This window comes from Emys orbicularis, chromosome 23, assembly GCF_028017835.1.
Source record: "Emys orbicularis isolate rEmyOrb1 chromosome 23, rEmyOrb1.hap1, whole genome shotgun sequence".
Taxonomy (NCBI): Eukaryota; Metazoa; Chordata; order Testudines; family Emydidae; genus Emys; species Emys orbicularis.
In genome coordinates, this window is record NC_088705.1 from 20,922,013 (window position 1) to 21,066,191 (window position 144,179).

The window sequence follows — 144,179 nt, forward strand, 5'->3', positions numbered from 1 at the left end:
CAGGACTAAAGCTCTCATGATTCCTTTTCACACAAACCAATCTCTACCATCTGACCAGTAGTGCGTGCTAGTGGCGTTCAAGCAAAGGTTCCTTGAAAAAATGGTCACTACCGCAGCTCAGAAAGCATTTTCATATTTTTTGTTTTTCTGACTAAGTGATCTCCACCAAAGCATGAGCAGAGCATTCTGATGTCTTTTGAATCATGAGTCCATGTGAAATTTTCACTGTCACAGAGCAGGAATATAATTCGCATTATCCACTTTTCTCAGGAACCGATCGCTTTCAAACCACTAACAGAGCATCCTTTTGGCTTTTAGAAGATGATTCCTTGCGAAATTTTTCCCTAACTCAGATAAGCAATGCATTTCGCATTTTCAGTATTCTCAGAAATGCATCTCTCCCAAACCACAAGCAAACAATACGAGAGTCTTTTGAAGCGTGATTCCATGTGAAATTTGTCCCTAGCCCACTTCGGGAATGAATCGCTCACGATCCTTTTTCTCAAGAACCGATTTCTACTCCTGACCAGTAGTGCATCCTCGTGGCGATTAAGCAAAGATTCCTTGGAAAAAATGTCACTAGCACAATTCACAAAGGATTTTGCACATTTTCTTTGTCTTTCTCACGAACCGATCTCTTTGAAACCGGCAGGGGACATTCCTCATAAGGAATGTTTTTAGACAAAGAGTCCTTGAGAAATTATTCCCTAGAACCGAGCAGGAATAAATATCGGATTTTCATATAGCTCACCAACCGACCTCGTCCAAATGAGAATTATAGCATCCTAATCGCTCTTGAAGCAGTATTCCTTGAGACATTGTCACTAGCACAGCTCAGGAAGTCTTTTCACATTGTTTGTATTTCTCACTAACCGATCCCTAGCAAATGATTAGCAGAGCATCCTAATGTCTTTTGAAGCATGATTACATGAGCAATGTTTCAGTAGCACAGATCAGGAATTAATTTCTCTTTGTTCGTCTGTCTGACGACCCGATCGCTTTCAAACCGGCAGGTGACAATCCTAATGGCTTTTAGAAGAAGAGTCCCCGAGAAATTTATTAGTACCACAGATCAGGAATGTATAGCTCATTTTTCACAGACCGATCACTTCCAAACCAGTAGCAATGCATCCCAATGGCCTTCAAAGCATGATTCCATGAGAAATTTGTCAGTAGCGTAGTTCAAGAATCGAATTTTTCGAAACCATTTGCAGTGCATCCTATGGTGTTTTCAAGAATGAGCCCATGAAAGAGTAGTCACCAGCACAGATCAGGAACGATTATCTCATTTTTGACTTTCTCACCAGCCGATCTCTTTCAAAGCGGCAGGAGACATTCCTTATGGCTTTCAGACGAAGAGTCCTTGAGAAATTGCTCCCTAGAAAAGAGCAGGAATGAATATCTGATTTTCCTATTGCTCACCAACCGATCTCTGTCAAATGAGCATTATCGCATCCTAAGCGCTATTGAAGCGTGGCTCCTTGTGAACTAGCTCAGGAATGAATCTCTCATGTTTCCTTTTCTCACGAGCCGATCTTCACAAAGGGAACGGTAATGCATAGTGGCGTTTAAACAAAGAGTCCCTGAAAAATTTGTCACTAGCACAGCTCAGGCAGTATTTTCATATTTTTTGTATTTCTCACTAACTGATCTCTAACAAACCACTAGCAGAGCATCCTAGTCACTTTAGAAGCATGAGTCCATGAGACATTTCTCACTATCACAGAGCAGGAATATAATTCGCATTATCCATATCTCTCAGGAACCGATCTCTTATAAACCACTCGCAGAGCATCCTAATGGCTTTTTGAAGATGATTCCTTGCAAAATATTTTCCTTAGCTCAGATCAGGAATGTATTTCTCATTTTCAGTAGTCTCACAAATCCATCTCTTCCAAACTGCAAGCAGACAATACTAATGTCTTTTGAAGCGTGATTCCTTGTGACATTTGTCCCCAGCAGAGATCAGGAAAGAATCGCTCATGTTCCCTTTTCACACTAACCGATCCCTACCAACAGACCAGTAGTGCCTCCTAGTGGCGTTTAAACAAAGAGTCCTTGAAAAAAATGTGTCACTTGTGCAGCTCAGGAAGCATTTTCATATTTTTTGTATTGTTCACTAACTGACCTCTAACAAACCACTAGCAGAGCATCCTAGTCACTTTAGAAGCATGAGTCCATGAGACATTTCTCACTATCACAGAGCAGGAATATAATTCGCATTATCCATATCTCTCAGGAACCGATCTCTTATAAACCACTCGCAGAGCATCCTAATGGCTTTTTAAAGATGATTCCTTGCAAAATATTTTCCTTAGCTCAGATCAGGAATGTATTTCTCATTTTCAGTAGTCTCACAAATCCATCTCTTCCAAACTACAAGCAGACAATACTAATGTCTTTTTTGAAGCGTGATTCCTTGTGACATTTGTCCCCAGCAGAGATCAGGAAAGAATCTCTCATGTTCCCTTTTCACACTAACCGATCCCTACCAACAGACCAGTAGTGCCTCCTAGTGGCGTTTAAACAAAGAGTCCTTGAAAAAAATGTGTCACTTGTGCAGCTCAGGAAGCATTTTCATATTTTTTGTATTTCTCACTAAGTGATCTCTACCAAGCCATGAGCAGAGCATCCTGATGTCTCTTGAAGGGCGATTCCATGTGAAATTTGTCCGTAGCCCAGATCAGGAATTTTTCCCTCATGTTTCTTTTTCTCACGAACCGATCTCAACCAACTGACCAGGAGTGCATCCTCGTACCGTTTAAACAAATATTCCTTGAGAAATTGGTCGCTAGCGCAGCTCAGGAGGGATTTGCACATTTGTTCGTTTCTCACTAATAGATCTCGTCCAAACCATTAGCATAGCATCCTGGAGCCTTTTGAAGCATGTTTCCATGAGAACTTTGTCATAGCAGTGATCAGGAATGTGTTTCTCATTTTTCGTCTTTCTCACAAACCCAGCTCTACCAATCGTTTAGCACTGTCTTGTAATTCTTTTCAGACGAAGATTCCTTCAAAAATTTATCACTAGCATAGTTCAGCAATGTATTTCTCCTTTTCAATATTCTCACAAAGGTATCTCTTCCAAACCACTAGCAGACAATACTAATGTCTTTTGGAGCGTGACTCCTTGGGAGAATTGTCCCTAGCAGAGATCAGGACTAAAGCTCTCATGATTCCTTTTCACACAAACCAATCTCTACCATCTGACCAGTAGTGCGTGCTAGTGGCGTTCAAGCAAAGGTTCCTTGAAAAAATGGTCACTACCGCAGCTCAGAAAGCATTTTCATATTTTGTTTTTCTGACTAAGTGATCTCCACCAAAGCATGAGCAGAGCATTCTGATGTCTTTTGAACCATGAGTCCATGTGAAATTTTCACTGTCACAGAGCAGGAATATAATTCGCATTATCCACTTTTCTCAGGAACCGATCGCTTTCAAACCACTAACAGAGCATCCTTTTGGCTTTTAGAAGATGATTCCTTGCGAAATTTTTCCCTAACTCAGATAAGCAATGCATTTCGCATTTTCAGTATTCTCAGAAATGCATCTCTCCCAAACCACAAGCAAACAATACGAGTGTCTTTTGAAGCGTGATTCCATGTGAAATTTGTCCCTAGCCCACTTCGGGAATGAATCGCTCACGATCCTTTTTCTCAAGAACCGATTTCTACCCCTGACCAGTAGTGCATCCTCGTGGCGATTAAGCAAAGATTCCTTGGAAAAAATGTCACTAGCACAATTCACAAAGGATTTTGCACATTTTCTTTGTCTTTCTCACGAACCGATCTCTTTGAAACCGGCAGGGGACATTCCTCATAAGGAATGTTTTTAGACAAAGAGTCCTTGAGAAATTACTCCCTAGAACCGAGCAGGAATAAATATCGGATTTTCATATAGCTCACCAACCGATCTCGTCCAAATGAGAATTATAGCATCCTAATCGCTCTTGAAGCAGTATTCCTTGAGAAATTGTCACTAGCACAGCTCAGGAAGTCTTTTCACATTGTTTGTATTTCTCACTAACCGATCCCTAGCAAATGATTAGCAGAGCATCCTAATGTCTTTTGAAGCATGATTACATGAGCAATGTTTCAGTAGCACAGATCAGGAATTAATTTCTCTTTGTTCGTCTGTCTGACGACCCGATCGCTTTCAAACCGGCAGGAGACAATCCTAATGGCTTTTAGAAGAAGAGTCCCCGAGAAATTTATTAGTACCACAGATCAGGAATGTATAGCTCATTTTTCACAGACCGATGACTTCCAAACCAGTAGCAATGCATCCCAATGGCCTTCAAAGCATGATTCCATGAGAAATTTGTCAGTAGCGTAGTTCAAGAATCGAATTTTTCGAAACCATTTGCAGTGCATCCTATGGTGTTTTCAAGAATGAGCCCATGAAAGAGTAGTCACCAGCACAGATCAGGAACGATTATCTCATTTTTGACTTTCTCACCAGCCGATCTCTTTCAAAGCGGCAGGAGACATTCCTTATGGCTTTCAGACGAAGAGTCCTTGAGAAATTGCTCCCTAGAAAAGAGCAGGAATGAATATCTGATTTTCCTATTGCTCACCAACCGATCTCTGTCAAATGAGCATTATCGCATCCTAAGCGCTATTGAAGCGTGGCTCCTTGTGAACTAGCTCAGGAATGAATCTCTCATGTTTCCTTTTCTCACGAGCCGATCTTCGCAAAGGGAACGGTAATGCATAGTGGCGTTTAAACAAAGAGTCCCTGAAAAATTTGTCACTAGCACAGCTCAGGAAGTATTTTCATATTTTTTGTATTTCTCACTAACTGATCTCTAACAAACCACTAGCAGAGCATCCTAGTCACTTTAGAAGCATGAGTCCATGAGACATTTCTCACTATCACAGAGCAGGAATATAATTTGCATTATCCATATCTCTCAGGAACCGATCTCTTATAAACTACTCGCAGAGCATCCTAATGGCTTTTTGAAGATGATTCCTTGCAAAATATTTTCCTTAGCTCAGATCAGGAATGTATTTCTCATTTTCAGTAGTCTCACAAATCCATCTCTTCCAAACTGCAAGCAGACAATACTAATGTCTTTTGAAGCGTGATTCCTTGTGACATTTGTCCCCAGCAGAGATCAGGAAAGAATCGCTCATGTTCCCTTTTCACACTAACCGATCCCTACCAACAGACCAGTAGTGCCTCCTAGTGGCGTTTAAACAAAGAGTCCTTGAAAAAAATGTGTCACTTGTGCAGCTCAGGAAGCATTTTCATATTTTTTGTATTGCTCACTAACTGACCTCTAACAAACCACTAGCAGAGCATCCTAGTCACTTTAGAAGCATGAGTCCATGAGACATTTCTCACTATCACAGAGCAGGAATATAATTCGCATTATCCATATCTCTCAGGAACCGATCTCTTATAAACCACTCGCAGAGCATCCTAATGGCTTTTTAAAGATGATTCCTTGCAAAATATTTTCCTTAGCTCAGATCAGGAATGTATTTCTCATTTTCAGTAGTCTCACAAATCCATCTCTTCCAAACTACAAGCAGACAATACTAATGTCTTTTGAAGCGTGATTCCTTGTGACATTTGTCCCCAGCAGAGATCAGGAAAGAATCGCTCATGTTCCCTTTTCACACTAACCGATCCCTACCAACAGACCAGTAGTGCCTCCTAGTGGCGTTTAAACAAAGAGTCCTTGAAAAAAATGTGTCACTTGTGCAGCTCAGGAAGCATTTTCATATTTTTTGTATTGCTCACTAACTGACCTCTAACAAACCACTAGCAGAGCATCCTAGTCACTTTAGAAGCATGAGTCCATGAGACATTTCTCACTATCACAGAGCAGGAATATAATTCGCATTATCCATATCTCTCAGGAACCGATCTCTTATAAACCACTCGCAGAGCATCCTAATGGCTTTTTAAAGATGATTCCTTGCAAAATATTTTCCTTAGCTCAGATCAGGAATGTATTTCTCATTTTCAGTAGTCTCACAAATCCATCTCTTCCAAACTGCAAGCAGACAATACTAATGTCTTTTGAAGCGTGATTCCTTGTGACATTTGTCCCCAGCAGAGATCAGGAAAGAATCGCTCATGTTCCCTTTTCACACTAACCGATCCCTACCAACAGACCAGTAGTGCCTCCTAGTGGCGTTTAAACAAAGAGTCCTTGAAAAAAATGTGTCACTTGTGCAGCTCAGGAAGCATTTTCATATTTTTTGTATTTCTCACTAAGTGATCTCTACCAAGCCGTGAGCAGAGCATCCTGATGTCTCTTGAAGGGCGATTCCATGTGAAATTTGTCCGTAGCCCAGATCAGGAATTCTTCTCTCATGTTTCTTTTTCTCACGAACCGATCTCAACCAACTGACCAGTAGTGCATCCTCGTACCGTTTAAACAAATATTCCTTGAGAAATTGGTCGCTAGCGCAGCTCAGGAGGGATTTGCACATTTGTTCGTTTCTCACTAATAGATCTCGTCCAAACCATTAGCATAGCATCCTGGAGCCTTTTGAAGCATGTTTCCATGAGAACTTTGTCATAGCAGTGATCAGGAATGTGTTTCTCATTTTTCGACTTTCTCACAAACCCAGCTCTACCAATCGTTTAGCACTGTCTTGTAATTCTTTTCAGACGAAGATTCCTTCAAAAATTTATCACTAGCATAGTTCAGCAATGTATTTCTCCTTTTCAGTATTCTCACAAAGGTATCTCTTCCAAACCACTAGCAGACAATACTAATGTCTTTTGGAGCGTGACTCCTTGGGAGAATTGTCCCTAGCAGAGATCAGGACTAAAGCTCTCATGATTCCTTTTCACACAAACCAATCTCTACCATCTCACCAGTAGTGCGTGCTAGTGGCGTTCAAGCAAAGGTTCCTTGAAAAAATGGTCACTACCGCAGCTCAGAAAGCATTTTCATATTTTTTGTTTTTCTGACTAAGTGATCTCCACCAAAGCATGAGCAGAGCATTCTGATGTCTTTTGAATCATGAGTCCATGTGAAATTTTCACTGTCACAGAGCAGGAATATAATTCGCATTATCCACTTTTCTCAGGAACCGATCGCTTTCAAACCACTAACAGAGCATCCTTTTGGCTTTTAGAAGATGATTCCTTGCGAAATTTTTCCCTAACTCAGATAAGCAATGCATTTCGCATTTTCAGTATTCTCAGAAATGCATCTCTCCCAAACCACAAGCAAACAATACGAGAGTCTTTTGAAGCGTGATTCCATGTGAAATTTGTCCCTAGCCCACTTCGGGAATGAATCGCTCACGATCCTTTTTCTCAAGAACCGATTTCTACTCCTGACCAGTAGTGCATCCTCGTGGCGATTAAGCAAAGATTCCTTGGAAAAAATGTCACTAGCACAATTCACAAAGGATTTTGCACATTTTCTTTGTCTTTCTCACGAACCGATCTCTTTGAAACCGGCAGGGGACATTCCTCATAAGGAATGTTTTTAGACAAAGATTCCTTGAGAAATTATTCCCTAGAACCGAGCAGGAATAAATATCGGATTTTCATATAGCTCACCAACCGATCTCGTCCAAATGAGAATTATAGCATCCTAATCGCTCTTGAAGCAGTATTCCTTGAGACATTGTCACTAGCACAGCTCAGGAAGTCTTTTCACATTGTTTGTATTTCTCACTAACCGATCCCTAGCAAATGATTAGCAGAGCATCCTAATGTCTTTTGAAGCATGATTACATGAGCAATGTTTCAGTAGCACAGATCAGGAATTAATTTCTCTTTGTTCGTCTGTCTGACGACCCGATCGCTTTCAAACCGGCAGGTGACAATCCTAATGGCTTTTAGAAGAAGAGTCCCCGAGAAATTTATTAGTACCACAGATCAGGAATGTATAGCTCATTTTTCACGGACCGATCACTTCCAAACCAGTAGCAATGCATCCCAATGGCCTTCAAAGCATGATTCCATGAGAAATTTGTCAGTAGCGTAGTTCAAGAATCGAATTTTTCGAAACCATTTGCAGTGCATCCTATGGTGTTTTCAAGAATGAGCCCATGAAAGAGTAGTCACCAGCACAGATCAGGAACGATTATCTCATTTTTGACTTTCTCACCAGCCGATCTCTTTCAAAGCGGCAGGAGACATTCCTTATGGCTTTCAGACGAAGAGTCCTTGAGAAATTGTTCCCTAGAAAAGAGCAGGAATGAATATCTGATTTTCCTATTGCTCACAAACCGATCTCTGTCAAATGAGCATTATCGCATCCTAAGCGCTATTGAAGCGTGGCTCCTTGTGAACTAGCTCAGGAATGAATCTCTCATGTTTCCTTTTCTCACGAGCCGATCTTCACAAAGGGAACGGTAATGCATAGTGGCGTTTAAACAAAGAGTCCCTGAAAAATTTGTCACTAGCACAGCTCAGGCAGTATTTTCATATTTTTTGTATTTCTCACTAACTGATCTCTAACAAACCACTAGCAGAGCATCCTAGTCACTTTAGAAGCATGAGTCCATGAGACATTTCTCACTATCACAGAGCAGGAATATAATTCGCATTATCCATATCTCTCAGGAACCGATCTCTTATAAACCACTCGCAGAGCATCCTAATGTCTTTTTGAAGATGATTCCTTGCAAAATATTTTCCTTAGCTCAGATCAGGAATGTATTTCTCATTTTCAGTAGTCTCACAAATCCATCTCTTCCAAACTGCAAGCAGACAATACTAATGTCTTTTGAAGCGTGATTCCTTGTGACATTTGTCCCCAGCAGAGATCAGGAAAGAATCGCTCATGTTCCCTTTTCACACTAACCGATCCCTACCAACAGACCAGTAGTGCCTCCTAGTGGCGTTTAAACAAAGAGTCCTTGAAAAAAATGTGTCACTTGTGCAGCTCAGGAAGCATTTTCATATTTTTTGTATTGTTCACTAACTGACCTCTAACAAACCACTAGCAGAGCATCCTAGTCACTTTAGAAGCATGAGTCCATGAGACATTTCTCACTATCACAGAGCAGGAATATAATTCGCATTATCCATATCTCTCAGGAACCGATCTCTAATAAACCACTCGCAGAGCATCCTAATGGCTTTTTAAAGATGATTCCTTGCAAAATATTTTCCTTAGCTCAGATCAGGAATGTATTTCTCATTTTCAGTAGTCTCACAAATCCATCTCTTCCAAACTACAAGCAGACAATACTAATGTCTTTTTTGAAGCGTGATTCCTTGTGACATTTGTCCCCAGCAGAGATCAGGAAAGAATCTCTCATGTTCCCTTTTCACACTAACCGATCCCTACCAACAGACCAGTAGTGCCTCCTAGTGGCGTTTAAACAAAGAGTCCTTGAAAAAAATGTGTCACTTGTGCAGCTCAGGAAGCATTTTCATATTTTTTGTATTTCTCACTAAGTGATCTCTACCAAGCCATGAGCAGAGCATCCTGATGTCTCTTGAAGGGCGATTCCATGTGAAATTTGTCCGTAGCCCAGATCTGGAATGAATCCCTCATGTTTCTTTTTCTCACGAACCGATCTCAACCAACTGACCAGTAGTGCATCCTCGTACCGTTTAAACAAATATTCCTTGAGAAATTGGTCGCTAGCGCAGCTCAGGAGGGATTTGCACATTTGTTCGTTTCTCACTAATAGATCTCGTCCAAACCATTAGCATAGCATCCTGGAGCCTTTTGAAGCATGTTTCCATGAGAACTTTGTCATAGCAGTGATCAGGAATGTGTTTCTCATTTTTCGTCTTTCTCACAAACCCAGCTCTACCAATCGTTTAGCACTGTCTTGTAATTCTTTTCAGACGAAGATTCCTTCAAAAATTTATCACTAGCATAGTTCAGCAATGTATTTCTCCTTTTCAGTATTCTCACAAAGGTATCTCTTCCAAACCACTAGCAGACAATACTAATGTCTTTTGGAGCGTGACTCCTTGGGAGAATTGTCCCTAGCAGAGATCAGGACTAAAGCTCTCATGATTCCTTTTCACACAAACCAATCTCTACCATCTGACCAGTAGTGCGTGCTAGTGGCGTTCAAGCAAAGGTTCCTTGAAAAAATGGTCACTACCGCAGCTCAGAAAGCATTTTCATATTTTTTGTTTTTCTGACTAAGTGATCTCCACCAAAGCATGAGCAGAGCATTCTGATGTCTTTTGAACCATGAGTCCATGTGAAATTTTCACTGTCACAGAGCAGGAATATAATTCGCATTATCCACTTTTCTCAGGAACCGATCGCTTTCAAACCACTAACAGAGCATCCTTTTGGCTTTTAGAAGATGATTCCTTGCGAAATTTTCCCCTAACTCAGATAAGCAATGCATTTCGCATTTTCAGTATTCTCAGAAATGCATCTCTCCCAAACCACAAGCAAACAATACGAGTGTCTTTTGAAGCGTGATTCCATGTGAAATTTGTCCCTAGCCCACTTCGGGAATGAATCGCTCACGATCCTTTTTCTCAAGAACCGATTTCTACCCCTGACCAGTAGTGCATCCTCGTGGCGATTAAGCAAAGATTCCTTGGAAAAAATGTCACTAGCACAATTCACAAAGGATTTTGCACATTTTCTTTGTCTTTCTCACGAACCGATCTCTTTGAAACCGGCAGGGGACATTCCTCATAAGGAATGTTTTTAGACAAAGAGTCCTTGAGAAATTACTCCCTAGAACCGAGCAGGAATAAATATCGGATTTTCATATAGCTCACCAACCGATCTCGTCCAAATGAGAATTATAGCATCCTAATCGCTCTTGAAGCAGTATTCCTTGAGAAATTGTCACTAGCACAGCTCAGGAAGTCTTTTCACATTGTTTGTATTTCTCACTAACCGATCCCTAGCAAATGATTAGCAGAGCATCCTAATGTCTTTTGAAGCATGATTACATGAGCAATGTTTCAGTAGCACAGATCAGGAATTAATTTCTCTTTGTTCGTCTGTCTGACGACCCGATCGCTTTCAAACCGGCAGGAGACAATCCTAATGGCTTTTAGAAGAAGAGTCCCCGAGAAATTTATTAGTACCACAGATCAGGAATGTATAGCTCATTTTTCACAGACCGATCACTTCCAAACCAGTAGCAATGCATCCCAATGGCCTTCAAAGCATGATTCCATGAGAAATTTGTCAGTAGCGTAGTTCAAGAATCGAATTTTTCGAAACCATTTGCAGTGCATCCTATGGTGTTTTCAAGAATGAGCCCATGAAAGAGTAGTCACCAGCACAGATCAGGAACGATTATCTCATTTTTGACTTTCTCACCAGCCGATCTCTTTCAAAGCGGCAGGAGACATTCCTTATGGCTTTCAGACGAAGAGTCCTTGAGAAATTGCTCCCTAGAAAAGAGCAGGAATGAATATCTGATTTTCCTATTGCTCACCAACCGATCTCTGTCAAATGAGCATTATCGCATCCTAAGCGCTATTGAAGCGTGGCTCCTTGTGAACTAGCTCAGGAATGAATCTCTCATGTTTCCTTTTCTCACGAGCCGATCTTCACAAAGGGAACGGTAATGCATAGTGGCGTTTAAACAAAGAGTCCCTGAAAAATTTGTCACTAGCACAGCTCAGGAAGTATTTTCATATTTTTTGTATTTCTCACTAACTGATCTCTAACAAACCACTAGCAGAGCATCCTAGTCACTTTAGAAGCATGAGTCCATGAGACATTTCTCACTATCACAGAGCAGGAATATAATTTGCATTATCCATATCTCTCAGGAACCGATCTCTTATAAACTACTCGCAGAGCATCCTAATGGCTTTTTGAAGATGATTCCTTGCAAAATATTTTCCTTAGCTCAGATCAGGAATGTATTTCTCATTTTCAGTAGTCTCACAAATCCATCTCTTCCAAACTGCAAGCAGACAATACTAATGTCTTTTGAAGCGTGATTCCTTGTGACATTTGTCCCCAGCAGAGATCAGGAAAGAATCGCTCATGTTCCCTTTTCACACTAACCGATCCCTACCAACAGACCAGTAGTGCCTCCTAGTGGCGTTTAAACAAAGAGTCCTTGAAAAAAATGTGTCACTTGTGCAGCTCAGGAAGCATTTTCATATTTTTTGTATTGCTCACTAACTGACCTCTAACAAACCACTAGCAGAGCATCCTAGTCACTTTAGAAGCATGAGTCCATGAGACATTTCTCACTATCACAGAGCAGGAATATAATTCGCATTATCCATATCTCTCAGGAACCGATCTCTTATAAACCACTCGCAGAGCATCCTAATGGCTTTTTAAAGATGATTCCTTGCAAAATATTTTCCTTAGCTCAGATCAGGAATGTATTTCTCATTTTCAGTAGTCTCACAAATCCATCTCTTCCAAACTACAAGCAGACAATACTAATGTCTTTTTTGAAGCGTGATTCCTTGTGACATTTGTCCCCAGCAGAGATCAGGAAAGAATCTCTCATGTTCCCTTTTCACACTAACCGATCCCTACCAACAGACCAGTAGTGCCTCCTAGTGGCGTTTAAACAAAGAGTCCTTGAAAAAAATGTGTCACTTGTGCAGCTCAGGAAGCATTTTCATATTTTTTGTATTTCTCACTAAGTGATCTCTACCAAGCCGTGAGCAGAGCATCCTGATGTCTCTTGAAGGGCGATTCCATGTGAAATTTGTCCGTAGCCCAGATCTGGAATGAATCCCTCATGTTTCTTTTTCTCACGAACCGATCTCAACCAACTGACCAGTAGTGCATCCTCGTACCGTTTAAACAAATATTCCTTGAGAAATTGGTCGCTAGCGCAGCTCAGGAGGGATTTGCACATTTGTTCGTTTCTCACTAATAGATCTCGTCCAAACCATTAGCATAGCATCCTGGAGCCTTTTGAAGCATGTTTCCATGAGAACTTTGTCATAGCAGTGATCAGGAATGTGTTTCTCATTTTTCGTCTTTCTCACAAACCCAGCTCTACCAATCGTTTAGCACTGTCTTGTAATTCTTTTCAGACGAAGATTCCTTCAAAAATTTATCACTAGCATAGTTCAGCAATGTATTTCTCCTTTTCAGTATTCTCACAAAGGTATCTCTTCCAAACCACTAGCAGACAATACTAATGTCTTTTGGAGCGTGACTCCTTGGGAGAATTGTCCCTAGCAGAGATCAGGACTAAAGCTCTCATGATTCCTTTTCACACAAACCAATCTCTACCATCTGACCAGTAGTGCGTGCTAGTGGCGTTCAAGCAAAGGTTCCTTGAAAAAATGGTCACTACCGCAGCTCAGAAAGCATTTTCATATTTTTTGTTTTTCTGACTAAGTGATCTCCACCAAAGCATGAGCAGAGCATTCTGATGTCTTTTGAACCATGAGTCCATGTGAAATTTTCACTGTCACAGAGCAGGAATATAATTCGCATTATCCACTTTTCTCAGGAACCGATCGCTTTCAAACCACTAACAGAGCATCCTTTTGGCTTTTAGAAGATGATTCCTTGCGAAATTTTTCCCTAACTCAGATAAGCAATGCATTTCGCATTTTCAGTATTCTCAGAAATGCATCTCTCCCAAACCACAAGCAAACAATACGAGTGTCTTTTGAAGCGTGATTCCATGTGAAATTTGTCCCTAGCCCACTTCGGGAATGAATCGCTCACGATCCTTTTTCTCAAGAACCGATTTCTACCCCTGACCAGTAGTGCATCCTCGTGGCGATTAAGCAAAGATTCCTTGGAAAAAATGTCACTAGCACAATTCACAAAGGATTTTGCACATTTTCTTTGTCTTTCTCACGAACCGATCTCTTTGAAACCGGCAGGGGACATTCCTCATAAGGAATGTTTTTAGACAAAGAGTCCTTGAGAAATTACTCCCTAGAACCGAGCAGGAATAAATATCGGATTTTCATATAGCTCACCAACCGATCTCGTCCAAATGAGAATTATAGCATCCTAATCGCTCTTGAAGCAGTATTCCTTGAGAAATTGTCACTAGCACAGCTCAGGAAGTCTTTTCACATTGTTTGTATTTCTCACTAACCGATCCCTAGCAAATGATTAGCAGAGCATCCTAATGTCTTTTGAAGCATGATTACATGAGCAATGTTTCAGTAGCACAGATCAGGAATTAATTTCTCTTTGTTCGTCTGTCTGACGACCCGATCGCTTTCAAACCGGCAGCAGACAATCCTAATGGCTTTTAGAAGAAGAGTCCCCGAGAAATTTATTAGTACCACAGATCAGGAATGTATAGCTCATTTTTCACGGACCGATCACTTCCAAACCAGTAGCAATGCATCCCAATGGCCTTCAAAGCATGATTCCATGAGAAATTTGTCAGTAGCGTAGTTCAAGAATCGAATTTTTCGAAACCATTTGCAGTGCATCCTATGGTGTTTTCAAGAATGAGCCCATGAAAGAGTAGTCACCAGCACAGATCAGGAACGATTATCTCATTTTTGACTTTCTCACCAGCCGATCTCTTTCAAAGCGGCAGGAGACATTCCTTATGGCTTTCAGACGAAGAGTCCTTGAGAAATTGCTCCCTAGAAAAGAGCAGGAATGAATATCTGATTTTCCTATTGCTCACCAACCGATCTCTGTCAAATGAGCATTATCGCATCCTAAGCGCTATTGAAGCGTGGCTCCTTGTGAACTAGCTCAGGAATGAATCTCTCATGTTTCCTTTTCTCACGAGCCGATCTTCACAAAGGGAACGGTAATGCATAGTGGCGTTTAAACAAAGAGTCCCTGAAAAATTTGTCACTAGCACAGCTCAGGAAGTATTTTCATATTTTTTGTATTTCTCACTAACTGATCTCTAACAAACCACTAGCAGAGCATCCTAGTCACTTTAGAAGCATGAGTCCATGAGACATTTCTCACTATCACAGAGCAGGAATATAATTCGCATTATCCATATCTCTCAGGAACCGATCTCTTATAAACCACTCGCAGAGCAACCTAATGGCTTTTTAAAGATGATTCCTTGCAAAATATTTTCCTTAGCTCAGATCAGGAATGTATTTCTCATTTTCAGTAGTCTCACAAATCCATCTCTTCCAAACTACAAGCAGACAATACTAATGTCTTTTTTGAAGCGTGATTCCTTGTGACATTTGTCCCCAGCAGAGATCAGGAAAGAATCTCTCATGTTCCCTTTTCACACTAACCGATCCCTACCAACAGACCAGTAGTGCCTCCTAGTGGCGTTTAAACAAAGAGTCCTTGAAAAAAATGTGTCACTTGTGCAGCTCAGGAAGCATTTTCATATTTTTTGTATTTCTCACTAAGTGATCTCTACCAAGCCGTGAGCAGAGCATCCTGATGTCTCTTGAAGGGCGATTCCATGTGAAATTTGTCCGTAGCCCAGATCAGGAATTCTTCCCTCATGTTTCTTTTTCTCACGAACCGATCTCAACCAACTGACCAGTAGTGCATCCTCGTACCGTTTAAACAAATATTCCTTGAGAAATTGGTCGCTAGCGCAGCTCAGGAGGGATTTGCACATTTGTTCGTTTCTCACTAATAGATCTCGTCCAAACCATTAGCATAGCATCCTGGAGCCTTTTGAAGCATGTTTCCATGAGAACTTTGTCATAGCAGTGATCAGGAATGTGTTTCTCATTTTTCGTCTTTCTCACAAACCCAGCTCTACCAATCGTTTAGCACTGTCTTGTAATTCTTTTCAGACGAAGATTCCTTCAAAAATTTATCACTAGCATAGTTCAGCAATGTATTTCTCCTTTTCAGTATTCTCACAAAGGTATCTCTTCCAAACCACTAGCAGACAATACTAATGTCTTTTGGAGCGTGACTCCTTGGGAGAATTGTCCCTAGCAGAGATCAGGACTAAAGCTCTCATGATTCCTTTTCACACAAACCAATCTCTACCATCTGACCAGTAGTGCGTGCTAGTGGCGTTCAAGCAAAGGTTCCTTGAAAAAATGGTCACTACCGCAGCTCAGAAAGCATTTTCATATTTTTTGTTTTTCTGACTAAGTGATCTCCACCAAAGCATGAGCAGAGCATTCTGATGTCTTTTGAACCATGAGTCCATGTGAAATTTTCACTGTCACAGAGCAGGAATATAATTCGCATTATCCACTTTTCTCAGGAACCGATCGCTTTCAAACCACTAACAGAGCATCCTTTTGGCTTTTAGAAGATGATTCCTTGCGAAATTTTTCCCTAACTCAGATAAGCAATGCATTTCGCATTTTCAGTATTCTCAGAAATGCATCTCTCCCAAACCACAAGCAAACAATACGAGTGTCTTCTGAAGCGTGATTCCATGTGAAATTTGTCCCTAGCCCACTTCGGGAATGAATCGCTCACGATCCTTTTTCTCAAGAACCGATTTCTACCCCTGACCAGTAGTGCATCCTCGTGGCGATTAAGCAAAGATTCCTTGGAAAAAATGTCACTAGCACAATTCACAAAGGATTTTGCACATTTTCTTTGTCTTTCTCACGAACCGATCTCTTTGAAACCGGCAGGGGACATTCCTCATAAGGAATGTTTTTAGACAAAGAGTCCTTGAGAAATTACTCCCTAGAACCGAGCAGGAATAAATATCGGATTTTCATATAGCTCACCAACCGATCTCGTCCAAATGAGAATTATAGCATCCTAATCGCTCTTGAAGCAGTATTCCTTGAGAAATTGTCACTAGCACAGCTCAGGAAGTCTTTTCACATTGTTTGTATTTCTCACTAACCGATCCCTAGCAAATGATTAGCAGAGCATCCTAATGTCTTTTGAAGCATGATTACATGAGCAATGTTTCAGTAGCACAGATCAGGAATTAATTTCTCTTTGTTCGTCTGTCTGACGACCCGATCGCTTTCAAACCGGCAGGAGACAATCCTAATGGCTTTTAGAAGAAGAGTCCCCGAGAAATTTATTAGTACCACAGATCAGGAATGTATAGCTCATTTTTCACGGACCGATCACTTCCAAACCAGTAGCAATGCATCCCAATGGCCTTCAAAGCATGATTCCATGAGAAATTTGTCAGTAGCGTAGTTCAAGAATCGAATTTTTCGAAACCATTTGCAGTGCATCCTATGGTGTTTTCAAGAATGAGCCCATGAAAGAGTAGTCACCAGCACAGATCAGGAACGATTATCTCATTTTTGACTTTCTCACCAGCCGATCTCTTTCAAAGCGGCAGGAGACATTCCTTATGGCTTTCAGACGAAGAGTCCTTGAGAAATTGCTCCCTAGAAAAGAGCAGGAATGAATATCTGATTTTCCTATTGCTCACGAACCGATCTCTGTCAAATGAGCATTATCGCATCCTAAGCGCTATTGAAGCGTGCACCAGCACAGATCAGGAACGATTATCTCATTTTTGACTTTCTCACCAGCCGATCTCTTTCAAAGCGGCAGGAGACATTCCTTATGGCTTTCAGACGAAGAGTCCTTGAGAAATTGCTCCCTAGAAAAGAGCAGGAATGAATATCTGATTGTCCTATTGCTCACGAACCGATCTCTGTCAAATGAGCATTATCGCATCCTAAGCGCTCTTGAAGCGTGGCTCCTTGTGAACTAGCTCAGGAATGAATCTCTCATGTTTCCTTTTCTCACGAGCCGATCTTCGCAAAGGGAACGGTAATGCATCCTAGTGGCGTTTAAACAAAGAGTCCTTGAAAAAATTGTCACTAGCGCAGCTCAGGAAGTATTTTCATATTTTTTGTATTTCTCACTAACTGATCTCTAACAAACCACTAGCAGAGCATCCTAGTCACTTTAGAAGCATGAGTCCATGAGACATTTCTCACTATCACAGAGCAGGAATATAATTCTCATTATCCATATTTCTCAGGAACCGATCTCTTATAAACCACTCGCAGAGCATCCTAAGGGCTTTTAAAAGTTGATTCCTTGCAAAATATTTTCCTTAGCTAAGATCAGGAATGTATTTCTCATTTTCAGTATTCTCACAAATCCATCTCTTCCAAACTACAAGCAGACAATACTAATGTCTTTTGAAGCGTGATTCCTTGTGACATTTGTCCCCAGCCGAGATCAGGAAAGAATCTCTCATGTTCCCTTTTCACACTAACCGATCCCAACCAGCAAACCAGTAGTGCCTCCTAGTGGCGTTTAAACAAAGAGTCCTTGAAAAAAATGTGTCACTTGTGCAGCTCAGGAAGCATTTTCATATTTTTTATATTTCTCACTAAGTGATCTCTACCAAGCCATGAGAAAGCATCCTGATGTCTCTTGAAGGGCGATTAGATGTGAAATTTGTCCGTAGCCCAGATCAGGAATTCATCCCTCATGTTTCTTTTTCTCACGAACCGATCTCAACCAACTGACCAGTAGTGCATCCTCGTACCGTTTAAACAAATATTCCTTGAGAAATTGGTCGCTAGCGCAGCTCAGGAAGGATTTGCACATTTGTTCGTTTCTCACTAATAGATCTCGTCCAAACCATTAGCATAGCATCCTGGAGCCTTTTGAAGCATGATTCCATGAGAACTTTGTCATAGCAGTGATCAGGAATGTGTTTCTCATTTTTCGTCTTTCTCACAAACCCAGCTCTATCAATCGTTTAACACTGTCTTGTAATTGTTTTCAGACGAAGATTCCTTGAAAAATTTATCTCTAGCATAGTTCAGCAATGTATTTCTCCTTCTCAGTATTCTCACAAAGGCATCTCTTCCAAACCACTAGCAGACAATACTAATGTCTTTTGGAGCGTGACTCCTTGGGAGAATTGTCCCTAGCAGAGATCAGGACTAAATCTCTCATGAGTCCTTTTCACACAAACCAATCTCTACCATCTGACCAGTAGTGCGTGCTAGTGGCGTTCAAGCAAAGGTTCCTTGAAAAAATGGTCACTAGCGCAGCTCAGAAAGCATTTTCATATTTTTTGTTTTTCTCACTAAGTGAGCTCCACCAAAGCATGAGCAGAGCATTCTGATGTCTTTTGAACCATGAGTCCATGTGAAATTTTCACTGTCACAGAGCAGGAATATAATTCGCATTATCCACTTTTCTCAGGAACCGATCGCTTTCAAACCACTAACAGAGCATCCTTTTGGCTTTTAGAAGATGATTCCTTGCGAAATTTTTTCCTAACTCAGATTAGCAATGCATTTCGCATTTTCAGTATTCTTAGAAACGCATCTCTTCCAAACCACAAGCAAACAATACTAGTCTCTTTTGAAGCGTGATTCCATGTGAAATTTGTCCCTAGCCCACTTCGGGAATTAATCTCTCACGATCCTTTTTCTCAAGAACCGATTTCTACCCCTGACCAGTAGTGCATCCTCGTGACGATTAAACAAAGATTCATTGGAAAAAATGTCACTAGCACAATTCACAAAGGACTTTACACATTTTCTTCGTCTTTTTCACGAACCGAGCTCTTTGAAACCGGCAGGGGACATTCCTCATAAAGAATGTTTTTATACAAAGAGTTCTTGAGAAATTACTCCCTAGAACCGAGCAGGAATAAATATCGGATTTTCGTATAGCTCACCAACCGATCTCGTCCAAATGAGAATTATAGTATCCTAATCGCTCTTGAAGCAGTATTCCTTGAGAAATTGTCACTAGCACAGCTCAGGAAGTCTTTTCACATTGTTTGTATTTCTCACTAACCGATCCCTAGCAACTCATTAGCAGAGCATCCTAATGTCTTTTGAAGCATGATTACATGAGCAATGTTTCAGTAGCGCAGATCAGGAATTAATTTCTCTTTGTTCGTCTGTCTGACGAGCCGATCGCTTTCAAACCGGCAGGAAACAATCCTAATGGCATTTAGAAGAAGAGTCCCTGAGAAATTTATTAGTACCACAGATCAGGAATGTATCGCTCATTTTAGACGAACCATTCACTTCCAAACCATTAGCAATGCATCCCAATGGAATTCAAAGCATGATTCCATGAAATTTGTTAGTAGCGTAGTTCAAGAATCGATTTTTTGAAACCATTTGCAGTGCATCCTATGGTGTTTTCAAGAATGATCCCATGAAAGAGTAGTCACCAGCACAGATCAGGAACGATTATCTCATTTTTGACTTTCTCACGAGCCCATCTCTTTCAAAGCGGCAGGAGACATTCCTTATGGCTTTCAGACAAAGAGTCCTTGAGAAATTGCTCCCTAGAAAAGAGCAGGAATGAATAGCTGATTGTCCTATTGCTCACGAACCGATCTCTGTCAAATGAGCATTATCGCATCCTAAGCGCTCTTGAAGCGTGGCTCCTTGTGAACTAGCTCAGGAATGAATCTCTCATGTTTCCTTTTCTCACGAGCCGATCTTCGCAAAGGGAACGGTAATGCATCCTAGTGGCGTTTGTATTTTTTGTATTTCTAGAGCAGCTCACGAACCGATCTCTGGCAAATGAGCATTATCGCATCCTAAGCGCTCTTGAAGCGTGGCTCCTTGTGAACTAGCTCAGGAATGAACTAGATCAGGACTAAATCTCTCATGAGTCCTTTTCACACAAAACCAATCTCTACCATCTGACCAGTAGTGCGTGCTAGTGGCGTTCAAGCAACGGTTCCTTGAAAAAATGGTCACTAGCGCAGCTCAGAAAGCATTTTCATATTTTTTGTTTTTCTCACTAACTGATCTCCACCAAACCACGAGCAGAGCATTCTGATGTCTTTTGACCCTCCTGCACATCTGGGAACCTCCTCTTGCTTCAGAAAGGTTGCTGGCTGCTGCCCTTGGAGCCCAGGTCTGAAGGCACCACACACGTGAGGGTGGCCATGCTGTGACCCCCTACAACAACTGCTTAACTCCCCTATTCTCCCATTTTGGTCGGGACCCCCATGGTTACAATACCATGACATTTCAGATGGAAACACTGGTCAATTTCAAGGCCAGGGGTTTTTTAAATTAGTCACAGTGAGCCCTGAATTTGGTAGGGACCTGTCTATTATGGAAGTCCTAGCAGGTTTGCACTCCCGGTTCTCCTGAAAGGCCATTGAGAATTCATGCTGCCTGAGAAACTTCCCAGAATAAGCTACCAGGACTGAGGGGAAATGAAGGAAATCAACCAAAGCCTGAGCTAGGATGGAGAGCATTGATCCAAGCGGTGTTTGAACCCCTCCACCCCGACCTGCCTGCCTGCGGTGAAACGGACAGAGGGGCACTGATTTCTATTTGTGAACTTGCTACAGACCGTGGGCTTCAGCACAAGCTGTACAGCCCATACTCTGACCTCTTGGATAAACAGCAAAGTTGGCTTTTTAGAAACCTTTCCCCCCAGTGCTCTGCATCCACTTGGGATTGTGCCAAGCAGAGGCTGGTGGAGGAGAGGGGAAGGTAGAGGAGGCCATGCAAATGTTGTGGTGTCTGCACTACCCCACAGACACACACCCAGCAATGCATGGCATAATATCCAGGACAGTAAATTATTTGCCCATAACCTACAAAATCCTCAGTGTTGAAAGTAGAATTTATCTAGAAAACAATGGGAGGGAGGGGTTAGACAGTTGCAGTAACCACCTGGATTTCCAGTCTCTGGCCAGGCACATCCCCCTCTCCAGAGTTTTCACTGATATCTTCTCCAAACTGGTCCTCCTGATATAATCTGAGGTTGTTGGGTTAATACGGATAATGGAGGGTCGGATAAACAGGGTTCTACTGTATTGTGCTCATACCATTCTTTCCGAGCTGCTTGGCTTTTAGTGAGGCTTCGCTTCGCTATTCCAATCATGGATTTAGGGAAACCTAGTTTAGGCCCCTCCCTGTGAAGGGGAAAGGAAAATTGAAGTGCTTCAGTAAGAGTAAACTTATCAGAATGAAATGGTTCATTTTTTTTGTTCAAAAGGACATTTGGCTTCAGAATTTTATTTCATTTTTTATGAGATTGTGTCTTTTATGTTTTGTGGCACACAAGCAGAGAAGTTAGAGAAAACATAAAATACTCTTGCTGGAAGTTTGCAATGTCTCGCTAATTTGTTTCTTAGGAGCCAGAACAATAATACGTAAGAACCCAAAAATCAGAGGGAGAGAACATAGGCTTCTGCCAATTACAGAGAGGCACAACTCACTGGGTACCTGCTGACTGACTGCTGCTAAGCCCTGATTGTGTGCTGCCCTACTGAGCTCCCTAGCATGCAAGCAGGTCCAGGAAACATGCCCAAAATTTAAAGTCATAGTATTCAATTTTTAACACAACCACAAATACAGCAGAGCATCAAAATTTTCTGTTTTACAAGGTCTCTCCTTTTTTGGAACCCTTGTTTCTAAACATGCCATTGGGGATTTGAATCAAATTTCAGCTACTAATCATCATGTGTGTGGAATCATCATTAATGTGTATTCTGTGTAGTTATGTTGTTGGCTTCTTTAGGAAATTTGCAAAAGAGGAGCACTGGGAAAGCCTGCCCCCCCCCATTCCCCCCCCACACACATACGCACTGCACATTTGCTGCCCACTGGTGCTGCCTGAGCAGTAGCATTGTGACATCAGAGATAATCCACCACTCAGCACTCCCTCCCTCCAGTTCATTTTCATACTTGGGGAGAATGGCTAGCAACCTGGCTACCATGGCAACGGCTACCTTTGACAACTGTTTGCCCCCAGAACATCATCTCAGAAAGGAAGTTGGTAATGAAACAGGGCCAGATTTGGATAAGCAGGACAGCCTCCTGCTGTGCTCATTTGGGTTTGTACTGTGATAGGGTACAGTGTTTTTTTCCAAAGGGCAGTTGTTTGCTACTTTCCTTAGTAAGGGCCAGGTGAAAACAAGATGCAAAATTCCAGCTCTTTTTCTTGGATATTGTTTATCTGCTTCTTACACATTCAGGGTTATAGCTGAGAACTTTCACTGAAACAGAATTTGCATAAAATGAGTTTTGTTTTAATACAGTTTAATTTAATTACTTTCAATACTCTGATCAACACAGCACTGAGTGGTGAAACATGGATTTTCACAAAGATAACAATGGCAATAAAATATATACTGAAAACAACACATGAGTAAGAGCTTCATTGTTTAAATAACACATATATAAAATATTTTCTTTCTATTTAAAAAAACAAAGGAAATCAACAAACAAAAAACCCTTCATTTAACGTTACTTACGTTTGCTTTCATCAATAAACTAAACCATAAACTAATTAGGAAATACAAAGTCAAGGTTTTAAAAAGGATTAAAAGGTTACAAAGTTTTGCATTCTCAGGTTAGCAAATGTCCAAATAAATGTTGCCCTGGCACCCTTAATTCAGTCCTCTTGTCATTTCCATGATGATGCAGACTTTAATTACATGATCCCATATTATTTTTTTCCACGGGACCCCTTCCTTATTCAGTACACAGGATTGTCTGCTCTGGGGCTGTGTATTGAAGGAGTCTGTTGTCTGTAGGATCCCTGCCTCATTTATTGAAGAGTTAATGTTGTGTGGGCAATGCTCATTCTGGTACTTCCTAACTTGAGAGTGCTTGACTTTGCAGCCTTTTAGTCCTTTGTGCATTTCCTAATTTTTATAGCTTACTTTACTGATGAGACCAACCTTTATGACAAAAGGATTTGGGTTTTGTGTGTGTATGTGATGTATCCATTATTTATCTGTTCAGTGTCAACAGTGTGTGCTTTAGAAGACAAAAAAAGTGAGGACACTCCCTAATACAAAGACCCTATGATCTAAGGAAGACGGACACATATAAAGAAAGCAGGATATATAAGAACTAGGAATTTCTTTCTTTCTTTTGATGAATAGTCATTTATTTAATTATTATTAGTAGTATTTATTTATTATTTATTAAAGAAAGGGTGGTGCATTGGGGATCTTGCGTGGTGAGGATGTTCCATGCAGACGGAGCAATATGTAAACACACGAAGAATGGAATGGGAGAAAGAAGCACACATGGTATTGGTGCTACCTGTACTGGTAAAACAGAGAGGGAGGGAGGTGATGTAGAAAGGGACTAGATTTCTGATTATGGCCTGTCCCTGTAAATAGCCCCGTCATGGGATGGCTTGGCATTTTAAAAACTGGAGGCCTGAGCTCAGCCAACCCTAGCTGCTAAGAAGCCCCACCTGAACAGGGATCAGCTGATTCTCTTACTGATCAGCAAGGAGCTGAAGAGGAAGTGGCCGAGAGAGTTGCAGGAGCTGCAGAGAAAGGAAGGAGCAGCAAGGACGGCTAGAGACAGAGAGTTTGGCAATAACCTTGGGGGAAAGACCCAGAGAGCAGAGACTAAGGCCAGCAGCAAAATTGCCTTATGCTGTTCTTCTCCTTTTGGTTTGTCTCTTGGAAAATAAACAAAACCCGTCTGGAAGGGTCAGCAAGACTGATCTGTTGTAAATGCTGCTGTGGAGCCCAGAGGAGGGAAAGATAGAGGGCAGGGTGCTGCAGAACCACTCAGACCATGAGGGGGTGCTTGGGAGGAGGTCATGAGCAGGGGAGGAGTGCGGGTTTGGGAGGAGACAGCTCTACAACCAAGGTCAAAGGGGAACCCTGAACATGTGCACCCACCAGCTTTCCTGGTATTTCAAGTTCTAGACTCCAGTCTGGTCGGAAGGCGGCTGTTCAGAACCCTCCATAAATCACATTTAATTCAGCTGTGAAGTTTCACAGGCATAAGGTCATGCTCTCAGAGTTCAAATAAATTGGAAAACCAGCATCATACATTGCAAGTAGCACCCTGGGCCGGCAAACAGGAGGGAACATGGCAGGTACCATTGCTGGAGCAGATGCTGCATGCCAGGGACCAAGTCACGCTCTCCGCCGCGCTGTTACAGCCCCTTGGGAATCAGTGATGAGAATGATGTTAAACCTACTCCGGGCCATTCCACCAGCACAGTATAACCACACCCTGTCCTTCCCCTGGATTGCTCCAAGCTGCCTCCTATAGCAGGTGCTGGGTCGGGGAGGCAAGGGATGGGTTCTACATCAGGCACAGAGCCCATATCCCCCCAGTGGCAAAAACCTTTGCAAAACTTTTAAAGATAATGCATCTGCATGTGATTATCCCCTGTCCCCTAGAGAAATACGGTGTATTTTAATGAGTCTGCCCAGGCTTGTCTTGATGATCAGAGCTCAAAGGTGCTACAGGGATCCTCTCCCAAATGATGCTATGACAAACATAAACGCACTTCCATCCTATACTTTGAAATCAAGAAAGATGACATCTCTCCGAAGGTAGGAGTGAACATTATTTCCATTACAATAGAACTGAAATCTCCTTTTGTTAGTTACGTCAGGAAATAGCACTTTTCAGAACACCTTGCCAAAGGCAGAAATTTGCAGAAGTCAACTTGTTGATTATTTGAATCTATAATGCAGCCACGTGGGAACAGAAAGGAGATTGTTCTGAGTCTTTCACATGAATTCTCTCTTACAGTCCATACCTTGGATGACTTCTGGAGTGGATTATTGCAATGTTCTCTACCATGAGACACTCAGCCCAAGCACAGCTACTGCCAAATGCAGCTGTCCACTGAATTGCAGGGGATATTACACCTAGGAGGACATCCGGGGCCATTGAAACTAATGGGAATTTTGCCATAGACTTCAATGAGACCAAGATTAAATATGTGGGGAGTGATGGTCGAGCATTCTCACTGGGTAGTCTTCTAAACCTGGAGGTCATTTCCCTGGGCACACACGTCCAAACTCTGAGTTTTCAAGGCACAGTGTAAGGCTCAGCTTTTTCTCTGAGTGCCATGTGGAGGTTTGGTTGTGGCGAGCACGGCATGTTGGAATGCATGTTCATTAACACTTTGTAGAACATCTCTCCTTTGCCGAGCAGAGACAATGTCTACAAAGGCTCAGTCTAATGAAAATAAATGATTTCCGTGAATCAAATGGGCTTTCATTGATATGGTCAGCTCAGATGCTCCACGGAGCATTATGTAGAATATGTTTACATTAGTCTTTTCTCTGATGTTTTTAACTCCATCTTTCCTTGAATTAGATAGAGGGGAATTCTACAGCCTCTTTTGAGAGCACTTTTCGCTTGCACATAGATAGATAGATAGATAATGTTTTTTAGGATCTGAGATCTGTGAACAGGCAGGAGAGCTCTTTTAGCAGTAAAATGTATTTATGGTCATCAATCCTGCACTTCCTTTAAAAGTGGGGGTAGGAAATAGCTTAATAGAAATTTGCTAGAATGTAACTATCTGATCTCTGGTTCAGATTCTCTCTTTAGAAGGAATTTGGTCTGCAGAAGCATTTGGATTCACCGGTCTTTTTATGAAACACTGAATAAACACACAGAAATTATCTAGTGTCTTGTCTCTGATACTGGCTAGTACCAGATGTTTCAAAAGAAGGTTTAATAACCTTCAATTGGCAGGTGTGGAATAATCAGCCGTTCCCCCATCTCGCTCTGATCTCTAATAGTTAGAGACTCATTTAAGTCCTGAAGCATGATGTTTCGTGTCCCTTAAGCATCCACATTGATACACTATGCCATATAAAGCTGTCAAATCCCTCCAGTTTCTTTGTAATTCTGCTTAACAGCACTCCTAGGATCTTCAGACATTTCCCAACTTCTCAGCTCATCCAGAAGAAGAGCTCACACCACCAAGGTACTGAGCACGTTAGCCCCAATCCAAAGAAACATATATGCACATGCTTAACTTTAAGCAACTTTAAGAATGTAAGAAGCCCCATTGAAATCAACATGCTTAAAATTCTGGGTGCTCCACTTCAGGAAAGATGGAGCTAGATTGGAGACATCCCAGAGGAGAGCAATAAAAATGATGAAAGGTTTAGAAACGCTGGGGGATGGACTAGATGACCTCTTCAGGTCCTACGTTTCTATGATTCTATGAAAAGTTATGCACCTGCTTAAATGTTCTGCTGGACTGAGGCAGAAATGCTCAAATCCATGCAGGATCAAGCCCTGAATGACCTATTGTTCTTTGCTTGGATGCACTTGATGAAAGAAATCAAGTCCTTCTTCCTTGGTACCTTCTGTAGAACTGCACATTAATCAAGCTGCCTTTGAAGCTGAATAATCATTTTATTTGTAATATTTGTCTATGTGCCGACTGACTGACATGCTAGTTGGCCAAAACCAAAGAATGGGTAAAGAAATAAATGACACACATGTGTATGTATGTCATGTGTATGAATATGTACACACACACAAACACACACACACTTCTTCTTGATCTTTGGCCACAAAAAACATACCACACATACATATCTGATGATCACACTAGACGTTCACTACCTTTTACCTTTTACATTGCCAGGGTGTTATGAATGAGAACCAAGCCATGCCCATAATTTCAGAAACTGGCATGTGCGACATGAGCTAAAAACAATTAACAATTATATGATTTGGCAATCACTATTGTGACACGGGGTGAGGAAAGAGGTGCATTGAGAATATTGACATATGATGAAACAGATTTACAGGCACTTTCTTATCTCTATAAAGACAGGTTAAAAGATAAATCTATACATAGAATATTTTTTCTCCTGCTGAGTATAGCTCATCTTAATTAATTAGACTCTTAGAGTGGGTAGGACAACCCCCACCTTTTCATGTTCTCTGTATGTATATATATCTCCTTACTATATTTATGCATCCAATGAAGTGGGCTGTAGCCCACGAAAGCTTATGCTCAAACAAATTTGTTAGTCTCTAAGGTGCCACAAGTACTCCCTGTTCTTTTATTAAAAATTTCAGCACCCTCACTAGAAGCTGATGCTGCATCACTGACCACCAAGTTCAATGAATGAGAACTGCATGGGACAAAAAAAGCTTGAGGGTTTAACACTCGAATCAGTGTCTGCGCTCCTCTCTTCTTTCCTCTCATGTTGGCACCATTATCGTAGCCCTGACTTCTCATGTCAGCTATCGCAATTCCCATATCTTCCAGCTTTTTAAGAAGCATATTTGTCATACCAGCTCCTGTAGTATCATCAATGTCAATACATTCTAGTAGGGTTACCATACGTCCTCTTTTTCCCGGACATGTCCGGCTTTTCGGCACTCAAACCCCCGTCCGGGGGGAATTGCCAAAAAGCCGAACATGTCCGGGAAAATGGCGGCTCTGCTCCTCCCCTGACTCTTCGGCTCTGTTTAAGAGCCGGGCATGGGGGCTGGCCGAAGCCGGTAGCGCTCGGGCAGCCCGGCTCTTAAACAGAGCCGGGCTGCCCGAGCGCTACCGGCTTCGGGAAGCCCCCTTGCCTCCGGACCGTGCGCCGCCGGAGCCCGGGAGGGGAAGTGCCCAGCCGAGGGTGCAGGGTCCGGAGGCAAGGGGGCTGCCCGAAGCCCAAGCGCTACCGGCTTCACGGTTTGCCGGGCAGCCTCCAGACCCTGCGCCCCCGGCTGGGCGCTTCCCCTCCCGGGCTCCAGGTGCGCTGGGCAAGCGCCGGCCGGGGGCGCAGGGTCTGGGGGCTGCCCGGTAAACCGTGAAGCCGGTAGCGCTGGGGCAGCCCTTTCCCCGTGGCTGGGAGTGGGAGGGAGGAGGGGGCGGAGTTAGGGTGGGGAAGGGGCGGGGTTGGGGCGGGGCTGGGGGTGGGGAAATGGGCGGGGCCAGGGCCCCAGGAGGGTCCTCTTTTTTTATTTAATAGATATGGTAACCCTAATTCTAGCAAATGCTCTCTGACAGCCACCATCGCAGGGACATTTTCACTAGGTTCTGTTGTTGTTGCAACAGGCACCATTAAAGTCGTTAAGTAGGTGAGGTCCTGGCTGTTGTGGATGAAGCGGGAGATGTGCTGCGCCTTATGCTCGAAGATGAAGACGGCCGGGTTGGCGCTGGCCGGGTTGGCGCTGCCCGGGCTGCCGCTGGAGGTGGCGGGGACGCAGCGGAGGTTCGGGGAGCCCAGGAGCAGCAGCACCTCCCGGGCGGGCACCGAACTACCCAGGGGTCCGCCAGGGTCCTGCCTTTGGCTGCGCCTGCGGATCTCGGCCATCAGCCAGGGGAGCATGGGCAGCGTGGTCCGTCTGTCCGGGCAGGACCGACCCACATACCACAGCTTGAAGCGCTTCTCCCCCATCGCCCCCCCCGGGCTGAGGCTGCGGCTCCGGCTCCAAGGGCTGAGGGAGCGGCTCGTCCTGGCGCTTCTTCTCCATGGTAAGTCCCCAGGCAGCAGCCGGGGAGTGCAACGTGCTGCGGAACCGCCTCCAGCCGCTGAGCCGGGCAAAGGGAGAGCGGCCCCCAGGTGCAGTCAGCGGGGCCTAGGCAGGCACAGCTGATCCGGGGAGCGGGGACCCCCTAACCGTGCATCCTGCTCGGCATCCCCCCGTTGCACTCGCAGGGCAGGACTCCGCGGGAGCTGCTACTGCCCCTCAGCCTTCCTACGCCTGAGCTCGCGGCTGTCACCCCCCCTCCGCCCCATCTCGCCTGGGCGGCTGCTACCGCTGCTGCTGCAAGGTCCCCGGCTCCGCTCCGGCTCCGAGCGCCCCCTGCCTGCTTCTGCTTCTGCACCTGCTCGCGCTCCGCGGGCCGCCCAACGAGCCCGTGAGAAGAGTCCGCACATACCCACCGGGCAGGAGCAGCTGCTGCCTCTTCCCAGCGCTGTCCTGCTCGCTCAGCTCCAGTGAGGCTCGGCTTCCCTGAAACCCCCAGGAGCAGGGTGGGGAGGGAGGGAGGGACCGGGAAGAGATCAGGTGCGGGAGCTGAGCTGTGAGGGAAGGGAGCAGAGCTGAGAAGTTGCAGGGAATAGACGAGAAAGATTCTAAAAAGATGTCTAGGCTTTAAAATCTGGATCTCTATTTCCAATACTGGAACCGAAAACATCGAGAGCGATCGAAAAAGTAGAATTAGATTCAAGCCCCAATGCGGCAAGCTGAGCTGTTCGGGAGGGTCCCTGAGCTCTTATGAATCAGGACCGTGCTAACTATCTCCTTGTGCCTGAACAGTCGTCGTCCCCCCCTCCCGCCCCATTAATGCGACTAATTGTTTTGTTTGCAGTATTGTTGTAAGACTTTCCTTTGCACACCCCACACAGTAAGAAAAATATTTTGCTGCAAAAACAAACTCAGCCAGTAAAGAACGGTACCTAATACAGCAGCATCTCACTGTTGAGTGATTTTCAGGTTTCCAGGGTTTTTTTTCTTATTTTCATTTTTGCAAGTGTTGGATTTCTTAGGCTTTTTCTTGTTATAATGATACCTCTTTTGATGTCAAATTTGCCACCTACTGCAAATATTGATTATTATTTTTTACTTGAAGACACATATGGACAATTCCTTTTCAATCCCATACCACCCATGGTCATGACACTGAAATATTTTTCTTGACTATTTCCTTTTGTACACATTTGTGGTATCAAATAGCAACAGCTTAACGCCCTAGTTCGTTCATAGTAATATAGTGTAATGGTTATCATCTTGACCAACACAGTTGCTTGAACCAGGAACTTCTGGAGCTGAAAGCTTAAGTGTTTACAACTTAAGCTGAAGAAGCAGTCTTTAGTGCTGGGGAATTCAACAGCCTTACATCCTCTGTGACTCAAGGACATGTAACACACATTGAGCAGTGGATTATTATTTATTATTTGCATTACTATAGTGACTAGGAGCCCTAGTCAAGGACCCCTTTGTGCTAAGCACTGTACAAACAGAACAAAAACCAGCCCCTGCCACAAAGAGTTTGCAGTCTATAAGACAAGAGACAACAAATTAATACAGCTAGAGAGGAATACAAGGGAACCATGAAACAATATTGAACAGAACTACAGCTAATCAGAAAGGGAGAAGGCAGTGCTAATAACATATATCAGAGGCGTAACCGTGTTAGTCTGGATCCACAAAAACGAGGAGTCCGGTGGCACCTTAAAGACTAGCAGATTTATTTGGGCATCAGCTTTCGTGGGTAAAAAACCCCACTTCTTCAGATGCATGGAGTGAAAATTACAGATGCAGGCATAAATATACTGACACATGAAAAGAAGGGAGTTACCTTACAAGTGGAAAACCAGTGTTAACAAGGCCAATTCAGTCAGGGTGGATGTGGTCCACTCCCAATAATTGATGAGGAGTTGTCAATACCAGGAATGGGGAAATTGCTTTTATAGTGAGCCAGCTACTCCCAGTCCCTATTCAAGACCAAATTAATCGTGTTAAATTTGCAAATGACATATGAATCTCATTGTTAAAATATAATTCCGAAAGTGGCTGAGATTGGAAAAGGTGCCTCCTCCAAGAAGCAAGAAGGTTTTTCAATTGGGAAAGCAGAAACTGCAAATCATTATTGTTTACTGGTTTTCCCAACAAAATAGCATTTTGTATTTTAGATACAATTATAGATAGGGTGTGCCTTTCATCTCCTAAGGACATGCTCCAGTTTTATGGAATGTTTCTCTAAAGCAGATGGTGAAGACATGAGGAAAACTAAAAATATGTGAAACTTGAGACTGAAATTCTGGGGTTTATTCTAATGTGTGTGTGTGTGTCTTGGTACAGCACCTGTAAAATAGCCAGAGATTTCTCTTTTTATTACTGTTGCTGCCCACTTACGTAAAGCTATTTGGTTGACTTGCTTAATGCGATGTTAGATTTGGTTATTTTGATCCACCCAATTTATTTTTAGTGCTAAATTCTTTATAAACTTATATACATTTACATAAACGTTAATACTTTTGAGATAATTAAGTTCTCAACCTTTAATCCAGCTACCATAAAGTTTCAGTTTTCAAAGCCAGTCCTCTCTCGTCTCAACTTTATTCTTTTACACATCTTTTAGCATCTAGCCAGGCCCTTTCCTGGGCTTCACCAATGAATGTTTAGATGGTGCAGCCAGTGATGCAATGGTGAGTGACAGGTGCCACTTAATAAACCTGTCTCTCCAGGAGAAGCTCCAACGGCTTCAGGCAGAGGAGTGCCTATGGGTTGAGTAGTAGAACCCCTGGGGGAAGGAAATGTCCCCAGAAAAGCAGATGAGCCTGAATTTTGTTGGCCAACGGTATCCACTCTATTGGGACCATATCCATCCAAAGAAAAGGCGCAGCTGCGGATGCCAGAACAAGGAGCAATGGTCTCAAGTTGCAGTGGGGGAGGTCTAGGTTGGATATTAGGAAACACTATTTCACTAGGAGGGTGGTGAAGCACTGGAATGCGTTACCTAGGGAGGTGGTGGAGTCTCCTTCCTTGGAGGTTTTTAAGGCCTGGCTGGGATGATTTAGTTGGGAATTGGTCCTGCTTTGAGCAGGGGGTTGGACTAGATGACCTCCTGAGGTCCCTTCCAACCCTGATATTCTATGATTCTATGGCTGATGTCAGGTGTGCAGTCCAGAATAACAGAGTAATATCTTGCTGACTTCAGATCTGCCACAATCTTCTGTTTGACTTTTGTTGCCAGTAATTGTATGATCTCATTTTGAATTGTTTTTCCAAGGTCGTGGGGTGTGTCCATTTCTTGGGTGGTGACTCTTCTTAGATGCTCCTGGAGTACAGCATCAATTTCAGCCATCAGCTGCACAATTTTAAGGAAGGTTTCAGAGTAGCAGCCGTGTTAGTCTGTATCCGCAAAAATAACAGGAGTACTTGTGGCACCTTAGAGACTAACAAATTTATTAGAGCATAAGCTTTCATGGGCTACAACCCACTTCTTCGGATGCATAATTTTAAGGAAGTTTCCATTGTTTGGCACATGCAGATGATCTGAAGTGCCACGCAGTGCTAGGTTTTGGCAATGAGCCTTTTCAGAACATTTTGCCAGTAAAGAGACTCTGATGCAATCTTCTCTTGATGCTGATCATCTATGGTGGCCTTTAACCTTAGTCTCATCTCAAGCACTTTCCACCTATGGAATGCTCTCTGGTGATTTGCTGCCTTCTCATGGCATGCCAGATTTCTAGCCAGATTTTTCCAGTCCTTTGTTCCTGTAGAACCCAATGTGGCTGGAATATTAGACTGGAAGAGTTTGCAACAAAAACAGTATGCAGCATTCTGGGCTTTTGAGTACATAAGCCATGGCCTCTCCACTTTGTCACCATTGGGGATTTCACACCAGTAATGTGTTGGAAAGAAACTTCTATTTTCATTGTCTTTGGGGAACATGACGTTTTTCACTTGCTGTGGCCCATGCAGTACAAGGAAGTCCCTCAGGCTACTGCTCTAGTGGGTCCACAGTCCTGGATCATCTAGATTTAAGGAACTAAACTCAGCAGCAGCTGTTTCTTGCACCTCCACCACACTCTTCTCTGATCTACACTTTTCTTCAGGAATCTGCATGGTTACATCCATTGGAGATGGAGATATGGATGCTGCAGTAGCTGCCAGGTCACCTGCACTCTGACTACCTGGAAGATCAGGCATCTCCTCACCACTCACATCCTCACTGGGGCCGGAAGGCTCACCGTGAACATTTGTGTCTATGTATCTCAGGAGCGCTCCTTCCTGCTTAAGTAGAAAAGCTTCCTTTGCTTTCTTTCTTTTTCTGAATGCTGCCCCAGAGGGGTGTTTTCTTCTTTCACTCATGACTGCTGTTCTGTGCCAGCTATAGTGGCTCTCAACACTCAATTGAAGGGGACAAATAAGCAGGCTGGTAGCAGGGTCTGAGTGAGGGAAGATATCAGTGTCTTAAGGGCCTAACTGGCTCCTACTATTTCAGTTGACTGCCTGTTCTCCTCAAGTGGGTTCAGGGAAGCAGCAGGAAACAGGAAGCTCCCCAAGAAGCTGGTGTGAATCAGTCCAGGCTCCTGGGGGTGCTAGAGAGGTACATAAGAGGCTCCTCCTCCTCTCTCTCCCTGCAGCTCCTGTTGCTTTCTGTTATTCCATCTCACCTTTTCTCCTGCCTGCCTGTTATGTCTCTTGTGCCCTCCTTCCTCCAGCCCAGCACTCCACCATCTCTGTGCATCTAGAGCAGAGAGGATACCTATGCACCAGCAGCAGACACAATTTTCTACACTCTGGGTCCTAGTGGCACCCCCCAAAGTCTGTCACCTGAGGCAGCCGCCTCAGTTCGCCTCATGGTAAGGCCAGCCCTATCCTGTGGGCAAGGAGAACCTGACTCCCACTGAGGTCAGCTAGGGAGGCTGGATGTGCACATTACAGGAAATAGACAGTCAGGGCAGCATAATCCACTGAAAAACCGCATAGTGCTAATTGCAACCCAGGCTCTCACTGTGTGGCTCTTTGTCCTGCCTCTGCTGTCTAGAGAATGAGCAGAGCTTCATGAGACAGCTGCTGCGGCTGTGGCCAGCCATCTAAGCGAGTTTCCCATCGTCTCTCTTCTGGCTGTGGATGCTCGACTGCAGCAGCTCTGCAGAGGTCCCAGCCTCGCTCTCTAATGTCCATTCTCCCCTTGCTTGCATGGTGATTCATGGACCATTGAGTAGCCTCATGAAAACATCCCAGTTGTAGACACAGGCACCAGCAACTGATTCCCCAAGCCAAAGTCCCCTTCGCAATCCAGGGAAACAGCCTGGGTTGTCTGGAGCGCAGGGTTTGGCCCATGGTGACTGCAGACACTGCACCTGCTGCACAGAGACTCTAGCCCATCAGCACTCGGCTCTCCTGCAATCTACTGAGTGGCTGAGATCTGGGGGAACAGAAACCCTTTGTCAGAGACGGAAAATCTCCTCACAGGAACACTCTGTCAATGGCTGCCAAAGGCCTTCCCTGTGAAACCCAAATGTGCAGCCCCTCGGATTCCCACAGGGGAGATCTTAGCTCATTCTCTTGTCACCCGTGGCTGCTGTCCCTGACAGGGGGAATGAAGAGGGTTTTTTCTGCCAGTGGTCCCTTCTACAGCACCCATAATGGGAGGCGGTTTGGCCTGGTGATGTAAGGCCCGGTCTGAGAATCAGGGCTCCTGGGTTCTATGACTCTGGACAGGGGTGTGGTCTAGTGGGTGGAGCTGGATTGGTTGACACTGAGTGAGAGGGGCTTGTGCTGAAGGACCCTGGTTCAATCCCCACCAATTCCTGTGATGTCTACACGTGGCCATGATTTTATTTACCTATCAGTGTAGGTTATTTATCCTATTCCTGGACACATGTGTTACATCTGCTGCTGGCCATCCCTGAGATGTAGGTCCTTCATCCACACAAGGACATGGCACATCAAGGTCAATCCAGCAGCTCCCATCCGGTCTTCACTTCCACAATGGACGGCGAGTCTGAGCCTGACCAGAGAAAGACAGGGTGGTGTTCTTCAGGGGAATCTGCTGGAGCTCCCGTCTCCCCTGCTCCACCTCACACCCCGGCACTCTAAGGGTTTTCCAAAGATACCACTAATCTCGGATAAACAAAGCAGCTAAGATGTGGGTGCATTTACTGAGCAGTCTGGTTCTAATGGAAGAACAGATTTCTCCCCTGCTCTAGGGAGATTCCCATAGGAAAAAGTCTCTGATGGTGGGGGCAATGCAAACCCTCAGCCCCTTGAATTTTAGGAAATCAGGACTCGGGGAGTTAAGGGGTGTCTCTGTCCTGCTGGAGGGAGCAGATCTGGAGAGCAGAAAGAGCACTAGTGGCATTGTAGGAAAGACAGTGACTTCTACCTGTGAAGGTGGCTGAAGCTTCTTGCAGACATTAGAATCCAGGATCCTTACATCTCCGTTGGGGATCCTTTTCCTAGGAATAAAATAAGGACACCACACAGAGAATGACATCTGTAGCCCAGGTCTGGGATCCAGGGAAAAGGTATGATCTCAGCCAGGCTACATACCAGGAACCTGATTTTTGTCCCAAGAGCCACAATTACCCAGATGAGGTTTTCTTCCCCATTTGCTTTCAGGTTATTTACTCATAGTAGTCATTTGTTTGCTTTGCCGTGTTTCCACTCTCTGCATCTGTTCATTGGTTTAAGTAACATTCTTTCAGTTTTTGCTTCTGTTTCCTCTCCTTACAGTGTAGCATCTGCTTAGCACTTTTTAAACAAATCAATTAGAAACAAAATCCTGATCCTACATTGAAGAGGAAGGTTTCTGAGAATTTGGCTGCAGAACTTTAGTGTCTGCTTATTTCATTCACTATTATTTATTCAGGTGCAGGTCTGGGGCAATCTGCCCACCCAAGAATGCCCATATGAAGCACGGGGTGCCCTTAGAATACCTGTTAAAAGAGAAGAAGAGAGAAGATTAAAAGGTGGGGAAATCAACCAATGCATCAGCACTTCTCTGCATCATTGAAGCACCAGTCATGGGAGCGAAACAGGTTAAAAATCCCCATAGTTTTTCCCCACTAGACAGCCATCCAAAAAGAAAAAGGCCTTCAGCCAATTATTTCCTTACACTCTGAAGGGGTGAAATTCAGTCCTGTGCAGACAGCCAGGGCAAGGTCTGTGCATCACAGCGGGTTTAAGTGGCACTTCACTGCACAGGTGCTGTGAGATTTCAGTGGCACAGTTTTCCTCCTGGATTGGAACAGCCGGCTGGAATCCTGCGAGGTACAGAGCAGAGAGAGGTTTGGGCCACAACGTTCACCTCAGAGGCTGAGCTTCTGCAGACTTTTGGGATGTTCCCATCTGAGGAGGATGCTTTTGGCCAGCCCCAGTTCAGAGCTTTCAGTCACCTCAACTGGTGATTCTCTGGCACAACTGATCTAAAGTAGCTGAACTTTTTAGGCCTTGCCCCCATCTCCGACACCCCTTGCACCTCGCATTGCCCTCTAATAGCCCCGTCCCTTCTCTTGATCCCTGCCAAGCCCAAATACAGAGCCTAGCTCACGCTCCTCCTCTCTTAGACCCTCCCCTTACATGATCCTCCCCTACCTCTGACAGACTGCTCACTGTGCCCTTACCCAGCTCCTGGAGGAATCATGGCTCCTCAGAACAATCTGGGAATGGGCGGTTCCTACCTCTGTGTGGGGTGCGTGGTTTTCCGTCTAAGCATCACTGAGAGCCAGCACTTCTCGATTTCACAGGATGAGGCTATGATCACAAGCTGGGCCAGCTGCAGGCTGCATTGCTGGGGACAGATCCCAGCCATTGGAAGACAGAGGGGGAGGAAGCCCCTGCTCATTTCCGGTTCAGAGATTCCCATTGAAGACGGGCCAAGAGGGGAGGAGAGAACGAAGGGCAGAAAATGAAGCTGCCTCTGTGGGGAGGGCACTCCTGTAAAACCCAGTCCAGTTCCCAGATCTCCTCCACATTTCCAGGTGTGACTTTGGAGAGGTCACTTCATCACCTTTATTCCCTGTCTGTAAAATGGGGGTAGTAGTCCCCCCCACAAGGAGGAGAAGGGAGGACAGTCCCATTGTCTGTGAGGGGCTCGGTCACTCTGGGCACGGATTGTGCCAGAGTGAGGGAAGGGACCCAGAGTTTGCTCCCTAGAGCCAGGGGAGGAGGATGGGATCAGAAGGTCAGCCAAGGGGGATGGGTCATGAACTGCTGCAACAGATGGGGCTTAGGGATTCGGTCAGTGCCAGGGACTTGCTACCTCCCTTCAGCAAATGGCTTCCCTCTTGTCATCAGCAGTCCGTATAATATCTGACTCCTTCCTAGTGTCCTCGAGGGGCTCCCTTCGTTCTTCTTGAATGTAATGGATTCGTTGACCCAGGTTGATAGCTGGGAAGTTCGGAGAGGCCATTAGTAGTGTGGCATGAAATCAGTGGGAAATCTATAGTTAGCAAAACAAAGGTGTCATTGGCCTTTTGGAAATTTGGAGCTGATCTGTCCTCTTAGCCGAAGGTACTCGTGCACAGAGGGATGAAGCTCGCCATCTTGGTCAGGTGATCTATGAGAGTCAGTTCCATCATGTGGCCATTTGAATGAGTGAAATTCCTGGCAATGGCTGCCATGGACGGAGCAGGGTCTTCAGAGGCCTGAGATGCCAAGAAGTTAGGTGCGTGGTGCCTTGGTGAAAGCACAGAAGTCACGTGTGTCAAGCTAAGTCTGAATTTCAGCCCACATCTGGCAGCACCAAATCAAGCAGGCCCTGGTGGTCATAGTAGATGCGTCTACTTCCATGATGAATGCTGTGCGTCAGAATAGATGGAGTGGTGAAGGGAATTCTGAGCTGTTTGCAGGCTTGTTGGAACTTGGATGACCAAACGAATGTGGCCATTTTGTGGAGGAGAGCTCTCGTGGGGTTTACTGGCTCTGAGAACCCTGGGCCGACGCAGCAGTAAAGCTGGTGAAGTCTAGGAAGCGCTGCTCTTCTTGAGGACTTCAAACTTTGTCCCATTTATGAATGGCTTCCACCTTATTTGCATCAATTGTAACACCTTCTGGGGAGAGGATGTACCCCCAAAACTCTGTGGAGAGTTGGCTGGAGGTACGCTTTTCCAATTCTGTGTTGAGACCACGCTGCCGAAACCTCTCCAGGTCCGGATGAGGTGTGTGTGCTGCTCTGGGTTCTCCGAAAAGAGGAGTATGTCACTTGAATAGATGACACTGTCCCCAAATACATCACTGATGAAGGGTTGCAAGGTCAGGGGACCGTTAGTTAGCTCCAATAGCATATCAGACAATTAAAATGTCCATAGTGTGTTTTGAAATCTGTCTTCCATTTGTCCCTTGCCCAAATGAGTGTTAGATTGGAAATCCTCGCAGATGAAGTTTGATGAAAACCTTTGCAGATTTCCTGGGAGCCAACAATTGTGAGATTCACAGCAGGGGGTAATGGCCTGGACTTGGACACTGGCTCTGGTTCTGCTTCTGCTTTGTTGATGGACTCTGATCTCGGTTTTGATCCTGGTGTGTCCCTGGATCTTGATTCTAGCACCAGTCTTAGCCTAGGTGCCATCCTGCACCTCGCTGCGACCTAGGCTCCTACCACTGGACCTAATTATCAGTTGCAGCATGTGACATCAGGTTGTGCAACTTTTTGCATAAAAGCAGGCTCTCCACAAGTGGCCAGATCACTCCAGGTGTGAACCATGGCCTCACTACATGAGCCTGGTCTGGTTCTGCCCCTACTGGAGTTGTGCAATGGAAATGTAGGGGTTCCTCTAACCAACCTCCGTCCTCCATTCTTGACTCGGACACCCGGCAGTACTATAAGGGTCCTACCATCAATCAAACCCTAACCCCCGCCTCTTGACCCCTTAAGCCCCACCCCTTGACCCTTAGTCCCTCCCTCCTGTCACTGGAAGTCCCACCCCATGGGGGTGTTACTTCCGGGGTCAAGGTGGCCACATGACCGGAAGCAAGGTGTGTCATGTGACCCCTCTAAGAACTCCTCCCACCACCCTCTACCAATCAGGATGGGTTTCGTCCCAAAAGGACCACCCCGAGAGGAGATTGGACCAATCAGGGCGAGTTCCGGGGTGGGGTGACCCGTCCGGAAGTGGCTTGTGTGATGCCTCTAAGAACTCCCCCCACCGCCCTCTACCAATTAGGATGTGTTTTGCCCTGATAGAACTGCCCCAAGAGGAGATTTTGACCAATAAGAGCGAGATCCGGGGCGGGGTGACCCATCCGGAATTGAGCCGTATGACCCCACTAAGAACTCCTCCCAAGGCCCTCTGCCAATCAAAGTGCAGCACCATTACCCCATAAGTCCCAGCGCCGGACAGAGGAGGCCATCTCTTACCAAGGACACATTTTAGAAATCGTGGAAAGGCTGCTGAGTGGAAACATGGACTCCTTCACTACCCCCGTGAGAACTTTGGACTTTGTTTTAGCCCTGAGGCCTCTCTTTCTCCACCCCCTTAGAGGTGGAATGTGATCACGGCTTGGGGGAGTCACCGGCGGACAAGGTGAACGGAAAAGACGTCGCACAGGTAAATGAATGATTAAGAAGCGATGGTCGAGGAGGAGGTGTAATGGGTTAGGAACTGGGGGTTGTGTAAATCTAAAAACAAGCAGTGGGGTGCTTACACTGTTTCTTTTCTGAAAATCCCTCAACAGCTCGACGATGCCTTTCTAGAGGCCCTGGAGGCCCTGGAACAGCGTTGCATCAAGCAGCGAAGATGAACCGGGCCCACCTTGTCTTTGCTCAATGCCAATACAAATTGTTGAAGAGGACTCTGAGGATGATGGCTATGAGTAGTTTAGGAGGAGGCTTGGCATAGAATTAACTGAGCCAGTGCCACGTCGTGAGCATAAAAAAGTCATGCGAACTATTGTACGCATTGCTGTTTATGCTGTCCTTAAACACTGCCTTAGGGAAAAGCTTTTTGAAGATTGTGAGGGCTGTGTCATAGATGCGCCAGCCCAACGGCACCATGACTCTGTGACTTGGACTTCAGTGGCTATAAACTGCAAGCTCCGGGGCCTATGTGCTGAGCTGTGTTTGGAAAGCTTATGAAACATTGTTATTGCCATAGGTTATGCTATGCAATGTCTGTGCCTAACCCAAGAACATTTAGCACAAGGGGTGACCTTGATAAATGCTGTGCAATTCAGTGGAGACCCTGACCGTGTTTTAAAGAAAAGAACCAAACCAGAAGATGCCTGCTTACAGCTGTAGTGGAAAAATTGCAGGCATCTTCTGGTTTGGTTCTTTTCTTTAAAACACGGTCAGGGTCTCCACTGAATTGCACAGCATTTATCCAATTATGGCAATCATGTGAACAAGGACGTGTGTATTACTAATTGTGGTTTTTTGCTATAAAAGCTGTTGAAAAATCTGTATTCGGGGGGACTGCCAGTTCGCTGGTACCCCCCTTGCATGCTCGTAATAAAGGGGCCTCGGGCGATTCTGATCCAAACACAACGCGTGGTTGTTTTTCCACGACACGGCGTGATATTGACCGTCTAGTCCGCACAAAAAGTTACAGAACCCTGCTTAAGAAAAAGACTATTTGTAAGAAATCTAAAAGAATTAAGTTAGAGAATGTTGAGGGGACAAACATGCGATATAAAACTTGGTAGCTGTAAATTTTAAAAAAAACCTATTGAAAAGGGCTTTGTGACTATCTGTGTTTCTGTTAGAAGGCCTTTGGCTCACTAGCTAAAAGTTTTAATGAAGCAGCTTGGTTTGTTCTCAAGGAGTTGTATGTCTTTTAAATAAAAAATAAATTGTTTGTGAGAACCTAGCTCTTGTGGGGTTTTTTGTGTAAAAGTGACCCATTTACAGCAAAAAGCTGAAATGTATGTTGTGGGAGGGGGAAAAAATCCTAAAAAAATGTGCTTACAATAAAACAAACAGGGCTTGTTCAGACATGTGTTTGAGTACAATAGAGTGGAACTGAATGGGTTTAACTACACCTCCCCCCCTCACTGAATAGCCCGGGTGACTGCGATTACTTACCCTTGTTGCCATAGGGTTAAATTTGATGGGGGTGCACCCATAGTAAGGGGCGTGGGTGGGTGTGGATGGTGAGTTCTGATTAATATGAAATGAAATAAAACCTCAGGAATTCGCAGATGCGACTGGACAGTTTAAATATAACCCCTGGAGTTGGCAGAACTCTATTGGACAGTTTAAATATGACCCCAGGAGTTGGTGGGACACTATTGGACGGTTTAAATATGGCCCTGGAGTTGGTTGATTGCTATGGGTCATTCTTTCTAGAACCCCCACCCCCACCCCAAACTTTAAGCATGAAAGAAACATGTTTAATAAAAAAAACCCCAAGCCCCAAGACATTCATTGATATCTGCAAAGGGCCCCCCACTTGGAAATGGGTACTGTTCAACACTGTAAGAAGGCCCTACAGAAAAAATTATTTTAACTTACAGAAAAAAAAATAGCCCTGTTGTGCAGACAACTTGGTTCCCCCACCCCAGATCACAAAAGGGTGTGCTATGGGAGAGGTGCCTAAAGTCCTTAAGGATCTATTCTTTCAGAGCTGTGGTGATTAAGTTAACCGGCTAGCTACTATGTTGAAGTCTGTTTGAAACAATGGGCTAAGATGCTATAAAAAGCTCAGGTATGTTGAAGACTGTCCTTTTCAACAGAAACTTTCTTGAATGGCTGCTGGACTGCAGAAAGAGGTAAGGCTTGCTGTCTTTAACTCTGAAATGCCACTCTTTGCCCATGCTGGCTTTGGAAAATAATGGTGTCTATCTTCATTGCAGTGTGATCTGCTTAGCATGGAACCAGTAACTTTAAGCTGCAGTTCACCAACAGGCCAAGGTAAAAACCATTTTAACTATAGTTGTACTTAATACTGTTTTAAAAAACTTTAGGTATTACGCAGGTTGTATAGGGATTTGGTGGCAATGCTAACTACAATTTGTTCTTGTTCTTTAACCTGAAGGCCCAAACACACATGGGGGGGAACAGAACAAGCATGTGCTTGCAACACTTTATCCCATAGTGAAAGGGAACTTTTTTGAAATTGGCTTTTAAATGCGTGGGGGCGTTATTGAAAAGTATTTTTTTTTAAATGTGCTGTTTTGTGTGAGAGAGGGGTCTGTGCAAGGCATAGGTGTAGGTTTTTTTAAAGTACTTGGTTTGTTTCAAACTAACAAGGTTTTTTACTGTGCAAAATATGTTTTAAAATGGATTTTAAACGCAGTTTGGTTTTTTATTCTGCAAAATGAGATGTATTTTAAAAAAAATGTTTGTGGGTTTTTTGTTGTTTGTTTGTTTTGTTTTGTTTTGTTTTTTAAGTGGTAGAAATAAACTCAAAACCTGTGTTTGTTGTACAGCCTGAAATGGATTATTTGTTTTAAAGCTGTGACTTTTTAAATAGAAAAACACCTTAATGAATATTTTATTTTTTAAGTTTACAAGACGGTTTCATGTGTTTTATAATAATGTTGTTTGCTCCGCAGTACGGTCAAAACATGAGAGATCCTTAGACCAGAGGGAAAACAAGCTCAAAAGAAAAAGGAAAGAGACAGCTGAAATGGAAAATTCACCAGCATCAGTGATTAATGGATGGATGAAGCCCCGTAAATATATTTTGCTTATTGGTTTGGTTGTTCTATGAGGTTTTGTATTTTAAGTAAATACATAGGTGTGGGTGAGAAGGATGGTAAAGTTCAGTTTTGTAAAATGTTGTTTTTTTTTGTCCTCCCCGAGGTATTGCAACAACACAACCACAACTCCAGTTCCTTAGCGGCCACCGCCACACCAAACCCTGAGGAAACTGTGAGTGAAAACACCCACATTCACAAACCCAAAGCATGCGCTCTAGGGGCTCTGAACGTGCGCAGAACCACACACATTCACAAACCCAGAGCATGCGCTCTAGGGGCTCTGAACGTGCGCAGAACCACACACATTCACAAACCCAGAGCATGCGCTCTAGGGGCTCTGAAGGTGCGCAGAGCCACACACATTCACAAACCCAGAGCATGCGCTCTAGGGGCTCTGAACGTGCGCAGAGCCACACACATTCACAAACCCAGAGCATGCGCTCTAGGGGCTCTGAACGTGCGCAGAACCACACACATTCACAAACCCAGAGCATGCGCTCTAGGGGCTCTGAAGGTGCGCAGAACCACACACATTCACAAACCCAGAGCATGCGCTCTAGGGGCTCTGAACGTGCGCAGAGCCACACACATTCACAAACCCAGAGCATGCGCTCTAGGGGCTCTGAACGTGCGCAGAACCACACACATTCACAAACCCAGTGCATGCGCTCTAGGGGCTCTGAATGTGCGCAGAGCCACACACATTCACAAACCCAGAGCATGCGCTCTAGGGGCTCTGAATGTGCGCAGAAACACACATTCACAAACCCAGAGCATGCGCTCTAGGGGCTCTGAACGTGCGCAGAACCACACACATTCACAAACCCAGAGCATGCGCTCTAGGGGCTCTGAAGGTGCGCAGAACCACACACATTCACAAACCCAGAGCATGCGCTCTAGGGGCTCTGAATGTGCGCAGAACCACACACATTCACAAACCCAGAGCATGCGCTCTAGGGGCTCTGAACGTGCGCAGAGCCACACACATTCACAAACCCAGAGCATGCGCTCTAGGGGCTCTGAACGTGCGCAGAACCACACACATTCACAAACCCAGAGCATGCGCTCTAGGGGCTCTGAAGGTGCGCAGAACCACACACATTCACAAACCCAGAGCATGCGCTCTAGGGGCTCTGAACGTGCGCAGAACCACACACATTCACAAACCCAGAGCATGCGCTCTAGGGGCTCTGAACGTGCGCAGAGCCACACACATTCACAAACCCAGAGCATGCGCTCTAGGGGCTCTGAACGTGCGCAGAACCACACACATTCACAAACCCAGTGCATGCGCTCTAGGGGCTCTGAATGTGCGCAGAGCCACACACATTCACAAACCCAGTGCATGCGCTCTAGGGGCTCTGAACGTGCGCAGAGCCACACACATTCACAAACCCAGAGCATGCGCTCTAGGGGCTCTGAACGTGCGCAGAGCCACACACATTCACAAACCCAGAGCATGCGCTCTAGGGGGTGTGAATAAAAAACAAAGGACTGAAAACTCCTGCGATGCTGGAGTTTGCCAGGGAAAAAAGAGTCGCACGATTCACCTAAACACAAAGTACATGGTTCTGTTCAGAAACCCCAGGGATAAATGACAAATCGCTACGCTCGCTCGGCAAATGTACCCCGGCAAAGCTCAATTCTTTCTAGAAGCTTTTGAGGATGCTACCAAAAGACCTTATGGCTACCTGGTGGTGGATTTAAATCCTTCCACACCAGAAGCTTATAGACTAAGAACTGGTCTTTTCCCTCCAGACTGGCCGGCGGTTTATACTTTGAAAAGAACAACAGCCGGGTATAAAAAAAGATGAATTATTGGCAGGCCCCCTTTTAACAGCCGGGGCTGCTGACTGAAAACCTGTCTAGCCACGTGAAGAGAAACCTGGGCCTTTTAAAATGACTTAGTAAATCGTTCCCACAGCAAAGGAGGGCTATACTGTGTTAGGCCTCTGACGATCTAGTAGTGGCCATCTCAGAAATAGCGCTCAATACCTTCAAAGGAAACGTACCTTTAACACAGAATCAAGTGCGCGTGCTGAAAAAGAGACGCACGCTTATAAAAACTTTATGTAATAAAAGTGTTTCACTTAAAAGAAAGAAGCATCTGGTGAAGCAGTCTGGGGGGTTTATCGGCCCTCTGCTCAGTTTTGCTATCCCTCTGATAACGGGGCTTTTAACTAATCGATAATGGAGTATGCAGAAAAAATGTACCCGGTGCCCAGCCGCCAGTTGGAGCAATTAAGGGCTCTCCCTCTGGCAGAGGAAAATATTAGAACGACCGCAACTCGCTTACTGGATGCTGAAATGAAGTCTGTTCTTCAAAGAACTGACTTAGCCGAATACGAAAAGGCTAAACTTTACAGCGCCGGGCTTCAAAAGTACCTAATGTACGTGAAGCAGAACGATGCGGATAAAGGGAAAATAAGTCTGTTTCTACCAGAACAGGAACAGAGTGTAACTGCCAAACCCCCAGAAACACCAAAGACCTCAGACTCTGTTGCTCAGGAGGTGTTGGATAACGTGAATAAGCGTTATAAGAAAAATGCATTAGTATTGCTAAATAAACTGGGCCAGGATGAAAATATCTCTTCATGGAACGATAAAGGGGCTTTTGTGTATAAAGGCTCTGTGGCTAATGGTTCTAACATGCTCGACTTAGGCAGGGCCGTCACCCAGACGCGCTCTGTTCCTAGCAGACATGTACCTAAACGATGGGGTGTGTTTCTGAATGCCATGGCGGAACTGAACGTACCATCTTCCGTCATGGGCAATGAGGTGTTCCAAAAGATCTATGTTGGCCGCAAGACCTCGACCGTCTCTTCTTAATCGTTCATTTACCTGAGCGCTGTCTTTTCCGTTCACCTTGTCCGCCAGTGACTCCCGCAAGCCGTGATCGCATTTCACCTCTAAGGGGGTGGACGAAGAGAGTGCACCATGCTCATCGGGGTGTCTCACAAGCAGTTTGGTTTTGGGTTCGGGTTCCGGCATATCCATCAACGGCTGGGCTCCCCTCGGTCGCTCCCTCCTCCTCCTCGAACTGTTGCTGATGTAGCGCTTTCTCTGCGTATGGTCAAAGACATTCGGGGCTAAAACAAAGTCCGAAGATTTCACAGGGGTGGTGAAGGAGTCCATCTTTCCTCTCAGCAGCCTTTCCACAATTTCTAAAACATGTGTCATTGGTTAGAGATGGCCTCTTCTGTCCAGCGCTGGGACTGATGGGGTAATGGTGCTGCACTCTGATTGGCAGAGGGCCTTGGGAGGAAATCTTAGTGGGGTCATACGGCCCATTTCCGGATGGGTCACTCTGCCCCGGAATTAGCCCTGATTGGTCAAATCTCCTCTCGGGATGGTCCTTTTGGGATGAAACCCATCCTGATTGGTAGAGGGTGGTGGGAGGAGTTCTTAGAGGGGTCACACGGCCCACTTCCGGACAGGTCACCCCACCCCGGAAGGCACCCTGATTGGTCAAATCTCCTCTCGGGGCGGTCCTTTCGGGTTGAAACCCATTCTGATTGGTAAAGGGTGATGGGAGGAGTTCTTAGAGGTGTCACATGACACACCTTGCGTCTGGTCATGTGGCCACCTTGACCCCGGAAGTAATACCCCCATGGGGCAGGACTTCCGGTGACAGGTGGGAGGGACTAAGGGGTCAAGGGGTTGGGCTTAAGGAATCAAGGGGGGGTTAGGGTTTGATTGACGGTAGGGCCATTATACTACGGCCGGGTGTCCAAGTCAAGAATGGTGGTGGAGGTTGTTTAAAGGAACCCCTACATTTTCAGTCATTTCCTTTGCACAACTCTAGTAGGGGCAGCACCGGGCCAGGCTCATGTAATGAGGCCATGGTTCACACCTGGTGTGATGGGTCCCCTTTTGCATATGGATGGCACTTAGGCTAAGAGTGGTGCTAGAATCAAGGTCCAGGGACACACCAGGATCAAAACTGAGATCAGAGTCCATCAACAAAGCAGAAGCAGAACCAGAGCCAGTGTCCAAGTCCAGGCCAGAGGTCGAAGCCGGGTGGTCAGACCAAAGATCATCCAAGTCCATTCTCAAGCCAAAGTCCATAGACACGCCGAAGGTCAAATCCAGGCAGTCAAAATCCAAGGGGTTGGGGAAGATCAGGAGGAGGAGGCCATGCTGGAGCGGGTGGGTGGAGGGACTGGAGCGAGGCTAGAGAAAGGCAAGGAAAATACTGAGCCGGGGTTCATAACCAAAATCTGGAGCCAAGAAGGGTCATGCCAAAGTCATAGCCAGAGACCTGAGTCAAGAGTCAAGCCAGAGGCAACAGCGAGGAAACCGCAGGGCAGGGCAGGGCAGGGTGGTACATGTGGGCGGGAATGAGGATGGCTTACTGGAGCCCTACAGACCCCTCATCAGTGGACTCCCTTCCTAGCAATAAAAGAAGGACAGCAGGATGACCAAGATGTCTCTGACCCTGGGGTCCAAGCCAAGGGGAGCTCCCATCCAGGCTATGTGCCAGGACCCCATCACCCTCCCTGTTCATTTCACACTCACAGACCACCTAGCCGGAGGGGAGAATAAAGGGCAGAAAGTGAAAGTGCCCCTGGGGGAAAGGCTCTAGGCTGGGACCCAGTCCACTTTCCAGGTCTCCACCCAGGATTGTGTGACCAGGCCCACAGCCCTTCCTCTACGTCTCAGTTCCCACCTGCCAGATGGGGAGGATCCTTCCCTGCCCCAGACTGTTAGGGGCGAGTTTCATTCCTGGCTGGGAAGGGTTCAGATACCAGGTGGGTGGATTGGGCCCGAGGTGGGGGATGGTCAGACATTCGCTGCGTCAGGGGTGACACGGGCCATGGGAAGGTGTGAGCAGTGACGACAGGGGAGGGGCTCCATGTCAGGCCACCCCTCCCAGACTGCAATGGCTATTGAGCATAACCCCTGGTTCTGCGGATGCTCTCATTTCTGGGCCAGCCCCACAGCCTGATTCTTCCGAACCAGTATCTGGCCTGGCCCCAGCTCCAGGGGTCGGGGTGGGGCAGGGTGGTGAGAGCGAGGTGCTCGGCCTGGGTTTCTCTCAGTGCTGTGGGCTCTATGGCCGCTCCCCCCAGCCCTTCCCCCCCAGGCACAGTGAGACAGAGCAGTACCTGTGGCAGGGGCTGGGAGCTTCTGGTCATGTGAAGCGGGGGGGTGGGTCTTCAAGGCTGCCCCGGGGAGCACAGCCCCTGCAGTGCTTTGGGCATCTGGCGCACGCTCCTGATAGCAAAGAGCTCGGACATCACCTTTGCTGTAATGTCCCCCTGTTGCAAGGGAACAAGGATCAATCAGAGACTCGGACACCCACGAGAACAAAGGATATTAACGGCACCGGGAGCCAGCAAAATTTCCTCCCCACCCCTCCCCATGTCTGAGGGACGGATTCCCCCACCCAACCCCCGAGACAAAATCTCGTCTCTTCTCTAGTGACTCCCATCCCCACTCCCACCATTGGGGAATGAACTCCTGCCCCCACTCCTCTCAGTCCCCCTGTGAGAGCTGTTCTACCTCCCAACCCAGCTGGGGATAAAGCTCCGCTCCCCAGAATCCCCTCGCCCCCTCCAGCTGAGGGGCTGGGAGGCTTTGGGCAGTAGTGCCGGGGGGTGAGAGGAAGTGGACACCTTTCCCCAAGGGACCCCCAGTCCTTAACGTGATGCCATGGACAGTAGCTCTGGGGAATGGGGCACTTGAGCAGCCTCTGCTGACTGACTCCTCCAGCTCTCCCAGAGCAGGTGGGGGCTGAGATAACATGATCCCAGAGCCTAGGAACTGGCCTGAGGCCCGGAGGGGATGGAAGGCTCACAGAGGTGGCTAGGGAAGTTGGCAGCCCCTAGCATGAGCAATGGCAGCGTGTCGTGTTGATGTGATGCCTGTTAGGAAATAGCCTTTTTGGAGAGCTGGGTCTGGCCTGCTTTGAGCTGCTCAGGGGACAAGCTGGCACCTATCAATGGCACCTGCCTGGGTTCATCCTCTCCTTGCTCCCAGGTCAGCGCATGGCGATGGGATGGGAGTGACTTTCAATGGCCTGGAGGTGAAAGGCCCTGGGGTTCCCTCCCCAGTTGATCCCTCTTTGGTTACCTCGTCCCCTATCAGCTGGCCGGCTTCCCCCAGGATGGAGTATGTGAGCAGCAGCCCAGCCTGGCTGACATGGAGCAGGGGGTGGTGTATGGCCTGCAGCGCCGCCTGGAGGAAAGTTCTTTTCTGCTCTTCAGTAAATATCTCTCCAAAGACCTAAAACCAACAGAGCCCTTGCAATGGCTCAGAACCAAGCTCCAAATCCCTCTGGTGGCTCACAAGGCGGAGAAGAGTCCTGGGGCAGCCAACCTTTGGGGTCCAATGGACCAAAGAACCCCCTTCAGTAAGAGGCTGCAGGCACTGAGGCCTCCAATAGCTCTTTCTGGAGCAGGATTCACCGCAGGTGCCATGAGATGCTGGGAATGTGTCTCCGCACTCTGAACCCAGCTCACCCAGACACTCTACTGCTCCCAGCAGCGATAGCTCCTGCAGCTCACCCGCTAGAGGGGAGGGGTCTTTTAGATCTGGTTCATTCCCACGCCTCACCCCACTGACATTCCCAGGAGCCTCACATACTCTGCTGGAAATAAGTAGCAGGCTCTTGTCCTGTGTCCATGACACACTCACTGCAGGGGGAGACAGCTCCACACCTGAGCTGCTGCAATGCACCGGCAGAGAGTCCTTACCTCTCCCACCCTGGCCAGGTTTTTGTACCCCACACGCTCGGTGTCCTGGAGCCCTTCCCGGCACCACAGCTCTCTTCCCTCGCTGATGTTGAGCCCTGGGGGAGAAAGACACACCCATTGGGGAGGTTTGGCATTTCGCTTTCACTGCTGCTTTCCTTCTGGGTGCACACTGGCCAGGGTCCTCGTGGCATCCACGGCCCAATGGAATCGCAGGGTCCATACCAGGCGGTTTAGTACCAGAAGGGGGATTTGTTTTAGTCATCACAGTAATCCTGTGACCCTTACGGTCATTGTGCTCTGGGAGTGGGTGCCTGTTAATGGTGGTGTCTAATACTGAGAACCCCCCACACCCACTGAAGTCAGGATCTGGCCCTGACTACCCAACTGGTGACATCCTACAAGCTTTGTGTCCATCCCCTGTGGTCCCTGCTCCTGCCCCTGCCCTCATGATGGGCTCTTTCCCTCCATGTCTCTCAATAGCTCTGTTCCTGTCCCCTCACGAGCTGGCTGCCCTGTGGGTGGGCTATTTCTCTGGGCTGGGGGACAGAGCCAGGCTCTGAAATAAAGCAGCCAATTTCCCTGGCACTTTCACACTCATCTCCCTAATTCAGAGAGAGGGGAAGAGAAAAAGTCATCATCTAAGGTGGGATCGGTCTCAGAGGAGGGGGCTTCTTTCTGTAGGGCCCCATTGCCCAGCAGAGGGAGTCTCAAAGGAGGGGCCTTGTTTCTATTGGGGTTCCTCTTCCCCGCTACAGTGGGTCTAAACAGAGAGGCCTTAGTTCTCTAGGCGTTCCAATGGCCTCGGAGCTAGTCTCCGAGAGGCTCGTTTCCATGGGGTCCCATTGCCCAGCTGGGTTTCTTACCCCTCTTCTGCACCAGGAGCCTGTGCAGCCAATATATCCCACCCCTGGCTTGCCGACTGATGTCGTTGGCTGGGTGGGATACATGGAGACCCAGCTGCAGCACAAAGTCGCCTGCCTTGGAGAAGTCGGAGGAGGTCTGGTGGAAGGAGGAGGAGAGGGGAATCCATCAACATTCTCCTTCAGCTCTCCAGCGCCCCTGGGCCAGAGCTCTGCTCCCACCCCTCTGTAGGAGGCGCTGGGCGAGAGGAGCGAGAGCTCTCTGCCCCCAAGGGAGCTTGGAGCAAAGGGACCAGGGCAAAGGCCCTCTATGAGCACTCGCTGCCTAGCTGCTCCAGAATAACAAGGGCCCTGAGGCCAGGCACAAATCTGCCAGCCAGTGGCCTATGGAATGCAGTCCCTTGTGGACCCAGGGGGGACCAATTAGCCAGAGGATGAGGAACTTGACTCAAGCCCTGACTCTGCAGGATGCTGGGGTCAAAGGTCACTTACGTCAAATCCAGGCAGGGAGCTGGCAAATTCAAGCAGGGCAGCGCTGCTCTGTATGGCCCTAGCTCTCTCCTGGGCCTTTTTTGAATTGAGCCAGACATGGACGTGCTGCGGGAGAAAGAGGCAGGGGAGGGTCAGCGGTCAGGCGTACATGCTCCACAAACGAGCTTCTCCCACTCCCCATGGGGCTTAAACCTTGTGCTCAGGGTGGAATAGCTGAGCCCTGGTCACAGAGCTTGAAAAGGGGGTCCATGACACTGCCCACGTCTTGCTGGGCACAAGCTCATTGTCTCTCCAGGCTGGGACAATGGTCAGTCTTGGGGCTGGTCTATTTGCCCTGAACCCCTGATCCATGAACAGCACGTCAGGATCCAGGCAAATGCCCTGGACCCCAGACCCCAGCTGCACAGGCCTTGGTAGGATGGATGGAACGGTCGTGAGGACAATCCCTCCGGGAACTGCAGTGTCCCTAGGACAGAAGAGCTGATTCCCTGAGGCTCCTCCTGTATCTCAGGGTCTCCCTAGAGAGGAGCCAATGACTTTTCTCAGAGACCCATGTCCTGCATCTCACAGGGGTTTCAGTCTCTCAGTCCCCAGCCAGGCCTGGTGCTCACTGTTAGTGCTTAATGCAACCGGGCAGAGCTCTGGCTGACAGTCCCAGCTCCTTCCCCCTGCACTGGCAGCTCTGGGAAAGTGTGGCCGGCTGGGTCCAAGCTGGAAGGACACAATGGAAATGTGGCTCTTCTAATCTCTCCTTTGCTGCCCTCCCACGGGGTTCAGGGGCAGACTATGGAACAGCCAAACTGCAATGGGTGGGAGGTAGGATCCCCGGGAGAGTCCAGGCAGCAGAGCACAGAATGAGGAGAGGAGGAAAGTCTGGGATCAGCCATGGAGGGGTAACGCAATCCCCTCTGGAGGGAAGGGGCCCCCACTGCCCGTTTCTTGGAGGCCTGTTCCCAGCTCTGCTCACCCCTCCCCTATTCTCAGCAGCTCTATCAAAGTGAGGGAGCAGGGACCAGAGCCTGCTCCTGCTCCTGGTACAGAGAAGTAGGATCAGGACCTACCCGGAAGTGGGTGGTGTCGTTCCCAGTGCCCATGCTGAAGATCTGGTGGAGAAGAGCCCGCAGGAGGTGAGATTCCAGCTGCAGGGACAGTGGCGGTTTCAGTTTGCTGGCAGAAGAGAGGAGCCTGTCGTACACTTTGCAGTACCAGCGTGGTGCTGGCACTGCCATGGACATGACCCCCTCCCCCGCAGTGATCCCCTCCCTACGGCCACTGTAACGTTCCTGGAGTGAAATCAACCCCCCAGCCAGGAAAGAGGGGACGTTCCCGCCTCCTCTGCTGGGGGATGGGAACAGCCACAGCTGGGGGTAACCTAGGCGGAGGAGGATCTGTGACTCCCAGCTCTGGGCCCGATCAGCACCAGGGTTAGGGCAGCTGGACGGGAGGGTCCTGGTACCTGAGTTTGTAAACCGCGGCCATGGAGCTGGAAATGACGGAGCTCGGCTCTGACACAACAGGGAGATGTTCAATCAGCTCCTGGGAGACCCCAAGGAAACAAAACCGTGTGTGAGACCAGGCCCTGAAGACCCACAGGCACTTCCCAGGGAGGAGCCCAAAGTGCTCTGCAGAAACAGCCAGTGTCACCCCCACCCCCAACCAGCTGGGCCCCCCCATTCCTCCCATCCATCAACCTTCCTTCCCCCTCTCCCACCCAATTCCTCCCTCCCCTCCCCTCCCTTCCCCTCCAGGCTTACAATTCCCCACTGCCAGCTCCTGATCAGTGTCACAATTATCCCCTTCCCTGCTCCCCAGCCCTCAGCCCCAGGAACCCCTGTCCTCTGCTTCCCCCTCTGGCCCCACTAATGCTTCCTCCCATGTCTGGCTCCCTCGCCCCAGGGGCCGGGCACGGGGTCCCACTCACCGCAATGGTCTCCACAAGGGCCGCTTTGGACATATGGGGCTCCAGGGTGTCCCGCCCCTGCTGCTGTGCCAAGACACACAGACTCAGCACAGCGTCGAGGAAGCGGAGCTGATTGGCCCTGTCCTGCACCAGCTAGGAGTGGGGTGGGGGGAGAGAGAGAGAGCCTGTTACATAGGGACCTCCCCGCCCAACCCAAACCAGCTCCAGGGCTCAGGACCTCCAGGGGTTGGACAGGGAAAGCCGCCCCTTCCTGAAACCAGTGTTGCCCGGCACAGACCGGGGTTGTAACTTGGACAGTGTCTGCGGGGAGCGGAAACCTTGGCCTGTGTGGGACAAATGTCCCCACTTTGGGGTGCCAGATAACAGAGGAGACGTGTCCCCCCATTGGGGGTGAGGGATTCTCTGGGACAAGACCCCCCTGCCTGGGTGGGGATGGAACAAGGGGCAGGACGGACTCGGTGGCAGCGCAGCTGGGGGATTTTTGTACCTCATCTCTGCCCTGGAGGTGCTCCTGGATGACCCTGATGGTGTCTTCTTCAAGGGACACATTCTCCTCCTCCTCCTCCTCCTCCTCTTCCTCGTCCTCGTCCTCGTCCTCATGGGCACGGGCACTGGGGGGCTCTGCACCAGGGAGGGAAGGAGAAAGTATAATCCCCTTTATACTTTCTGGGGGGAGGGATAGCTCAGTGGTTTGAGCATTGGCCTGCTAAACCCAGGGTTGTGAGTTCAATCCTTGAGGGGGCCACTTAGGGATCTGGGGCAAAAATCAGTACTTGGTCCTGCTAGTGAAGGCAGGGGGCTGGACTCGATGACCTTTCAAGGTCCCTTCCAGTCCTAGGAGATGGGATATCTCCATTAATTTATTTTAATTTAATCCCTTCTGCTGCTGGGGGGATGCAGTGGACAGAGAAGGCTCCATGTTTCCCCCTTCTCTGTAAGGAGCCCCATGGCAGCGAGGGCCCCACCCTGCCCCTGCGAGAGACGCCCTCAGCCCCATGAGCCTCAGGGCCCCGTGGCAGTCAGCCCCCCCTCCCCCAACATGATCAGGGGAGCCTGGAGATCCCCAACTCCACCCAGCATCCCCTGCTGCGGGATGTGGCTGTGCCCCCCCCACTGGTGTTAGTGGGGCTCACATGGGTCAGTCCCGGCACCTTGGCGAGCCGATGGGCACAGGGTGTTACTAGTACCCCACCGCCCCAGTCCCCCTCCCTTTCCCCTGGGTCTCCCCTCACCTGCAAAGAGGGAGCAGCCTTCAACCGCAGGCCTGTCAGAGTCCGCGGAGGAGCTGCTGGCCCCTCGGGAGTATGCGGAGCTGCTCGTGTTTTTCCCAGAGTTGCTCATCTCCTGCTCTGGGCTGGCGGGGGGCTCCTCAGTTGCCAGGGTTGGGCTGGCGGGGGGCTCCTCAGTTGCCAGGGTTGGGCTGGCGGGGGGCTCCTCAGTTGCCAGGGTGGGGCTGGCGCGGGGCTCCTCAGTTGCCAGGGTTGGGCTGGCGCGGGGCTCCTCAGTTGCCACGGTGGTGGGTGGCTGCTGCTGGGCCCTGGGGTGCAGCTCCTGGCTCCTTGGCTTCCTCTGAAGGAAGCCCCAGAGCTGCCTTGCCCGGCTTCTGCCCTCTCCTGGCTCCCTCCTCCATAGCTGAACCCGGGGCCACCTCCATTTGGGCCCAGAAGGTGCCTCAGGGTCAGCTAGGGGAGCTGGTGTCGTCCACCTCCTCCAGCACGCCAGGCAGCTCCTCTTTTTAGCCTGGCCACCAGCCTCTTCCCTGCCCGTGGGGACAGAGGGGCCGCTCTCCTCCTGGGAAAGCCGGATGTTCTTTCCCTCTGGCTCTGGAGCCACCTGCCCGGCCTTCCTTCTGAGCATCTGCCTCAGCCGCTCCATCCTGGAACTGAGTGGGGAGGAGCCATGAGTCTGGCTTCAAAGCAGCCTCTCATTAATGGGGCCTGCCTGCTCCCCTGCCCACCTCCCCTCTGCTGAGGCAATTCCTCCTCCCCACACATCCCACCCCAGGGCACAGGAACCCTCAACCTGGGGAACAAACTCTGCCAAGGGACGGGCTGGGAGCCTTATTGGTGGGATATTTCCACCACACTGGGGATGGCTCTGGAGAACTCCACTTACTTACTCTAGATGGGATGGAGCTGGATGGCAGATGCTCGGTGTTGGTCCTTCCTTTACCCTCCTCCTCGATCTCCTGCACCCAGGTGGCCGGCCTGTAAGGGGTGCTGCAGGATCCCCTGCCAGCAGGGCAGGGGGTAGAAGTGGGGAGATCGAAAGTGACTGTGAAAACAAGACAATGTTTTATTGCCAGGGGATGGATAAACTCAGGCGAGCAGCCAGGGGTTCACAACACTGACCGACGGCCAGAAGGACACCTCCCATCTCAAGGTCTCCTAGTACCTCACGCACATTCCTGAAGTGTGATGGCCCAAGGGCTCTAGGGGAGTGTCTCCAGCCCCACTGATGGAAACAGAGGCCTTGGCAGGAAAAGCCACTGCCTCAGGGTTGCACTGGGAGTCAGGGATAGAGTGAAGGATGGAGCCCAGGAGTCCTTTGTCCAGGCTCCCGCACTAACCGCTAGAGGAACACTCCCTTCCAGAGCTGGGAAGTGCCAGTCTCCCTGGCTCCGAGGGTGACCTGTTGTAGTGACTGACGCATTTGCTACTTGTCCCCCATCCAAAGCCAATAACACATCTCTGTGTTGGCAATCATGAGTTAGACCTTCTCAGCACCCCTCTGTCTCCCGCAGCTGTCAGGTATTCCTTGGATTATGGAGGCTTGGATGCTAACAGGACTGGAATTTGTTACTGGCTCACTGGGTGGTTCTAGCCAATGAGGGTCTCAGTCTAGCCTCAGAGGCCCACACCCCCAGACACTAAAGATCAAGGTGGACTGATTTCATTCCAAATGTTTTGTATTTGTATTTTTGAGTTATTTTCCTAATGAAAGATTGATTCTCATGAAATTCTAAGTGGTGGCCGATGACAGAACACAGAGCAATGGTCTCAAGTTGCAGTGGGGGAAGTCTAAGTTGGATATTAGGAAAAACTTTTTCACTAGGAGGGTGGTGAAGCACAGGAATGGGTTACCTAGGGAGGTGGTAGAATCTCCTTCCTTACAAGTTTTTAAAGGTCAGCTTGACAAAGCCCTGGCTGGGATGATTAAGTTGGGGTTGGTCCTGCTTTGAGCCGGGGGGTTGGACTAGATACCTCCTGAGGTCTGTTCCAGCCCTAGTCTTCTATGATTCTATGAATAGGTAACCATTAAAACATGCTGGTTTTGCAGGATACATAAGAACAAAAAGGTTAACTGAAACATTTTTTTTCATTTCAAACACACTGAGGTAAAGAAGTCTGAAGAAGTGAGGTTCTTACCCACGAAAGCTTATGCTCCCAATACTTCTGTTAGTCTTAAAGGTGCCACAGGACCCTCTGTTGCTTTTTTCTTGAGGTAAAGAAGTATCTCTAGTTCGTGCATTGAACTGATTGTTCCTGGTCATAAACCTCCTTCCAGATTTTAGAAGTAGTAGCTCACATCTCCTCCTCTCTAGCGTTTATTCATATATTACAAGAGGAAAAGAAGCCTTCATCCTTTTTCAACTCCCAATCAGTTTCTTAAATTTGAATGAAGTAGCTGCATCAACTGAAATGAAGAAAATAGTCTTTTTGCACCTGCAGAAGAGGCTATTGCTGCCAAAATCTGGCTGAGTATTTCAACAACTTCTGCACCCCCAGGTGCTTAGGCAATGACTTCCAACAGTTCAGTGGTTTGACTTCCTCTGAAACTTGGCAGCAAACATGGACTTCTTCATAGATGTATTTATTTAAATTACTTTACTAGGCTAGAGCAACTATAGGCCTTAACATAGCTTGTCATAGTTTCAAATTTTATACTTGATAGGTTTGTTTAAAAAAAAAAACTTTTTAAATTTAAATTTAAAAAATCCAGTTTAAATTTTAAAAAAAATCTCTTTTGGGGGTTTTTGGTTCTGAAAAAGCCATTGATTGGTATTCCCCTTGATTTTAGAAGAACTACTTCATTTGAGAGAATCATAAACTGCTCATATTCTCTTAAAGGAGAGGAGGCAGCAAAACTCATCATATCAGTAATTTGTTGTGCCTTATTTGCTCAGTCTTAAACAAACAAGTGTCCAAAACTCTAGTTAGTCTCTTTTATGTAGGCCCAGCTAAGAGGTGGTAGGAGGGGCAGGAATGCTGTCTCCATCCCTGAACCAGTATTAATTGCACAGGATATTGCCACAAAACCTACATTTTACTGCCAAATTGACTAAGCCATTCCTCTTCTGCGCTTCCTGGTTTATAAGTTTCAAATCTACAAAACCTTCCCCTTGACAGTCACTGCCCAGGCGGTGCAGCAGGCAGAGGAACGCGAGCAGTAACACTGTGACCCCAGAGGTAACTCAGCCCCCCTATCACTCACTGACTCCACTAACCCTGAGCATCAACCCGAAGCCTGCGGCCTGCCTTGGGCATCGCTCCCACGGAAACCTGCAGGCTCATTTACTGACTTATGCAAATCACCTGTGGAGAGTTAGCACTGACTGGCTGAATTCACTCTAAAGTCACAATGCCCTTCAGCTTACAGCACCAATGTAAGGGACAAGAGGGAAGGAGGAAGAGGGAAGCAAAATGGTCAAATTCCAAACGCCCCCAGCGAGTCACAGATTCATAAATTCCAAGCCCAGAAGAAACCACTGCAGTCTGACTTTCTGTTTTGCTTCGGCCATAGAACATCCCTCAAAATAATTCCCATAGGAATTAGAGCAGATTTTTTAGTAAAACACCCAATCTTGATTTTAAAACAGGCCAGTTGTGGAAAATCCAGCACAAGCCTCAGTGAATTGCTCCAAACTCTGATGTTAAAAATGCTCGCCTTTTTTCCAGTGTGTATTGGTCTAGCTTCAACTTCCAGCCATTGTCTGCTCATAACCTTTATCTGGTAAAGTGAAGAGCCCATTAGTAAATATTTGTTCCCATAGACTCGCCGCTTAACCTTCTCTTAGATTGAGCTCCTGTAGTCTGTCACCACAGGGCAGGTTTTCTAATCCTTTCATCATTCTTGTGGATCTTCTGTGAACCCTCTCTGATTTATCAGCATCTATCTCAAATTGTGGACACCAGAAATGGACACAATATTCCAGGAGTGGTTGCACCAGTGCCCAATACAGAGATATCGAACCTCTCTACCTCTACCTGAGAATCTGCTAGGACAGAGTCCCCTATCTTGTACTTAGAGCCTATATTTTTTCTTACCTTCTACACAGATGACGATTTCTTTCAAAAAAATCCACACCGATATGAAAAAAAATTTCTCAGAATGTCCTCCACAACAACCGTCTCTTGGTCCTCTGAGAGAACCGTGAGATGGAGACTTGCTGCAGCAAGGCTACAGGGGGTCTCCGAGGTTCCCCCTGCCCTGCATCCCTGTCCTGCCTGGCTGTTGTCAAGGGAGCTCTGTGAGGTCACAGACGCCTCATCATCTTTGCCCAATAGGCTGAGTTCCTGCCAAAGGCCTTTGTGAAGTCACTGCCACACTCATCATTCCCTGGCAGGCCTGATATCTGCCCTTGGCCAGCCTGGTTGGATGTTTGAGCTGCACCCCGGATCTCCCCACTTGCTCATTATTGATTCTGGGGAGCAACCAGGCCACCTGGTAAAACAGCAGAGTCTGTTCCTCACCCCACACTGAGTTTTTCATAGAGGCATCGGTTATGAAACAATTCAATCTCCTAATCTGGCCTCTATATCACGGGCTATGAAATTTCACACTCTCAGCACCCTATTAAGCCCAATTGCTTGTAATTCACTAAAAGGCCCCTTCCAGAATGACAGGCAGTTGTGATCTGAGGACATCAGGAAACAGAGACTTCACCTCTCCCCTTGGTAATTTGTTCCAGTGGCTTGTCTCCCTCGCTGTCAGAATTAAATGTGAAATTGACAACCTTTGATAAGGGCAAAATTTATGACAATCTTTTAAATTGATATGGTAGCTAAGGTCCTGGAAGCAAAGTTAGCTGAAATGCTAACCCAGCTTTGGACAGCAGTAGCTTCCTTGAAAGGTGCAGAAAATATTGTCTTCATTTCAGTTTATTCAAATAGTTCAGTTCAATCGACTAGTTGGTTGAAATTCAAGAAAGCCATTGGGAGTTCACAAAACAGGCAAACTTGTTTTCCTCCCTCAATCTATGGATAAAAACTAGGTGTGAGGGGATGGATTTACTGGTTCATCAATCTAGAAACACGTGGAGACCAGAATGTATCATTTCAGTTCACTAACCACACATCAAATTTCCTTTGTTTAAGAAATCAGTTAGTTTTAAAAGCAAAACATTTTGATACAACTTTTTTCTTATGCTTCTCTTTCTAGCTCTGGCATGACCTTGATGTGTGACCAAAGAGAGGTCACTTCTTTTCTCTTTCCCTCTGTATCATGGGGATGGAGAAAATTCTCTAAGTCCTAGCAGGAGAGAGATTTGAGCACGTCAGGCGTGTTAGGGCCTTTGTGCTCTAAAGGACAATGGGTGATTGTTGTTTGGGACAAGAATCCTGACGGATTTGATACTTGTCCCCCAACCAAAGTCAATAACACATCTCTGTATTTTCAGTCATGAGTTAGACATTCTCAGCACCCCTCTGTCTCCCGCAGCCCTCAGGTGTTCCTTGGATTATGGAGGCTTGGTTGCTAAGAGAACTGGAATTTTTTTACTGGCTTCCTGAGTGTTACTAGCCAATGAGGGTCTCAGTCTGGCCTCTGAGGCCCACACCCCCAGCCACTAAAGATCAGGATGGATTGATTTCACTCAAAGTTTTTTGTATTTGTATTTTTGAATTATTTTCCTAATGAAAGATTGATTCTCATGAAATTCTTAGAGCTGGCAGATGACAGAACAAGGAGCAATGACCTCAAGTTGCAGTGTGGAAGGCTTGGATATTAGGAAAAACTTTTCCACTAGGTGGGTGGTGATGCCTTTGAATCTGCTAGGATAGAGTCCCCTATCTTGTACTTAGAGCCTATATTTTTTCTTACCTTCTACACAGATGATGATTTCTTTCAAAAAAATCCACACCGATATGGAAAAAACCCGCTAAGAATGTCCTCCATACCGACTGTCTCTTGGTCCTCTGAGAGAGACCGCGAGATGGAGACTTGCTGCAGCAAGGCTACAGGAGGTCTCCGAGGTTCCCCCGGCCCTGCATCCCTGTCCTGCCTGGCTGTTGTCAAGGGAGCTCTGTGAGGTCACCGACGCTCATCATCTTTGCCCAATAGGCTGAGTTCCTGCTAAAGGCCTTTGTGACGTCACTGCCACACTCATCATTCCCTGGCAGGCCTGATGCCTGCCCCTGGCCAGCCTGGTTGGATGTTTGAGCTGCACCCTGGATCTCCCCACTTGCTCATTATTGATTCTAGGGAGCAACCAGGCCACCTGGTAAAACAGCAGAGTCTGTTCCTTACCCCACACTGAGTTTATCATAGAGGCACAGATTGTGAAACAATTCCATCTCCTAATGTGGCCTCTATTTCACGGGCTATGAAATGTCACACACTTTGCACCATATTAAGCCCAATTCTTGTTGTGCCTTTCTTGGCTAGATGGAATTAGCCTTGCCCCATGATATACGATCTCCCCGTCCTGCTGGGAGCCCCCCAGCCAGGAGCACCCCAGTGGGGGCCTCCTAGCTGTTTGTCTGCCGGGCTGGTGACGGGACTTCCTCTGCGTGGGGATATCAGATGCACCTGCAGAGGCAGTGCAGAAGTGAGTGCGCTGCATCAGCCCAGCGTTGGGCTCAGGGCTTTGGCCTTGGCAGCTTCTGCTCCAGTCACGTCTCTGGATGCCCGGACTCAGAGCTTCTGGCCCCCTGTGGCTGCAGCCAGTGCTGGGGAACTGGGCTCAGGACTTTCATGCCCCTCCCCACTCCTGCTGATGCTCTGGGTGCCTGGGCTCGGGGCTTCTGCCCGGCATCTGCAGCTGGGGCTCGGGGCTTCCCTTGCAGTTCCTTCTGGGGCTCAGGTGTCCATTTTTCTAGATGTCCCGAAAATGGTAGGAGCCGAGGTGCTCCCAAGTAGTAGGTAGGAGCTGAGGTGCTCCCAACAGCAGGGACCCTCCTGCACATCTGGGAACCTCCTCTAGCTTCAGAAAGGTTGCTGGCTGCTGCCCTTGGAGCCCAGGTCCGAAGGCACCACACACGTGAGGGTGGCCATGCTGTGACCCCCTACAACAACTGCTGAACTCCCCTATTCTCCCATTTTGGTCGGGACCCCCATGGTTACAATACCATGACATTTCAGATGGAAACATTGGTCAATTTCAAGGCCAGAGGGTTTTTTAATTAGTCAAAGTGAGCCCTGAATTTGGTAGGGACCTGGCTATTATGGAAGTCCTAGCAGGTTTGCACTCCCGGTTCTCCTGAAAGGCCATTGAGAATTCATGCTGCCTGAGAAACTTCCCAGAATAAGCTACCAGGACTGGGGGGAAATGAAGGAAACCAACCAAAGCCTGAGCTAGGATGGAGAGCATCGATCCAAGCGGTGTTTGAACCCCTCCACCCCCACCTGCCTGCCTGCGGTGAAACGGACAGAGGGGCACTGATTTCTATTGGTGAACTTGCTACAGACCGTGGGCTTCAGCACAAGCCATGCAGCCCATACTCTGACCTCTTGGATAAACAGCAATGTTGGCTTTTTAGAAACCTTCCCCCCAGTGCTCTGCATCCACTTGGGATTGTGCCCAGCAGAGGCTGGTGGAGGGGAGGGGAAGGTAGAGGAGGCCGTGCAAATGTCATGGCGTCCGCACTACCCCACAGACACACACCCAGCAATGCACGGCATAATAGCCAGGACAGTAAATGATTTGGCCATAACCTCCAAAATCCTCAGTGTTGAAAGTACAATTTATCTAGAAAACAATGGGAGGGAGGGGTTAGAGAGTTGCAGTAACCACCTGGATTTCCAGTCTCTGGCCAGGTACAGCCCCCTCTCCAGGGTTTTCACTGATATCTTCTCCAAACTGGTCCTCCTGATATAATCTGAGGTCACATCCTGGCCTTCAGGGACATTGGCAGGATCTTCATTGTTCCCAGGTGCAGCACCACCCTAGTTATCCTGCCTGATTAGGATCCCACCAGGGCTCAGCTAAATGGCATGTGTCATGACAGGGTCTTTGCTGAGGGCCCTTGACAGCACCTGCACCCAAACCCCTCAACCCCAGCCCCACCCCAGAGCCTGCACCCCCAGCCGAAGCCCTCACTCTCTCCCACACCCCAACCCCAATTCTGTGAGCATTCATGGCCCTCCATACAATTTCTATACCCTGATGTGGCCCGTGAGTCAAAAAGTTTGCCCATCCCTGGTCTAAGGCCACCGAATGTTCGCAGTTACATGGCCCATGAAGCTCGCCTCCATCACTCACTGGTTAAATCTTCAAACAAGCCCCTTTGTGCTTTCTCCCATTCTGCCCCCCACACTTGGGAGGAGCTCCCTGTAAACATCAGCAAAACGACCTCCTCATCCCAGGGACTGTTTGACTCTTCAATTATTCCCATGTCCAGCAGGCTTGCCAGCTCCTTCTGAACCTGCTGCTGCAATGTACCAGTTCTATGGGGTGCTTTGCTGGATGCAGGTTGTGATCCCACAGTGTTAATCTTAGGCAACTTTTGTGAGTCAGGCCTGGCCTGCTTGATCATACCTGGCAGTGACTTTGCAGCACAGTCATAACTTCTGTCTTTTCAGTTACGGTGACCTCTTCACACACCTCAATGCTCTCGAGTGGGATATCCCTGTGGAATTCAGGCATCAGATCCGTAAGGGGCTGTCTTACAATCCTCTGCACAGAATAGCATCTTGACAACAGCTTCACTATTGTGATGCACTTTTAACAGCCCGAGGTGCATCCCTGCTGCAGGGCCTGTGTACATTGCAGGTAACAGCGTGACCCCTCCCTACCACCTCCGAAGGCCCCTCCCATCAGTTTTGCAATTTGTACTTTTCCACGAGGAGTAACAACTGCAGCAGATCACCTGCAGCAAATGATCACTCACAAGGACAGCAGGACCCCGTTTATCCCATCTAATTGAGACCAGGGCCAGATTGGTTAACTAAAACTTCGGATAATCGGATGAATGGGTAAGTGTGAGGCTGCAGCGCCATCTAGTGACCATAGCAGATACTGCTCATTTCTGGACCTGTGTGTGCTGGTTGTTGGGTTAATATGGAGAACCGGATAATGGAGGGTCGGATAAACAGGGTTCTACTGTATTGTGCTCATACCATTCTTTCCGAGCTGCTTGGCTTTTAGTGAGGCTTCGCTTCGCTATTCCAATCATGGATTTAGGGAAACCTAGTTTAGGCTCCTCCCTGTGAAGGGGAAAGGAAAATTGAAGTGCTTCAGTAAGAGTAAACTTATCAGAATGAAATGGTTCATTTTTTTTGTTTCAAAAGGACATTTGGCTTCAGAATTTTATTTCATTTTTTGAGATTGTGTCTTTTATGTTTTGTGGCACACAAGCAGAGAAGTTAGAGAAAACATAAAATACTCTTGCTGGAAGTTTGCAATGTCTCGCTAATTTGTTTCTTAGGAGCCAGAACAATAATACGTAAGAACCCAAAAATCAGAGGGAGAGAACATAGGCTTCTGCCAATTACAGAGAGGCACAACTCACTGGGTACCTGCTGATTGACTGCTGCTAAGCCCTGATTGTGTGCTGCCCTACTGAGCTCCCTAGCATGCAAGCAGGTCCAGGAAACATGCCCAAAATTTAAAGTCATAGTATTCAATTTTTAACACAACCACAAATACAGCAGAGCATCAAAATTTTCTGTTTTACAAGGTCTCTCCTTTTTTGGAACCCTTGTTTCTAAACATGCCATTGGGGATTTGAATCAAATTTCAGCTACTAATCATCATGTGTGTGGAATCATCATTAATGTGTATTCTGTGTAGTTATGTTGTTGGCTTCTTTAGGAAATTTGCAAAAGAGGAGCACTGGGAAAGCCTGTCCCCCCCCCATTCCCCCCCCACACACATATGCACTGCACATTTGCTGCCCACTGGTGCTGCCTGAGCAGTAGCATTGTGACATCAGAGATAATCCACCACTCAGCACTCCCTCCCTCCAGTTCATTTTCATACTTGGGGAGAATGGCTAGCAACCTGGCTACCATGGCAACGGCTACCTTTGACAACTGATTGCCCCCAGAACATCATCACAGAAAGGAAGTTGGTAATGAAACAGGGCCAGATTTGGATAAGCAGGACAGCCTCCTGCTGTGCTCATTTGGGTTTGTACTGTGATAGGGTACAGTGTTTTTTTCCAAAGGGCAGTTGTTTGCTACTTTCCTTAGTAAGGGCCAGGTGAAAACAAGATGCAAAATTCCAGCTCTTTTTCTTGGATATTGTTTATCTGCTTCTTACACATTCAGGGTTATAGCTGAGAACTTTCACTGAAACAGAATTTGCATAAAATGAGTTTTGTTTTAATACAGTTTAATTTAATTACTTTCAATACTCTGATCAACACAGCACTGAGTGGTGAAACATGGATTTTCACAAAGATAACAATGGCAATAAAATATATACTGAAAACAACACATGAGTAAGAGCTTCATTGTTTAAATAACACATATATAAAATATTTTCTTTCTATTTAAAAAAACAAAGGAAATCAACAAACAAAAAACCCTTCATTTAACGTTACTTACGTTTGCTTTCATCAATAAACTAAACCATAAACTAATTAGGAAATACAAAGTCAAGGTTTTAAAAAGGATTAAAAGGTTACAAAGTTTTGCATTCTCAGGTTAGCAAATGTCCAAATAAATGTTGCCCTGGCACCCTTAATTCAGTCCTCTTGTCATTTCCATGATGATGCAGACTTTAATTACATGATCCCATATTATTTTTTTCCACGGGACCCCTTCCTTATTCAGTACACAGGATTGTCTGCTCTGGGGCTGTGTATTGAAGGAGTCTGTTGTCTGTAGGATCCCTGCCTCATTTATTGAAGAGTTAATGTTGTGTGGGCAATGCTCATTCTGGTACTTCCTAACTTGAGAGTGCTTGACTTTGCAGCCTTTTAGTCCTTTGTGCATTTCCTAATTTTTATAGCTTACTTTACTGATGAGACCAACCTTTATGACAAAAGGATTTGGGTTTTGTGTGTGTATGTGATGTATCCATTATTTATCTGTTCAGTGTCAACAGTGTGTGCTTTAGAAGACAAAAAAAGTGAGGACACTCCCTAATACAAAGACCCTATGATCTAAGGAAGACGGACACATATAAAGAAAGCAGGATATATAAGAACTAGGAATTTCTTTCTTTCTTTTGATGAATAGTCATTTATTTAATTATTATTAGTAGTATTTATTTATTATTTATTAAAGAAAGGGTGGTGCATTGGGGATCTTGCGTGGTGAGGATGTTCCATGCAGACGGAGCAATATGTAAACACACGAAGAATGGAATGGGAGAAAGAAGCACACATGGTATTGGTGCTACCTGTACTGGTAAAACAGAGAGGGAGGGAGGTGATGTAGAAAGGGACTAGATTTCTGATTATGGCCTGTCCCTGTAAATAGCCCCGTCATGGGATGGCTTGGCATTTTAAAAACTGGAGGCCTGAGCTCAGCCAACCCTAGCTGCTAAGAAGCCCCACCTGAACAGGGATCAGCTGATTCTCTTACTGATCAGCAAGGAGCTGAAGAGGAAGTGGCCGAGAGAGTTGCAGGAGCTGCAGAGAAAGGAAGGAGCAGCAAGGACGGCTAGAGACAGAGAGTTTGGCAATAACCTTGGGGGAAAGACCCAGAGAGCAGAGACTAAGGCCAGCAGCAAAATTGCCTTATGCTGTTCTTCTCCTTTTGGTTTGTCTCTTGGAAAATAAACAAAACCCGTCTGGAAGGGTCAGCAAGACTGATCTGTTGTAAATGCTGCTGTGGAGCCCAGAGGAGGGAAAGATAGAGGGCAGGGTGCTGCAGAACCACTCAGACCATGAGGGGGTGCTTGGGAGGAGGTCATGAGCAGGGGAGGAGTGCGGGTTTGGGAGGAGACAGCTCTACAACCAAGGTCAAAGGGGAACCCTGAACATGTGCACCCACCAGCTTTCCTGGTATTTCAAGTTCTAGACTCCAGTCTGGTCGGAAGGCGGCTGTTCAGAACCCTCCATAAATCACATTTAATTCAGCTGTGAAGTTTCACAGGCATAAGGTCATGCTCTCAGAGTTCAAATAAATTGGAAAACCAGCATCATACATTGCAAGTAGCACCCTGGGCCGGCAAACAGGAGGGAACATGGCAGGTACCATTGCTGGAGCAGATGCTGCATGCCAGGGACCAAGTCACGCTCTCCGCCGCGCTGTTACAGCCCCTTGGGAATCAGTGATGAGAATGATGTTAAACCTACTCCGGGCCATTCCACCAGCACAGTATAACCACACCCTATCCTTCCCCTGGATTGCTCCAAGCTGCCTCCTATAGCAGGTGCTGGGTCGGGGAGGCAAGGGATGGGTTCTACATCAGGCACAGAGCCCATATCCCCCCAGTGGCAAAAACCTTTGCAAAACTTTTAAAGATAATGCATCTGCATGTGATTATCCCCTGTCCCCTAGAGAAATACGGTGTATTTTAATGAGTCTGCCCAGGCTTGTCTTGATGATCAGAGCTCAAAGGTGCTACAGGGATCCTCTCCCAAATGATGCTATGACAAACATAAACGCACTTCCATCCTATACTTTGAAATCAAGAAAGATGACATCTCTCCGAAGGTAGGAGTGAACATTATTTCCATTACAATAGAACTGAAATCTCCTTTTGTTAGTTACGTCAGGAAATAGCACTTTTCAGAACACCTTGCCAAAGGCAGAAATTTGCAGAAGTCAACTTGTTGATTATTTGAATCTATAATGCAGCCACGTGGGAACAGAAAGGAGATTGTTCTGAGTCTTTCACATGAATTCTCTCTTACAGTCCATACCTTGGATGACTTCTGGAGTGGATTATTGCAATGTTCTCTACCATGAGACACTCAGCCCAAGCACAGCTACTGCCAAATGCAGCTGTCCACTGAATTGCAGGGGATATTACACCTAGGAGGACATCCGGGGCCATTGAAACTAATGGGAATTTTGCCATAGACTTCAATGAGACCAAGATTAAATATGTGGGGAGTGATGGTCGAGCATTCTCACTGGGTAGTCTTCTAAACCTGGAGGTCATTTCCCTGGGCACACACGTCCAAACTCTGAGTTTTCAAGGCACAGTGTAAGGCTCAGCTTTTTCTCTGAGTGCCATGTGGAGGTTTGGTTGTGGCGAGCACGGCATGTTGGAATGCATGTTCATTAACACTTTGTAGAACATCACTCCTTTGCCGAGCAGAGACAATGTCTACAAAGGCTCAGTCTAATGAAAATAAATGATTTCCGTGAATCAAATGGGCTTTCATTGATATGGTCAGCTCAGATGCTCCACGGAGCATTATGTAGAATATGTTTACATTAGTCTTTTCTCTGATGTTTTTAACTCCATCTTTCCTTGAATTAGATAGAGGGGAATTCTACAGCCTCTTTTGAGAGCACTTTTCGCTTGCACATAGATAGATAGATAGATAATGTTTTTTAGGATCTGAGATCTGTGAACAGGCAGGAGAGCTCTTTTAGCAGTAAAATGTATTTATGGTCATCAATCCTGCACTTCCTTTAAAAGTGGGGGTAGGAAATAGCTTAATAGAAATTTGCTAGAATGTAACTATCTGATCTCTGGTTCAAATTCTCTCTTTAGAAGGAATTTGGTCTGCAGAAGCATTTGGATTCACCGGTCTTTTTATGAAACACTGAATAAACACACAGAAATTACCAGATTGGATCAGACCTGAGCTCCATCTAGTGTCTTGTCTCTGATACTGGCTAGTACCAGATGTTTCAAAAGAAGGTTTAATAACCTTCAATTGGCAGGTGTGGAATAATCAGCCGTTCCCCCATCTCGCTCTGATCTCTAATAGTTAGAGACTCATTTAAGTCCTGAAGCATGATGTTTCGTGTCCCTTAAGCATCCACATTGATACACTATGCCATATAAAGCTGTCAAATCCCTCCAGTTTCTTTGTAATTCTGCTTAACAGCACTCCTAGGATCTTCAGACATTTCCCAACTTCTCAGCTCATCCAGAAGAAGAGCTCACACCACCAAGGTACTGAGCACGTTAGCCCCAATCCAAAGAAACATATATGCACATGCTTAACTTTAAGCAACTTTAAGAATGTAAGAAGCCCCATTGAAATCAACATGCTTAAAATTCTGGGTGCTCCACTTCAGGAAAGATGGAGCTAGATTGGAGACATCCCAGAGGAGAGCAATAAAAATGATGAAAGGTTTAGAAACGCTGGGGGATGGACTAGATGACCTCTTCAGGTCCTACGTTTCTATGATTCTATGAAAAGTTATGCACCTGCTTAAATGTTCTGCTGGACTGAGGCAGAAATGCTCAAATCCATGCAGGATCAAGCCCTGAATGACCTATTGTTCTTTGCTTGGATGCACTTGATGAAAGAAATCAAGTCCTTCTTCCTTGGTACCTTCTGTAGAACTGCACATTAATCAAGCTGCCTTTGAAGCTGAATAATCATTTTATTTGTAATATTTGTCTATGTGCCGACTGACTGACATGCTAGTTGGCCAAAACCAAAGAATGGGTAAAGAAATAAATGACACACATGTGTATGTATGTCATGTGTATGAATATGTACACACACACAAACACACACACACTTCTTCTTGATCTTTGGCCACAAAAAACATACCACACATACATATCTGATGATCACACTAGACGTTCACTACCTTTTACCTTTTACCTTGCCAGGGTGTTATGAATGAGAACCAAGCCATGCCCATAATTTCAGAAACTGGCATGTGCGACATGAGCTAAAAACAATTAACAATTATATGATTTGGCAATCACTATTGTGACACGGGGTGAGGAAAGAGGTGCATTGAGAATATTGACATATGATGAAACAGATTTACAGGCACTTTCTTATCTCTATAAAGACAGGTTAAAAGATAAATCTATACATAGAATATTTTTTCTCCTGCTGAGTATAGCTCATCTTAATTAATTAGACTCTTAGAGTGGGTAGGACAACCCCCACCTTTTCATGTTCTCTGTATGTATATATATCTCCTTACTATATTTATGCATCCAATGAAGTGGGCTGTAGCCCACGAAAGCTTATGCTCAAACAAATTTGTTAGTCTCTAAGGTGCCACAAGTACTCCCTGTTCTTTTATTAAAAATTTCAGCACCCTCACTAGAAGCTGATGCTGCATCATTGACCACCAAGTTCAATGAATGAGAACTGCATGGGACAAAAAAAGCTCGAGGGTTTAACACTCGAATCAGTGTCTGCGCTCCTCTCTTCTTTCCTCTCATGTTGGCACCATTATCGTAGCCCTGACTTCTCATGTCAGCTATCGCAATTCCCATATCTTCCAGCTTTTTAAGAAGCATATTTGTCATACCAGCTCCTGTAGTATCATCAATGTCAATACATTCTAGTAGGGTTACCATACGTCCTCTTTTTCCCGGACATGTCCGGCTTTTCGGCACTCAAACCCCCGTCCGGGGGGAATTGCCAAAAAGCCGAACATGTCCGGGAAAATGGCGGCTCTGCTCCTCCCCTGACTCTTCGGCTCTGTTTAAGAGCCGGGCATGGGGGCTGCCCGAAGCCGGTAGCGCTCGGGCAGCCCGGCTCTTAAACAGAGCCGGGCTGCCTGAGCGCTACCGGCTTCGGGTAGCCCCCATGCCTCCGGACCCTGCGCCGCCGGAGCCCGGGAGGGGAAGTGCCCAGCCAAGGGTGCAGGGTCCGGAGGCAAGGGGGCTGCCCGAAGCCCAAGCGCTACCGGCTTCACGGTTTGCCGGGCAGCCTCCAGACCCTGCGCCCCTGGCTGGGCGCTTCCCCTCCCGGGCTCCAGGTGCGCTGGGCAAGCGCCGGCCGGGGGCGCAGGGTCTGGGGGCTGCCCGGTAAACCGTGAAGCCGGTAGCGCTCGGGGAGCCCTTTCCCCGTGGCTGGGAGTGGGAGGGAGGAGGGGGCGGAGTTAGGGTGGGGAAGGGGCGGAGTTGGGGCGGGGCTGGGGGTGGGGAAATGGGCGGGGCCAGGGCCCCTGGAGGGTCCTCTTTTTTTATTTAATATGTAAGGGGACTGTTGCCCCCTTACTAACATTCAGTGGGGTGTTTTGGTTGGCTAGCTCCCAGCACTAAAAGGGGAAGGGTCGATGGCAAATCAGGAGCCTGAGACTGACAGTCCCCAGGAACAATGGGGAGAGGCCAATGCTCCAGATCAGCCTGATTGACAGGGCGGGCAGGCTAATCAGAGAGTCAGGAGGCGAGGGGGGTCCCGTCCTCCGTGTGAACTGGAATGGCTTGAGTCAGACAGAGTGGGGCCGAGCTAAGGAGAGAGCAGGGGCCCGAGCTAAGTTGCTGGGAGCAGAGCTGCAGCCCCAAAGACAGAAGCAGCCTGCAGAGCAGACCTGCCCTGGGAGGAGAGCTGCAGCAACCAGAGCCAGAGGGGCCAGACAAGCAGCCAGGAAGCAGGTCAAAGCTGGGAGCAGAGTCACAGAAGCAGCAGGCAGAGCAGACCTGTCCTGGGGGCAGAGCTGTAGGAACCAGAGCCAGAGAGGCCAGAGAAGCAGCCCAGGGAGCTGGAGGCAGAGCAGCAGCAGCAGCCGTGCTGAGGCAGAGTGGAGCTGGAGCTGGGGCTGGAGCAGTCCGGAGCCGGGTGCGGTGAGCAGCTGGGGAGAGTGAGGGGGACCCTGGCAGTGGGCCCAGCACAGGGAGATACCTCAGCCAAGAGGCCCTGCAGGCCAGACTTGGAGGGGGATCGTAACCCTGACAGGGCGGGGGCGACGCTGGGAAGAAGGGTCCTGCCACCTAGAGCCTGAGAGCGTGTGGCCACCGCCAGAGCAAGTGTCCAACCCGCAGCGTCTCTGCAGCACAGCCAGGGCCTGAGAAGGAGGCCCGGGACCTACAAGGAACAGACTGTGAACTGCCCTGACGTTCCAGAGACACTGCTTGTGATGATCCCTGCCACAGAGCAGGGTGATGGGTTTTCCTTTAACCTTTCCCATTTTTCCTTATTCTTTTTTAAAAAGTAATTGTTAATTAAACAACTTGTATTTGCTTTAAATTGTATAAAATGATCAGTGGGTCAGGGAGGTGCCCAGTGCAGAGAGAGTACCCCGGAGTGGGGACACCCTAGCCCCTGTCCTAGGTGACCACAGCAGGGTTGGGGGTCAAGCCCCCCAGGAATCCTGGGCCCAGCCTTGTCGGGGTTTACGAGGACTCTGCCAGACAGGAGAGTGGAAGGGGAGTCCTCAAGGGCAGGGAGGCCTCTGGGTAAAGGAAGTGGGAGCGAGGACTTGGATCCTTTCGCTAGCCCACTTCACCGGGGTAGTGCAGAAGCCAGGAAAGTTCCCCACAATAGCGGGACCATTCCCCCGCTTACAAATAGATATGGTAACCCTAATTCTAGCAAATGCTCTCTGACAGCCACCATCGCAGGGACATTTTCACTAGGTTCTGTTGTTGTTGCAACACGCACCATTAAAGTAGTTAAGTAGGTGAGGTCCTGGCTGTTGTGGATGAAGCGGGAGATGTGCTGTGCCTTGTGCTCGAAGATGAAGACGGCCGGGTTGGCGCTGCCCGGGCTGCCGCTGGAGGTGGCGGGGATGCAGCGGAGGTTCGGGGAGCCCAGGAGCAGCAGCAGCACCTCCCGGGCGGGCACCGAACTACCCAGGGGTCCGCCAGGGTCCTGCCTTTGGCTGCGCCTGCGGATCTCGGCCATCAGCCAGGGGAGCATGGGCAGCGTGGTCCGTCTGTCCGGGCAGGACCGACCCACATACCACAGCTTGAAGCGCTTCTCCCCCATCGCCCCCCCCCGGGCTGAGGCTGCGGCTCCGGCTCCAAGGGCTGAGGGAGCGGCTCGTCCTGGCCCTTCTTCTCCATGGTAAGTCCCCAGGCAGCAGCCGGGGAGTGCAACGTGCTGCGGAACTGCCTCCAGCCGCTGAGCCGGGCAAAGGGAGAGCGGCCCCCAGGTGCAGTCAGAGGGGCCTAGGCAGGCACAGCTGATCCGGGGAGCGGGGACCCCCTAACCGTGCATCCTGCTCGGCGTCCCCCCGTTGCACTCGCAGGGCAGGACTCCGCGGGAGCTGCTACTGCCCCTCAGCCTTCCTACGCCTGAGCTCGCGGCTGTCACCCCCCCTCCGCCCCGTCCCGCCTGGGCGGCTGCTGCCGCTGCTGCTGCAAGGTCCCCGGCGAGACCCGCTCTGCAGGCAGCGAGGCGAGCGAGCAAGCGCTGTGTCTCGCCGCTGTCCCGCCGCCACCGCCTGGCTGGTGCAAAGCCTCCGCCTCCCTCCCTAGCCATGCGGGGTCAGCACCAGTGCGAGCGCAGGGGAAGGAGGAGACTAATTCTCTCTCTTCCTAGTGGCTCTGGGGGCGGAGGGAGGGAGCTACGCTCCCGCCGGGGCTCTCCACTCGCAGCCCCAGCCAAGGAGGCGGGAACTCGCCCGCCCCAGAGTCAAAACCAAACCAAAGGTGGCCTGGCCACTCCCAGCCCGCCGCCGCCTCCTGGCGCTGCGCTTCCGCCCGCCCTGCCCGGTGTAAGAGCCGGCTCCGCTCCGGCTCCGAGCGCCCCCTGCCTGCTTCTGCTTCTGCACCTGCTCGCGCTCCGCGGGCCGCCCAACGAGCCCGTGAGAAGAGTCCGCACATACCCACCGGGCAGGAGCAGCTGCTGCCTCTTCCCAGCGCTGTCCTGCTCGCTCAGCTCCAGTGAGGCTCGGCTTCCCTGAAACCCCCAGGAGCAGGGTGGGGAGGGAGGGACCGGGAAGAGATCAGGTGCAGGAGCTGAGCTGTGAGGGAAGGGAGCAGAGCTGAGAAGTTGCAGGGAATAGACGAGAAAGATTCTAAAAAGATGTCTAGGCTTTAAAATCTGGATCTCTATTTCCAATACTGGAACCGAAAACATCGAGAGCGATCGAAAAAGTAGAATTAGATTCAAGCCCCAATGCGGCAAGCTGAGCTGTTCGGGAGGGTCCCTGAGCTCTTATGAATCAGGACCGTGCTAACTATCTCCTTGTGCCTGAACAGTCGTCGTCCCCCCCTCCCGCCCCATTAATGCGACTAATTGTTTTGTTTGTAGTATTGTTGTAAGACTTTCCTTTGCACACCCCACACAGTAAGAAAAATATTTTGCTGCAAAAACGAACTCAGCCAGTAAAGAACGGTACCTAATACAGCAGCATCTCACTGTTGAGTGATTTTCAGGTTTCCAGATTTTTTTTTCTTATTTTCATTTTTGCAAGTGTTGGATTTCTTAGGCTTTTTCTTGTTATAATGATACCTCTTTTGATGTCAAATTTGCCACCTACTGCAAATGTTGATTATTATTTTTTACTTGAAGACACATATGGACAATTCCTTTTCAATCCCATACCACCCATGGTCATGACACTGAAATATTTTTCTTGACTATTTCCTTTTGTACACATTTGTGGTATCAAATAGCAACAGCTTCACGCCCTAGTTCGTTCATAGTAATATAGTGTAATGGTTATCATCTTGACCAACACAGTTGCTTGAACCAGGAACTTCTGGAGCTGAAAGCTTAAGTGTTTACAACTTAAGCTGAAGAAGCAGTCTTTAGTGCTGGGGAATTCAACAGCCTTACATCCTCTGTGACTCAAGGACATGTAACACACATTGAGCAGTGGATTATTATTTATTATTTGCATTACTATAGTGACTAGGAGCCCTAGTCAAGGACCCCTTTGTGCTAGGCACTGTACAAACAGAACAAAAACCAGCCCCTGCCACAAAGAGTTTGCAGTCTATAAGACAAGAGACAACAAATTAATACAGCTAGAGAGGAATACAAGGGAACCATGAAACAATATTGAACAGAACTACAGCTAATCAGAAAGGGAGAAGGCAGTGCTAATAACATATATCAGAGGCGTAACCGTGTTAGTCTGGATCCACAAAAACGAGGAGTCCGGTGGCACCTTAAAGACTAGCAGATTTATTTGGGCATCAGCTTTCGTGGGTAAAAAACCCCACTTCTTCAGATGCATGGAGTGAAAATTACAGATGCAGGCATAAATATACTGACACATGAAAAGAAGGGAGTTACCTTACAAGTGGAAAACCAGTGTTAACAAGGCCAATTCAGTCAGGGTGGATGTGGTCCACTCCCAATAATTGATGAGGAGGTGTCAATACCAGGAATGGGGAAATTGCTTTTATAGTGAGCCAGCTACTCCCAGTCCCTATTCAAGACCAAATTAATCGTGTTAAATTTGCAAATGACATATGAATCTCATTGTTAAAATATAATTCCGAAAGTGGCTGAGATTGGAAAAGGTGCCTCCTCCAAGCAGCAGCAGCAAATCATACCTCCAAGAAGCAAGAAGGTTTTTCAATTGGGAAAGCAGAAACTGCAAATCATTATTGTTTACTGGTTTTCCCAACAAAATAGCATTTTGTATTTTAGATACAATTATAGATAGGGTGTGCCTTTCATCTCCTAAGGACATGCTCCAGTTTTATGGAATGTTTCTCTAAAGCAGATGGTGAAGACATGAGGAAAACTAAAAATATGTGAAACTTGAGACTGAAATTCTGGGGTTTATTCTAATGTGTGTGTGTGTCTTGGTACAGCACCTGTAAAATAGCCAGAGATTTCTCTTTTTATTACTGTTGCTGCCCACTTATGTAAAGCTATTTGGTTGACTTGCTTAATGCGATGTTAGATTTGGTTATTTTGATCCACCCAATTTATTTTTAGTGCTAAATTCTTTATAAACTTATATACATTTACATAAACGTTAATACTTTTGAGATAATTAAGTTCTCAACCTTTAATCCAGCTACCATAAAGTTTCAGTTTTCAAAGCCAGTCCTCTCTCGTCTCAACTTCATTCTTTTACACATCTTTTAGCATCTAGCCAGGCCCTTTCCTGGGCTTCACCAATGAATGTTTAGATGGTGCAGCCAGTGATGCAATGGTGAGTGACAGGTGCCACTTAATAAACCTGTCTCTCCAGGAGAAGCTCCAACGGCTTCAGGCAGAGGAGTGCCTATGGGTTGAGTAGTAGAACCCCTGGGGGAAGGAAATGTCCCCAGAAAAGCAGATGAGCCTGAATTTTGTTGGCCAACGGTATCCACTCTATTGGGACCATATCCATCCAAAGAAAAGGCGCAGCTGCGGATGACAGAACAAGGAGCAATGGTCTCAAGTTGCAGTGGGGGAGGTCTAGGTTGGATATTAGGAAACACTATTTCACTAGGAGGGTGGTGAAGCACTGGAATGCGTTACCTAGGGAGGTGGTGGAGTCTCCTTCCTTGGAGGTTTTTAAGGCCTGGCTTGACAAAGCCCTGGCTGGGATGATTTAGTTGGGAATTGGTCCTGCTTTGAGCAGGGGGTTGGATTAGATGACCTCCTGAGGTCACGTCCAACCCTTATATTCTATGATTCTATGGCTGATGTCAGGTGTGCAGTCCAGAATAACAGAGTAATATCTTGCTGACTTCAGATCTGCCACAATCTTCTGTTTGACTTTTGTTGCCAGTAATTGTATGATCTCATTTTGAATTGTTTTTCCAAGGTCGTGGGGTGTGTCCATTTCTTGGGTGGTGACTCTTCTTAGATGCTCCTGGAGTACAGCATCAATTTCAGCCATCAGCTGCACAATTTTAAGGAAGGTTTCAGAGTAGCAGCCGTGTTAGTCTGTATCCGCAAAAATAACAGGAGTACTTGTGGCACCTTAGAGACTAACAAATTTATTAGAGCATAAGCTTTCATGGGCTACAACCCACTTCTTCGGATGCATAATTTTAAGGAAGTTTCCATTGTTTGGCACATGCAGATGATCTGAAGTGCCACGCAGTGCTAGGTTTTGGCAATGAGCCTTTTCAGAACATTTTGCCAGTAAAGAGACTCTGATGCAATCTTCTCTTGATGCTGATCATCTATGGTGGCCTTTAACCTTAGTCTCATCTCAAGCACTTTCCACCTATGGAATGCTCTCTGGTGATTTGCTGCCTTCTCATGGCATGCCAGATTTCTAGCCAGATTTTTCCAGTCCTTTGTTCCTGTAGAACCCAATGTGGCTGGAATATTAGACTGGAAGAGTTTGCAACAAAAACAGTATGCAGCATTCTGGGCTTTTGAGTACATAAGCCATGGCCTCTCCACTTTGTCACCATTGGGGATTTCACACCAGTAATGTGTTGGAAAGAAACTTCTATTTTCATTGTCTTTGGGGAACATGACGTTTTTCACTTGCTGTGGCCCATGCAGTACAAGGAAGTCCCTCAGGCTACTGCTCAAGTGGGTCCACAGTCCTGGATCATCTAGATTTAAGGAACTAAACTCAGCAGCAGCTGTTTCTTGCACCTCCACCACACTCTTCTCTGATCTACACTTTTCTTCAGGAATCTGCATGGTTACATCCATTGGAGATGGAGATATGGATGCTGCAGTAGCTGCCAGGTCACCTGCACTCTGACTACCTGGAAGATCAGGCATCTCCTCACCACTCACATCCTCACTGGGGCCGGAAGGCTCACCGTGAACATTTGTGTCTATGTATCTCAGGAGCGCTCCTTCCTGCTTAAGTAGAAAAGCTTCCTTTGCTTTCTTTCTTTTTCTGAATGCTGCCCCAGAGGGGTGTTTTCTTCTTTCACTCATGACTGCTGTTCTGTGCCAGCTATAGTGGCTCTCAACACTCAATTGAAGGGGACAAATAAGCAGGCTGGTAGCAGGGTCTGAGTGAGGGAAGATATCAGTGTCTTAAGGGCCTAACTGGCTCCTACTATTTCAGTTGACTGCCTGTTCTCCTCAAGTGGGTTCAGGGAAGCAGCAGGAAACAGGAAGCTCCCCAAGAAGCTGGTGTGAATCAGTCCAGGCTCCTGGGGGTGCTAGAGAGGTACATAAGAGGCTCCTCCTCCTCTCTCTCCCTGCAGCTCCTGTTGCTTTCTGTTATTCCATCTCACCTTTTCTCCTGCCTGCCTGTTATGTCTCTTGTGCCCTCCTTCCTCCAGCCCAGCACTCCACCATCTCCGTGCATCTAGAGCAGAGAGGATACCTATGCACCAGCAGCAGACACAATTTTCTACACTCTGGGTCCTAGTGGCACCCCCCAAAGTCTGTCACCTGAGGCAGCCGCCTCAGTTCGCCTCATGGTAAGGCCAGCCCTGTCCTGTGGGCATGGAGAACCTGACTCCCACTGAGGTCAGCTAGGGAGGCTGGATGTGCACATTACAGGAAATAGACAGTCAGGGCAGCATAATCCACTGAAAAACCGCATAGTGCTAATTGCAACCCAGGCTCTCACTGTGTGGCTCTTTGTCCTGCCTCTGCTGTCTAGAGAATGAGCAGAGCTTCATGAGACAGCTGCTGCGGCTGTGGCCAGCCATCTAAGCGAGTTTCCCATCGTCTCTCTTCTGGCTGTGGATGCTCGACTGCAGCAGCTCTGCAGAGGTCCCAGCCTCGCTCTCTAATGTCCATTCTCCTCTTGCTTGCATGGTGATTCATGGACCAATGAGTAGCCTCATGAAAACATCCCAGTTGTAGACACAGGCACCAGCAACTGATTCCCCAAGCCAAAGTCCCCTTCGCAATCCAGGGAAACAGCCTGGGTTGTCTGGAGCGCAGGGTTTGGCCCATGGTGACTGCAGACACTGCACCTGCTGCACAGAGACTCTAGCCCATCAGCACTCGGCTCTCCTGCAATCTGCTGAGTGGCTGAGATCTGGGGGAACAGAAACCCTTTGTTAGAGACGGAAAATCTCCTCACAGGAACACTCTGTCAATGGCTGCCAAAGGCCTTCCCTGTGAAACCCAAATGTGCAGCCCCTCGGATTCCCACAGGGGAGATCTTAGCTCATTCTCTTGTCACCCGTAGCTGCTGTCCCTGACAGGGGGAATGAAGAGGGTTTTTTCTGCCAGTGGTCCCTTCTACAGCACCCATAATGGGAGGCGGTTTGGCCTGGTGATGTAAGGCCCGGTCTGAGAATCAGGGCTCCTGGGTTCTATGACTTTGGACAGGGGTGTGGTCTAGTGGGTGGAGCTGGATTGGTTGACACTGAGTGAGAGGGGCTTGTGCTGAAGGACCCTGGTTCAATCCCCACCAATTCCTGTGATGTCTACACGTGGCCATGATTTTATTTACCTATCAGTGTAGGTTATTTATCCTATTCCTGGACACATGTGTTACATCTGCTGCTGGCCATCCCTGAGATGTAGGTCCTTCATCCACACAAGGACATGGCACATCAAGGTCAATCCAGCAGCTCCCATCCGGTCTTCACTTCCACAATGGACGGCGAGTCTGAGCCTGACCAGAGAAAGACAGGGTGGTGTTCTTCAGGGGAATCTGCTGGAGCTCCCGTCTCCCCTGCTCCACCTCACACCCCGGCACTCTAAGGGTTTTCCAAAGATACCACTAATCTCGGATAAACAAAGCAGCTAAGATGTGGGTGCATTTACTGAGCAGTCTGATTCTAATGGAAGAACAGATTTCTCCCCTGCTCTAGGGAGATTCCCATAGGAAAAAGTCTCTGATGGTGGGGGCAATGCAAACCCTCAGCCCCTTGAATTTTAGGAAATCAGGACTCGGGGAGTTAAGGGGTGTCTCTGTCCTGCTGGAGGGAGCAGATCTGGAGAGCAGAAAGAGCACTAGTGGCATTGTAGGAAAGACAGTGACTTCTACCTGTGAAGGTGGCTGAAGCTTTTTGCAGACATTAGAGTCCAGGATCCTTACATCTCCGTTGGGGATCCTTTTCCTAGGAATAAAATAAGGACACCACACAGAGAATGACATCTGTAGCCCAGGTCTGGGATCCAGGGAAAAGGTATGATCTCAGCCAGGCTACATACCAGGAACCTGATTTTTGTCCCAAGAGCCACAATTACCCAGATGAGGTTTTCTTCCCCATTTGCTTTCAGGTTATTTACTCATAGTAGTCATTTGTTTGCTTTGCCGTGTTTCCACTCTCTGCATCTGTTCATTGGTTTAAGTAACATTCTTTCAGTTTTTGCTTCTGTTTCCTCTCCTTACAGTGTAGCATCTGCTTAGCACTTTTTAAACAAATCAATTAGAAACAAAATCCTGACCCTACATTGAAGAGGAAGGTTTCTGAGAATTTGGCTGCAGAACTTTAGTGTCTGCTTATTTCATTCACTATTATTTATTCAGGTGCAGGTCTGAGGCAATCTGCCCACCCAAGAATGCCCATATGAAGCACGGGGTGCCCTTAGAATACCTGTTAAAAGAGAAGAAGAGAGAAGATTAAAAGGTGGGGAAATCAACCAATGCATCAGCACTTCTCTGCATCATTGAAGCACCAGTCATGGGAGCGAAACAGGTTAAAAATCCCCATAGTTTTCCCCCACTAGACAGCCATCCAAAAAGAAAAAGGCCTTCAGACAATTATTTCCTTACACTCTGAAGGGGTGAAATTCAGTCCTGTGCAGACAGCCAGGGCAAGGTCTGTGCATCACAGCGGGTTTAAGTGGCACTTCACTGCACAGGTGCTGTGAGATTTCAGTGGCACAGTTTTCCTCCTGGATTGGAACAGCCGGCTGGAATCCTGCGAGGTACAGAGCAGAGAGAGGTTTGGGCCACAACGTTCACCTCAGAGGCTGAGCTTCTGCAGACTTTTGGGATGTTCCCATCTGAGGAGGATGCTTTTGGCCAGCCCCAGTTCAGAGCTTTCAGTCACCTCAACTGGTGATTCTCTGGCACAACTGATCTAAAGTAGCTGAACTTTTTAGGCCTTGCCCCCATCTCCGACACCCCTTGCACCTCGCATTGCCTTCTAATAGCCCCGTCCCTTCTCTTGATCCCTGCCAAGCCCAAATACAGAGCCTAGCTCATGCTCCTCCTCTCTTAGACCCTCCCCTTACATGATCCTCCCCTACCTCTGACAGACTGCTCACTGTGCCCTTACCCAGCTCCTGGAGAAATCATGGCTCCTCAGAACAACCTGGGAATGGGGGGTTCCTACCTCTGTGTGGGGTGCGTGGTTTTCCGTCTAAGCATCACTGAGAGCCAGCACTTCTCGATTTCACAGGATGAGGCTATGATCACAAGCTGGGCCAGCTGCAGGCTGCATTGCTGGGGACAGATCCCAGCCATTGGAAGACAGAGGGGGAGGAAGCCCCTGCTCATTTCCGGTTCAGAGATTCCCATTGAAGACGGGCCAAGAGGGGAGGAGAGAACGAAGGGCAGAAAATGAAGCTGCCTCTGTGGGGAGGGCACTCCTGTAAAACCCAGTCCAGTTCCCAGATCTCCTCCACATTTCCAGGTGTGACTTTGGAGAGGTCACTTCATCACCTTTATTCCCTGTCTGTAAAATGGGGGTAGTAGTCCCCCCCACAAGGAGGAGAAGGGAGGACAGTCCCATTGTCTGTGAGGGGCTCGGTCACTCTGGGCACGGATTGTGCCAGAGTGAGGGAAGGGACCCAGAGTTTGCTCCCTAGAGCCAGGGGAGGAGGATGGGATCAGAAGGTCAGCCAAGGGGGATGGGTCATGAACTGCTGCAACAGATGGGGCTTAGGGATTCGGTCAGTGCCAGGGACTTGCTACCTCCCTTCAGCAAATGGCTTCCCTCTTGTCATCAGCAGTCCGTATAATATCTGACTCCTTCCTAGTGTCCTCGAGGGGCTCCCTTCATTCTTCTTGAATGTAATGGATTCGTTGACCCAGGTTGATAGCTGGGAAGTTCGGAGAGGCCATTAGTAGTGTGGCATGAAATCAGTGGGAAATCTATAGTTAGCAAAACAAAGGTGTCATTGGCCTTTTGGAAAGTTGGAGCTGATCTGTCCTCTTAGCCGAAGGTACTCGTGCACAGAGGGATGAAGCTCGCCATCTTGGTCAGGTGATCTATGAGAGTCAGTTCCATCATGTGGCCATTTGAATGAGTGAAATTCCTGGCAATGGCTGCCATGGACGGAGCAGGGTCTTCAGAGGCCTGAGATGCCAAGAAGTTAGGTGCGTGATGCCTTGGTGAAAGCGCAGAAGTCACGTGTGTCAAGCTAAGTCTGAATTTCAGCCCACATCTGGCAGCACCAAATCAAGCAGGCCCTGGTGGTCATAGTAGATGCGTCTACTTCCATGATGAATGCTGTGCGTCAGAATAGATGGAGTGGTGAAGGGAATTCTGAGCTGTTTGCAGGCTTGTTGGAACTTGGATGACCAAACGAATGTGGCCATTTTGTGGAGGAGAGCTCTCGTGGGGTTTACTGGCTCTGAGAACCCTGGGCCGATGCAGCAGTAAAGCTGGTGAAGTCTAGGAAGCGCTGCTCTTCTTGAGGACTTCAAATGTTGTCCCATTTATGAATGGCTTCCACCTTATTTGCATCAATCGTAACATCTTCTGGGGAGAGGATGTACCCCCAAAACTCTGTGGAGAGTTGGCTGGAGGTACGCTTTTCCAATTCTGTGTTGAGACCACGCTGCCGAAACCTCTCCAGGTCCGGATGAGGTGTGTGTGCTGCTCTGGGTTCTCCGAAAAGAGGAGTATGTCACCTGAATAGATGACACTGCTCCCAGATACATCACTGATGAAGGGTTGCAAGGTCAGGGGACCGTTAGTTAGCTCCAATAGCATATCAGACAATTAAAATGTCCATAGTGTGTTTTGAAATCTGTCTTCCATTTGTCCCTTGCCCAAATGAGTGTTAGATTGGAAATCCTCGCAGATGAAGTTTGATGAAAACCTTTGCAGATTTCCTGGGAGCCAACAATTGTGAGATTCACAGCAGGGGGTAATGGCCTGGACTTGGACACTGGCTCTGGTTCTGCTTCTGCTTTGTTGATGGACTCTGATCTCGGTTTTGATCCTGGTGTGTCCCTGGATCTTGATTCTAGCACCAGTCTTAGCCTAGGTGCCATCCTGCACCTCGCTGCGACCGAGGCTCCTACCACTGGACCTAATTATCAGTTGCAGCATGTGACATCAGCTTGTGCAACTTAGTTGAAAATTGGTCCTGCTTTGAGCAGGGGGTTGGATTAGATGACCTCCTGAGGTCCCTTCCAACCCTGATATTCTATGATTCTATGGCTGATGTCAGGTGTGCAGTCCAGAATAACAGAGTAATATCTTGCTGACTTCAGATCTGCCACAATCTTCTGTTTGACTTTTGTTGCCAGTAATTGTATGATCTCATTTTGAATTGTTTTTCCAAGGTCGTGGGGTGTGTCCATTTCTTGGGTGGTGATTCTTCTTAGATGCTCCTGGAGTACAGCATCAATTTCATTTTTTGTATTTCTCACTAACCGATCCCTAGCAAATGATTAGCAGAGCGTCCTAATGTCTTTTGAAGCATGATTACATGAGCAATGTTTCAGGAGCACAGATCAGGAATTAATTTCTCTTTGTTCGTCTGTCTGACGACCTGATCGCTTTCAAACCGGCAGGAGACATGATTACATGAGCAATTACAAAGAGTCCTTGAGAAATTACTCCCTAGAACCGAGCAGGAATAAATATCGGATTTTCGTATAGCTCACCAACCGATCTCGTCCCAATGAGAATTATACCATCCTAATCGCTCTTGAAGCAGTATTCCTTGAGAAATTGTCACTAGCACAGCTCAGGAAGGAGTTTTTCACATTTTTTGTATTTCTCACTAACCGATCCCTAGCAAATCATTAGCAGAGCATCCTAATGTCTTTTGGAGCATGACTCCTTGGGAGAATTGTCCCTGTGACAGAGCAGGAATATAATTCGCATTATCCATTTTTCTCAGGAACCGATCGCTTTCAAACCACTAACAGAGCATCCTTTTGGCTTTTAGAAGATGATTCCTTGCGAAATTTTTCCCTAACTCAGATTAGCAATGCATTTCGCATTTTCAGTATTCTCAGAAAAGCATCTCTTCCAAACCACAAGCAGACAATACTAGTGTCCTTTGAAGCGTGATTCCATGTGAAATTTGTCCCTAGCCCACTTCGGGAATGAATCGCTCACGATCCTTTTTCTCAAGAACCGATTTCTACCCCTGACCAGTAGTGCATCCTCGTGGCGATTAAGCAAAGATTCCTTGAAAAAAATGTCACTAGCACAATTCACAAAGGATTTTGCACATTTTCTTCGTCTTTCTCATGAACCGATCTCTTTGAAACCGGCAGGAGACATTCCTCATAAGGAATATTTTTAGATAAAGAGTCCTTGAGAAATTACTCCCTAGAACCGAGCAGGAATAAATATCGGATTTTCGTATAGCTCACCAACCGATCTCGTCCCAATGAGAATTATACCATCCTAATCGCTCTTGAAGCAGTATTCCTTGAGAAATTGTCACTAGCACAGCTCAGGAAGGAGTTTTTCACATTTTTTGTATTTCTCACTAACCGATTCCTAGCAAATGATTAGCAGAGCATCCTAATGTCTTTTGAAGCATGATTACATGAGCAATGTTTCAGGAGCACAGATCAGGAATTAATTTCTCTTTGTTCGTCTGTCTGACGACCCGATCGCTTTCAAACCAGCAGGAGACAATCCTAATGGCTTTTAGAAGAAGAGTCCCTGAGAAATTGATTAGTACCACAGATCAGGAATGTATATCTCATTTTTCACGACCCGATCACTTCCAAACCATTAGCAATGCATCCCAATGGCCTTCAAAGCATGATTCCATGAGACATTTGTCAGTAACGTAGCTCAAGAATCGAATTTGTCGAAACCATTTGCAGTGCAGCCTATGGTGTTTTCAAGAATGAGTCCATGAAAGAGTCGTCACCAGCAAAGATCAGGAACGATTATCTCATTTTTGACTTTCTCACGAGCCGATCTCTTTCAAAGCGGCAGGAGACATTCCTTATGGCTTTCAGACGAAGAGTCCTTGAGAAATTGCTCCCTAGAAAAGAGCAGGAATGAATATCTGATTTTCCTATTGCTCACCAACCGATCTCTGTCAAATGAGCATTATAGCATCCTAAGCGCTCTTGGGGCGTGGCTCCTTGTGAACTAGCTCAGGAATGAATCTGTCATGTTTCCTTTTCTCACGAGCCGAACTTCACAAAGGGAACGGTAATGCATCCTAGTGGCGTTTAAACAAAGAGTCCTTGAAAAATTTGTCACTAGCGCAGCTCAGGAAGTATTTTCATATTTTTTGTATTTCTCACTAACTGATCTCTACCAAACCACTAGAAAAGCATCCTAGACACTTTAGAAGCATGAGTCCATGAGAAATTTCTCACTATCACAGATCAGGAATATAATTCGCATTATCCATATTGCTCAGGAACCGATCTCTCATAAACCACTGGCAGAGTATCCTAATGGCTTTTAAAAGATGATTCCTTGCAAAAATTTTCCATAGCTCAGATCAGTAATGTATTTCTCATTTTCAGTATTCTCACAAATCCATCTCTTCCAAACGACAAGCAGACAATCCTAATGTCTTTTGAAGCGTGATTCCTTGTGACATTTGTCCCCAGCAGAGATCAGCAATGAATCTCTCATGTTTCCTTTTCACACTAACCGATCCCTACCAACAGACCAGTAGTACCTCCTAGTGGCGTTTAAACAAAGATTCCTTGAAAAAACGTGTCACTTGTGCAGCTCAGGAAGCATTTTCATATTTGTTGTATTTCTCACTAAGTGATCTCTACCAAGCCATGAGCAGAGCATCCTGATGTCTCTTGAAGGGCGATTCCATGTGAAATTTGTCCGTAGCCCAGATCAGGAATTAATCCCTCATGTTTCTTTTTCTCATGAACCGATCCCTACCAACTGACCAGTAGTGCATCCTCGTGCCGTTTCAACAAGTATTCCTTGAGAAATTGGTCGCTAGCGCAGCTCAGGAAGGATTTGCACATTTGTGCTTTTCTCACTAATAGATCTCGTCCAAAGCATTAGCATAGCATTCGGGTGCCTTTTGAAGCATGATTCCATGAGAACTTTGTCATAGCAGTGATCAGAAATGTGTTTCTCATTTTTCGTCTTTCTCACAAACCCAGCTCTACCAATCGTTTAGCACTGTCTTGTAATGGTTTTCAGACATTCCTTGATAAATTTATCACTAGCATAGTTCAGCAATATATTTCTCCTTTTCAGTATTCTCACAAAGGCATCTCTTCCAACCACTAGCAGACAATACTAATGTCTTTTGGAGCATGACTCCTTGGGAGAATTGTCCCTGTGACAGAGCAGGAATATAATTCGCATTATCCATTTTTCTCAGGAACCGATCGCTTTCAAACCACTAACAGAGCATCCTTTTGGCTTTCAGAAGATGATTCCTTGCGAAATTTTTCCCTAACTCAGATTAGCAATGCATTTCGCATTTTCAGTATTCTCAGAAACGCATCTCTTCCAAACCACAAGCAGACAATACTAGTGTCTTTTGAAGTGTGATTCCATGTGAAATTTGTCCCTAGCCCACTTCAGGAATGAATCGCTCACGATCCTTTTTCTCAAGAACCGATTTCTACCCCTGACCAGTAGTGCATCCTCGTGGCGATTAAGCAAAGATTCCTTGAAAAAAATGTCACTAGCACAATTCACAAAGGATTTTGCACATTTTCTTCGTCTTTCTCACGAACCGATCTCTTTGAAACCGGCAGGAGACATTCCTCATAAGGAATGTTTTTAGACAAAGAGTCCTTGAGAAATTACTCCCTAGAACCGAGCAGGAATAAATATCGGATTTTCGTATAGCTCACCAACCGATCTCGTCCCAATGAGAATTATACCATCCTAATCGCTCTTGAAGCAGTATTCCTTGAGAAATTGTCACTAGCACAGCTCAGGAAGGAGTTTTTCACATTTTTTGTATTTCTCACTAACCGATCCCTAGCAAATCATTAGCAGAGCATCCTAATGTCTTTTGAAGCATGATTACATGAGCAATGTTTCAGGAGCACAGATCAGGAATTAATTTCTCTTTGTTCGTCTGTCTGACGACCCGATCGCTTTCAAACCGGCAGGAGACAATCCTAATGGCTTTTAGAAGAAGAGTCCCTGAGAAATTGATTAGTACCACAGATCAGGAATGTATATCTCATTTTTCACGACCCGATCACTTCCAAACCATTAGCAATGCATCCCAATGGCCTTCAAAGCATGATTCCATGAGACATTTGTCAGTAACGTAGCTCAAGAATCGAATTTTTTGAAACCATTTGCAGTGCAGCCTATGGTGTTTTCAAGAATGAGTCCATGAAAGAGTAGTCACCAGCACAGATCAGGAACGATTATCTCATTTTTGACTTTCTCACGAGCCGATCTCTTTCAAAGCGGCAGGAGACATTCCTTATGGCTTTCAGACGAAGAGTCCTTGAGAAATTGCTCCCTAGAAAAGAGCAGGAATGAATATCTGATTTTCCTATTGCTCACCAAGCGATCTCTGTCAAATGAGCATTATAGCATCCTAAGCGCTCTTGGAGCGTGGCTCCTTGTGAACTAGCTCAGGAATGAATCTGTCATGTTTCCTTTTCTCACGAGCCGATCTTCACAAAGGGAACGGTAATGCACCCTAGTGGCGTTTAAACAAAGAGTCCTTGAAAAATTTGTCACTAGCGCAGCTCAGGAAGTATTTTCATATTTTTTGTATTTCTCACTAACTGATCTCTACCAAACCACTAGAAAAGCATCCTAGACACTTTAGAAGCATGAGTCAATGAGAAATTTCTCACTATCACAGATCAGGAATATAATTCGCATTATCCATATTGCTCAGGAACCGATCTCTTACAAACCACTGGCAGAGCATCCTAATGGCTTTTAAAAGATGATTCCTTGCAAAAAATTTCCATAGCTCAGATCAGCAATGTATTTCTCATTTTCAGTATTCTCACAAATCCATCTCTTCCAAACGACAAGCAGACAATCCTAATGTCTTTTGAAGCGTGATTCCTTGTGACATTTGTCCCCAGCAGAGATCAGCAATGAATCTCTCATGTTTCCTTTTCACACTAACCGATCCCTACCAACAGACCAGTAGTACCTCCTAGTGGCGTTTAAACAAAGATTCCTTGAAAAAACGTGTCACTTGTGCAGCTCAGGAAGCATTTTCATATTTGTTGTATTTCTCACTAAGTGATCTCTACCAAGCCATGAGCAGAGCATCCTGATGTCTCTTGAAGGGCGATTCCATGTGAAATTTGTCCGTAGCCCAGATCCGGAATTAATCCCTCATATTTCTTTTTCTCACGAACCCATCTCTACCAACTGACCAGTAGTGCATCCTCGTGCCGTTTCAACAAGTATTCCTTGAGAAATTGGTCGCTAGCGCAGCTCAGGAAGGATTTGCACATTTGTGCTTTTCTCACTAATAGATCTCGTCCAAAGCATTAGCATAGCATTCGGGTGCCTTTTGAAGCATGATTCCATGAGAACTTTGTCATAGCAGTGATCAGAAATGTGTTTCTCATTTTTCGTCTTTGTCACAAACCCAGCTCTACCAATCGTTTAACACTGTCTTGTAATGGTTTTCAGACATTCCTTGATAAATTTATCACTAGCATAGTTCAGCAATATATTTCTCCTTTTCAGTATTCTCACAAAGGCATCTCTTCCAACCACTAGCAGACAATACTAATGTCTTTTGGAGCATGACTCCTTGGGAGAATTGTCCCTGTGACAGAGCAGGAATATAATTCGCATTATCCATTTTTCTCAGGAACCGATCACTTTCAAACCACTAACAGAGCATCCTTTTGGCTTTTAGAAGATGATTCCTTGCGAAATTTCCCCCTAACTCAGATTAGCAATGCATTTCGCATTTTCAGTATTCTCAGAAACGCATCTCTTCCAAACCACAAGCAGACAATACTAGTCTTTTGAACCGTGATTCCATGTGAAATTTGTCCCTAGCCCACTTCGGGAATGAATCGCTCACGATCCTTTTTCTCAAGAACCGATTTCTACCCCTGACCAGTAGTGCATCCTCGTGGCGATTAAGCAAAGATTCCTTGAAAAAAATGTCACTAGCACAATTCACAAAGGATTTTGCACATTTTCTTCGTCTTTCTCACGAACCGATCTCTTTGAAACCGGCAGGAGACATTCCTCATAAGGAATGTTTTTAGACAAAGAGTCCTTGAGAAATTACTCCCTAGAACCGAGCAGGAATAAATATCGGATTTTCATATAGCTCACCAACCGATCTCGTCCCAATGAGAATTATACCATCCTAATCGCTCTTGAAGCAGTATTCCTTGAGAAATTGTCACTAGCACAGCTCAGGAAGGAGTTTTTCACATTTTTTGTATTTCTCACTAACCGATCCCTAGCAAATCATTAGCAGAGCATCCTAATGTCTTTTGAAGCATGATTACATGAGCAATGTTTCAGGAGCACAGATCAGGAATTAATTTCTCTTTGTTCGTCTGTCTGACGACCCGATCGCTTTCAAACCGGCAGGAGACAATCCTAATGGCTTTTAGAAGAAGAGTCCCTGAGAAATTGATTAGTACCACAGATCAGGAATGTATATCTCATTTTTCACGACCCGATCACTTCCAAACCATTAGCAATGCATCCCAATGGCCTTCAAAGCATGATTCCATGAGACATTTGTCAGTAACGTAGCTCAAGAATCGAATTTGTCGAAACCATTTGCAGTGCAGCCTATGGTGTTTTCAAGAATGAGTCCATGAAAGAGTCGTCACCAGCAAAGATCAGGAACGATTATCTCATTTTTGACTTTCTCACGAGCCGATCTCTTTCAAAGCGGCAGGAGACATTCCTTATGGCTTTCAGACGAAGAGTCCTTGAGAAATTGCTCCCTAGAAAAGAGCAGGAATGAATATCTGATTTTCCTATTGCTCACCAACCGATCTCTGTCAAATGAGCATTATAGCATCCTAAGCGCTCTTGGGGCGTGGCTCCTTGTGAACTAGCTCAGGAATGAATCTGTCATGTTTCCTTTTCTCACGAGCCGATCTTCACAAAGGGAACGGTAATGCATCCTAGTGGCGTTTAAACAAAGAGTCCTTGAAAAATTTGTCACTAGCGCAGCTCAGGAAGTATTTTCATATTTTTTGTATTTCTCACTAACTGATCTCTACCAAACCACTAGAAAAGCATCCTAGACACTTTAGAAGCATGAGTCCATGAGAAATTTCTCACTATCACAGATCAGGAATATAATTCGCATTATCCATATTGCTCAGGAACCGATCTCTTATAAACTACTGGCAGAGCATCCTAATGGCTTTTAAAAGATGATTCCTTGCAAAAATTTTCCATAGCTCAGATCAGCAATGTATTTCTCATTTTCAGTATTCTCACAAATCCATCTCTTCCAAACGACAAGCAGACAATCCTAATGTCTTTTGAAGCGTGATTCCTTGTGACATTTGTCCCCAGCAGAGATGAGCAATGAATCTCTCATGTTTCCTTTTCACACTAACCGATCCCTACCAACAGACCAGTAGTACCTCCTAGTGGTGTTTAAACAAAGATTCCTTGAAAAAACGTGTCACTTGTGCAGCTCAGGAAGCATTTTCATATTTGTTGTATTTCTCACTAAGTGATCTCTACCAAGCCATGAGCAGAGCATCCTGATGTCTCTTGAAGGGCGATTCCATGTGAAATTTGTCCGTAGCCCAGATCAGGAATTAATCCCTCATGTTTCTTTTTCTCACGAACCGATCTCTACCAACTGACCAGTAGTGCATCCTCGTGCCGTTTCAACAAGTATTCCTTGAGAAATTGGTCGCTAGCGCAGCTCAGGAAGGATTTGCACAATTGTGCTTTTCTCACTAATAGATCTCGTCCAAAGCATTAGCATAGCATTCGGGTGCCTTTTGAAGCATGATTCCATGAGAACTTTGTCATAGCAGTGATCAGAAATGTGTTTCTCATTTTTCATCTTTCTCACAAACCCAGCTCTACCAATCGTTTAGCACTGTCTTGTAATGGTTTTCAGACATTCCTTGATAAATTTATCACTAGCATAGTTCAGCAATATATTTCTCCTTTTCAGTATTCTCACAAAGGCATCTCTTCCAACCACTAGCAGACAATACTAATGTCTTTTGGAGCATGACTCCTTGGGAGAATTGTCCCTGTGACAGAACAGGAATATAATTCGCATTATCCATTTTTCTCAGGAACCGATCGCTTTCAAACCACTAACAGAGCATCCTTTTGGCTTTTAGAAGATGATTCCTTGCGAAATTTTTCCCTAACTCAGATTAGCAATGCATTTCGCATTTTCAGTATTCTCAGAAACGCATCTCTTCCAAACCACAAGCAGAGAATACTAGTGTCTTTTGAAGCGTGATTCCATGTGAAATTTGTCCCTAGCCCACTTTGGGAATGAATCGCTCACGATCCTTTTTCTCAAGAACCGATTTCTACCCCTGACCAGTAGTGCATCCTCGTGGCGATTAAGCAAAGATTCCTTGAAAAAAATGTCACTAGCACAATTCACAAAGGATTTTGCACATTTTCTTCGTCTTTCTCACGAACCGATCTCTTTGAAACCGGCAGGAGACATTCCTCATAAGGAATGTTTTTAGACAAAGAGTCCTTGAGAAATTACTCCCTAGAACCGAGCAGCAATAAATATCGGATTTTCGTATAGCTCACCAACCGATCTCGTCCCAATGAGAATTATACCATCCTAATCGCTCTTGAAGCAGTATTCCTTGAGAAATTGTCACTAGCACAGCTCAGGAAGGAGTTTTTCACATTTTTTGTATTTCTCACTAACCGATCCCTAGCAAATCATTAGCAGAGCATCCTAATGTCTTTTGAAGCATGATTACATGAGCAATGTTTCAGGAGCACAGATCAGGAATTAATTTCTCTTTGTTCGTCTGTCTGACGACCCGATCGCTTTCAAACCGGCAGGAGACAATCCTAATGGCTTTTAGAAGAAGAGTCCCTGAGAAATTGATTAGTACCACAGATCAGGAATGTATATCTCATTTTTCATGACCCGATCACTTCCAAACCATTAGCAATGCATCCCAATGGCCTTCAAAGCATGATTCCATGAGACATTTGTCAGTAACGTAGCTCAAGAATCGAATTTTTCGAAACCATTTGCAGTGCAGCCTATGGTGTTTTCAAGAATGATTCCATGAAAGAGTAGTCACCAGCACAGATCAGGAACGATTATCTCATTTTTGACTTTCTCACGAGCCGATCTCTTTCAAAGCGGCAGGAGACATTCCTTATGGCTTTCAGACGAAGAGTCCTTGAGAAATTGCTCCCTAGAAAAGAGCAGGAATGAATATCTGATTGTCCTATTGCTCACCAACCGATCTCTGTCAAATGAGCATTATAGCATCCTAAGCGCTCTTGGAGCGTGGCTCCTTGTGAACTAGCTCAGGAATGAATCTGTCATGTTTCCTTTTCTCACGAGCCGATCTTCACAAAGGGAACGGTAATGCATCCTAGTGGCGTTTAAACAAAGAGTCCTTGAAAAATTTGTCACTAGCGCAGCTCAGGAAGTATTTTCATATTTTTTGTATTTCTCACTAACTGATCTATACCAAACCACGAGAAAAGCATCCTAGACACTTTAGAAGCATGAGTCCATGAGAAATTTCTCACTATCACAGATCAGGAATATAATTCGCATTATCCATATTGCTCAGGAATCGATCTCTTACAAACTACTGGCAGAGCATCCTAATGGCTTTTAAAAGATGATTCCTTGCAAAAATTTTCCATAGCTCAGATCAGCAATGTATTTCTCATTTTCAGTATTCTCACAAATCCATCTATTCCCAACGACAAGCAGACAATACTAATGTCTTTTGAAGCGTGATTCCTTGTGACATTTGTCCCCAACAGAGATCAGCAATGAATCTCTCATGTTTCCTTTTCACACTAACCGATCCCTACCAACAGACCAGTAGTACCTCCTAGTGGCGTTTAAACAAAGATTCCTTGAAAAAACGTGTCACTTGTGCCGCTCAGGAAGCATTTTCATATTTTTTGTATTTCTCACTAAGTGATCTCTACCAAGCCATGAGCAGAGCATCCTGATGTCTCTTGAAGGGCGATTCCATGTGAAATTTGTCCGTAGCCCAGATCAAGAATTAATCCCTCATGTTTCTTTTTCTCATGAACCGATCTCTACCAACTGACCATCCTCGTGCCGTTTCAACAAGTATTCCTTGAGAAATTGGTCGCTAGCGCAGCTCAGGAAGGATTTGCACATTTGTGCTTTTCTCACTAATAGATCTCGTCCAAAGCATTAGCATAGCATTCGGGTGCCTTTTGAAGCATGATTCCATGAGAACTTTGTCATAGCAGTGATCAGAAATGTGTTTCTCATTTTTCATCTTTCTCACAAACCCAGCTCTACCAATCGTTTAGCACTGTCTTGTAATGGTTTTCAGACATTCCTTGATAAATTTATCACTAGCATAGTTCAGCAATATATTTCTCCTTTTCAGTATTCTCACAAAGGCATCTCTTCCAACCACTAGCAGACAATACTAATGTCTTTTGGAGCATGACTCCTTGGGAGAATTGTCCCTGTGACAGAACAGGAATATAATTCGCATTATCCATTTTTCTCAGGAACCGATCGCTTTCAAACCACTAACAGAGCATCCTTTTGGCTTTTAGAAGATGATTCCTTGCGAAATTTTTCCCTAACTCAGATTAGCAATGCATTTCGCATTTTCAGTATTCTCAGAAACGCATCTCTTCCAAACCACAAGCAGACAATACTAGTGTCTTTTGAAGACTACTGACCAGTAGTCAAAGAGGCAGTGAGGAGGCCGGGGGTCCCGTCCTCCGTGTGAGCGGGAGCTGCCTGAGCCATCTCTGCCATTTCCAAGTTTCCTGTTACTGTTTCTCCCTCCTCACTGAGCAGTGGGCCTACCCTGTCCTTGGTCTTCCTCTTGCTTCTAATGTATTGTGGAAGCAGAGAAAGAACGGACAGGAAGGGGATTGCAATGCATGACAGTTTGTTAGCAAGAGTTAGGCTAACTGTAACCCTAATAACGCGAGATTTGTAGAAGCGAGGATTGTGTGAGGCGAGTGGAAAGAACTGTGTGAGAAGTTGTTGCGACCTTGTGTAGATAATATTGTATGTAGACTAGAGTCTAAACAAGTGAGGAAAATAAGATATCCGGATGACCTATGTATAAACAAAATGCAGCTGTTGCTCATTATTGTCTGTAACAAAAGTTATAAATGCTTGCTGTAATTGTTTACCTGGGAGAGACCTGCCTAGGAGGGGGAGACCCTGTGTCCTAGTGCACTCTCTCCCTCTATGCAATTGATAGAGAGAGAATAATGTATCTGACTTTGCTGTACCCAACCAAACAGTGAGAACTGTGTTTTTCTCCGACAGTATTGCCTTTGCCTTTCTAATCTTGCCCCTGCATTCCTGTGTTGTTTGCCTATATTTATCCTTTGTAATCTGTCCTAGTTTCCATTTTTTATATGATTCCTTTTATTTTTTAGATCATGCAAGATCTCGTGGTTAAGCCAAGGAGGTCTTTTGCCACATTTCCTATCTTTCCTACTCAGTGGAATAGCTTGCTTTCCGGCCCTTAACAGTGTCCCTTTGAAAAACTGCCAACTCTCCTCAGTTGTTTTTCCCCTCAGTTTTGATTCCCCTGGGACCTTACCTATCAGCTCTCTGAACTTACCAAAATCCGCCTTCCTGAAATCCATTGTCTCTATTTTGCTCTACTCCCTTCTACCCTTCCTTAGAACTGTGAACTCTATGATTTCATGACCCTCCCCCTCTACAACAACCCTCCCCAGCACCTCCCCCAAAATCCCCTACCTGAACTGGATCCACCACAGCCATTTCCCTTCCCCGGCCCCTAGGAAGATGGGACAGTCTGGAGCAAAACGGGGTCATTCTTCTGCAGCCTGTCAGAGTGAGAAGGGAAATTCGGGAGGTTTCTGAATGAGTGTTAGTCCATTTCACACCCCGATTCCTCCAGGCTCTGTCCTTGCAGACAGACACTCTAGACTCTGCCATGCTGGGAGACGCCTCAGTGACGCTATTACAGCACAGACCCGACCTCTCCCCCGGGACTAAACCTACCAGACGCTTTCCCAGGAAAGTCACTGCCCCGGGGGGCTGCAGGGAATGGAGCTGGGCAAGGCTGGGTGCCCGGAACCTCCCTCCCCACTGATTGCTCCAGCTGCCCCACCCAGTCTCTCCCCTCTCCCTCCTGCACGAAGAGCCGGTCACTGTCCTGCATTCCCGTGGGCGTTTCCTCGCCAATAGCTACAGCCACTGCTAACGGGGTGAGCCTGGGTGTGTTGGGCAGCAGCTCTGAGCCGCGCAGAAACTCTGGGGCAGGGATGGGGCGAGCAGGAGCCATTTCTGCAGAGTCACTTTCCAGCCTGGGCCCAGCACTTACCCCAGATCTCTCGTATCACCTGCAGTCTCTGGCTCAGGAGCTGATGCCAGCAGAGCCCAGGGGGGTGGGGGGAGGGTGTAAACTATTTCCCTGAATCAAGTCTCCTTTGGCAGCTCAGTCACCATTTCAGCTAGAGCAGAGCTGCGGTACCTGGGCACTGGGCCACCCGGGGCCTTTAACACCACAGCCCTGGGGAGGGGGTGCTGAGATGGACCATCCAGTGAGGAACACAAGTCCTTCTACCCTCCACCACACCCTAGTTTGGAACTGCTGCTGACGGCTCCCCCCATCCGTGGTAACCTTTATCCCCTCTGCCTCCCTCTCTCTGGGGGTTTTCCCTTCTGCACCTACCTGGCAGGGCAGGCCGCCCCCCACCCCAGTCTGAACCCCTGAGCTTGTCCCAGTTTTCTCCATCTGCCCATCCCTCCCCTCCGATTTCTCCCCTTCAGGGGGATATTCCCTGCCTTTGATTGCAGGGAGTAGATTCTGATGGCGCGTGAGGGCAGCAACTTGCAGATGTTACTGAGCATGTGAGAAGAACATTAGAAGATAAGGACGGCCAGACTGGGTCAGACCAAAGGTCCATCTAGCCCAGTGTCCTGTCTGCCAACAATGGCCAGTGCCAGGTGCCCCAGAGGGAATGAACAGACAGGAATCATCCAGTGACCCATCTCCTGTTGCGCAATTCCCAGCTTCTGACAGACAGAGGTTAGGGACACATCCCTGCCCATCCCGGCTAACAGCCATTGCTGGACCTGTCCTCCATGAACCCATCTAGTTCCCCTTTGATCACAGGACCCTGCTCAGGAACAGTGAAGTTGCAAGTTCTAATAGGAAACAGCTTCTGATACAAGGGCAGCTCCTCTTCCTCCTCCCCTTCCATGGGGATGAGCAGCCCCCACAACTGCCACTCTGCCCCAACCTCCTTCAACCCATTGCCCCCTTCAGCCTCCCCACAAATGTCCCCTTCCCTCCATTGCCCCCTTCAGCCTCCTCCAACTCCCCCCTATTGGCCCGTTCAGCCTCCCGCAACTGTTCCCTTCCCCTCACCGTACCTGGTCACCTTCAGCCCCCCGTTGCCCTCTTCAGCCTCCAGCAACTTCCCCCCACTGCCCTGGCTCCACCACTCTCAGGTTCCCTTCCCCCCAACCATCTGCTTCCTTACCATGGGTAAGAGGGGCAGAAAATGCTTTTGAAAAAACCTTTTGCAAAGTAAAAATAAAAGAAACCAAACACCCCCTCCCTTGCTTTGTGCTGGGTGCCCAGCTGTGGGCTTGTGTGTGTGTGTGTGTGTGGGGGGGCGGGTGTTGTTCTGAGCACACTCTGTTCAGGGAAGGGGTGGAGTTGGCCAAAGGGGCAGGTGGAATCTTTAGCAGAGAATTCCTTTCTCCATTCTGTTAGCTAAGCATTGCTGTTAAACGTCAGCCGACGAATGCAGCATTTGAAGCAATCTGACTCTAAATCCCCTGCCTTCTCGGTTGCTGCACTTCTCACACCCTCTGCTCTTGTGATGTCACCACATGACATGGTGTCTTATTGCCATAGTGTCTTACATATTAGACAGGACCAGAGTTTATAAGGTAAAAACTGAAGCATAACTCCTTCCCTTCCGCGTTTTGACTTAGGAAAAATAAATCCTATCCCCTCCCCCAGCCCCAGCCCCAGCCCAGCCCACCAGAGCTGCTACGGCCAGGAGACACCCTCTGCCCCACTTCAGCCCTTTCCCACACACTGAACCCTTCAGCCTCACCCCTGCCACACACCGTCCATGTGCAGAATGAATTTTGTGATGTGCAGCAATATACAGGTGATGTGTCACATAACAAAATTGCACATATTGGTGCACATCACATAATTCATTCCGCACACGGACATACAAAATGTGAGGAAACACTGCTCCTGACTTTCAACCTATCTGAGACATCTTGAATTTCATACAGTGACTGATCAGAATAAAGTGCTCTCAAGTGAGCTACAGACCAACAGTGGTTCATAGTAATTATTCAGCATGTATTTTAGAAGACGTAGACCATTAGAGGGAATCATGACCTGCTAAGAGAAAATTAATGGAGAGAAGCAGCAAGATTAATCCCATACATTGGATTGGTTGTGACTTATTTGCCTGATTTGAAAAGAGGCCAAAAGGACCTGAGTCTCCTCGCTGGCGATAGCCCCCTGCTCGGCCAATCAGCACTGAGACTCTGAGGGGCGGGAGGCTGAGAGGTCTCACCAGATGTCCCAAAGGACAGCCCAGGTCACCATCAGAGGGGATCACTCTCAGACCCAGCCTCACCTCTTTGTGAGGACCTCCCGCAATGAGAGCACCCCCCACCCCATCCACACTCCACACACACCCCTTCTTGGTAGAGGGAGGGAAGCCGAGGAAAGGGGAAAAAGAAGCAAGAGAAGAGGAGAAAGGAGGGAGGAAAGAGGAAAAGGGAAACCAAAAAGGATAAACCCCAATGTCCCCAGGGATTCTAAGCGTCAAAGTCCTAGGCAGGAAATCAAATTCGGCCACCTTAAGCCAGTGTTTTCTGGGCTTGGAATGCTGCCTGCACCAGGGGGATCAGACTGAACAGGTTCCAAACCTCTCTGGGCCTCTTACCTTGGAAAAGGGAAGTTTGTTTTCGGCACAATCAGTGGTAGGAAAGGAGAAAACTCCACAGAGGTTTCTCCCCATGCTCACATCCGTGAATCCTAATTCTCTCTCAGTCCTCGAGGAGAGACTTCGCGAAGGAGATTTGCGGCAGCAAAGCCGGGGGGGGGGGGGGGTCTCAGAGACTGGCCTGGCCCTGCCCGGCTGATGTCAGGGTCTCTCTGTGAGGTCACCCCCTCCCCACCACCTTTGCCCAATAGGCCGAGTTCCTGCAACAGGCCTTTGTGATGTCACTGCCACCCCCACCCCTCCCCTCCAAGCTGATGTCCTGCCCCTGGCCAGCCTCCTTGGGTGTTTGTTTCCCCTGGATCTAGGGTTGCCAACTTGCTGGCCCAACAAAACTGACCACCCTTGTCCCGCCCCATCAAGGATGGAATGCAAGGCTGAGTTCACTCACCAACCCCCTGAAACATGTCAGTGCCCCAGAGAAAACCGGACCCCTGCTATTGGAATGAAATGCTGGAGATCTGAATGGGAAAGGGACTGTCTGAATTGTCAAGATGGGGAACGAACAACAATCTACAGCAATGTCATTAACACAAACACACTCCAATCCTGCTCCAGACGGAAGGGAAATGGGCAGGAATTCCTGCTGTCCAGCAATGGACACACTTACAGCCCCGCACAGCAGTGAGTGGGCCGGGGAGGCTGGTCTGAGCAAACAATGTGAAGTGATAATTCACTAAGAGAATCATAGTGTAGGGAAGCCAGTGGCCATCAGGTAGCTGTGGCTGAGGGGTTAAGGTGCTGGACTAGAAATCCCTTGGGGCCTTCCCACGTAGATTTGAATCTCCGTGCCAACTCCGGAAGCATTGAACTGTTGTCATTGCTGTAGTCTCAGTGCTGGCGCATCCCTAGTGCCAACTGGAGGTAGATCTGGTCTCACTCTCAGGCTGTCTACACTTAAAATGCTCCTGTAGTACTTTGGAGTAGACAGTTGCTACAGTGACTGGTGAGGTTTTCCTATTGCTCTAGCTGCACTGACAGAACACAGAGACTGAATTCCCACCCCACCTGCATAGGAGCTCTCAGCAGTTTAATTGTTCTGCAGCCAGCTTCCCATTAGAAATGCTGTTGTGGGACATTCCCAGACCTGGACATCTACCAAGGACAGAATTTGAAGAGCAAACCTGGCTCCTCCCACCAGGAGGGATTGGAGTGTTTTGTCCCTTGTGACGGGTTGGATCACAGAAAGCCCCTTGGGAGCTGCCAACCGATGTGCCAAGACTACTTCTGCCCCTGCTTTCCTGCCCTGGCAGCTCAGGACCCCAGAACCCTATCTTGTTGAGCCAGACACGCCCGTCTGCTCCAACACAGACCCAGGGTCTGAATTACTTGCCCAAAGCTGCAGGCTTAACCTGAAAGCAGCTCACAGAAGCTCAGGTTCAGCTGTTTGTCCTCTATGACCCTAAATCCTTTTCATAGTCCCTGCTTTCCAGGCTACGGTTCCCTAGGCTCTAGGTGTGGCCACCAGCCTCCGTTCCCAGCTCTAGGGCCTGGCTTTTGGCTGTATTAAACTGCATTTGTTTTACTAATCCCATTTTATCAAACTATCCAGGCTGCTCTGTACAACTGCCCCATCATTAGCATTATTTACCACTCCTCCAAGCTGTGTTAGCCACAGACTTTATCAGCAGTGATTTTATATTTACTTCCAGATGGTTAATTACAAAGTTGAATAGTGAGGGGGCTACAGCCAATCCCTGTGGTGCCTCGTTAACAGCTCCCCCATTCAGTGATGATGCCCCATGGACAGGTACAAGGTCAGACTTGGGGTCACCCATCAGGAGAAGGGGAGCAGGGGGATTATTTTACTACTGTTTTATAATGCACCTAATTTTTTTATTCACAGGCTCCACCTACAGTGTCTGTCACTCTTGTACCTGGGCCCTTCTGGGACAATTCTCGTCTCATTTACACTGGAGCCAATCCAAAGTGAATCCAGGCCATCCCTCCCAGCCTGCCCATGACTGCTGTCTGTGGAGATCTAGCCCAGGGAACAGCCTCACTCCACCATGGTTGGGCTGGTTCCCCGATTTTTTTGCTTCTGTGGAAACACTTCCAATGGCCTTTCCCCTTCCCCGTCCTGCACATGCTGCCCTGGTTGGGCAGATCCCATCTGTCCAGGGCTTGCCCCTGTCACCTCCACCTTTCCACTCGGGATTTAGAGAAATCCAACAAATCCCCTTCTTTTATTAGCATTGTGTACAGGCCCCACTCAGGGATCAGCCCCATTGTGCCAGGTGCGTCCACATACAGAACAAACAGACACTCTCTGTCCCACAGAGCTGCAATCTGCCTGCTTCCCATCTCCCGTCAGGAACCGCTCTTTGCTGCGGCTTGGACCTGCTTCCACTGCTCCCTGGGGGATTGGCAGTTTCACTGGCTCAGGCTGCGTTGCCCCTTGCTGCCTCATCCGAGCCAGCTCAGACACCGTCTAGGGCTCTTCTGAAAGGTCTTTGTGTAAAATCCCAATGCAAGCATCCGCTTCTCCCCGAGACGCTCCCCACGGCCACAGGAGACAGAGCTCACCCCCCCCCGCGCAGGGATTGTGGCTGGGTCAGTCTGCGCCCCCGAGAGCGAGATGTCAACACTGGGCTTCAGCGCCAAAGGGTTTGACCCGAGCCCCGCTCCAGCCGCAGCTCCAGAGCCAGGACCAGCGAGGGCACGTTGGGGGGGAGGTGTTACAGGTGCTGCCGGCGACCTTTACATCCAAAGCCATCTGTCCTCATGGCACTGGCCTCTCCTTGCACCCCACACAATGCTCCTGAAACCGGATTAGTAAATGGAACGAATTTCCATTCAGACAGAACCAAGGGCTTAGACCTCAACTACCTTCAGTGAAGATAACAACTCTTAATTGCTCACCTCAGGGTGGACTGATTTAAATTAAAGCCTTTAATCACCATGCAAAAAACCTTGCTTTGAATCCTCTATTGGAGTTGTGTTTGGCATTCGTACTTCAGTCATTTTCCTAAAGACGGGGTAACTTTCCTTGGTGGGGAACCATCAGAATGTCGATTTACGACTAAATATAATCTGGACATGAAATGTGCTGCTTTGTTTGTTTGCTAAGCAGGAGGATACGTCCTTCCTCGGATACGAAATCCTTTCAGCCGGCACCAGCCAGAAAACAAGTAGGCAAACATTTGACAGAACAGAGAAACCTCACTGACAGACACCCGCATGGACGCTGTCTACATGCATGTGTGAACCAGCAGGGAGCTCTTACTGAAAAGTTCCCTCTTTAGCTGGGCATCTCCGGGGAATGGTGACTATTTTCTGCTTCCGCTCTGCGATTGGAGTCCAATCATGTGCCTAGGTTACAAAGAAGAGAAAAGCATTTCAGTCATTAAAAACTGAACAGAAAACCTGACCCTGCCAGGGAGAGTAACCCACACATTCACCTGGGATCTTGCTGTCAGGGCACTACAGAATGGAAGTGCTGAGGAGAATAATGCACTCCCCAGAGTCTGTCCTGGTCCAACCGTGAAAAGACCTTTTAGTCTTACCTCACCAGAGCCAGACCATAGGAAAGGACCAGTTCATGTGGTCTCATGTTGCCAGAGGTATCCAGGATTTACAGCCAATCAGATCTGCAGTGCAATCCACAGCTAAAGGCATTCTGTGTCCAGGCCTATGTAAGCGGGGGAATGGTCCCGCTATCGTGGGGACCTTTCCTGGCTCATACTCTACCCCTGTGGAATTGGCTGGCGAAAGGATCTGAGTCCTCGCTCCTGTTGGCCAAATAGGGCCCGTTCTCCCCGGAGCTTACCCAATTACACCAAGGAGGCACGGAGAGCCAGGAAGACGGATACCAAGTTCTTTATTGATCGATCAGCTGAGCGGGCGCTCTCATCGGCTCATGCCAGAGGAGAGACACACCTTACATGGCCGAACAGGCCCTTTTTATAATCAGTAACAAACAACTTAGCCTTCATCCTTTTGCGTCATTACACTGACCTATGGATAGATAATAGGGTACACAAGATACATATATTACTTTTGGGGAGGGGGATACAAAAGACATCTGTGGCGGATACATTTGTCATTTCGAAGGGAAAACAATTTACATTTGCTGACCCTTTGCACTAAAAACCTTGAGGAGATATGGGGAAGCAGCTGCATATACTTGTGAGCCAAGTGAGCCAATTAAATTGATTGGGAAATAGCTAACATGATTAAATACATGGTTAAATGCATATCCTTAATTCTACTTAGGCCTTTAGGCTTTTTCCATCAAATCTTTAGGCCTTTTCTATCACTCCCACTCCCTTCACCCAGAGGCCCGCCTGACTCCAGGACACCCCTTCTACTCTCGTGTGGCAGAGTCCTCGTAACCCAGACAAGGCTGGGCCCAGGATTCCTGGGGCTCGACCCCCAATCTGGTTGTTGTACTTAGGACAGGGCTCGGGTGTCTCCACTCCGGGGTACTCTCTCTGCTCCGGAGGCTTCCCTGACCCATTGATCATCGCATATAGTTCAAAGCAAACACAAGTTATTAAACAGCAAGTCATTAAAAACAAGGAGAAACTGGGGAAGGTGAAAGGAAAAGCCGTCACCCCGCTCTGTGGCACGGGGGACCCCAAACAGCTGTGGCTGGAATGTCAGGGCAGTTCACAGTCTGTTCCTCACACGTCCCAAGCCCCTGGCCAGGCCCTGGCTGTGCTGCAGGGACGCCGCGGGTCGGACACTCGCTCTGGCGGTGGCCACACGCCCTCAGGGTCTAGGTGGCAGGGCCCCTACCCCCCCCCCCCCCGCGGGGGTTACAATACCCCTCCCAGTGCGGCCTGCAAGGCCTCCTGACTGGTGGGGTCTCCCTGTGCTGGGCCCGCTGCCCAGGGACCCCCACACTCTGCCCAGCTGCTCCCCACACCTGGCTCCAGAGGGCTCCAGCCCCAGCCCCACTCTGCCCCCACACGGCTGCTGCTCCTCTGCCCCCCACGTGGCTCCCTGGGCTGCTCCTCTCCCCTCAGCTCAGCCCTGCTCAGGCAGCTCCAGCTCCCCCGGCCTCCTGACTGCCCCAACACACACAGTCACACTCACCTCCACTGCGCCCACAAACTTCCACCCACACACACCCCCACCCACACTCACCTCCACTGCCCCCCACAAACTTCCATCCCCCCCACACACTCACCTCCACTGCCCCCCACAAACTTCCACGCCCACCCCCACCCACACATTCACCTCCACTGCACCCACAAACTTCCACCCCCACCCCCCACCCACACACTCACCTCCACTGCGCCCCATAAACTTCCACCCACACACTCACACTCCTCCCCCACTCCCCAACACACCCATACATACTCTCCTCCAACACACACACTCCACTCCCCCCACAACCTCCCTCCCCCATGCACACACACACTGCTGTGGACTGTAGTGTCACTGTTCAGCAATGTCAGTTGGTTGTGTTACTGACGGCTACTTTAAAAGGTGAGTTTAAAATGTCACTTTTATCGTACACTGGGCATCTGCAGGAAGTTTTGTTTAAATGTAGGATTCTTTTAGTAAAATCAGTTTCTCCCCTTGCAAGTCATTTCTGAACATTTGTGTGCATTTATAGTAAAGCTACTTAACTGTGGTCAGTGTATCAAACAATTGTGATTAACACAAAAACCATAAAGACGGAATTACTTTTTAAGAAATGGAAAGGACAAAACTCAGAAAATACTAAATTGGAAAATCCCCAATAATAAAAGAGATTTCATAGGGCACTACATAGGTGTGTACCTTCTTCCTAAACAACTCCCAGGGGTGGGGATGGGCTCAGGGCTCCAGGCTTGATCGATGGAGGGGGAGCTCTGGGTTTGGGGCTCTGGTCTCCCACAACTGGGTAGAGACTCCAGGATCCGGGCTATAGCACCCAGGGCGGAGTGGGGGAGGGAGGACTCCGGGCTTGTGTCCAGGCTCAAGCCACCAAGAGAGATGAAGGGAAGAGACCTGGTCTTCGGCTGCCATGGGGGGGATCAGGGCTCCAAGCTTCAGCCGCTGGGGAGGTGGAGGGGAGTCTCTAGGTCTGGGCTCTGCGACTCATCCACAGGAGGGCAGGGAGGGATGTTGGGGCTCTGGACTTCAGCCACAAGAGGGGTGAGGGGGTCAGTGTTCCGGGCTTCAGCCACTGGGGTGATAGCCCCTCCTCCAATGCACTGGCCCCCAGACCCTCTCACCTGCTCCAGCAGAGTGAAACCCAGTCCAGCACGTCCCGCTGCAGCTCGCAGACCCCTCAGTACAGCCCCACCTTCACCTGGTCCTGCTCAGGGCAGCTGTCAGGCTCCTTGAATTCAAGTTTGTAAACTACTTTTTGTGACTCCCCAGGTACAATGTGATATATTCTGTACATGCAAAGTATCAGTCCTTTGTGCAGCCCCTCCCAGAAATCAAAATTCCTAGAGATTTTGGCCGAGTCTCTCAGTGTTGCTAATGGTACCAGCCTCTGTCTGAATGTCTACGTGTGTGTGTGTATGCATAAGTTTATTGTGATGTCATGTGTGACAAGAGCAAAGACCGTTCTGGTTCAGCATTCTTGCCCTGCCTTCAGTCTGCCAACTTGCTTGGTTGACAACAGCTGGTGAACCCAGGAGCCGATAGACGCGTACTATCCATCTGTCAACAACTTCTTGAATCAGCTATTTCCACAGGTTTTCAAAAGAAGATGAGATTTTACAAAAGGTAATTCCCAGATTCTTTTCCTGCTCCTTAGATCACACATGACAGGTTGTTGCCTCCTTCAAAAATTCATAGATTCTAGGACAGGAAGGGACCTCGAGAGGTCATTGAGTCCAGTCCCTTGCCCTCATGGCAGGACCAAATACTGTCTAGACCATGCTGGACCCTCTCCAATTTCTCCACATCTTCCTTGAAATGTGGTGCCCAGAACTGGACATAATACTCCAGTTGAGGCATAACCAGCGCAGAGTAGAGCGCAAGAATGACTTCTTATGTCTTGCTCACAACAAACCTGTTAATGCATCCCAGAATCATGTTTGCTTTTTTTGCAACAGCATCACACTGTTGACTCATATTTAGCTTGTGGTCCACTATAACGCCTAGATCCCTTTCTGCCGTACTCCTTCCTAGACAGTCTCTTCCCATTCTGTATGTGTGAAACTGATTGTTCCTTCCTAAGTGGAGCACTTTGCATTTGTCTTTGTTAAACTTCATCCTGTTTACCTCAGACCATTTCTCCAATTTGTCCAGATCATTTTGAATTATGACCCTATCCTCCAAAGCAGTTGCAATCCCTCCCAGTTTGGTATCATCTGCAAATTTAATAACCGTCCTTTCTATGCCAATATCTAAGTCGTTGATGAAGATATTGAACAGAGCCGGTCCCAAAACAGACCCCTGCGGAACCCCACTTGTTATACCTTTCCAGCAGGATTGGGAACCATTAATAACTACTCTCTGAGTACGGTTATCCAGCCAGTTATGCACCCACCTTATAGTAGCCCCATCTAAGTTGTATTTGCCTAGTTTATCGATAAGAATATCATGCGAGACCCTATCAAATGCCTTACTGAAGTCTAGGTATACCACATCCACCGCTTCTCCCTTAGCCACAAGACTCGTTATCCTAGCAAAGAAAGCTCTCAGATTGGTTTGACATGATTTGTTCTTTACAAATCCATGCTGGCTATTCCCTATCACCTTACCACCTTCCAAGTGTTTGCAGATGATTTCCTTGATTACTTGCTCCATTATCTTCCCTGGCACAGAAGTTAAACTAACTGCTCTGTAGTTTCCTGGCTTGTTTTTATTTCCCTTTTTAGAGATGGGCACTATATTTGCCCTTTTCCAGTCCTCTGGAATCTCTCCTGTCTCCCATGATTTTCCAAAGATAATAGCTAGAGGCTCAGATACCTCCTCTATTAGCTCCTTGAGTATTCTAGGATGCATTTCATCAGGCCCTGGTGACTTGCAGGCATCTAACTTTTCTAAGTGATTTTTAACTTGTTCTTTTTTTATTTTATCTTCTAAACCTACCCCCTTCCCTTAGCATTCACTATGTTAGTCATTCCTTCAGACTTCTCGGTGAAGACCAAAACAAAGAAGTCATTAAGCATCTCTGCCATTTCCAAGTTTCCTGTTACTGTTTCTCCCTCCTCACTGAGCAGTGGGCCTACCCTGTCCTTGGTCTTCCTCTTGCTTCTAATGTATTGTGGAAGCAGAGAAAGAACGGACAGGAAGGGGATTGCAATGCATGACAGTTTGTTAGCAAGAGTTAGGCTAACTGTAACCCTAATAACGCGAGATTTGTAGAAGCGAGGATTGTGTGAGGCGAGTGGGAAAGAACTGTGTGAGAAGTTGTTGCGACCTTGTGTAGATAATATTGTATGTAGACTAGAGTCTAAACAAGTGAGGAAAATAAGATATCAGGATGACCTATGTATAAACAAAATGCAGCTGTTGCTCATTATTGTCTGTAACAAAAGGTATAAATGCTTGCTGTAATTGTTTACCTGGGAGAGACCTGCCTAGGAGGGGGAGACCCTGTGTCCTAGTGCACTCTCTCCCTCTATGCAATTGATAGAGAGAGAATAAAGTATCTGATTTTGCTGTACCCAACCAAAGAGTGAGAACTGTGTTTTTCTCCGACAGTATTGATAAAAAGGCTTCTTGTTTCCCTTTATTCCCGTAGCCAGTTTGAGCTCATTTTGTGCCTTTGCCTTTCTAATCTTGCCCCTGCATTCCTGTGTTGTTTGCCTATATTTATCCTTTGTAATCTGTCCTAGTTTCCATTTTTTATATGATTCCTTTTATTTTTTAGATCATGCAAGATCTCGTGGTTAAGCCAAGGAGGTCTTTTGCCACATTTCCTATCTTTCCTACTCAGCGGAATAGCTTGCTTTCGGGCCCTTAATAGTGTCCCTTTGAAAAACTGCGAACTCTCCTCAGTTGTTTTTCCCCTCAGTTTTGATTCCCCTGGGACCTTACGTATCAGCTCTCTGAGCTTACCAAAATCCGCCTTCCTGAAATCCATTGTCTCTATTTTGCTGTACTCCCTTCTACCCTTCCTTAGAACTGTGAACTCTATGATTTCATGACCCTCCCCCTCTACAACAACCCTCCCCAGCACCTCCCCCAAAATCCCCTACCTGAGCTGGATCCACCACAGCCATTTCCCTTCCCCGGCCCCTAGGAAGATGGGACGGTCTGGAGCAAAACGGGGTCGTTATTCTGCAGCCTGTCAGAGTGAGAAGGGAAATTCGGGAGGTTTCTCAATTAGTGTTAGCCCTTTTCACACCCCGATTCCCCCAGGCTCTGTCCTTGCAGACAGACACTCTAGACTCTGCCATGCTGGGAGACGCCTCAGTGACGCTATTACAGCACAGACCCGACCTCTCCCCCAGGACTAAACCTACCAGACGCTATTACACTCTCCCAGGAACAGAGTCTCTGACCCAAACACCAGAAAAGAGCAGAATCAAAGGAGCCCCTTTGGGGAATCCCCCGACACTGTCCCCAGAACAGCCCATTCCCTCAGCAGCGCAGGGACCAGGCAGAGGCAGGAACTGGCTTTTCCTCTCTCTGCCCCTCCCCTCTCCCAGGAAAGTCACTGCCCCTCCCCACTGATTGCTCCAGCTGCCCCGCCCAGTCTCTCCCCTCTCCCTCCTGCACGAAGAGCCGGTCAGTGTCCTGCATTCCCGTGGGTGTTTCCTCGCCAATAGCTACCGCCTGGGTGTGATGGGCAGCAGCTCTGAGCCGCGCAGAAACTCTGGGGCAGGGATGGGGCGAGCAGGAGCCATTTCTGCAGAGTCACTTTCCAGCCTGGGCCCAGCACTTACGCCAGATCTCTCGTATCACCTGCAGTCTCTGGCTCAGGAGCTGATGCCAGCAGAGCCCAGGGGGTTGGGGGGAGGGTGTAAACTATTTCCCTGAATCAAGTCTCCTTCGGCAGCTCAGTCACCATTTCAGCTAGAGCAGAGCTGTGGTAGCTGGGCACTGGGCCACCCGGGGCCTTTAACACTACAGCCCTGGGGAGGGGGTGCTGAGCTGGACCATCCAGTGAGGAACACAAGTCCTTCTACCCTCCACCACACCCTAGTTTGGAACTGCTGCTGACGGCTCCCCCCATCCGTGGTAACTTTTATCCCCTCTGCCTCCCTCTACCTGGGGGTTTTCCCTTCTGCACCTACCTGGCAGGGCAGGCCGCCCCCCACCCCAGTCTGAACCCCTGAGCTTGTCCCAGTTTTCTCCATCTACCCATCCCTCCCCTCCGATTTCTCCCCTTCAGGGGGATATTCCCTGCCTTTGATTGCAGGGAGTAGATTCTGATGGCGCGTGAGGGCAGCAACTTGCAGATGTTACTGAGCATGTGAGAAGAACATTAGAAGATAAGGACGGCCAGACTGGGTCAGACCAAAGGTCCATCTAGCCCAGTGTCCTGTCTGCCAACAATGGCCAGTGCCAGGTGCCCCAGAGGGAATGAACAGACAGGAATCATCCAGTGACCCATCTCCTGTTGCGCAATTCCCAGCTTCTGACAGACAGAGGTTAGGGACACATCCCTGCCCATCCCGGCTAACAGCCATTGCTGGACCTGTCCTCCATGAACCCATCTAGTTCCCCTTTGATCACAGGACCCTGCTCAGGAACAGTGAAGTTGCAAGTTCTAATAGGAAACAGCTTCTGATACAAGGGCAGCTCCTCTTCCTCCTCCCCTTCCATGGGGATGAGCAGCCCCCACAACTGCCACTCTGCCCCAACCTCCTTCAACCCATTGCCCCCTTCAGCCTCCCCACAAATGTCCCCTTCCCTCCATTGCCCCCTTCAGCCTCCTCCAACTCCCCCCTATTGGCCCGTTCAGCCTCCCGCAACTGTTCCCTTCCCCTCACCGTACCTGGTCACCTTCAGCCCCCCGTTGCCCTCTTCAGCCTCCAGCAACTTCCCCCCACTGCCCTGGCTCCACCACTCTCAGGTTCCCTTCCCCCCAACCATCTGCTTCCTTACCATGGGTAAGAGGGGCAGAAAATGCTTTTGAAAAAACCTTTTGCAAAGTAAAAATAAAAGAAACCAAACACCCCCTCCCTTGCTTTGTGCTGGGTGCCCAGCTGTGGGCTTGTGTGTGTGTGTGTGGGGGCGGGTGTTGTTCTGAGCACACTCTGTTCAGGGAAGGGGTGGAGTTGGCCAAAGGGGCAGGTGGAATCTTTAGCAGAGAATTCCTTTCTCCATTCTGTTAGCTAAGCATTGCTGTTAAACGTCAGCCGACGAATGCAGCATTTGAAGCAATCTGACTCTAAATCCCCTGCCTTCTCGGTTGCTGCACTTCTCACACCCTCTGCTCTTGTGATGTCACCACATGACATGGTGTCTTATTGCCATAGTGTCTTACATATTAGACAGGACCAGAGTTTATAAGGTAAAAACTGAAGCATAACTCCTTCCCTTCCGCGTTTTGACTTAGGAAAAATAAATCCTATCCCCTCCCCCAGCCCCAGCCCCAGCCCAGCCCACCAGAGCTGCTACAGCCAGGAGACACCCTCTGCCCCACTTCAGCCCTTTCCCACACACTGAACCCTTCAGCCTCACCCCTGCCACACACCGTCCATGTGCAGAATGAATTTTGTGATGTGCAGCAATATACAGGTGATGTGTCACATAACAAAATTGCACATATTGGTGCACATCACATAATTCATTCCGCACACGGACATACAAAATGTGAGGAAACACTGCTCCTGACTTTCAACCTATCTGAGACATCTTGAATTTCATACAGTGACTGATCAGAATAAAGTGCTCTCAAGTGAGCTACAGACCAACAGTGGTTCATAGGAATTATTCAGCAAGTATTTTAGAAGACCTAGACCATTAGAGGAAATCATGACCTGCTAAGAGACAATTAATGGAGAGAAGCAGCAAGATTAATCCCATACATTGGATTGGTTGTGACTTATTTGCCTGATTTGAAAAGAGGCCAAAAGGACCTGAGTCTCCTCGCTGGCGATAGCCCCCTGCTCGGCCACTCAGCACTGAGACTCTGAGGGGCGGGAGGCTGAGAGGTCTCACCAGATGGCCCAAAGGACGGCCCAGGTCACCATCAGAGGGGATCACTCTCAGATCCAGCCTCACCTCTTTGTGAGGACCTCCCGCAGTGAGAACACCCCCCACCGCATCCACACTCCACACTCCACACACACTCCTTCTTGGTAGAGGGAGGGAAGCCGAGGAAAGGGGAAAACGAAGCAAGAGAAGAGGAGAAAGGAGGGAGGAAAGAGGAAAAGGGAAACCAAAAAGGATAAACCCCAATGTCCCCAGGGATTCTAAGCGTCAAAGTCCTAGGCAGGAAATGAAATTAGGCCACCTTAAGCCAGTGTTTTCTGGGCCTAGAATGCTGCCTGCACCAGGGGGATCAGACTGAACAGGTTCCAAACCTCTCTGGGCCTCTTACCTTGGAAAAGGGAAGTTTGTTTTCGGTACAATGAGTGGTAGGAAAGGAGAAAACTCCACAGAGGTTCCTCCCCATGCTCACATCCGTGAATCCTAATTCTCTCTCAGTCCTCGAGGAGAGACCTCGTGAAGGAGATTTGCGGCAGCAAAGCCAGGGGGGTCTCAGAGACTAGCCTGGCCCTGCCCGGCTGATGTCAGGGTCTCTCTGTGAGGTCAGCCCCTCCCCACCACCTTTGCCCAATAGGCCGAGTTCCTGCAACAGGCCTTTGTGATGTCACTGCCACCCCCACCCCTCCCCTCCAAGCTGATGTCCTGCCCCTGACCAGCCTCGTTGGGTGTTTGTTTCCCCTGGATCTAGGGTTGCCAACTTGCTGGCCCAACAAAACTGACCACCCTTGTCCCGCCCCATCAAGGATGGAATGCAAGGCTGAGTTCACTCACCAACCCCCTGAAACATGTCAGTGCCCCAGAGAAAACCGGGCCCCTGCTATTGGAATGAAATGCTGGAGATCTGAATGGGAAAGGGACTGTCTGAATTGTCAAGATGGGGAACGAACAACAATCTACAGCAATGTCATTAACACAAACACACTCCAATCCTGCTCCAGCCGGAAGGGAAATGGGCAGGAATTCCTGCTGTCCAGCAATGGACACACTTATAGCCCCGCACAGCAGTGAGTGGGCCGGGGAGGCTGGTCTGAGCAAACAATGTGAAGTGATAATTCACTAAGAGAATCATAGTGTAGGGAAGCCAGTGGCCATGAGGTAGCTGTGGCTGAGGGGTTAAGGTGCTGGACTAGCAATCCCTTGGGGCCTTCCCACGTAGATTTGAATCTCCGTGCCAACTCCGGAAGCATTGAACTGTTGTCATTGCTGTAGTCTCAGTGCTGACGCATCCCTAGTGCCAACTGGAGGTAGATCTGGTCTCACTCTCAGGCTGTCTACACTTAAAATGCTCCTGTAGTACTTTGGAGTAGACAGTTGCTACAGTGACTGGTGAGGTTTTCCTATTGCTCTAGCTGCACTGACAGAACACAGAGGCTGAATTCCCACCCCACCTGCATGGGAGCTCTCAGCAGTTTAATTGTTCTGCAGCCAGCTTCCCATTAGAAATGCTGTTGTGGGACATTCCCAGACCTGGACATCTACCAAGGACAGAATTTGAAGAGCAAACCTGGCTCCTCCCACCAGGAGGGATTGGAGTGTTTTGTCCCTTGTGACGGGTTGGATCACAGAAAGCCCCTTGGGAGCTGCCAACCGATGTGCCAAGACTACTTCTGCCCCTGCTTTCCTGCCCTGGCAGCTCAGGACCCCAGAACCCTGTCTTGTTGAGCCAGACACGCCCGTCTGCTCCAACACAGACCCAGGGTCTGAATTACTTGCCCAAAGCTGCAGGCTTAACCTGAAAGCAGCTCACAGAAGCTCAGGTTCAGCTGTTTGTCCTCTGTGACCCTAAATCCTTTTCATAGTCCCTGCTTTCCAGGCTACGGTTCCCTAGGCTCTAGGTGTGGCCACCAGCCTCCGTTCCCAGCTATAGGGCCTGGCTTTTGGCTGTATTAAACTGCATTTGTTTTACTAATCCCATTTTATCAAACTATCCAGGCTGCTCTGTACAACTGCCCCATCATTAGCATTATTTACCACTCCTCCAAGCTGTGTTAGCCACAGACTTTATCAGCAGTGATTTTATATTTATTTCCAGATGGTTAATTACAAAGTTGAATAGTGAGGGGGCTACAGCCAATCCCTGTGGTGCCTCGTTAACAGCTCCCCCATTCAGTGATGATGCCCCATGGACAGGTACAAGGTCAGACTTGGGGTCACCCATCAGGAGAAGGGGAGCAGGGGGATTATTTTACTACTGTTTTATAATGCACCTAATTTTTTTATTCACAGGCTCCACCTACAGTGTCTGTCACTCTTGTACCTGGGCCCTTCTGGGACAATTCTCGTCTCATTTACACTGGAGCCAATCCAAAGTGAATCCAGGCCATCCCTCCCAGCCTGCCCATGACTGCTGTCTGTGGAGATCTAGCCCAGGGAACAGCCTCACTCCTCCATGGTTGGGCTGGTTCCCTGATTTTTTTGCTTCTGTGGAAACACTTCCAATGGCCTTTCCCCTTCCCCGTCCTGCACATGCTGCCCTGGTTGGGCAGATCCCATCTGTCCAGGGCTTGCCCCTGTCACCTCCACCTTTCCACTCGGGATTTAGAGTAATCCAACAAATCCCCTTCTTTTATTAGCATTGTGTACAGGCCCCACTCAGGGATCAGCCCCATTGTGCCAGGTGCCGTCCACATACAGAACAAACAGACACTCTCTGTCCCACAGAGCTGCAATCTGCCTGCTTCCCGTCTCCCGGCAGGAACCGCTCTTTGCTGCGGCTTGGACCTGCTTCCACTGCTCCCTGGGGGATTGGCAGTTTCACTGGCTCAGGCTGCGTTGCCCCTTGCTGCCTCATCCGAGCCAGCTCAGACACCGTCTAGGGCTCTTCTGAAAGGTCTTTGTGTAAAATCCCAATGCAAGCATCCGCTTCTCCCCAAGACGCTCCCCACGGCCACGGGAGACAGAGCTCGCCCCCCCCCCCCCCCCGCGCGGGGATTGTGGCTGGGTCAGTCTGGGCCCCCGAGAGCGAGATGTCAACACTGGGCTTCAGCGCCAAAGGGTTTGACCCGAGCCCCGCTCCAGCCGCAGCTCCAGAGCCAGGACAAGCGAGGGCACGTTGGGGGGGAGGTGTTACAGGTGCTGCCGGCGACCTTTACATCCAAAGCCATCTGTCCTCATGGCACTGGCCTCTCCTTGCACCCCACACAATGCTCCTGAAACCGGATTAGTAAATGGAACGAATTTCCATTCAGACAGAACCAAGGGCTTAGACCTCAACTGCCTTCAGTGAAGATAACAACTCTTAATTGTTCACCTCAGGGTGGACTGATTTAAATTAAAGCCTTTAATCACCATGCAGAAAACCTTGCTTTGAATCCTCTATTGGAATTGTGTTTGGCATTCGTACTTCAGTCATTTTCCTAAAGACGGGGTAACTTTCCTTGGTGGGGAACCATCACAATGTCGATTTACGACTAAATATAATCTGGACATGAAATGTGCTGCTTTGTTTGTTTGCTAAGCAGGAGGATACGTCCTTCCTCGGATACGAAATCCTTTCAGCCGGCACCAGCCAGAAAACAAGTAGGCAAACATTTGACAGAACAGACAGAGAAACCTCACTGACAGACACCCGCATGGACGCTGTCTACATGCATGTGTGAACCAGCAGGGAGCTCTTACTGAAAAGTTCCCTCTTTAGCTGGGCATCTCCGGGGAATGGTGACTATTTTCTGCTTCCGCTCTGCGATTGGAGTCCAACCACGTGCCTAGGTTACAAAGAAGAGAAAAGCATTTCAGTCATTAAAAACTGAACAGAAAACCTGACCCTGCCAGGGAGAGTAACCCACACATTCACCTGGGATCTTGCTGTCAGGGCACTACAGAATGGAAGTGCTGAGGAGAATAATGCACTCCCCAGAGTCTGTCCTGGTCCAACCGGGAAAAGACCTTTTAGTCTTACCTCACCAGAGCCAGACCATAGGAAAGGACCAGTTCATGCGGTCTCATGTTGCCAGAGGTATCCAGGATTTACAGCCAATCAGATCTGCAGTGCAATCCACAGCTAAAGGCATTCTGTGTCCAGGCCTATGTAAGCGGGGGAATGGTCCCGCTATCGTGGGGACCTTTCCTGGCTCATACACTACCCCTGTGGAATTGGCTGGCGAAAGGATCTGAGTCCTCGCTCCCACTAACTTCACCCAGAGGCCCACCTGACTCCAGGACACCCCTTCTACTCTCGTGTGGCAGAGTCCTCGTAACCCAGACAAGGCTGGGCCCAGGATTCCTGGGTCTCGACCCCCAATCTGGTTGTTGTACTTAGGACAGGGCTCGGGTGTCTCCACTCCGGGGTACTCTCTCTGCTCCGGACGCTTCCCTGACCCATTGATCATCGCATATAGTTCAAAGCAAACACAAGTTATTAAACAGCAAGTCATTAAAAAGAAGGAGAAACTGGGGAAGGTGAAAGGAAAAGCCGTCACCCCGCTCTGTGGCACGGGGGACCCCAAACAGCTGTGGCAGTTCACAGTCTGTTCCTCACACGTCCCAGGCCCCTGGCCAGGCCCTGGCTGTGCTGCAGGGACGCCGCGGGTCGGACACTCGCTCTGGCGGTGGCCACATGCCCTCAGGGTCTAGGTGGCAGGGCCCCTCCCCCCCCGCGGGGGTTACAATACCCCTCCCAGTGCGGCCTGCAAGGCCTCTTGACTGGTGGGGTCTCCCTGTGCTGGGCCCGCTGCCCAGGGACCCCCACACTCTGCCCAGCTGTTCCCCGCACCTGGCTCCAGAGGGCTCCAGCCCCAGCCCCACTCTGCCCCCACACGGCTGCTGCTGCTCTGCCCCCCACGCGGCTCCCTGGGCCGCTCCTCTCCCCTCAGCTCAGCACTGCTCAGGCAGCTCCAGCTCCCCCGGCCTCCTGACTGCCCCAACACACACAGTCACACCCACCTCCACTGCGCCCACAAACTTCCACTCACACACACACCCACCCACACTCACCTCCACTGCCCCCACAAACTTTCACCCACCCCCACCCCACCCACACTCTCACCTCCACTGCCCCCATAAACTTGCACCCATACACACCCACCCACACTCACCTCCACTGCCCCCACAAACTTTCACCCACCCCCACCCCACCCACACTCTCACCTCCACTGCCCCCACAAACTTTCACCCACCCCCACCCCACCCACACACTCACCTCCACTGCCCCCACAAACTTCCACCCACCCCCACCCACACACTCACCTCCACTGCCCCCACAAACTTCCACCCCCCCCCACCCCACCCACACACTCACCTCCACTGCCCCCACAAACTTCCACCCACCCCCCCCAACTCACACTCACCTCCACTGCCCCCACAAACTTCCACCTACCCCCACCCACACACTCACCTCCACTGCCCCCACAAACTTCCACCCACACAAACCCCGACACACACACTCACCTCCACTGCCCCCACAAACTTCCACCCCCACCCACACACTCACCTCCATTGTGCCCCATAAACTTCCACCCACACACACACACTCCTCCCCCACTCCCCAACACACCCATACATACTCTCCCCCAACACACACACACACACACACTCACTCCACTCCCCCCACAACCTCCCTCCCCCATGCACACACACAAAATGTCACTTTTACCGTACACTGGGAATCTGCAGGAAGTTTTGTTTAAATTGTAGGAGTCTTTTAGTAAAATCAGTTTCTCCCCTTGCAAGCCATTTCTGAACATTTGTGTGCATTTATAGTAAAGCTACTTAACTGTGGTCAGTGTATCAAACAATTGTGATTAACACAAAAACCATAAAGACGGAATTACTTTTTAAGAAATGGAAAGGACAAAACTCAGAAAATACTAAATTGGAAAATCCCCAATAATAAAAGAGATTTCATAGGGCACTACATAGGTGTGTACCTTCTTCCTAAACAACTCCCAGGGGTGGGGATGGGCTCAGGGCTCCAGGCTTGATCGATGGACGGGGAAGCTCTGGGTTTGGGGCTCTGGTCTCCCACAACTGGGTAGAGACTCCAGGATCCGGGCTATAGCACCCAGGGCGGAGGCGGGGAGGGAGGACTCCGGGCTTGTGTCCAGGCTCAAGCCACCAAGAGAGATGAAGGGAAGAGACCTGGTCTTCGGCTGCCATGGGGGGGGATCAGGGCTCCAAGCTTCAGCCGCTGGGGAGGTGGAGGGGAGTGGGGGGGTCTGGGCTCTGCGACTCATCCACAAGAGGGCAGGGAGGGATGTTGGGGCTCTGGACTTCAGCCACAAGAGGGGTGAGGGGGTCAGTGCTCCGGGCTTCAGCCACTGGGGTGATAGCCCCTCCTCCAATGCACTGGCCCCCAGACCCTCTCACCTGCTCCACCAGAGTGAAACCCAGTCCAGCACGTCCCGCTGCAGCTCGCAGACCCCTCAGTACAGCCCCACCTTCACCTGGTCCTGCTCAGGGCAGCTGTCAGGCTCCGTGAACTCAAGTTTGTAAACTACTTTGTGACTCCCCAGGTACAATGTGATATATTCTGTACATGCAAAGTATCAGTCCTTTGTGCAGTCCCTCCGAGAAATCAAAATTCCTAGAGATTTTGGCCGCGTCTCCCAGTGTTGCTAATGGTACCAGCCTCTGTCTGAATGTCTATGTGTGTGTGTGTGTGTGTATGCATAAGTTTATTGTGATGTCATGTGTGACAAGAGCAAAGACCGTTCTGGTTCAGCATTCTTGCCCTGCCTTCAGTCTGCCAACTTGCTTGGTTGACAATGGCTGGTGAACCCAGGAGCTGATAGACGTGTACTATCCATCTGTCAACAACTTCTTGAATCAGCTATGTCCACAGGTTTTCGAAAGAAGATGAGATTTTACAAAAGGTAATTCCCAGATTCTTTTCCTGCTCCTTAGATCACACATGACAGGTTGTTGCCTCCTTCATAGATTCATAGATTCTAGGACTGGAAGGGACCTCGAGAGGTCATTGAGTCCAGTCCCCTGCCCTCATGGCAGGACCAAATACTGTCTAGACCATCCCGGATAGATATTTATCTAGCCTACTCTTAAATATCTCCAGAGATGGAGATTCCACAACCTCCCTAGGCAGTTTATTCCAGTGTTTACTGAACAAGTTTTCTCCCTCCTCCTTATGACACCCTTTTAGATACCTGAAAACTGCTATCTCGTCCCCTCTCAGTCTTCTCTTTTCCAAACTAAACAAACCCAATTCTTTCAGCCTTCCTTCATAGGTCATGTTCTCAAGACCTTTAATCATTCTTGTTGCTCTTCTCTGGACCCTCTCCAATTTCTCCACATCTTCCTTGAAATGTGGTGGCCAGAACTGGACACAATACTCCAGTTGAGGCCTAACCAGCGCAGAGTAGAGCGCAAGAATGACTTCTTATGTCTTGCTCACAACACACCTGTTAATGCATCCCAGAAACATGTTTGCTTTTTTTGCAACAGCATCACACTGTTGACTCATATTTAGCTTGTGGTCCACTATAACGCCTAGATCCCTTTCTGCCGTACTCCTTCCTAGACAGTCTCTTCCCATTCTGTATGTGTGAAACTGATTGTTCCTTCCTAAGTGGAGCACTTTGCATTTGTCTTTGTTAAACTTCATCCTGTTTACCTCAGACCATTTCTCCAATTTGTCCAGTTCATTTTGACCAGCCTCCCCGGCCCACTCGCTGCTGTGCGGGGCTGTAAGTGTGTCCATTGCTGGACAGCAGGAATTCCTGCCCATTTCCCTTCCGGCTGGAGCAGGATTGGAGTGTGTTTGTGTTAATGACATTGCTGTAGATTGTTGTTCGTTCCCCATCTTGACAATTCAGACAGTCCCTTTCCCATTCAGCCCCAAACATTTATCATCCAGGAGTAAGATCCCCAAATAATGAGACTGTCTTAACCAAACAAAGAGTAAATTAGGAGCAGGGGGCGTGTGCGCGCATAGGGGGTGGGGGGATATTTTCAAATTCTGAGCCCTTAGTGGGAAGTCTGATGCCCCCCCCCCCAATGATTGTTTGACCTAGGGATGTAAATAGTGGTTAAAACGATTAACCGGTTAGAATTATATCATTTAACTCGTTAACCGTTTTACCTCAGGTCTCTCCAGCGGGCCGGCACAGGGCAGCCGGGGCTGGGGTCCCACCGACCAGGTACGGCAGGGTCTGCTCCAGGCTGCCTTGGCTGCCGCAGACAGGGCTGGAGCCACTCCAGCGTGGCTCTGTCCGGGATCCTGCCTGCCCACCGGCGTGGGGCTGCCCCCGCCCCCAGCCCACTGCGGCCGGGACTCCTCTGGCCCAGGGGGGCTGGCCGGTCGGCGGGGTTAACTGGCAAGGTCCGGTTAACCGGTAAGCAAACCAGTAAACCCAGTACTTCCTGGTTCACCTTTGATATCCCTGGTTTGACCATGTCTAGGAAAAAAGCTTCCCAGTGGCTGCTGGGTGGGGCAGCCCCTCCCAATCTCCTACCCCATGGGCTGGGGGAGCTGCCATTGTATCTGTGCCCATCCCCCTCCCTCCTCCTGCCCTCTGGCTCTGCCCTCCCCAGCCAGTCTCTGCTTGTTCCATAGTCTCCCTCCAGCCCCCCCACAGCCCCTCCCCCACATCCCCCCTTTTCTTCCCTTTATCGGACACGCAGAGTTTCCCTCTAGTCCAGCTCTGCTCCCCTGAGCCCCAGAATTCTCCCCCAGCCTCCCTCCAGCGCCCCACATCCCCCGGCCCCCTCCCGCCCCCTGCATCCCTGTTCCCCAATTCCTGCCCTCTCCCAGATCCCTGGTCACCCCCCTCCTACATCCCTGTTCCCCAATTCCTACCCCCTCCCACATCCCCAGTCACCCCCTCCCACCCCCTCCCACATCCCTGCTCACCCCCCTCCCACATCCCTGTTCTCCAATTCCTGCCCCCTCCCACATCCCCCGTCATTCCTCTCCCGCCCTCTCCCACATCACCCTTCCCCCTCCCCCTTCCTGCCCCCTCCCACATCCCTGGTCACCCCCCTCCTGCATCCCTGTTCCCCAATTCCTGCCCCCTCCCACAACCCTTCCCCCTCCCCCCGGCTCCCCACATGTCGCTGCCCCACCCCCACCCCCTGCAAACCCTGGGCGCTGCTGCCGCTTCCCTCTGCCCGAGGCCGGGACTCGCAGCTCGCCCCGCTGGGAGCAGCCTGGGCCCCCCCGCCCCGCACAGGCTGCACCGGGAGCAGCTCCCTGCGGGGGGCAGGTCTCCCCTTCTCCCCACATGGGGCACTGCCGGGGGGGCTCGGGGTCCCAGTCAGGGGGGCCGGGCCGGGGTCTCTGCCCGGGGAGAGTCTCGGTGGGGGGGGAGGCGGTGGGAATATCCCTCCCCCGCCTGCACCCAGGGCTCGGGGGGCCCCAGCGGCAGCAGCCGAGGCCCGGGGGGCTGGCAAGGCAGCGCCCGCAATTCACTCCTGCTGCTGGGCTGGGCCCCGGCTCGCTCCGCCCGGCGCCTCCTGGGCCCTGGCGAGCTGGAGTCGCTGGGTCTGGCCGGGGGGTCTGGCTCTTATTCATGTCTTGTGGCGTCACCCCCGGCCCCCAGCAGGGACGTGGGGCCAAGGGGTCCATGCCCAGGGGCCCAGGGATTTCAAAGGCGCCGGGACGAGGGGATCGATCTGTGTTTTTAAATAAAAATGAAGATACAAAATGTCACTAGATCAGTCGATGCCACAACTTACGCCTAGTGGGTGACAGACCCCCCGTCCCCAGCTGGTGCACACAGCCAGAGATGCCCCAAGGCCGACCAACAACCGTGGTCTGGTGCCACCTCACTACCCCGCCCACAGACCCATGGGGCTTCCCCCCACAAGCCCCCAGGCCCCAGTGTGGCCCACCACTCCACAATCCCCCACCGACTGTCCTCCTCGCCCCAAGCCAGGGTGCAGCCACCCCACCCAGCTGTGCCACCCGACAGCCCCTCCCCCCACAGCCATGCTGTGTCCCCCTGGGGGCAGCCATGCTGCTGCCCCTCACTACCTCCCAGCCCAACAGCCACAGCCATGCCATTGACCCAAGCCCCCGATCCAAATCCCCTATAGCCTCTCCCTCCCCCAGGCCCCTCCCAGACCCAGGCCCCATCCGTACAACCCAATCGCCCCCTGCCAACAACCCCCCTCTCCTCTCCCACAGCACCGATCCATCCCCTACCCTCCCACACCACACAGACCCCTCCACCTCCCAGCTGTGCCACCCCCCCACCCCGAGCCAGACCACCAATCCCGTCAGACACCCTCCCCTGCTGGTGCACCAAGGTCTCCCCAAGACCGACAACAGCTATGAATTAAAACCCCACAGTGTTTGTTGGGGCTACTGGAGCCGTGGGACCTACCTGGAGATGCTGAAATCTCACTCTTGTCTCTCTCCTCCTGCCCCCATCTCCAAGCCAGGCACTGGGCAGTTCAGTGGTGAAGTGATGAACTGATGATCATCAGTTTGTTTTATGATGGGGGGAGGGGGGAGGTTTAAACTATTTCCCTGGATCAAGTCTCCCTTGGTGTAGTAAGTGAAGGCCCTGATAAAGGCTCAGGATGAGGCCTGAGGCCTGAACTAAAGTAATGGTCAAGACTTTGCTAACATAAAGCAAAGTTAAGCTGTGAGCAAGAGGCAGGCCCTGCTCACAGAAGCTGGCAAGGAAAGGGCTGATGTTGCCTAAATATATATCCACTTAGCATAGTTACAGTATAAACATGGTACCAAGACACACTATACCGAAACATTCCACAGATAACATGGAACAGGCCGACCCATCCCAATGACAGGGGCAAAAGGGTAAAATGATGGATAGAGTTGTTTTGATCCAACCAACAGGTACAAGGTGCGAGGCGGCACTTTACTACGTAGGGAGGTTGTACCTTGCTACGTGGAGGGGTTGCACCTCAATACGTCAGGAGTGATATGTAACTTGTTTGTACCCGTGTATAAGAATGTATCCCTGGGGTGGTGTCTTTGTCCGGCCACGGGGGCAGTGGAAAGTCCCGCCACTGAGCCGGGTCCTTGCCAAGAGGCACTTTCTCGTAGTATGCCAGGTAGACTAAGTAATCTACGGGGAACTGCCATTGTGTCCGAGATCGCAATAAACCTAGTCGAAGTGACTTTGCATCTTACTAGACTCTGTGGTTATTGGGGGTTCTCTTCGGGTTTGCTGGGTCAGCTATCTGCGCAGAGCTGGGGCAGCACAAAGAGGGAATACACGCACGCAGCTGAGTGATATCAACACAGGAGAAAGCAGAGCACCACACCGGTAGCATCTGAAAACACTTGGCAGCTCAGTCACCATTTCAGCTAGAGCAGAGCTGGGCACTGGGCCACCCGGGGCCTTTAACACCACAGCCCTGGGGAGGGGGTGCTGAGATGGACCATCCAGTGAGGAACACAAGTCCTTCTACTCTCCACCACACCGTAGTTTGGAACTGCTGCTGACGGCTCCCCCCATCCATGGTAACTTTTATCCCCTCTGCCTCCCTCTATCTGGGGGTTTTCCCTTCTGCACCTACCTGGCAGGGCAGGCCGCCCCCCACCCCAGTCTGAACCCCTGAGCTTGTCCCAGTTTTGTCCCTCTGCCCATCCCTCCCCTCCGATTTCCCCCCTTCAGGGGGATTTTCCCTGCCTTTGATTGCAGGGAGCAGATTCTGATGGCGCGTGAGGGCAGCAACTTGCAGATGTTACTGAGCATGTGAGAAGAACATTAGAAGATAAGAACGGTCAGACTGGGTCAGACCAAAGGTCCATCTAGCCCAGTGTCCTGTCTGCTGACAGCGGCCAGTGCCAGGTGCCCCAGAGGGAATGAACAGACAGGAATCATCCAGTGACCCATCCCCTGTCCCCCATTCCCAGCTTCTGACAGACAGAGGTTAGGGACACCATCCCTGCCCATCCCAGCTAACAGCCATTGATGGACCTGGCCTCCATGAACCCATCTAGTTCCCCTTTGACCACAGGACCCTGCTCAGGATCAGTGAAGTTGCAAGTTCTAATAGGAAACAGCTTCTGATACAAGGGCAGCTCCTCTTCCTCCTTCCCTCCCATGGGGATGAGCAGCCCCCCCAACTGCCACTCTGCCCCAGCCTCCTTCAACCCATTGCCCCCTTCAGCCTCCCCCCAAATGTCCCCTTCCCTCCATCGCCCCCTTCAGCCTCCTCCAACTGCCCCCCATCGCCCCGTTCAGCCTCCCCCAACTGTTCCCTTCCCCTCACCGCACCTGGTCACCTTCAGGCCCCCGTTACCCTCTTCAGCCTCCGGCAACTTCCCCCCACTGCCCTGGCTCCACCACTCTCAGGTTCCCTTCCCCCCAACCATCTGCTTCCTTGCCATGGGTAAGAGGGGCAGAAAATGCTTTTGAAAAAACCTTTTGCAAAGTAAAAATAAAACAAACCAAACAACCCCCTCCCTTGCTGTGTGCTGGGTGCCCAGCTGTGTGCTTGTGTGTGTGTGTGTGTGCGGGGGGGGTGTTGTTCTGAGCACACTCTGTTCAGGGAAGGGGTGGAGTTGGCCAAAGGGGCAGGTGGAATCTTTAGCAGAGAATTCCTTTCTCCATTCTGTTAGCTAAGCATTGCTGTTAAATGTCAGCCGACAAATGCAGCATTTGAAGCAATCTGACTCTAAATCCCCTGCCCTCTCGGTTGCTGCAGTTCTCACACCCTCTATCAGCTCCTGGGTTCACCAGCCATTGTCAACCAAGCAAGTTGGCAGACTGAAGGCAGGGCAAGAATGCTGAACCAGAACGGTCTTTGCTCTTGTCACACGACATCACAATAAACTTATGCATACACACACACACACACACACATAGACATTCAGACAGAGGCTGGTACCATTAGCAACACTGAGAGACTTGGCCAAAATCTCTAGGAATTTTGATTTCTGGGAGGGGCTGCACAAAGCACTGATACTTTGCATGTACAGAATATATCACATTGTACCTGGGGAGTCACAAAGTAATTTACAAACTTGAATTGAAGGAGCCTGACAGCTGCCTTGAGCAGGACCAGGTGAAGGTGGGGCTGTACTGAGGGGTCTGCGAGCTGCAGCGGGACGTGCTGGACTGGGTTTCACTCTGGTGGAGCAGGTGAGAGGGTCTGGGGGCCAGTGCATTGGAGGAGGGGCTATCACCCCAGTGGCTGAAGTCCAGAGCCCCAACATCCCTCCCTGCCCTCCTGTGGATGAGTCGCAGAGCCCAGACCCCCCCACTCCCCTCCACCTCCCCAGCGTTTGAAGCTTGGAGCCCTGATCCCCCCCCCATGGCAGCCGAAGACCAGGTCTCTTCCCTTCATCTCTCTTGGTGGCTTGAGCCTGGACACAAGCCCGGAGTCCTCCCTCCCGCCCTCCGCCCTGGGTGCTATAGCCCTGATCCTGGAGTCTCTACCCAGTTGTGGGAGACCAGAGCCCCAAACCCAGAGCTTCCCCCTCCATCAATCAAGCCTGGAGCCCTGAGCCCATCCCCATCCCCGGGAGTTGTTTCGGAAGATGGTACACACCTATGTAGGGCCCTATGAAATCTCTTTTATTATTGGGGATTTTCCAATTTAGTATTTTCTAAGTTTTGTCCTTTCCATTTCTTAAAAATTAATTCCGTCTTTATGGTTTTTGTGTTAATCACAATTGTTTGATACACTGACCACAGTTAAGTAGCTTTACTATAAATGCACACAAATGTTCAGAAATGGCTTGCAAGGGGAGAAACTGATTTTACTAAAAGAATCCTACAATTTAAACAAAACTTCCTGCAGATTCCCAGTGTACGGTAACAGTGACATTTTGTGTGTGTGCATGGGTGAGGGAGGTTGTGGGGGGAGTGGAGTGTGTGTGTGTGTGTGTGTTGGGGGACAGTATGTATGGGTGTGTTGGGGAGTGGGGGAGGAGTGTGTGTGTGGGGGTGGAAGTCTATGGGGCGCAGTGGAGGTGAGTGTGTGGGTGGGGGTGGAAGTTTGTGGGGGCAGTGGAGGTGAATGTGTGGGTGGGGGTGGGCGTGGAAGTTTTTTGGGGGCAGTGGAGGTGAGTGTTTGTGTGGGGGTGTGTGTGGGTGGAAGTTTGTGGGGGCAGTGGAAGTGAGTGTGTGTGTTGGGGGAGTGTGTGGGTGGAAGTTTGTGGGGGGCAGTGTAGGTGAGTGTGTGGGTGGGGTGGCCGTGGGTGGAAGTTTGTGGGGGCAGTGGAGGTGAGTGTGTGGGTGGGGGTGGGTGGAAGTTTGTGGGGGCAGTGGAGGTGAGTGTGTGTGTTGGGGGAGTGTGTGGGTGGAAGTTTGTGGGGGGCAGTGGAGGTGAGTGTGTGGGTGGGGTGGGCGTGGGTGGAAGTTTGTGGGGGCAGTGGAGGTGAGTGTGTGGGTGGGGGTGTGTGTGGGTGGAAGTTTGTGGGGGCAGTGGAGGTGAGTGTGTGGGTCGGGGTGGGTGGAAGTTTGTGGGGGTAGTGGAGGTGAGTGTGTGGGTGTGTGTGGGTGGAAGTTTGTGGGGGCAGTGGAGGTGAGTGTGTGGGTGTGTGTGGGTGGAAGTTTGTGGGGGCAGTGGAGGTGAGAGTGTGGGTGGGGTGGGGGTGGGTGAAAGTTTGTGGGGGCAGTGGAGGTGAGTGTGGGTGGGTGTGTGTGTGGGTGGAAGTTTGTGGGCGCAGTGGAGGTGGGTGTGACAGTGTGTGTTGGGGCAGTCAGGAGGCCGGGGGAGCTGGAGCTGCCTGAGCAGGGCTGAGCTGAGGGGAGAGGAGCAGCCCAGGGAGCCGCGTGGGGGGCAGAGCAGCAGCAGCCGTGTGGGGGCAGAGTGGGGTTGGGGCTGGAGCCCTCTGGAGCCAGGTGCGGGGAGTAGCTGGGCAGAGTGTGGGGGTCCCTGGGCAGCGGGCCCAGCACAGGGAGACCCCACCAGTCAAGAGGCCTTGCAGGCCGCACTGGGAGGGGTATTGTAACCCCTGCGGGGGGGGGAGGGGCCCTGCCACCTAGACACTGAGGGCATGTGGCCACCGCCAGAGCGAGTGTGCGACCCGCGGCGTCCCTGCAGCATAGCCAGGGCCTGGCCAGGGGCCTGGGACGTGTGAGGAACAGACTGTGAACTGCCCTGACATTCCAGCCACAGCTGTTTGGGGTCCCCCGTGCCACAGAGCGGGGTGACAGCTTTTCCTTTCACCTTCTCCAGTTTCTCCTTGTTTTTAATGACTTGCTGTTTAATAACTTGTGTTTGCTTTGAACTATATGCGATGATCAATGGGTCAGGGAAGCGTCCGGAGCAGAGAGAGTACCCCGGAGTGGAGACACCCGAGCCCTGTCCTAAGTACAACAACCAGATTGGGGGTCGAGCCCCAGGAATCCTGGGCCCAGCCTTGTCTGGGTTATGAGGACTCTGCCACACGAGAGTAGAAGGGGTGTCCTGGAGTCAGGCGGGCCTCTGGGTGAAGTTAGTGGGAGCGAGGACTCAGATCCTTTCGCCAGCCAATTCCACAGGGGTAGTGTATGAGCCAGGAAAGGTCCCCACGATAGCGGGACCATTCCCCCGCTTACATAGGCCTGGATACAGAATGCCTTTAGCTGTGGATTGCACTGCAGATCTGATTGGCTGTAAATCCTGGATACCTCTGGCAACATGAGACCGCATGAACTGGTCCTTTCCTATGGTCTGGCTCTGGTGAGGTAAGACTAAAAGGTCTTTTCACGGTTGGACCAGGACAGACTCTGGGGAGTGCATTATTCTCCTCAGCACTTCCATTCTGTAGTGCCCTGACAGCAAGATCCCAGGTGAATGTGTGGGTTACTCTCCCTGGCAGGGTCAGGTTTTCTGTTTAGTTTTTAATGACTGAAATGCTTTTCTCTTCTTTGTAACCTAGGCACATGGTTGGACTCCAATCACAGAGCGGAAGCAGAAAATAGTCACCATTCCCCGGAGATGCCCAGCTAACGAGGGAACTTTTCAGTAAGAGCTCCCTGCTCGTTCACACATGCATGTAGACAGCGTCCATGCGGGTGTCTGTCAGTGAGGTTTCTCTGTCTGTTCTGTCAAATGTTTGCCTACTTGTTTTCTGGCTGGTGCCGGATGAAAGGATTTCGTATCCGAGGAAGGACGTATCCTCCTGCTTAGCAAACAAACAAAGCAGCACATTTCATGTCCAGATTATATTTAGTCGTAAATCGACATTGTGATGGTTCCCCACCAAGGAAAGTTACCCCGTCTTTAGGAAAATGACTGAAGTACGAATGCCAAACACAATTCCAATAGAGGATTCAAAGCAAGGTTTTCTGCATGGTGATTAAAGGCTTTAATTTAAATCAGTCCACCCTGAGGTGAACAATTAAGAGTTGTTATCTTCACTGAAGGCAGTTGAGGTCTAAGCCCTTGGTTCTGTCTGAATGGAAATTCGTTCCATTTACTAATCCGGTTTCAGGAGCATTGTGTGGGGTGCAAGGAGAGGCCAGTGCCATGAGGACAGATGGCTTTGGATGTAAAGGTCGCCGGCAGCACCTGTAACACCTCCCCCCCAATGTGCCCTCGCTTGTCCTGGCTCTGGAGCTGCGGCTGGAGCGGGGCTCGGGTCAAACCCTTTGGCGCTGAAGCCAAGTGTTGACATCTCGCTCTCGGGGGCCCAGACTGACCCAGCCACAATCCCCGCGCGGGGGGAGGGGGCGAGCTCTGTCTCCCGTGGCCGTGGGGAGCGTCTCGGGGAGAAGCGGATGCTTGCATTGGGATTTTACACAATGACCTTTCAGAAAAGCCCTAGACGGTGTCTGAGCTGGCTCGGATGAGGCAGCAAGGGGCAACGCAGCCTGAGCCAGTGAAACTGCCAATCCCCCAGGGAGCAGTGGAAGCAGGTCCAAGCCGCAGCAAAGAGCGGTTCCTGCCGGGAGACGGGAAGCAGGCAGATTGCAGCTCTGTGGGACAGAGAGTGTCTGTTTGTTCTGTATGTGGATGGCACCTGGCACAATGGGGCTGGTCCCTGAGTGGGGCCTGTACACAATGCTAATAAAAGAAGGGGATTTGTTGGATTACTCTAAATCCCGAGTGGAAAGGTGGAGGTGACAGGGGCAAGCCCTGGACAGATGGGATCTGCCCAACCAGGGCAGCATGTGCAGGACGGGGAAGGGGAAAGGCCATTGGAAGTGTTTCCACAAAAGCAAAAAAATCAGGGAACCAGCCCAACCATGGTGGAGTGAGGCTGTTTCCTGGGCTAGATCTCCACAGACAGCAGTCATGGGCAGGCTGGGAGGGATTGTGACGAACTGGGACTGTTCTTACTGCGGTCTGTGAATGCTGACAGGGGAGTGTGGCTGGGATGGTCTGCATTGGGGGATGGGAGACTGACTGAAAATACCTGAGCCTGTAACATGAGAACCCAGGAGTGGGCTGGGGCGAGGTGACACCTTTGCCCGGGAAACTGAACAAAGGCTGTGGGAGGGGTCGCTGAAGGCAGAGTCTGGGAAGCTGGCTGGTGAGGTGGCTGGAGGCAGGGAGGGCTCTGACCTCTGGAGGGGGGCTGGGGTGCCCGAGGACCCCAAGATGGACCCAACTGAGGGGGGTCCTGTTGTCTGTGCCTGCAAGACCTGTCTCGGACTGTATTCCCGTCGTCTAAATAAACCTTCTGCTTTACTGGCTGGCTGAGAGTCATGGTGAATTGCAGGAAGCCGGGGGTGCAGGGCCCTGAGTCCCCCCTTACTCCGTGACAACTGGTGGCAGAGGTGGGATCTACTGCACCCCGTGGACGGCGCTTCCTGCAGTAAGTGACTGGGGAGAAGTAAAACGAAGGGGGATTGACGGGGACCAGGCGTGCTGAGGAGTCAGAGAGAGACGGTTATCACCCCTGGGAGTGTGTGACCAGCGAGAAGGACTTTTGCAGTAACAGGGTCCCCCAGGGGATCGCAGCGAGTGGTCCCGGGGCGGAGGAGTCTGCAGCTCGACCCTGGCAGAGAGGTGGTGACCTCGAGAAGGGCTGGCACACTAGGGGTCTCCCTGGAGACTGTGGGGAGTGGTGAGCACACAGGCCTGTGAGTGGCCAGCAGGAAGATGTATGCCAAGCGGCTTAAGAGCGACCTGGTAGAGCTGTGCAAGCAGAGGGGGGTGCGCATTGGGAAGCTCACCAAAGAGCAGCTCATTGCCCAGCTGGAGAAGGGAGATCGTGCGAATGAACTGATCCCTGTCTCTGAGGGAAGCAGCCTGGCAGATGCAGCGCAGGCCCCAGTGTCTGTCCCATCTGGGAGTGGTCAGCCGGCTGCTGAGGGCTTCCCGAGACCCCTCCTTCCTACGCCTAGGGGAAGGGTGGGGAGGAGCCCAGCAAATACCGAGGGCGCAGGGACCCCCCCGGCCAGCAGGGGATCCTCCCGGCCACGCTCGCCGGCCAGCAGGGGATCCTCCCGGCCACGCGCAGCATCCGTGGAGCGGAATGGGCTGGAATGGGAGATAGAACTAAAACTGAGAGAGCTGGAGGATCGTGAACACCAGAGACAGCATGAACGGGAGGAGAATGAGAGACAAAGGCAGCATGAAGAGAGACAAAGGCAGCATGAAGAGAGAGAGAGGCTGAGGCATCATGAACTGGAGCTGGCGAGGCTGAAGGGCCGCGAGCCCCCGGCTGCGGTGAGTGAGGGGGGACCCAGGACTGCACGGAGCTTTGATAAGTGCATCCTGGCCCCACGTAAGGAGGGGGAGGACATGGATGACTTCCTGGATGCCTTTGAGACGGCCTGCGAGCTGCACCAGGTTCATCCTGCAGACAGACTCCAGGTTCTCACCCCCTTACTGGACCCCAAAGCCGTGGCCTTGTACCGCCAACTGGAAGAGGCGGAAAAAGGGGACTATGAACTATTCAAAAAGGCCCTGTTACGTGAGTTTGGGCTGACTTCTGAGATGTACCGGGAAAGGTTCCGGAGTCAGGATAAAACCCCTGAGATCTCATATCTGCAACTAGCCGTCCGCATGGAGGGATACGCCAGCAAGTGGGCTGATGGGGCCCAGACAAAGGAGGACCTGGTTAAACTGCTGGTACTGGAGCAACTGTATGAGCGGTGCCCATCCGACCTGAGGCTGTGGTTGGTGGACAAAAAACCAGAGAACCCGCGACATGCAGGCCGGCTGGCCGATGAGTTTGTGAAGAGCCGGTCAGGGGCTGGCCGGGAGGAGTCCCAAAGGAACAGTCCCACCACAACGCAAAGCGAGAGTCACCATGGGCCATCCCAGCGGGAAAATACGGAGAAACCCCACCAAAGGGGAAGATCCAGCGTCAGGTCCATCCAACCCACTCGAGGGGACCCCTGGGACATGGTCTGCTATCACTGTGACCAAAGAGGTCACATACGGGCCCAGTGCCCCAGGCTCAGGGACAGACTGAGCAGACCAAACCCACAGAGGGTTGACTGGGTAGAGACCCAGCCAGACGAGAGGCAGCACTCCCAGGGAAGGGGGGCTGGCAGAGTACCACCTGCTAAGGAGGGAGGAGAGCTCCAGGCCAGCTCCTCTGGGGGGCTGGATGCTCCAGACTCAGGGTTTTTGGTTTATACGGTGGGCGCGGGGCTGTCCCTCCGGAGAGAGTACCTTGTTCCCCTGGAGGTGGATGGGAGGAAGGTCAATGGATACTGGGATACGGGCGCAGAGGTGACGCTGGCCCGGCCCGAGGTTGCGCCCCCAGATCAGGTGGTGCCCAACACCTACCTGACTCTGACGGGGGTGGGCGGGACACCAGTCAAAGTGCCCGTGGCGAGGGTACACCTGAAGTGGGGGGCCAAGGAGGGCCCCAAGGACGTGGGGGTACACCCGTATTTGCCCACTGAGGTGTTGATGGGGGGGGGACCTGGAGGACTGGCCCAGCAACCCCCAGAATGCACTGGTTGTGACCCGCAGTCGGAGCCGGCGAGGAGCACTGCGCCCTGACCTTGGGGAGGGTGCCTTGCCCGAGGCGCAGGACCCTAACCTGGTGGGGAGGGAACGCCCAGGGACACGGCTCAGGGAGGCTGCGGCTTCAGACCCAGCCGGTGAGAGAGAACAGGTGGCCATCCCTGTCCCAGCTGCTGAGTTCCAGGCCAAGGTGCAGAAAGATCCCTCCTTACGGAAGATAAGGGACCTGGCTGACCTCGGTGCGGTACAGACCATGGGGAGAGGCGGCCGGAAAAGGTTCCTGTGGGAGAAGGGGTTCCTGTACCGAGAATGGGCTCCCCCAGGGAAAATGGAGTCAGGGGGGATCAGGAGGCAGCTGGTGGTACCCCAGAAGTATCGGCGCCAGCTGCTGTACCGGGCCCATGACACCCCCCTCTCAGGGCACCAGGGAACCTGGCATACCCAGCAGAGGCTGCTACGGAGCTTTTACTGGCCTGGGGTCTTTGTTACTGTCCGGCAGTACTGTCAATCCTGTGACCCCTGTCAGAGGGGGAGGAAGGCCCGGGACAAGGGGAAAACGGCTTTAGGACCCTTGCCCAGCATAGAGGAGCCTTTTAGTCTTACCTCACCAGAGCCAGACCATAGGAAAGGACCAGTTCATGCGGTCTCATGTTGCCAGAGGTATCCAGGATTTACAGCCAATCAGATCTGCAGTGCAATCCACAGCTAAAGGCATTCTGTGTCCAGGCCTATGTAAGCGGGGGAATGGTCCCGCTATCGTGGGGACCTTTCCTGGCTCATACACTACCCCTGTGGAATTGGCTGGCGAAAGGATCTGAGTCCTCGCTCCCACTCCCTTCACCCAGAGGCCCGCCTGACTCCAGGACACCCCTTCTACTCTCGTGTGGCAGAGTCCTCGTAACCCAGACAAGGCTGGGCCCAGGATTCCTGGGGCTCGACCCCCAATCTGGTTGTTGTACTTAGGACAGGGCTCGGGTGTCTCCACTCCAGGGTACTCTCTCTGCTCCGGATGCTTCCCTGACCCATTGATCATCGCATATAGTTCAAAGCAAACACAAGTTATTAAACAGCAAGTCTTTAATAACAAGGAGAAACTGGGGAAGGTGAAAGGAAAAGCCGTCACCCCGCTCTGTGGCACGGGGGACCCCAAACAGCTGTGGCAGTTCACAGTCTGTTCCTCACACGTCCCAGGCCCCTGGCCAGGCCCTGGCTATGCTGCAGGGACGCTGCGGGTCGGACACTCGCTCTGGCGGTGGCCACACGCCCTCAGTGTCTAGGTGGCAGGGCCCCTCCCCTCCCCTCGGGGGTTACAATACCCCTCCCAGTGCGGCCTGCAAGGCCTCTTGACTGGTGGGGTCTCCCTGTACTGGGCCCGCTGCCCAGGAACCCCCACACTCTGCCCAGCTGCTCCCCGCACCTGGCTCCAGAGGGCTCCAGCCCCAGCCCCACTCTGCCCCCACACAGCTGCTGCTGCTCTGCCCCCCACGGGACTCCCTGGGCCGCTCCTCTCCCCTCAGCTCAGCCCTGCTCAGGCAGCTCCAGCTCCTCCGGCCTCCTGACTGCCCCAACACACACAGTCACACTCACCTCCACTGCCCCCACAAACTTCCACCCACCCCCACCCCACCCACACATTCACCTCCACTGCCCGCACAAACTTCCACCCACCCCCACCCACACACTCACCTCCACTGCCCCCACAAACTTCCACCTACCCCCACCCACACACCCACCTCCACTGCCCCCACAAACTTCCACCCACACAAACCCCCACACACACACTCACCTCCACTGCCCCCACAAACTTCCACCCACGGCCACCCCACCCACACACTCACCTCCACTGCCCCCCACAAACTTCCACCCACACACACCCCCACCCACACTCACCTCCACTGCCCCCACAAACTTGCACCCACCCCCACCCCACCCACACATTCACCTCCACTGCCCGCACAAACTTCCACCCACCCCCACCCACACACTCACCTCCACTGCCCCCACAAACTTCCACCCACCCCCACCCCACCCACACACTCACCTCCACTGCCCCCACAAACTTCCACCCACCCCCACCCACACACCTCACCTCCACTGCCCCCACAAACTTCCACCTACCCCCACACACACACTCACCTCCACTGCCCCACAAACTTCCACCCACACAAACCCCCCCACACACACTCACCTCCACTGCCCCCACAAACTTCCACCCACGCCCACCCCACCCACACACTCACCTCCACTGCCCCCACAAACTTCCACCCACGCCCACCCTCACGCACACACTCACCTCCACTGCCCCCACAAACTTCCACCCACACCCCCCCGCACACACACTCACCTCCACTGCCCCCACAAACTTCCACCCACCCCCACCCACACACCTCACCTCCACTGCCCCCACAAACTTCCACCTACCCCCCCACACACACTCACCTCCACTGCCCCACAAACTTCCACCCACACAAACCCCCCCACACACACTCACCTCCACTGCCCCCACAAACTTCCACCCACGCCCACCCCACCCACACACTCACCTCCACTGCCCCCACAAACTTCCACCCACGCCCACCCTCACGCACACACTCACCTCCACTGCCCCCACAAACTTCCACCCACACCCCCCCGCACACACCTCACCTCCACTGCCCCCACAAACTTCCACCTACCCCCACCCACACACCCACCTCCACTGCCCCCACAAACTTCCACCCACACAAACCCCCACACGCACACTCACCTCCACTGCCCCCACAAACTTCCACCCACGGCCACCCCACCCACACACTCACCTCCACTGCCCCCCACAAACTTCCACCCACACACACCCCCACCCACACTCACCTCCACTGCCCCCACAAACTTCCACCCACCCCCACCCCACCCACACATTCACCTCCACTGCCCGCACAAACTTCCACCCACCCCCACCCACACACTCACCTCCACTGCCCCCACAAACTTCCACCCACCCCCACCCCACCCACACACTCACCTCCACTGCCCCCACAAACTTCCACCCACCCCCACCCACACACCTCACCTCCACTGCCCCCACAAACTTCCACCTACCCCCACACACACACTCACCTCCACTGCCCCACAAACTTCCACCCACACAAACCCCCCCACACACACTCACCCCACTGCCCCCACAAACTTCCACCCACGCCCACCCCACCCACACACTCACCTCCACTGCCCCCACAAACTTCCACCCACGCCCACCCTCATGCACACACTCACCTCCACTGCCCCCACAAACTTCCACCCATACCCCCCCGCACACACACTCACCTCCACTGCCCCCACAAACTTCCACCCACGGCCACCCCACCCACACACTCACCTCCACTGCCCCCCACAAACTTCCACCCACACCCCCCCACACACACACTCACTTCCACTGCCCCCACAAACTTCCACCCACACACCCCCCCAACTCACACTCACCTCCACTGCCCCCACAAACTTCCACCCCAGCCACACACTCACCTCCACTGCCCCCCACAAACTTCCACGCCCACCCCCATCCACACATTCACCTCCACTGCCCCCACAAGCTTCCACCCCCACCCCCCACCCACACACTCACCTCCATTGTGCCCCATAAACTTCCACCCACACACACACACTCCTCCCCCACTCCCCAACACACCCATACATACTCTCCCCCAGCACACACACACACACACACACACACACACTCCACTCCCCCCACAACCTCCCTCCCCCATGCACACGCACAAAATGTCACTTTTACCGTACACTGGGAATCTGCAGGAAGTTTTGTTTAAATTGTAGGATTCTTTTAGTAAAATCAGTTTCTCCCCTTGCAAGCCATTTCTGAACATTTGTGTGCATTTATAGTAAAGCTACTTAACTGTGGTCAGTGTATCAAACAATTGTGATTAACACAAAAACCATAAAGACGGAATTACTTTTTAAGAAATGGAAAGGACAAAACTCAGAAAATACTAAATTGGAAAATCCCCAATAATAAAAGAGATTTCATAGGGCCCTACATAGGTGTGTACCATCTTCCGAAACAACTCCCGGGGGTGGGGATGGGCTCAGGGCTCCAGGCTTGATCGATGGAGGGGGAAGCTCTGGGTTTGGGGCTCTGGTCTCCCACAACTGGGTAGAGACTCCAGGATCCGGGCTATAGGACCCAGGGCGGAGTGGGGGAGGGAGGACTCCGGGCTTGTACCCAGGCTCAAGCCACCAAGAGAGATGAAGGGAAGAGACCTGGTCTTCGGCTGCCATTGGGGGGGATCAGGGCTCCAAGCTTCAGCCGCTGGGGAGGTGGAGGGGAGTGGGGGGGTCTGGGCTCTGCGACTCATCCACAGGAGGGCAGGGAGGGATGTTGGGGCTCTGGACTTCAGCCACAAGAGGGGTGAGGGGGTCAGTGCTCCGGGCTTCAGCCACTGGGGTGATAGCCCCTCCTCCAATGCACTGGCCCCCAGACCCTCTCACCTGCTCCACCAGAGTGAAACCCAGTCCAGCACGTCCCGCTGCAGCTCGCAGACCCCTCAGTACAGCCCCACCTTCACCTGGTTTGTAAATTACTTTGTGACTCCCCAGGTACAATGTGATATATTCTGTACATGCAAAGTATCAGTCCTTTGTGCAGCCCCTCCCAGAAATCAAAATTCCTAGAGGTTTTGGCCAAGTCTCTCAGTGTTGCTAATGGTACCAGCCTCTGTCTGAATGTCTATGTGTGTGTGTGTGTGTGTGTGTGTGTGTATGCATAAGTTTATTGTGATGTCATGTGTGACAAGAGCAAAGACCGTTCTGGTTCAACATTCTTGCCCTGCCTTCAGTCTGCCAACTTGCTTGGTTGACAATGGCTGGTGAACCCAGGAGCTGATAGAGGGTGTGAGAACTGCAGCAACCGAGAGGGCAGGGGATTTAGAGTCAGATTGCTTCAAATGCTGCATTCGTCGGCTGACATTTAACAGCAATGCTTAGCTAACAGAATGGAGAAAGGAATTCTCTGCTAAAGATTCCACCTGCCCCTGCCCAACTCCACCCCTTCCCTGAACTGAGTGTGCTCAGAACAACACCCGCCCCCCCACACACACACACAAGCACACAGCTGGGCACCCAGCACACAGCAAGGGAGGGGGTTGTTTGGTTTGTTTTATTTTTACTTTGCAAAAGGTTTTTTCAAAAGCATTTTCTGCCCCTCTTACCCATGGCAAGGAAGCAGATGGTTGGGGGGAAGGGAACCTGAGAGTGGTGGAGCCAGGGCAGTGGGGGGAAGTTGCCGGAGGCTGAAGAGGGTAACGGGGGGCTGAAGGTGACCAGGTGCGGTGAGGGGAAGGGAACAGTTAGGGGAGGCTGAACAGGGCAATGGGGGGCAGTTGGAGGAGGCTGAAGGGGGCGATGGGGGAAGGGGACATTTGGGGGGAGGCTGAAGGGGGCAATGGGTTGAAGGAGGCTGGGGCAGAGTGGCAGTTGGGGGGGCTGCTCATCCCCATGGGAGGGGAGGAGGAAGAGGAGCTGCCCTTGTATCAGAAGCTGTTTCCTATTAGAACTTGCAACTTCACTGATCCTGAGCAGGGTCCTGTGGTCAACGGGGAACTAGATGGGTTCATGGAGGCCAGGTCCATCAATGGCTGTTAGCTGGGATGGGCAGGGATGGTGTCCCTAACCTCTGTCTGTCAGAAGCTGGGAATGGGGGACAGGGGATGGGTCACTGGATGATTCCTGTCTGTTCATTCCCTCTGGGGCACCTGGCACTGGCCGCTGTCAGCAGACAGGACACTGGGCTAGATGGACCTTTGGTCTGACCCAGTCTGACCGTTCTTATCTTCTAATGTTCTTCTCACATGCTCAGTAACATCTGCAAATTGCTGCCCTCACGCGCCATCAGAATCTGCTCCCTGCAATCAAAGGCAGGGAAAATCCCCCTGAAGGGGGGAAATCGGAGGGGAGGGATGGGCAGAGGGACAAAACTGGGACAAGCTCAGGGGTTCAGACTGGGGTGGGGGGCGGCCTGCCCTGCCAGGTAGGTGCAGAAGGGAAAACCCCCAGATAGAGGGAGGCAGAGGGGATAAAAGTTACCATGGATGGGGGGAGCCGTCAGCAGCAGTTCCAAACTACGGTGTGGTGGAGGGTAGAAGGACTTGTGTTCCTCACTGGATGGTCCAGCTCAGCACCCCCCCCCCCCAGGGCTGTGGTGTTAAAGGCCCCGGGTGGCCCAGTGCCCAGCTCTGCTCTAGCTGAAATGGTGACTGAGCTGCCAAGTGTTTTCAGATGCTACCGGTGTGGTGCTCTGCTTTCTCCTGTGTTGATATCACTCCGCTGCGTGCGTGTATTCCCTCTTTGTGCTGCCCCAGCTCTGCGCAGATAGCTGACCCAGCAAACCCAAAGAGAACCCCCAATAACCACAGAGTCTAGTAAGATGCAAAGTCACTTTGACTAGGTTTATTGTGATCTCGGACACAATGGCAGTTCCCCGTAGATTACTTAGGCCTGGTCTACACTACGAGTTTAGGTCGACTTTAGCTGCGTTAAGTCGACTTAAGCCTGGACACGTTTACACGACGAAGCCCTTTCTTTCGACTTAAAGGGCCCTTTAAACCGGTTTCTTTACACCACCTCGACGAGGGGATTAGCGATAAAATCGGCCTTATGGGGGTCGGAATTGTGTAGTGAGGACGGAATTCGACATTAGTGGCCTCCGGGAGCTATCCCACAGTGCTTCATTGTGACCGCTCTGGACAGCACTCTCATCTCAGATGCACTGGCCAGGTAGACAGGAAAAGCCCCGCGAACGTTTGAATTTCATTTCCTGTTTGCTCAGCGTGGAGAGCACAGGTGACCATGCAGAGCTCATCAGCACAGGTAACCGTGATGGAGTCCCAGTCCCAGTCCCAGGATCGCAAAAGAGCTCCAGCCTGGACCGAACGGGAGGTACGGGATCTGATCGCCATCTGGGGAGATGAAGCAGTGCTGGCCGAACTCCGAAACAGTAAAAGAAATGGCAAAACATTAGAAAAGATCTCCAAGGCCATGAAGGACAGAGGCCATAACAGGGACGCACAGCAGTGCCGCGTGAAAATTAAGGAGCTAAGGCAAGCCTACCACAAAGCCAGAGACGCAAACGGAAGGTCCGGGGCTGAGCCGCAAACATGCCGCTACTACGAGGAGCTGCATGCCATTCTAGGGGGTGCAGCCACCAGTAGCCCAAGCGTGTGCTATCAGTCCCTCTCTGGAGACAGGGAAGCGGGTTCGGCGGACGAGGAAGATGAGGATGGAGAGAACATCATAGATAGCTCACAGCAGCAAGGAAGCGGAGAAACCAGTTTCCCCAACAGCCAGGATATGTTTGTCACCCTGGACCTGGAACCAGTACCCCCCGAACTCACCCAAGACCCTGTGGGCACACAGGGGACCTCTGGTGAGTGTACCTTTGTAAATATTACACATGGTTTAAAAACAAGCGTGTTTAATGATTAATGATTAATTTGCCCTGGCAATCGCGGCCAGTACAGCTACTGGAAAAGTCTGTTAACGTGTATGGGGATGGAGCGGAAATCCTCCAGGGACATCTCCAGAAAGCTCTCCTTCATGTACTCCTAAAGCCTTTGCAAAAGGTTTCTGGGGAGGTCTGCCTTATCCCGTCCGCCATGGTAGGACACTTTACCACGCCAGGCCAGTAGCACGTAGTCTGGAATCATTGCATAACAAAGCATGGCAGCGTATGGTCCCGGTGTTTGCTGGCATGCAGACAACATCCATTCCTTATCGCTCTTTGTTATCCTCAGGAGAGTGATATCATTCACGGTCACCTGGTTGAAATGGGGCGATTTTATTAAGGGGACATTCAGAGGTGCCCCTTCCTGCTCTGCTGAACAGAAATATTCCCCGCTGTTAACCACGCGGTGGGGGGGAGGGGTGAAGTGACCATCCCAGAGAATTGGGTGTGTGGGGGAGGGGAGTTAGTTGGGTTTGTGCTGCATGTTAAACCTGAAACCGCAGCCCCTCCTTTTACATTGCAAACCCATTTTAAATGGCCAACCCAACGGGTGCTTGGTATGGTTAATGAGAGCAGTACTGTTTTAAACCATCCCCACTTGTTAACAAGGTTAAAAAAGCCAAAAGACTGTGTCTTACCATGGCTGCCTACAAGCTGAAATCTGTGGCCTGGCACTGCGTGAGTGATCTCTCACACCAAACCGGCAGGCCCTCAATATAAGAGTAAAAATGCGACCTTGTAACGAAAGCACATGTGCTGTGTGATGTGAACAGCAAAATCTAACGTGAAAGAGTGTACCCATTGTTCTCCAAAATGTATCTTTTTTAAACAACTCTCCCTTCTCCTCCACCAGCTGCAAATGTTTCACCTTCACAGAGGCTAGTGAATATTCGAAGAAGGAAGCGAAGGACGCGTGACGAAATGTTCACTGAACTACAGACTGCCTCCAACGCTGACAGAGCACAGCAGAATGCGTGGAGGCAGTCAATGACTGATTTTTAAAAAGCCCAATATGAGCGAGAGGAGAGGTGGCGTGCTGAATCGCGGGCTGAAGAGGAGAAGTCGCGTGCTCAAGAGGAGAAGTTGCGTGCTGAAACGCGGGCTGAAGAGCAGAAGTGGCGTCAACTTGTACTCATAAAGCAAGAGTCGATGCTCCGGCTGCTGGAGCATCAAAGTGATATGCTCCTGCGTATGGTTGAGCTGCAGGAAAGGCAGCAGGAGCAGAGACTGCCACTACAGCCCCTCTGTAACCAACAGCAGGAGCAGAGACCGCCGCTACAGCCCCTCTGTAACCAACAGCAGGAGCAGAGACCGCCGCTACAGCCCCTCTGTAACCAACAGCAGGAGCAGAGACCGTCGCTACAGCCCCTCTGTAACCAACAGCAGGAGCAGAGACCGCCGCTACAGCCCCTCTGTAACCACCAGCCCTCCTCCCCAAGTCCCATTGCCTCCTCACCCAGACGCCCAAGAACACGGTGGGGGGGCCTCCGGCCACCCAATCACTCCACCCTAGATGATTTCCACAGCAATAAGTTTTAAAGTTTTAAAGTGCAGTGTGTCCTTTTCCTTCCCTCCTCCCCCACCCATCCCGGGCTACCTTTGCAATTATCCCCCTAGTTGTGTGCTGCTTCCCTCCTCCCCCACCCATCCCGGGCTACCTTTGCAATTATCCCCCTAGTTGTGTGCTCAATTAATAAAGAATGCATGAATGTGAAGTAACAATGACTTTATTGCCTCTGCAAGTGGTGCTTGAAGAGGGGAGGGTAGGGGAGGTTGGGGTGCTTGGTTTACAGGGTAGTAGAGTTAACCGGGTGCGTGGGGGGGGGCTGCGATTTCATCAAGGAGAAACAAACAGAAGTTTCACACCAAATCCTGCCCAGTCACAAAACTAGTTTTCAAAGCCTCTCTGATGCGCACCGCGCCCTGCTGTGCTGCTCTAACCGACCTGGTGTCTGGCTGCGCGTAATCAGCGGCCAGGCGATTTGCCTCTACCTCCCACCCCGCCATAAATGTCTCCCCCTTACTCTCACAGATATTGTGGAGCGCACAGCAAGTAGCAATAACAATGGGGATATTCTTTTCGCTGAGGTCACAGCGACTCAGTAAGCTGCGCCAGCGCGCTTTTAAACGCCCAAATGCACATTCCACCACCATTCGGCACTTGCTCAGCCTGTAGTTGAACAGGTCCTGACTCCTGTCCAGGCTGCCTGTGTATGGCTTCATGAGCCATGGCATTAAGGGGTAGGCTGGGTCCCCAAGGATCACGATAGGCATTTCAACATCCCCAATGGTTATTTTCTGGTCCGGGAAGAAAGTCCCTTCCTCCAGCTTTCGAAACAGAAGAGAGTGCCTGAAGACGCGAGCATCATGTACCCTTCCCGGCCAGCCCACGTTGATGTCGGTGAAACGTCCCTTGTGATCCACCAGGGCTTGCAGCAGCATTGAAAAGTACCCCTTGCGGTTTATGTACTCGGTGGCTTGGTGCGCCGGTGCCAAGATAGGGATATGGGTTCCGTCTATCGCCCCACCACAGTTTGGGAATCCCATTGCAGCAAAGCCATCCACTATGTCCTGCACGTTTCCCAGAGTCACTACCCTTGATATCACCAGGCCTCTCATTGCCCTGGCAACTTGGATCACAGCAGCCCCCACAGTAGATTTGCCCACTCCAAATTGATTCCCGACTGACCGGTAGCTGTCTGGCGTTGCAAGCTTCCACAGGGCTATCGCCACTCGCTTCTCAACTGTGAGGGCTGCTCTCATCCTGGTATTCTGGCGCTTCAGGGCAGGGGAAAGCAAGTCACAAAGTTCCATGAAAGTGCCCTTACGCATGCGAAAGTTTCGCAGCCACTGGGAATCGTCCCAGACCTGCAACACGATGCGGTCCCACCAGTCTGTGCTTGTTTCCCGGGCCCAGAATCGGCGTTCCATGGCATGAACCTGCCCCAGTAACACCATGATTTCCACATTGCTGGGGCCTGTGCCTTGTGAGAGGTCCATGTCAATTTCCTCATCACTATCGTCGCCGCGCTGCAATCGCCTCCTCCTCCTCAGCTGGTCCTCCTGGTTTTGCTTTGGCATGTCCAGGCTCTGCATATACTCCAGGACAATGCGCGTGGTGTTCATAGTGCTCATAATTGCCGCGGTGATCTGAGCGGGCTCCATGATCCCAGTGCTAGCTATGGCGTCTGGTCTGAAAAAAGGCGCGAAACTAGTATCTAAAGACCAGGGGAAGAAGGGAGGGAGGGAGGGAGGGAGGGAGGGAGGGGCGGGCGACTGACGACATGGCGTACAGGTACAGGGAATTAAAATCAAGAAAGGTGGCTGTGCATCAGGGAGAAATACAAACAACTGTCACACAGAATGCCCCCCCCCCCAGAGATTGACCTCCTAAGCCTGGGTTTAGCGGGCCGTTGATTTGACGGAGGGAGGGGGGAAGGAAATGAATACAGAACAAATCTATTTTTTACATCTTAAGACGACAGTGCAGCATGACTGATAGCCCTCGGCATTTTCTGGGTGCTTGGCATCCAATACTTGGCAGCAAATAGTATACTACGACTGGTAACCATCATTGTCCAACGAGGACGGTTAAAGGCAAGGGGTTGCTGCTGTGTAGCAATGTAGCCCCACGTGTGCCAGCCACATGTCTGCCAGCACCCAGATCGCCCTCGGCCTTTTCTGGGTGCTTAGCAGACAATACTTGGCAGCAAATAGTATACTACGACTGGTAACCATCATTGTCCAACGAGGACATCTATGAGCATTTCAGGCAACCTGTAAATTTACTTGCTTTCAGACCTGAAGAAAGCTCTTCTTTCAGATCTGCTGAGCACCCAGATCGCCCTCGGCCTCTTCTGGATGCTCAGCAGACAATACTGACAGGACGGTTACCAGTCGTAATAAACCATCTACTGCCAAAAGGCAAGGGGCTGGTGCAATGCAGCCCTACGGCTGCCAGCCCCACACCTACCAGCATCCCGAGCGCCGATGAAGGCTACTACTCTTGCTGCACCGTCTACCGCCAAAAGGCAGTAAGCTGCTGCTGCTGTTTAGCAATGCAGTCCCACGTTTGCCGGCACCCGGAAGACATATGGTGACGGTGAGCTGAGCTGAGCGGGCTCCATGCTTGGCGTGGTATGTTGTCTGCACAGGTAACCCAGGTAAAAAGGCGCGAATCTATTGTCTGCCGTTGCTGTGACGGAGGGGGAGGGGCGTGACGCAATGTACCCAGAACCCCCCGCGGCACTGCTTTGCATCATTTGGGCATTGCGATCTCAACCCATAATTCCAATGGGCGCCGGAGACTCCGGGAACTGTGGGATAGGTACCCATAGGCACCCATAGTGCAATGCGCCGGAAGTCGACGCTAGCCTCGGTACTGTGGACGCGGTCCGCCGACTTCATGCACTTAGAGCATTTTATGTGGGGACACACACAGTCGGCTGCATAAAACCGGTTTCTATAAAACCGGCTTCTATAAATCCGACCTAATTTTGTAGTGTAGACAAGCCATTAGTCTACCTGGCATACTACGAGAAAGTGCCTCTTGGCAAGGACCCGGCTCAGTGGCGGGACTTTCCACTGCCCCCGTGGCCGGACAAAGACACCACCCCAGGGATACATTCTTATACACGGGTACAAACAAGTTACATATCACTCCTGACGTATTGAGGTGCAACCCCTCCACGTAGCAAGGTACAACCTCCCTACGTAGTAAAGTGCCGCCTCGCACCTTGTACCTGTTGGTTGGATCAGAACAACTCTATCCATCATTTTACCCTTTTGCCCCTGTCATTGGGATGGGTCGGCCTGTTCCATGTTATCTGTGGAATGTTTCGGTATAGTGTGTCTTGGTACCATGTTTATACTGTAACTATGCTAAGTGGATATATATTTATGCAACATCAGCCCTTTCCTTGCCAGCTTCTGTGAGCAGGGCCTGCCTCTTGCTCACAGCTTAACTTTGCTTTATGTTAGCAAAGTCTTGACCATTACTTTAGTTCAGGCCTCAGGCCTCATCCTGAGCCTTTATCAGGGCCTTCACTTACTACACCAAGGGAGACTTGATCCAGGGAAATAGTTTAAACCTCCCCCCTCCCCCCATCATAAAACAAACTGATGATCATCAGTTCATCACTTCACCACTGAACTGCCCAGTGCCTGGCTTGGAGATGGGGGCAGGAGGAGAGAGACAAGAGTGAGATTTCAGCATCTCCAGGTAGGTCCCACGGCTCCAGTAGCCCCAACAAACACTGTGGGGTTTTAATTCATAGCTGTTGTCGGTCTTGGGGAGACCTTGGTGCACCAGCAGGGGAGGGTGTCTGACGGGGTTGGTGGTCTGGCTCAGGGTGGGGGGGTGGCACAGCTGGGAGGTGGAGGGGTCTGTGTGGTGTGGGAGGGTAGGGGATGGATCGGTGCTGTGGGAGAGGAGAGGGGGGTTGTTGGCAGGGGGCGATTGGGTTGTACGGATGGGGCCTGGGTCTGGGAGGGGCCTGGGGGAGGGAGAGGCTATAGGGGACTTGGATCGGGGGCTTGGGTCAATGGCATGGCTGTGGCTGTTGGGCTGGGAGGTAGTGAGGGGCAGCAGCATGGCTGCCCCCAGGGGGACACAGCATGGCTGTGGGGGGCTGTGGGGGGAGGGGCTGTCGGGTGGCACAGCTGGGTGGGGTGGCTGCACCCTGGCTTGGGGCGAGGAGGACAGTCGGTGGGGGATTGTGGAGTGGTGGGCCACACTGGGGCCTGGGGGCTTGTGGGGGGAAGCCCCATGGGGCTGTGGGCGGGGTAGTGGGGTGGCACCAGACCACGGTTGTTGGTCGGCCTTGGGGCATCTCTGGCTGTGTGCACCAGCGGGGGACGGGGGGTCTGTCACCCACTGGGCGTAAGTTGTGGCATGGACTGATCTAGTGACATTTTGTATCTTCATTTTTATTTAAAAACACAGATCGATCCCCTCGGCCCGGCGCCTTTGAAATCCCTGGGCCCCTGGGCATGGACCCCTTGGCCCCACGTCCCTGCTGGGGGCCGGGGGTGACGCCACAAGACATGAATAAGAGCCAGACCCCCCGGCCAGACCCAGCGACTCCAGCTCGCCAGGGCCCAGGAGGCGCCGGGCGGAGCGAGCCGGGGCCCAGCCCAGCAGCAGGAGTGAATTGCGGGCGCTGCCTTGCCAGCCCCCCGGGCCTCGGCTGCTGCCGCTGGGGCCCCCCGAGCCCTGGCTGCAGGCGGGGGAGGGACATTCCCACTGCCTCCCCCCCCACCGAGACTCTCCCTGGGCAGAGACCCCGGCCCGGCCCCCCTGACTGGGACCCCGAGCCCCCCCGGCAGTGCCCCACGTGGGGAGAAGGGGAGACCTGCCCCCCGCAGGGAGCTGCTCCCGGTGCAGCCTGTGCGGGGCGGGGGGCCCAGGCTGCTCCCAGCGGGGCGAGCTGCGAGTCCCGGCCTCGGGCAGAGGGAAGCGGCTACAGCGCCCAGGGTTTGCAGGGGGTGGGGGCGGGGCAGCGACATGTGGGGAGCCGGGGGAAGGGGGAAGGGTTGTGGGAGGGGGCAGGAATTGGGGAACAGGGATGCAGGAGGGGGGTGACCAGGGATGTGGGAGGGGGCAGGAAGGGGGAGGGGGAAGGGTGATGTGGGAGAGGGCGGGAGAGGAGTGACGGGGGATGTGGGAGGGGGCAGGAATTGGGGAACAGGGATGTGGGAGGGGGGTGAGCAGGGATGTGGGAGGGGGCAGGATGGGGGAAGGGGAATGTGGTAGGGGGCAGGAGGGGGGTGACCGGGGTTGTGGGAGGGGGCAGGAATTGGGGAACAGGGATGCCGGGGGCGGGAGGGGGCAGGAATTGGGGAACAGGGATTTGGGAGGGGGGTGAGCAGGGATGTGGGAGGGGGCAGGAGGGGGAAGGGGAATGTGGTAGGGGGCGGGAGGGGGGTGACCGGGGATCTGGGAGGGGGCAGGAATTGGGGAACAGGGATGTGGAAGGGGGGTGACCGGGGATGTGGGAGGGGGTAGGAATTGGGGAACAGGGATGTGGGAGGGGGGTGGGCAGGGATGTGGGAGGGGGGTGACCGGGGATGTGGGAGGGGGTAGGAATTGGGGAACAGGGATGTAGGAGAGGGGTGACCAGGGATCTGGGAGGGGGCAGGAATTGGGGAACAGGGATGTGGGAGGGGGCAGGAGGGGGAAGGGGAATGTGGGAGGGGGCGGGAGGGGCTGACCGGGGATCTGGGAGGGGGCAGGAATTGGGGAACAGGGATGTGGGAGGGGGGTGACTGGGGATGTGGGAGGGGGTAGGAATTGGGGAACAGGGATGTAGGAGGGGGGTGACCAGGGATCTGGGAGGGGGCAGGAATTGGGGAACAGGGATGTGGGAGGGCGGTGAGCAGGGATGTGGGAGGGGGTGGGAGGGGGTGACTGGGGATGTGGGAGGGGGTAGGAATTGGGGAACAGGGATGTAGGAGGGGGGTGACCAGGGATCTGGGAGAGGGCAGGAATTGGGGAACAGGGATGCAGGGGGTGGGAGGGGGCCGGGGGATGTGGGGAGCTGGAGGGAGGCTGGGGGAACACACAGGTATCGGGGCAGGGGGAGAATTCTGGGGCTCAGGGGAGCAGAGCTGGACTAGAGGGAAACTCTGAGTGTTCGATAAAGGGAAGAAAAGGGGGGATGTGGGGGAGGGGCTGTGGGGGGGCTGGAGGGAGACTATGGAACAAGCAGAGACTGGCTGGGGAGGGCAGAGCCAGAGGGCAGGAGGAGGGAGGGGGATGGGCACAGATACAATGGCAGCTCCCCCAGCCCATGGGGTAGGAGATTGGGAGGGGCTGCCCCGCCCAGCAGCCACTGGGAAGCTTTTTTCCTAGACATGGTCAAACCAGGGATATCAAAGGTGAACCAGGAAGTACTGGGTTTACTGGTTTGCTTACCGGTTAACCGGACCTTGCCAGTTAACCCCGCCGACCGGCCAGCCCCCCTGGGCCAGAGGAGTCCCGGCCGCAGTGGGCTGGGGTGGGGGGCAGCCCCACGCCGGTGGGCAGGCAGGATCCCGGACAGAGCCACGCTGGAGTGGCTCCAGCCCTGTCTGCGGCAGCCAAGGCAGCCTGGAGCAGACCCTGCCGTACCTGGTCGGTGGGACCCCAGCCCCGGCTGCCCTGTGCCGGCCCGCTGGAGAGACCTGAGGTAAAACGGTTAACGAGTTAAATGATATAATTCTAACCGGTTAATCGTTTTAACCACTATTTACATCCCTAGGTCAAACAATCATTGGGGGGGGGGCATCAGACTTCCCGCTAAGGGCTCAGAATTTGAAAATATCCCCCCAC